This window comes from Podarcis melisellensis (genome assembly GCF_964234715.1).
Source record: "Podarcis melisellensis genome assembly, chromosome: 6".
Taxonomy (NCBI): Eukaryota; Metazoa; Chordata; class Lepidosauria; order Squamata; family Lacertidae; genus Podarcis; species Podarcis melisellensis.
In genome coordinates, this window is record NC_138538.1 from 93484927 (window position 1) to 93599148 (window position 114222).

General features: G+C 46.2%; 1 protein-coding gene across 1 annotated transcript; it reads right to left on the reverse strand.

Moving 5' to 3' along the window:
• Window positions 1-9524: 9524 nt before the first annotated feature.
• On the reverse strand, window positions 9525-113950 carry FAM163A (family with sequence similarity 163 member A). The gene is made up of 5 exons (XM_081915200.1): window positions 112660-113950; window positions 19119-19213; window positions 17320-17342; window positions 13246-13360; window positions 9525-9971 (listed from the first exon to the last, which is right to left on the reverse strand). The coding sequence occupies exons 4-5, from the start codon at window positions 13336-13338 to the stop codon at window positions 9564-9566; spliced, it is 501 nt and encodes a 166-aa protein (XP_081771326.1). The 5' UTR covers window positions 13339-13360; window positions 17320-17342; window positions 19119-19213; window positions 112660-113950; the 3' UTR covers window positions 9525-9563.
• Between the last annotated feature and the right edge of the window lie 272 nt (window positions 113951-114222).

Here is a 114222-nt window from a genome sequence, read left to right on the forward strand (position 1 = left end):
AGGGGGAGTAAGACGATAAGGACATGGTTGACGATCTTGTGGAAACCTCAGGTGAGAAGGCCATACTTGCTTTCTCCGACACAGCTTGACGTGCCCATGTCTGCACTACCTGTTTAAGATGCATGACGAAGCCGCTTCTGGCGAACCAGAGCAGTGCACGGAAACGCCGTTTACCTTCCTGCCAGAGCAGTACCTATTTATCTACTTGCACTTTGATGTGCTTTCGAACTGCTAGGTTGGCAGGAGCAGGGACCGAGCAACGGGAGCTCGCCCCGTCACAGGGATTCGAACCGCCGACCTTCTGATCGGCAAGTCCTAGGCTCTGTGGTTTAACCCACAGCGCCACCCGCATCCAGCAATTGAAGCAGACCTGGTCAAAAGTATGGTTCTGTTGACTCAGGCAAGAAGAGGCCAGGACCTTCGTATTTACACCAAGTCTAGCCTATCCAAAGGGTTCACACTCAAAGCGGTTGATGCTGCACACTTAAGTTTCCCTTCTGTGGCTGAAGAGGACTCTGATACCTGAGGACCTACAGCCCCAGGTAGACATCAGGGCCACAAATGGTGAAGATTTCAAATGGTCCATTTCCAGGGGGAAGTTGTCTGCCTGCCCCGAGGGCCAGAGTGGCACACTTCCAGTTAAAAAATAGGAAACAAAGACCTAGAAGAGCCAGCAGCAGAAGACGCCAACAGGAGGCTGAATTCCTAAGGTGGGACAGGACAGAATGGCAGGGGAGCTTAGACTGGTAGATTGTCACTGAGAATTCGTATACTTCCTTTCATTTTGAGAATATGAAGGTAGTGCCACATTCTCTCCTATGAGACGAGTTACTTAAACTGAAGGACAGGCTCGGGGGCCAGGGTTTTACAGTCTGGTGGAGCTGGTTTGGCCTTCACGTGAGCTGACAGGGCACCCTGGATGGTGCCCTGAAGAACAAATCTGAGTCTGGCTCCATCTGCACTATATGTTTAAAGCAGTATCATACCACTTTGAGCAGTCATGGCTTCCCCCAAAGAACCCTGGGCACCGCAGTTTGTTAAGGGTGCTGAAAGTTGTTAGGAGACCTCCGTTCCCCTCTCTGAGCTCCAGTTCCCGGAGTTCCCTGCTAAGAGGGAATGGTAGTTAAACCACTCTGAACACTGTAGCTTGATGAGGTACAACTCTCAGTACCCTTAATAAATTCCAGTTCCCAAGATTCGTTGAGAAAAGCCATGACGGTTGAGTGGAGCTGGGCCACTGGAAGGCCGACCCTTTGTACACCACCAGGGGTCCCAGCCACAAGCCGCAGGTTTTGATCCAGCAATGGACAAATGGATAAACGTAATGGAAGACATCAGATATCTACTTTAGTATTTCAAAGTCTGTATTATTGTTTTTTCCATTTTAACTTCTAACCTGGCTCCATTGCTCTGAGCAACAAAGGAAACACGTTGAAGACAAACAGCAGTTCTGAAGTACAAAAACAACCTTCTCCTTTCAGTCATACTTTCTTGTATTGATACTGTTTGCCCCTGCCTCTCCTCTATGCTGAGGGACGCAGCTGTGGGTAAAAACCTCAGTGCCTAGGACTTGCTGATCGTAAGGTCGGCGGTTCGAATCCCCACAGCGGGGTGAGCTCCTGTCATTTGGTCCCAGCTCCTGCCCACCTAGCAGTTCGAAAGCACCCCTAAGTGCAAGTAGATAAATAGGTACTGCTTTATAGCAGGAAGGTAAACGGAGTTTCCGTGTGCTGCGCTGGTGCTGGCTCGCTAGTTGCAGCTTCGTCACGCTGGCCACATGACCCGGAAGTGTCTTTTGATGGCGCCGGCTCCCGGCCTCTTGAGCGAGATGAGCACCCAACCCTAGAGTCGGTCACGACTGGCCGTACGGGCAGGGGTACCTTTACCTTTACTCCTCTACGTGCTACGGAAGCCGTGCAAAAGGTTACGGTTTGTTAGTTTTCTTCATTGAAGAAGGGAGGGGAGGAGATTGGGGGGGGGGGGGAATCAGCACCTTGAGCAAAAAGAAAACCCTCACCTGTGGCTTGGAAAAGAGGACACACTCATGTTTTACCTGTGTGCCAAGGAGGGAACAGGTTTTTGATGCACCCAGGAGAGATGTGCAGTGCAGAATGTCAACACTCCAAGTTTGGATTCAGGAGTTTGGGTGGCAGCACAAGGCAAGGAGCAGTGCATATTGGGCTATCCGCCTCCTCCCCCTGCCCCCAGCGGGCCCACTTCCATTGGGGAGGATGGCAAATACAGCGGAGACACTACTGGGATTTTGTTCTGCAAAGATTTTGAAGGAAAGTTTTTAATTCAAGGTGGGGATATGTCTGCAAAAGGCCACTCAGCACCGAAATAATCATTTCTCTCTACAAAAATTGTGACAGGGTTTGGGCTAGCATAATATCAGCTCGTTTTAATTCTAGAAGTTGGGGGTCACAATGGCCGAGTTGCAATTTGGCCTTGGTTTGAACCTATCTTTAAATACCTGGCAGTAGTTTTAAGCCTCATTAAACCATGCTCCAAGAAAAATGTAGTTTGTTCTCAAACTACGGTATATTTACTGCAATGGGCTGATGTTCCTGCAAGAGCAGTTGGCTTGAAAAACCTCCTCAATCCAGTCCTGTTTGCACTTTGCTGTGGGCAGTGAGCGGCCCTAGACGAAAACCACTTAGAAGCTTGGGTGATCAAGCGGTTTATACATAGCTGGAATAAATAAAGATAAAAATAAAATGTGCACCATCACCCAGTACCTCGGCTAATTGCGGTGGAGATCAGGTGAGCAGCATGATGAATATTGCCACCCAGAACTGCACACAAATTTCCCTTCTGCGTCAGGACAACTCTCTTAAACCTTGCAAATAGGATTTAAATTAAGGCGTGTAGGTCAAACAGTAGCGCTATTACCACAGAAATACTCGCTTGAGTAGAAACCGGTAACCAGGGGACCAAAATAAATTCTGCATGCATCTAGTCCACTAGTACACTTGTTAAGAACCGCTGATCACAGTTTTCTACCTAGGACTAGTAGAAAACTTTATTGGAGGCAACCCAAATGAAATTAGTTGTCACTAAATACTGCTGAAAGCAATGAACTTTGAGTGAGAAATGTGTTATCTAACAGCCATTTCTCCCATTAGGCTGGGTAGCCATGTGATCCACATGCTGCATCGGGGTAGCCAACATGGCGCCCCCCAGATGTTATTGGACTTCAGCTCCCATGAGCCCCAGCTGCATGGCCAGTGGTCAGGGATGATGGGAGTTGTAGTCAACAATACACGAAGTGCAACAGGCTGAATAATAATAACTGTGAACATTTATTGATTATTTCCCAACGGAAAGGTCTAGCCCAGTGTGTGCAACATATGCAGTTCATATATACGGTATATAACCTATGATAATTCATTTCTTCTTTTCTCATTGTTTCTTCTTGTGAGTTCCTGTATAACACAATCCTGAGGCTTTCTTATTGTTTGTAGCTGCACCAGGCAGCTTGTGCCAGCGGCCTACATCAGCTGTGTTGTTCTCGTTACCTTGAGGACTTTTCTGTTTTCACCTAAGGATTGTGTTATACAGGAACTCGCAAGAAGAAACAACAAGAATAGATGTAAGGAAATAAGAGCTGGACCATAAAGGAGGCTGATCGCCGAAGAATTGATGCTTTTGAATTATGGTGCTGGAGGAGACTCTTGAGAGTCCCATGGACTGCAAGAAGATCAAACCTCTCCATTCTGAAGGAAATCAGCCCTGAGTGCTCACTGGAAGGACAGATCCGGAAGCTGAGGCTCCAATACTTTGGCCACCTCATGAGAAGAGAAGACTCCCTGGAAAAGACCCTGATGTTGGGAAAGATGGAGGGCACAAGGAGAAGGGGACAGCAGAGGACGAGATGGTTGGACAGTGTTCTCGAAGCTACCAGCATGAGTCTGACCAAACTGCAGGAGGCAGTGGAAGTCAGGAGTGCCTGGTGTGCTCTGGTCCATGGGGTCACGAAGAGTCAGACACGACTAAACAACAACAACATATACCATATATATGAACTGTATATGTTGCACATCCTGGGCTAGACCTTTACGTTAGGAAATAATAAAATGTTCACAGTAATTATTATTCTGCCGGTTGCGCTTTGTGTATTGTAATAACTGTATTTGCGTAGCAAGGTATTGAATTTTTTTGAGGGGGTTGTAGTCCAGCCAGTGGCGTGGCGTGGGTTGTCAGCACCTGAGGCAAGGCAAGTAATTTGCGCCCCCTAACCCGTGGATTTGCGCCCCCTAACCCTAACCCCCAGATGTTGCGCCCGGTGCGGCCGGGCCCCCCTGCACCCCCCACGCTACGCCACTGAGTCCAGCAATGTCTGTATCCATGTTACAACAAAGGCAGATGAGTCTGTGCAGCTACACTCCTTTTAGTAATGTGAGAAGACCTGGACCACGTGGAGGGAACCCAAACTGCAGCTCCTGTCCTTGCAATGCCAGTCCTTTGGTACCTTGATGGCTGCTGCAGTTCTGATGGCACCGCAATGTGACTACTCAGCAGGAGATAGGAGGGGTGTGAGCTGTACCATATCCTGCTACCAATGGAAGGATGTGTGTCTTGTTTTGTCCTGATTTTAGTTCAAAAAACCAAGAACCTCCCACCATGCGCTAATTTAGCACACCAGGGAAACGGCTAAGCTAAAAAATTTCTCCTTTATGTGCACCATGAAAGGAGGATTCTTATTTAGATATTTAAAACATTTCTCAAGGAAGCTGACAAAATAAAATAATAGCAATTGAGGAATGAAGTATCAGACAAAGCTGTCAGAGCAACAGCGGCAAAGGTGATTTAAGAAAAGTTGTCTTATTCGCCTTTTACTTGGCACTGAAAAAGGAGAGTGGATGCCAAGAGGACATTTCGAGGAGATGAGAAGGCCTTGTCCCTGCTTGCTACTCACCCAACCTCTGGTTGTGAGGACATCCAAAACAGGTCTCCAATAATGATGTAATTGGCAGGGTCACATGGGAGAAGGTGAGCCCTCCTCCCAGCCTTAGCAAACCTAATGCCCTCCAGATGTTTTGAATAGCAACTCCTATCAGCCATGCTGGCTAGAGCTAATGGGACTTGTAGTCCAGAACATCTGGGCAGCACCAGGTTGACAAAGGCTGGCTTGGGGCAAATAGGTCAGTTCGAGAACTTTGAATCGCACCCAGAAACCAACTGGAAGCCATTTTTATGTGTGGGTCAGTCTTCATTTTCATGTAGCGCAATGTATATAATGGATTTTCGTTAGTCCCGCTGTGTTGCTTTCATTGGAATTTAGCAGGAGCTACACATTCAGTATAAGTCAGGAGGAGGCGGTAGAACTAACTAAGCCTATCTCCTTGCCAGGTTAGTTTTCTCCTGGAGTGCAGGTTTAAAACAAAACAAAACAAAAAACAGGGACATTTTAAAATTGCATTCATCCAATGCAGACTGGCAGCATGGCCCAGTTAACCACCTCATTTTTCTGGGTGTTAGTCATGACTAATATTTGGTGGATTGTGCCTATTTTCCCAGCAAGGAAAGATGCAGTGTGGAGTGTGTGTGTGTGTCTGTGTGTGTGTGTGTGTAAAACTCTCCACCGAGGAAGTTCAGTGAGTCCTCAGATGGTTTGCAGGTTCCAAGAACTGTTGACAGCTCACAAAACTGTACATAACTCAGTTGGGTGGATTTGCAAAATTAGCAGGTTGTTTTAGGACAGATCACCTGTCACTCTAAATGTACATTTGAGGCTCTTGTTTGCGCATTTGCTACCCCCCCCCACTGCCCACTGCAACCCGGTCTAGACCTCTGCAGGGATCTGATGAAACAGGCTCAAAGCTCAGGACCCCAATACATTTTATATCTTACAAGTGCCAAAAGATTTTGGCATGTTTTGCTAAAGCAGAATGAGGCTGCAATCCCATGCACATTTCCTGATAGTAAATCCCAGCTGAGGCAATGGGACTGACTTCTGGGTGAAATGGTTGCTCTCACTCCACACCAGGCTCTCCAGACGAGAAACTCTGTGTAACGAGGTTGTGAATGTTATGTAATTCCTGTCTCAAGTGTCTCAAAAGTCTAAAGTCCGCACCCCTGAGCTTGCTACCAGAACAGCAGGCATAGGCAAACTCCAGCTCTCCAGATGTTTGGGACTACAATTCCCATCATCCCTAGCTAACAGGACCAGTGGTCAGGGATGGTAGGAATTGTAGTCCCAAAACATCTGAAGGGCCGAGTTTGCCTATGCCTGGAGTAGAGTATGTGCAGAGATGTCAGTAGGTACTTAAAGGGGCCCCACACAAGGCCCAGGGCACAATTTTTTCACATGGCATTTGCATATGTTAATATGCCTCTGAGAAATTAAGACGGGCAAGGTCTTTGCTGGGTGCCTCTTCTCGCACCCCTGAACTTCAGACAAGTCCAGAAAACTGCTTTGCTTTGACAAATGCATCCTTGATCAAGAGATTGTGGGAAGCCGCACAATCCCAATTTGTGGTCTGCACATCTCAGGGGGTCCACGTAACCCACCCAGGTGGTCCGTGGCATTTTCACATCATGAAAACCACCATAGAGAGAGAAAACTTTTCAAAAGTAGGGGGTCCGTAGCTTGCCTTTTGTAAAGCAGAGGGTTTGCTGTACTTAGCTAACTGGGGACCAATATTCTAGGGGCTGAAGTTTGGGAGGGAGGAGGGGATATGTGGCCAGCAGAACACACCCAGTATGACTGGGAACGCAACAGTGGTGAAGGAGGAGAATTCTGCTCCCAGTCCATCCATCCACCCATGCCTCCAGCCCAATCTCTCACTCTCACACTCACTCCAGTCTTTCCAGCTACCTAGGTAAAGGTAAAGGGACCCCTGACCATTAGGTCCAGTCATGGCTGACTCTGGGATTGCGACGCTCATCTCACTTTATTGGCCGAGGGAGCCGGCGTACAGCTTCCGGGTCATGTGGCCAGCATGACTAAGCCGCTTCTGGCGAACCAGAGCAGCGCACGGAAACGCCGTTTACCTTCCCGCCGGAGTGGTACCTATTTATCTACTTGCACTTTGACGTGCTTTCGAACTGCTAGGTTGGCAGGAGCAGGGACCGAGCAACGGGAGCTCACCCCGTCGCGGGGATTCGAACCACCAACCTTCTGATTGGCAAGTCCCAGGTTCTGTGGTTTAACCCACAGAGCTACCTGCGTCCCCTTTCCAATTACCTACCATGCTGCCAATGTTAGTGTTTCACCGACCAAGCCTTGGTTTGGGCATATTTGCATATAGAAGTCCAAGAGACTTCTCCGGCATATGGAATCCGCCAGTTTTATATATCAGAACTCCCACTTGTGTAGAAACTCTAAAAAGAGCTCATTGGGTGTTAGAATCGTTGCCGCTTCAGTATGCAAGTAGGCGGTGGTATGACTGTTCCAAAAATATTCTTAGATTGCAGAACTAATTTTCCGTGGGCAGGGACTTCTTACACTGGAAATGATTTTTTAGAAAACCTAGTCCTCTGGTTAGGAACTTGGAAAGCTATCTTATCCTAACTCAGCTCATCATCTGTGTCAGATCCTGAAACGTCCAGCATTGTCTCTACTGAACGGAAGCTGTTCTCCAGGGTTTTAGACAGGAGACTTTTCCAGCTCTATCTGGAGATGACAGGCATTGAATCTGGGACCTTGTGGTTGCAAGGTGTGTGCTGTATTCCTCCCCCTTCCTGAACATGCTTGTTTTCTGTACGCAAGGAGTTTTTGCATGAGAAAGTGTTTGCTTGGAACGAAAGCTTCCCGCTGACAATGCTAGGTCTATATGCAATCTGAAGTGGCCATCTAGAAACTATTTTATCACCACTGAGCCGTGGTTATCAGGGTGAAGTGCTACCATCCAGATTCCAGATCATGCCCATCTCACTTACACACTTTACACTGAAAGTGCATCATTTCTGCCTGAGAATCCTGGAAACTGTAGTTTGTTAAGGGTGCTGGTGGTTGTGGCTCTGTGAGGTGTAAGCTATAGTTCCCAGGATTCTTTAGGCAAAACCTTGTGCTTTCAATGTGCTATAAATGATGATAGCCAACATTTAAGCGCTGAAGGGCAGTGGACCATTGTGCTTATTCAGCTGGGCAGGGTCCAAACAGCTGGAAAAACTGGCAAACTGAGACACCTTCCATGCAAAGCTGGTGACGGAGGATCCTGAGAGACCCTCCCGGGCGGATCGAGCCATCAGTAATTCAAATACAGAAACAACACTTGACAAATAACAAAGGGTGAAATTGCAAACATTGTAAGAGAAACAAATCCATAACTCAACCCAGTACAAATCCAGAGTTCTTTTTAAAGAGGCGCATGATATTGTCTTGCAAATTCCACGAAGCTCTCAAGCTTGGCCTTAGCTTTCAACCCATGGCCCTTCTTAGCCTTGTGAAACATGGTTTGTAGTCACCCTCCACATTCCATATCAGGACTTACTTATAAAAAAATATTATATTTTGCAGTTTCATCAAAGGTGTATCAGGAGGCTGCCCTAAACATGGGCTTTGAATACTAGGGGAAGGGAGGTGGGCAAGAGGCCACTAACTCCTCTGTGGTGCAGTTTGTGGATGTCAGAAGTTATCATTTCTAGGAAAGCCTGTGAGAGTTAAGGAAATTGAGAGAACAGAGTCTTTTTTTTGCAATAGAAAAGCCACCCAAATGCAGAATGCTAGTAATTGCACCACTTCCCAAATCTCCCAGTTCCTTTCCTTTGTCTTTTGCATATTACGTGCTTGTGTGTGTGTGTGTGTGTGTGTGTGTGTTTGTGTAATAAGCAGAGAATGGTTCACCTATTTTTACATTCTAGTACAGAGAATAGCATTCCGTTTGTAACTATTATATTACAAGGATATTAATTCCATTTATTTGTTTTCCTCCTCTCTACTTCCAATGAACAGGAGCACTGGAAGTGAGTTTAGCAAGGATTTTGCCATCCTTCTTGCTAATGCCACCATCATAACTGGGTAGGACAGTGTACAATAAATGGTGTGTTGTCTGACTTAGTATGCACTCATATTACCTGTCAAGGGAGACTAGTGGCTATTGCTTTGGAGAGAGAGACAGACAAATAGGGTTTTCTACAGGTCGACACCAAATATGTTTGTGGGGGTCAGGGTGGACCTGCAAGAGTGTTTAAATACAAGTTAGTTTGTACTGTACATAGCCCTCCTTAGACAAGACCCTTCAGTGGACCCAACACTGTTTGCAGGTTCAGAAACCGCCAAGTTCAATGTCTTGGGCGCAATGTCACCACTTTTCCTCTTAATAAGAAGAGCCTTGCAGCGATGATCAGGAACAATGTTGGGTCTTGGATGCATGTTCCATTTTCGTTGAAAGGTTTCCGTAGCAATCCCCACTGCCCCAAGGCAGTGGCGTAGCGTGGGTTGTCAGCACCCGGGGCAAGGCAAGTAATTTGCGCCCCCTAACCTGTGGATTTGCGCACCCTAACCCTAACCCCTAGATGTTGCACCCGGTGCGGCTGGCCCCCCCTGCACCCCCCACGCTACGCCACTGCCCCAAGGGGATCAAACCGAAGCACCCTGCGGCCGTAACCGATTGTGATCAGACTTCTGTACTGAAAGCCCTCGAGTTGGGAAAGGTCTCGTGGATAATGCAATGGTGATGGGTCACCGGGAAACTCTGGAGGCCAGCCATTTTGAGGGGCAGACCCATTTCTTTGCAGCATGTAGGCATGTAGGTGATCCTCTCGCCCCCATTACGCACCAGGTCAGCGGTCCGTATGTAAAAGGGGGAGCCATAGGGGGAGCAGGTCGGGCAATGGTTCCGATTGCTTGGCTTGTTAATCTCATGGGGCGGGAAAGAGGAGTTGCCCTGCCCGTCCATGATGCGAGAGTTGCAAGCGTTGCACATGGCATAGTGCGAGTGCGAAGGAAGGTCAGTCTCCTCCTGCTCCTCCTCCTCTTCCTCCTCTTCCTCTTCATCAGTGTCATCTTTCTTGCAGCAATAATACTAAAGCAGGAGGGAAAGAAATGGGGTTAGGTGGCAGACGCAAAAACAAAAGGGCATTAAAAAATATAAGAATGCTTAGCATGTCCTTAGTACAGTGGCAAGAGGGACACGGGTGGCGCTGTGGGTTAAACCACTGTGCTGCTTGGGCTTGCCAATTAGAAGGTCGGCGGTTCGAATCCCCACAATGGGGTGAGCTCCCATTGCTCGGTCCCTGCTCCTGCCAACCTAGCTGTTTGAAAGCACAAAGTGCATGTAGATAGGTACCACTCCGGCGGGAAGGTAAACGGCGTTTCTGTGCGCTGCTCTGGTTTGCCAGAAGCGGCTTAGTCATGCTGGCCACATGACCTGGAAGCTGTACACCAGCTCCCTTGGCCAATAAAGCGAGATGAGCACCGCAACCCCAGAGTCGGCCACGACTGGACCTAATGGTCAGGGGTCCCTTTACCTTTAGTATAGTGGCAGCCACCATAGCCTCTCTGTTGAGCCCATGAGGCTGTTTTGGGCAAACCCTCTCCCCGGGCATCCTATGATGCCAGGTGTTATGAGAATTATAAGGTCTAAGATATAAAATAAATGTTCATAAATGTACCAGGCAAACACATACGTAAATATATAAACCACGTGTCTGAAACAGTACAGGAAAATAGCCCTGAAACCATTTTGACTCTCCCAAATTGACCTCAAATGTTTCTCTGAGGAAATGGGGAAACCTCCCCTTTGTCTCTTTGCTCACAAATCCTGTCTTAACGGCGTATCTGTACATGAATAGGGTGAGCCTGTGACCTGGATTCAGGAACTGAGTATTTACCATCACAAAAGAATGGCCAGTCTGCCCAGGTAATGCAACCAGTGACCATTATCAGGTACCCTGGCAAACAGGATTTCTGCTGTAGACCGCCTCCTCTGCTGTTGACCGCCTCCTTCTGTGATGTATGTATGATCTTTCAGGGGGTGGGTGGTCTTGGGCTCCAGGGTGGTCAATTTCAAAAGTCTATATAAGAGCTTGCACTCCAAGGTTCTGGGTTCCTCCTTCCTCCTGCATGTGGGGAGTGAGGACCCTGTTGCAACAGTTTGATAAAGATCAGGCTTAAAGGTAAAGGTAAAGGGACCCCTGACCGTTAGATCCAATCGTGACCAACTCTGGGGTTGCAGAGCTCATCTCGCTTTACTGGCTGAGGGAGCCGGCGTACAGCTTCCAGGTAATGTGGCCAGCATGACTAAGCCGCTTCTGGCGAACCAGAGCAGCGCATGGTACTGCCGGAGCGATACCTATTTATCTACTTGCACTTTGACATGCTTTCGAACTGCTAGGTTGGCCGCAGCAGGGACCGAGCAATGGGAGCTCACCCCGTTGTGGGGATTCGAACCGCCGACCTTCTGATCGGCAAGTCCTAGGCTCTGTGGTTTAACCCACAGCGCCACCCACATCCCTGCTAAGATCAGGCTTACTAGCTGCTTTGCTTCTCAATATTCTCTGGTTGGCCTCTGTTATTTTCTCCTACCGATAGAGAACCTACATAAGGACTCTATATGGGCTCTTGGGTACCCCATAAGGGAATTAAGAGGTGTTTTTCTTATAACACCAGGCATGGGAAATTAAAACCCCTTCTTGGGCACAGAGATTTGGCCAGTTGCCAGGTACCTTCCCTTTGTTCTCCCGCCACTTAGATGCCGCTGGGGGCTCCGAGTGTGGTGGAGAGGGCAGTAGGAGAGATCAATGCACAGAGGCTTAAGACAACTGCAGGCTGTGAGCTCTGTGGGTCTAGAATATTGCCAGAAGAGGTTTTGAGAGGGGTCTGTGAATGTGAGTTTGTGGGAGGGAGGGAAGGAAGGAAGGAAGGAAGGAAGGAAGGAAGGAAGGAAGGAAGGAAGGAAGGAAGGAAGGAAGGAAGGAAGGAAGAAGATATGTGTTGCACATGTGGCGCTTCTGCGTTTGAGGGCAAAGATTCACCATGCAGGACAAAATGGCAGGCCATGACTTGAGCATGTTGAGGTTACTTCCATTCCGAATGGGAGAGGCGAAAGGTCCTCTGCGTAAGTTTATGCCTGAAAATCAGTGGTTTATAGGTCTAAATGTTCTATATGTTAATTATGCATGTATACAGAAGATGCCAATTAATATATAACACCTTTTGACTTGTACAAAGAGAGTTGGAGAAACATTCTGAACTGAATGAAGCAGTAATTTATAGTGTTTCGTAGATTGGTGGTGTTGTGTATTATTATTAAGATTACAGTCTTGCAAAGACCTGCCCTGTCAACAATGTTTTCTTGTCATGAAAAAAAATACTGTTATGAACTGAGTTGAATAGGATCCAAATTGCAGCAGTCTGATTGGTCCTAGAACAATAGGATTCAGAATGCAGCAGTCTGATTGGCCCTAGAACAATAGGATTCAGAATACAGCAGTCTGATTGGTCCTAGAACAATAGGATCCAGAATGCAGCAGTCTGATTGGTCCACAGGAGCCACCCAATCCAACTCCAGGTGGAAGTGAATCCGCAACCTGATTGGCCTATAGGAGAATCCTGGAATTAGCCAATCGCGTGGGGCCCATTGTGAAAATAATGTATATAAAGCAGACATTTCGGGGGAACTTCCATTCCTCCTCACCACTATGAGCTGAATAAAGAGCATGAAATCCACACTCAACTCCGAGTTTATTTCAAATACACAAAGCAAAAATAGAGACAGATAGCTATCTACCAGCGATAAGTACCATAAAATATTTGTTTTTATTCTAATTTATTTTGGTTTGCTTTAAGTTGTTCCACTGGAGGAAATTTTTCTTTCTTATTCACTTCATATTGTGTTACATTACTTAATTCTTTCGCCTGGTTTTTGCCCCTCCCACTTCTTCCTTCCACCGCACCCATAATTGGAATGAGGTTCTTTGGACTTAGCAGAATTCTGTCTCCGTCCAGAGAAATTGTCTGACCAGCCCTGATGGTGGCTGAGAGTGTGAATTGCGACCTGGGAAGGCTCTTATTCAACTGTCATCTCACCCACGTGCCCTTTGACCAAGATGCTTTCTCTGAACTTTAGCCACCTATAATATGGGGATAATACTGACCTACTTTACAGGACTCCTGCAAAAATTGCTAACGGAACAATCCTATGTGTGTTGACTCGGAAACGACTATTTTCAGTGGTGTTTACTCACAGGATTGCAACCTGAACTAATAGATTTTAAATACTGCAGTAGAGGTGTTTAAAATGTGAAGCTTTCTTTGTATGCAGAAGCAAAACAACCTGTAAAAGCATTGATTCTTACCTGTAGCCTACAATAGCACAGAACAGCAATGATACACAGTAAGATCACTGTCGCTAGTATTCCTCCAGTGATTACAACAGTTCCTGCTGTCATCCGACCGATTCTCCATCAAACTCTAGAAGAGCAACAAAGATAACTAGTAACAATTCAGAATCCCTATAGCAAGGGGAGCCAGAAGTTAAGATTGAGGTGTACAATTAGTAGATCTCTGGGTGGTTTGCCGTAGATCTAAAATTCTTCAGCAACAATAGGAAAGTGGCTTTCCCCTCCAAGACTGCTGAAATAAAGAAAGCTTAGGGTAACCAGGAGTGGACTCCTCACTTCAAAATGTGCTCAGAGACATCCTCAGAAGTTACTTGTCATGCTGGCTGTGTTCTGCCTTCCCTATTGGAGACCATATGCCTCTGAATTGTGGGAAATTGCAGTCAAATATAACTAGAAAGTTTAGTGCTACTTAATGCATGAAGGGGTTAAGATCATAGAACTGTATTCCTAGACTCAGCTAGCTCACATTCCTCACCTGGAAGGAAGTTATGTTTCCTCCTTGGTTCGAAAAAGAAGTAAAAACTGGGCGGGGGGGGGGAACCACAATCATTCAAAATAATTCAAATTACAAACACAATCATTTTGCTTTTATATCACATTCTCAATAATTTTCCAAGTACCACCCGCTGCTTCCCTCCCCCCCTGACTTCCCCTCACCCATGTGAGATCTTACTGGCATTTGTATTATTGTTTCTTGTTGTGTTAGCAGTTATTTATACCTAATAGTCGTATCCTTTATAATATCATCTTGTATCCTTGCGAGTCTTTCCTTTTATGTTTAAACTTAATTTCCATGTCCATCTTTTTTCATATATATCTCTACACACTCCCACTCTCTCTTAATTTTTTGCTTGGGGCAGCCCCTAATTGATGCCATTAATTTTGCAATCTCCATAAATTCACAGATCTTAGTTCTCCATTCTAATAATTGTAGTATTTTTTCCCTGTTTTCCAATTTTTTGCCACTACTAATCTAGCCACTGCTGTCACATAGAGGTATATATTCTTTTTCTCTTTGGGGATATTGTTGGTTATTAAGCCTATCAGATATGCTTCAGGTTTTTCAAGAATTGTGCATTTAAATATTCTTTTCAACTCTTCGTGTATTTTGATCCAAAATTGTTTAATCACCTGACACCCCCACCACATATGGTGCATTGCTCCCACCTCCGCTTTACATCTCCAACAAAGGATTGAATATTTTTTATAGATGTTTGCCAATTTTACTGGGGTGAGGTACCAACGATAACACATTTTCATTATATTTTCTCTTTTCAAATAACAAGCTGTGAAATTTATAATTCCCCCCCCCACCTATCTAAATGTAATGTCTTGCCCAAATCTTGTGACCCCTTTATCGTTGTTTCTTTTATTACTTCATCTTTCAATTCCCACTCAAGGAGTAGATTGTACGTTTTCGATATAATGTTTTTATTTGACTGCAATAGTTCACTTTGCAATTTAGAATTTGGTCCGTTCTTTTTCACTAAGTGAACTCACCGAGGTAGGACATGCCTAAGCTTGCTCACTACAAACTCAGACTGTGTGCTTGGCACTATTTCACTATCTTGTCCGCAGGGAATTAGATGACATTGACTATTTAATGAGCATCCATTCTGATCTGTTTGTGGGCAGGTTAAATGATGTTGCTTCCAGTGTCCTCCCACACCTCCCAGTTCATTTCCCCATCACTTTCCCTCGGGGGATGTGGATCTGTTGTGCAAGACATCCCGGTCAACTACAGCTGTGCAACCAAATTTTGCAGACATGTGACTGAATCCCACTCGAAAACAGAAACATTATGGAAGCACCCTGCGTCTCCTTTACTCCTTTACTCCTCCTTCGTTGGCCTTGGGGTGCTAGTAAAAAAGCCAAAGTAGATCAGGCTGAATATTGTCTCCCTGCTTATTTAACTTATATGCAGAATTCAGGCTGGGCTGGATGAATCCCTAGCCAGAATTAAGATTGCCGGAAGAAATATCAACAACCTCAGATATGCAGATGACACAACCTTGATGGCAGAAAGTGAGGAAGAATTAAATAACCTTTTAATGATGGTGAAAGAGGAGAGCGCAAAATATGGTCTGAAGCTCAACATCAAAAAAACCAAAGATCATGGCCACTGGTCCCATCACCTCCTGGCAAATAGAAGGGGAAGAAATGGAGGCAGTGAGAGATTTTACTTTCTTGGGCTCCATGATCACTGCAGATGGTGACAGCAGTCACAAAATTAAAAGAAGCCTGCTTTTTGGGAGAAAAGCAATGACAAACCTAGACAGCATCCTAAAAAGCAGAGACATCACCTTGCCAACAAAGGTCCTTATAGTTAAAGCTATGGTTTTCCCAGTAGTGATGTATGGAAGTGAGAGCTGGACCATAAAGAAGGCTGATCGTCAAAGAATTGATGCTTTTGAATTATGGTGCTGGAGGAGACTCTTGAGAGGCCCATGGACTGCAAGAAGATCAAATCCATTCTTAAGGAAATCAGCCCTGAGTGCTCACTGGAAGGACAGATCGTGAAGCTGAGGCTCCAATACTTTGGCCACCTCATGAGAAGAGAAGACTCCCTGGGAAAGACCCTGATGCTGGGAAAGATGGAGGGCACAAGGAGAAGGGGACGACAGAGGACGAGATGGTTGGACAGTGTTCTCGAAGCTACCAGCATGAGTCTGACCAAAGGCAGTGGAAGACAGGAGTGCCTGGTGTGCTCTGGTCCAGGGGGTCACGAAGAGTCGGACACGACTAAACGACTAAACAACAAAAGATCAGACAAGCATGAAATCTTCCCACTCTTGCCCTGATGCCTCCAAGTGTTGCTGCTGTTCTCTACTGTTATTGTCTTATGTTGTTACTTATTTTAAAAATGGCTTTTTAAAATTACATTTAAATAAGATTTTAGAAAGGCAGTGGGCTGAACCAGTTTAGTCAGTTGATTAATCTATTGAAGCTTCACTGATGAATCAAGTTTTAACCAGCGAGAGCCACATTTAATCTGTGGGATCAAGAGTTAAAGATACTGTTAGTCTGTCTAGTGTGGTAGCGATTCTGGGGTGCTGCTGGAATTGGGAATTTAAAAGGAAACATTAAAATGACTTTTAGCTCTGACGATGTTGAGGATCAGATTGAAACACCCCCATTCTAGCAGCTAGTCTGTTATTCCATTGAGTTGCGGGTTGTGTAATGCCTTTATTCCTAATTAAAAGAACAGCTGAGGCACAGCACATCAGTCTCATTAAAAGCCAAAGCAAATGAAAGTTTGTATTGATTCCTCGATCAATCTGTTACAAAACAAACTAAACATCTCGCAGTATTTGATTTTCCTCTGCAAGAGCCCTGGATCTGGGGCTTGCTTCCTGGAATGGTCAGTCCCTTATCTTCAGGGACAAATCCAAAGAGTCGTGAAATGGCAAGATAAAGATTCTCCAAAACTAAATACAGATTTTATACAACTGCCTTGGTAGCATGTGGCTTTTGTCAGGGGTTGTTCTCAATGTTGGGTTGCATCTAGAGATCTCAGACATTGCCCTTCCATTGGACAAAATGGAAATGTTCTGGTGTGAAGTGCTCCTGTTGAATGTTTCAGCCAGCCAGCTTTGCCTTATGTCAGAATACTCCATTCCGATCTAAACTCACACACAACCAGCATGGCCACAGAGCATGTTCAGTCCTTTAAAGGATTACTATTTTTCTCAAAGGCTTCTGCAAACCTTTGAGTTCTCCCAAGCTTGCTGATACCTCTCTCTTGTATATGGATGGCGATGTTTTGGCTACATAAGGACCCAGGACTCAGACAATGAGCTCACAATGAGTATAGGATACAGATCGGGTATGATATAGCTACCGGTAGGCCTGTCCTCCATGAAGCCAATCTTCTATAATATCTTTTTATTTTATTTTTAATTATTTGTCTGCGCATTTATTCCCCGCCGTTCTGCCCATCAACAGCTCACAGAGCAGCTCATGGTTGGAATCAACAACTAATACACAACCCAACGGAAAGCAGGATTTGAAATGTAATGGGGTACTTACGTTCAGTGAAGGGTGCGCTGGGCCTGCAAGACAGAACAGAGGCGATAGATAAATTAATCCCATTATTCCATTCTCTGATCTCTTATCAGCAGTGGGAAGCAGCTACGCCGCTCTCCAGGACCTAGCTAGATGTTCACCAAATTGTTGTTTGTATTGTGGCATCAGTGCGTAGATGGCACCTGGCAGAGTAACATGGGGGTAAAGAAGAACAAGATCTGCCTGAAGGAACTGGTAGCCTAAAAGCCGGCCATGGGAAAATGGAAGACAGAGGAAAGAATGGCTGGTTAAGGTAGCGTTTGAGAAGGAAGAGCTATCCTACTGATGTTGAGAGAGAGTTCCAAGCACAGAAGGCAACAAGGCAGACTGGATGGAGTCACCGAAAGGAACAAGAGGCCTACAGTTCATTGGGCTGGAGGAGCTCTGATTTCACTCATTGGCTAAAAACACTGGCAGGCTGACTCATTTCGCAGAAATTGCTTAGAAGGATACCTGCACATTTTGCTTGATAACTTTCTTTCTAAAAGGACTGAATGCTTATTGTTATTACCGTATTTTTCGCTCCATAAGACGCACCTGACCACAAGACGCACCTAGTTTTTAGAGGGGGAATGCAAGAAAAAAAATATTCTTTAAAGGGAGCGCTGAGCAGAGCCTGTATGCATCCCAGGCTCTGCTCAGCGCTCCTTTTCACGAGACGCGTGGAGTGTGTGTGCGGCGCTTGCAGGCTTTTCCCCGAGGAGGGAGAGGGAGATGTGAATCACTAAAGCCATCATCTTACACAGATTGACAGTTGGGCAACTGAGCAATCATTGTAATATATTTGTAGGTGGTTTTGTATTATATTTGATACAGCTATCAATATCTGTAATGCAATATAAACATAAATAAATTTTATGCCCTTCTCCCTCCTCAGGGAAGAGCCTCCCGCCTGCATGCACTCCGTAAGAAGGACACACATTTCCCCTTACTTTTTAGGAGGGGAAAAGTGCGTCTTATGGAGCGAAAAATACAGTCTTTTAAATGAAAGCTCAAGAATCTGGGGGCCCTGATCAGGGACAGCAGTGAAGGCCTTTGTGGGTGCCAAATGGGTGACCCTGCCTTACAGTGCAAGAGGCATTGAGGTGCAACCCTCCTGCCGCCACAGTCCTCAGATGTCCCAACAACCGCTTTCCTGCTGAATCTTTGGGGTCCTGCTGATCTCAGAGGAAATAACTCTGGTCTGGAAATGAATTTCGACTTAGCACTCTTTTACTGCTGGGGGCTCCCAAACATAGCTGTCAGCTTACAGATTTGAAAATAAGGAACCAGCAGCCTCAAAAATAAGGGATCAGCAACCAAAATAAGGGATTTTCCAAGCACAGGTATGTTCAACTTCTGAGCCCCTCCGAGCCAAAGGCAGAAAGCCCAGCCAGCAGCCAAACGAAGCCTCAAGCCTCAAGGAAAACCACGGGCACCTCTCCACTGGGAAGCGCTGAGCAAAGGCGAGTCCCTAGGCAACGCAGCCAATTTGATCAGCACAAGGCATGCAAGCTCCACCCCCAGTCATTCTTAGACTTCTTATTGGGTGAGCAATGCAGCCAAGCAACACAGTTGGAGCCTCCCTCCTCCTTGGCCGGCAGGGAGGGAGGGAGAGGAGCTGCTTCCTTTGAAACCCGGGAAATTTAAGGGACATCATCAATAAGGGACAGCAGCGGAACATGGCAGTGGGATAAGGGACTGTCCCGCCAAATAAGGGACGCTTGACAGCTATGCTCCCAAATGAAGATATGACAGAAAGGGCAGGCAAGCTAAATACTTACTCTGAAACTATCTCAAATGGCACCTGTCACATGGTCCTGAGAGGTGCAGGCTGCTGTCAAAAGCTCCACATCGTCACACAGAGATCAGTCCATTTCTACAGAGGAGAAAGAAAAGCACATTAGAAACTCATCATTTCATTTACCGCAGAATCCAGAAATTAGGTTTACCAAATGGCTGCTTTTCCCCAGGCCCAACTTTGGACAAAAACATTGCCTTGTGAACGTTTTAAGAATACTGGTATTTTCCCTGATTTTTTTTTAAAATGCACATAGTTAAAAAATATATGCATCCTAAAACAATTCCGCTTGGCAGATTTTCTGTTCCATTGTTTGGTTTGGTCAGGACTGAACATGCCTGGACTTTTACACACATGTAGCCTGCTGCCTTTATATGCAGCAGATGAAGGTGGCCATTTTGCAACATACAATCCAGGGTGTACATTCTTTGCAGTGGGTGCAAATGTGAATCACTAAAGCCATCATCTTACACAGATTGACAGTTGGGCATCTGAGCAATCATTGTAATATATTTGTAGGTGGTTTTGTATTATATTTGATATAGCTATCAATATCTGTAATGCAATATAAACACAATTTTTTGTAAAAAACAACAACGGATAAACATGTTAAGCTGCACAAAGGAGGTTACACGAATGTAATAGTCACCTACAGTCTACTATCTGTAACATGGGTAGGCAAACTAAGGCCCGGGGGCTGGATTCGGCCCAATCGCCTTCTCAATCCGGCCCGCGGATGGTCCGGGAATCAGTGTGTTTTTACATGAGTAGAATGTGTCCTTTTATTTAAAATGCACCTCTGGCTTATTTGTGGGGCATAGGAATTTGTTCTCCCCCCCCCAAAAAAAATATCTAGTCTGGTACCCCACAAGGTCTGAAGGACAGTGGACAGGCCCCCTGCTGAAAAGGTTTGCTGACCTCTGATCTGTAACATCAACCTCCTCCACCCCAACCTAGGACTCAGCTATACAGCAGCAAATAAGACGTTGTAAGTGTGGATTATACAAATCTGACACTAGATGGCGATGGTGAGCTGTGGCAAATTCAATATATTTTTCAAAACGTTGTTTTAAAAAGTATTTTCACAGCGGTTTTTTAATATGTGGCTAGATTCCACCCTAGGTATGTTACGCTGTGAGGTTTTTTTGTGTATATTTTTTTTAAAAAAGCAATCTTGCACGGCTCATGTTCATTTCAATGAGGTTGTGCCCCAGATTCTCAGTTAGAACTATAAGTACTTTAATTGAAAATCTAGATCGCAACCTCCACTGGGAGGAGCTCCACTGAAATGAATGAGAGCCGAGCAGTTCATCCTAACCCTTCTCTAGCAGGAAAACCTCTCCCACCCCCTTTTTTGATTCTCTTTCTGAAAGACTGCCACCATCCTCTTGGAGTCTGTGCAGGAAAACATCAAGCGACAGTGACTTTGGGGACCTGTTTGGCATACATTTCAGCTACATTGGAATGGGCTGGAGCTAATGGAAGGGGTGAAGGAAGCAAGGAAAGTGCTTACATTTCTAGGCTGACTGACACAGTCCCACACAGTGCATGTCAACTTCATTTATTTCCTAGTACTGCAAAAGTTGGCCCCAGCTGATGTAGTCACATTTAATTAACAATCCTTCCTTCTTGTTGAGTCACACTCACAAACTGAAGGGCCTGATTTCCTTCCTATCGGACTCAATTAAACTTTCCCTTGCAGTTTATTTATTAACTCATGAAACGGATTGAGCAGCCCAGATGACAGAAACAGCAAACTGGCCCCTCATCTCCCTAAGGAACAGAATTCTTCATTTCTCACAAGGGATAAAATGCCCAAGTTGGGTGTTCCCATTACAAAACAAAACAAAACCAAAACCCACACCTGTACATCCCATCTTCAGAAGTGAAAATTATAAACTGTGCATAAACTTCTGCCATGCATTAACAATATGCTAAGCTTGCTGGGTGACGCGGGTGGCGCTGTGGGTTAAACCACAGAGCCTAGGACTTGCCGATCAGAAGGTCGGTGGTTCGAATCCACGGGGTGAGCTCCCGTTGCTCGGTCCCTGCTCCTGCCAACCTAGCAGTTTGAAAGCACGTCAAAGTGCAAGTAGATAAATATCTAGTCTGGTACCCCACAAGGTCTGAAGGACAGTGGACAGGCCCCCTGCTGAAAAGGTTTGCTGACCTCTGATCTGTAACATCAACCTCCTCCACCCCAACCTAGGACTCAGCTAGGACTCGGCGGGAAGGTAAACAACATTTCCGTGCGCTGCTCTAGTTCGCCAGAAGCGGCTTAGTCATGCTGGCCACATGACCTGGAAGCTGGCTCTCTCGGCCAGTAAAGCGAGATGAGCGCCTCAACCCCAGAGTCGGTCACGACTGGACCTAATGGTCAGGGGTCCCTTTACCTTTACCTTAAGCTTGCTGGACCAAGTGTCCATCTAGCTCAGGGGTCAGCAAACTTTTTCAGCAGGGGGCCGGTCTGCTGTTCCTCAGACCTTGTGGGGGGCCGGACTATATTTTGAAAGAAAAAAAATGAACGAATTCCCACGCCCCACAAATGACCCAGAGATGCATTTTAAATAAAAGGACACATTCTTCTTATGTAAAAACACATTGATTCCCAGACCGTACGCGGGCCAGATTTAGAAGGCAATTGGGCCGGATCCATGACCCCCAATGCTCAGACCGTCACTGAAAGTGCAAGTTCCACTTAGCAATGAGGACCAATAGAACCTTCAGAACAGCACCCAGAAGGAGAGGAGGGGAGATCGTATTTCCCTCTGTATTATACATGGAAAAAGTAAGATAATTTTGACACATTTCTTCAGTGTGGGGTCTTAAAAACACATTTTTGAGCGTGAGGAATTCAATCTGCTTGACCGCACAACATTATTTTTGTGACTGCACAAAATTTAGCTTTGTAAGTCTACATTTGGCACATAAACTGCTTTTCCAAAACCAAAGAAATTGAATTTTACCTTCTGAAAGGTAAAATATTAATACATTAATATTAATTCAGTGGTACCTCGGGTTACGAACTTAATTTGTTCCGGAGGTCCATTCTTAACCTGAAACCGTTCTTAACCTGAGACGGTCTTTCGCTAATGGGGCCTCCCACTGCCACACGATCTCTGTTCTCATCCTGGGGTAAAATTCTCAACCCGAGGTACTACTTATGGGTTAGTGGAGTCTGTAACCTGAAGCGTATTTAACCCAAAGGTACCACTGAAACCTGAGGTACCACTGTACCTCAGGTTACAGATGCTTCAGGTTACATACGCTTCAGGTTACAGACTCCGCTCACCCAGAAATAGTGCTTCAGGTTAAGAACTTTGCTTCAGGATGAGAACAGAAATCGTGCTCAGGCAGCACTACAACAGCAGGAGGCCCCATTAGCTAAAGTGGTGCTTCAGGTTAAGAACAGTTTCAGGTTTAGTACGGACAACCGGAACGAATTAAGTACTTAACCCGAGGTACCACTGTATATAACTGCAAGTACCTGGTAATCATTTTTAACAATTTCTACGCCATTTTACACACGTTTTACTCATCAACCAAGCAAAACTAAATTGGTAATTTATCCAAAATATATTTTGAATTCCAAATTCATTTCACAATTTTTTTGCACCCTCACTTGGGGAAATTGAAAGTTGAAAAATTCAACCTGCCCTAGCATTGATTTCTACTCTTTCTTGTGGACTGGACAGTCAGTTTTATTGGAATTTGTCTCATTGGATAACAGCCTTGTGTAGATAAAGGACTCAGCTATACAGCTGCAAATAAAATGTTTCAAGTGTGTTGTAAAGTGCAATATACAAACGTGACACTTTTTTTTCAAAACGTTTTTAAAAAAGCATTTTCACAGCGTTTTTTATGTGTGTCGATCCCACCAGAATCAGTGAAAAAATAATCAAGAGCAGTTTTGACATAATCTAGCTCAGCTATTAAGTTTGCATGCTTATATACCGTATTCAGGTGTTGGATGAATATGAGCAAGAAAACCACCATTTCAGGTGTATTTTTTAAAAAAGTTGTCACCTTTCTACCCCGCCCTCCCCCCAAATAATTCTGGTACCTTGCATCAGAATGCCTCTGACCATGTGCAAAAGTTCCTTCCCTCCAGTGCTATAAAGTTTTTCTTTTTAAATATATATATATATATATACTCCATATGTGTCTTATGTTTGTAAAGCCTTTTTCTTCATGTTGGGAATGAAGTCTGGAACTAAAATACTGATTGCACTTTGCAAATTGATACTAACAATTTTCTGTATGCCTCTCATTAATAATTCCCAATACAACAACACAGTGTGCATTTGTTCATTCATAAAATGCATACTTGCACACAAATGCACACCTGAATATAATCTGTATTAATGGCAAAAACACATTGGCAGCACTTTTTTTCTGGCACAGAATCTTCTAATTCGGCCTACACAACTGAACCTACAAGATTTTAGGGTAAAGGGTAAAGGGACCCCTGACCATTAGGTCCAGTCGTGGCCGACTCTGGGGTTGCGGCGCTCATCTCGCTTTATTGGCCGAGGGAGCCGGCGTACAGCTTCCGGGTCATGTGGCCAGCATGACTAAGTCGCTTCTGGCGAACCAGAGCAGCGCACGGAAACGCCGTTTACCTCCCCGCTGGGGCGGTACCTATTTATCTACTTGCACTTTGACGTGCTTTCGAACTGCTAGGTTGGCAGGAGCAGGGACCAAGCAACGGGAGCTCACCCCATCGCTGGGATTCGAACCGCCGACCTCCTGATTTAGTCAGGCATCAATCCTATCTGGTCTGGATGATGCATGGCAGTCTGTAAAGAGGTTAGCAAGGAGACTGGACGTAGGCTGCTCACAGATCCTGTATTATGATAGAGTCCCATGATTCTGTACCAGGCATGGCCAAACTTGGCCCTCCAGATGTTTTGGGACTACAACTCCCATCATCCCTAGCTAACAGGACCAGTGGTCAGGGATGATGCGAATTGTAGTCCCAAAACATCTGGAGGGCCAAGTTTGGCCATGCCTGTAACAGCATTAACTTCTTACCACACTGACAGAATAGGACCTAACAATACCCTGATGGAATCTCACAGAAGCCTGACGACATCCCATCAATTCAGTGTAGGAGGCACTTTCAAGATGCCTCTTTGCAGAACAGATGTCTGACATCTGTTCCAATTTTGAGTGCCCCAGACCAGATGTTGTGGTTGCACCTAAGTTGTCTCTCTCGCTTCTGGGTGTTGTTCAGTCACCCTCGGTCAGCATCCTTTTAAACTGCATTTCCGCGAGGATTTGCTCTGCAGGAAGCAATTCGTAGGAGCAAATGTTGCAGTAGCAGAATACATCCATTCTCCATATCTCAAAAAGGATATTCTAGAGCTGGGAAAGGAACACAAAACGAGAGCCAGAAATGGCCAAAGGAATGGAGCAATTCTTCAGTTTAGAAAAAAAAATGGCAAGGGGAGGCACAGCATATAAAATTATGCATAGCGTGGAGGAAAGGGACAGAAAGAAGCCCCCCCCCTCTCTTTCTCATAATAATAGAATCCAATGAAGCAGAATAAGATTCAGGACAGGAAGTGGCAGGGACAGGGAACAGTGCATAATTAAACTATGGAATTTGCCACCCCCTTAAAGGTAAAGGGACCCCTGACCATTAGGTCCAGTCGTGACCGACTCTGGGGTTGCGGTGCTCATCTCGCTTTACTGGCCGAGGGAGCCAGCATACAGCTTCCGGGTCATGTGGCCAGCATGACTAAGCCGCTTCTGGTGAACCAGAGCAGCGCACGGAAAGGCCATTTACCTTCCCGCTGGAGCGGTACCTATTTATCTACTTGGACTTTGATGTGCTTCCGAACTGCTAGGTGGGCAGGAGCTGGGACCGAGCAACGGGAGCTCACCCCGTCGCGGGGATTTGAACTGCCGACCTTCTGATCGGCAAGTCCTAGGCTCTGTGGTTTAACCCACAGCGCCACCCACGTTCCTTGCCACCCTCTTAGATGGCTCTAAAAGGGGAATTATTTGACAGAGTTAGGGAAGATAAAAGGTATCAATGGCTACTCATCATGATGGCTGTATACTGCCTCGAGGATTCCTCAGTATGCAGGATGAGTGCAGCAGGGGGAGAGGGCTATTGCCAAAATTCAGCAGGGGCTGGTGCCCATGACTCAGTGGGGTGGAATGCAGGGAGCCCAAACTGTAGGTGGAACCAAAGGCAGGCAGAGCAACCAATTGTAGCTTTGCCTTTGCTGGAAAGAGAATGCTAGACTCATAACACCTGTCAAGTTAGCGAAAATGCATAAAGTCAGTAATAATGAAATGTTGGAAATGTAAAGAAAAAGAGGGAACATTTTATCACATGTGGTGGGAATGTAAAAAGGTGAAATGCTTCTGGGGGATGATATATCATGAGATGAAAAAAATGTTGAAATATACATTCATAAAGAAACCAGAAGCATTTTTTAAGTGGGCATTGTGGGGAGTGATATAAATAGAAAGGAATGTAAGCTCTTTTTATATGCAATAACAGCAACAAGAATATTACTGGCCCAAAAATGGAAGCAAGAAGAATTACCGACGATTGAAGAATGGAGAATGAAGTTAACGGACTATGCAGAACTAGATAAACTAACAGGAAATATTCGAAACCGGCAGGACCAGAAATTCACGGAAGACTGGAGTAAATTTATGGACTACTTGAAAAGTATTTGTGAAGATCAGACGGCGTTTGTAGGTTTCCAAGAAGTTTTGTGAGGAGTATTATTGGAAGTATTGCAAAAATGGAAAAGGGGAAGGATGATTTGTTAAGAGATGTAAAGGCAATATAAAGTTAAGAAATGCATAAGAAGTGGTTAAAACTGTGGATCATCAGAGGTGCTGATGGAAGTCTAAAAAGATTGTATAAGTGATATGTTTTGTGGTACATTTTATAATTTATATGTTAAAATCAATAAAAATTAAAAAAAAAGAAAGAGGGTGCTAGACTCGATGGTCCACCTCTACCATTCTATGATTCTCCTTATTTTATGTTTTTTTCAGCTTGGTGCTGCACTCTTCAGCACACATTATAAAATATCCATCTTCATGTTTGTTTTGCTTTCATTTCTAATTCTATTCCTACAATGATTTCAAGATAAGATGCTTCAAGCCAAAGGACCATCCGCCTAGGCCAGGGGTCAGCAAACTTTTTCAGTAGGGGGCCGGTTCACTGTCCCTCAGACCTTGAGGGGGGCCAGACTAAATTTTTTTGGGGGGGAATGAATGAATTCCTATGCCCCACAAATATCCCAGAGATGTATTTTAAGTAAAAGGACACGTTCTACTCATGTAAAAACACACTGATCCTCGGACCATCAGCGGGCCGGATTTTGAAGGTGATTGGGCCAGATCCGGCCCCTGTGCCTTTGCCTACCCATGACCTAGCTAATACCTGCTTCCTCCTCAGCAAACTCACAAAACAGGGCATCGTAAAGGACAAGGAACGATACGCCATGTTGCTAGTGTCCAGCAGCTGCTACTCAGAGAGGCACACTAAGTCTGGAGAACGTATTAAGCTATGATGGTTAATGGTCACTGGTAGATTAGTCCTCAATGAATCTGTCTGATACTTACATCTTGTGGTTATGAGATCCCTAAGTGAGTTGGATTTTGTGCGAATAAGGGAGCAGTGCTATGCTCCCCAAGGATGGCAGCTGAAGCGGTCTCTCAACTTGTGAGAGGTAACTCAAGCTGTTTTCAGCAGAACCTGAACCAAATCTTATGTTCGGGGCACATCCCTAAGACTGCTCATGTGCTTTTGCCGCCACCATAGAGTTTCGGAGCCCTTTCCGCAAAAATCTGGACCCCTGATTTTCAGAGAGACAGTTGTCTCTTTTTATTCCGATTCTATTTCATGAATTAGTTGAATGATATTTCCTTCTCCCCAAGCATCCCTAACATTTGTGAAGGGGTTTTAAATAGAAATCTCAGTTCCCAGGGTCCTTTGGGGGGGGGGAGAAGACATGACAGTTATTGATATCCGGTTTATGCCAGTTTTGTGGCATAGATAGAACAGCAACTCCCTGGAGGTGTTCTCTGACCGCCCCACTCCCCAAATCTCTGACAGTCATGCACTGGGACTCCCACAACTTGCGTCACTGCGATATAGTTAGCTGCACCCCCTATTCACCAGCATCAACACATAATTTGCAACCTCGGAAGACTGTCCTTTCATTTTACCAATCCTCCTGTTCCAATCAGTAATACTGGAACTGGCAGAAAGAGGAGCAATTAGGGTGCCCCTCCTTTGGTTGCCATGGGAACTCAAGTCCCCATCTCTCTTGCAAAGTTTAAGTCCCAAAATTAGCTCCCAGTGTATGAGAGGCCGCTTCCTTCAAGAAACCGGAGCCCAGGTATCACAGTACAAGTCTATTCTTATCCTCCCTTCTGAGCAAGGAGGTGACCTGCATGTTTTGATGCAGGAGATTTATGCAGAGAGCACAGTCATTGCCTTTTTAATTTCTCTTTTTCCGTTTTTGCAGTCTTGGATTCTCTCGCAGAGCTGACCTCCAGAACGGAAAGTCCTGCCCTCAAGAGAATTCCCTTTCCTCAGGACAGACCTTTCTAGCCAGTGATGTCACGGAAGGAGGTGTGAGAATAGGAACTTATCCACCCAGCACTTCTGAATTGACAATATCACTTTTGAGCAGTTTATTGGTACAAATGTAGGAGATTTTTCATATAGACGATTGAACATTTACGGAATTAGCTGGGCCACTATTCTGTACACATGACATTCAAAGAATGTTAAGTGGGTATCTAAGACAGGATGTAGAATCTATGACAACCAAAGCATGCTTTCATCTTTTAATTAATTTTTCCAATAAACACACCCATATGCTCTTGCCACCATTCTTGCAAATAACCCCACAAAAGGTATTAACACACTGTTCTTTCTTAACTACTTTGCCTGTTTCCCATATACCTATGTCAGGTAACACATCAATAGCCTGAAAAAACTACATAGAGAACCAGCTGTCTTCTTATCTACCAAAGCTTCTCTGTCTGCTCACCTGTAAGCAACTCTCAACACGCCACAGGTAACTAGATGAATACAAAGTTTGACTTGACAATACAGGCATTCCATGAAAAACAAAAAATAATAAACTCCAAGCATAATTTTAAAATGTCTTAAACCAAATCTGTATGTGATGGGTTTAAACATGTATGATGCACTTGTAAGGCAGCCTCACTCTTCTGATGAGTGTTTATTTTTCCAGATCTTTGCCAGTAATACTCTAGCAAATGTTAAAATATTCCAGGTGAAGTATTAATGTCATATATTGCATGTTTCTCCCCTCCCTTCCAACTCCTACATCTTGGGCAAATTGCTGCACCCTGCATGGTTGTGGCAACTTGCTTTTAAATGGGCCAGCCTAGTCAATGTTGGTGACCATCAAAACTGGTGCTGCTCAAAAGCTCACTCCCAGCTCCATTTTCACGCTTCTTGCCAGGACACCTACTTGTTTCACTCCAGTTCCTGTCACTGATGTCCCACCCAACTCCCCCACCTCCCAAGTCCACCTGCAATTCTCTCCTACGTAAGGATGCTTTTAAAAATTGAAGGATGAGGAACCTGTGGCCCTCCAGACCTTGTGGACATGGCTAACAGTCAGGGATTATGGGCGCTGTAGTCTAATAACATTTGAGGGTGACAGGCTCCCAGCCCCTGCTGTAAACGATCATGTTTCTGCCAAATGCGTATGTAGTGTCAGGGAACTGCCATCGGAGAGTCAGGTGGTGGAAGGACTCAAGGAGGCTAGGAGAGCCTCGGATGCGGAGGAAGGAACCAGTAGGGGGAGAGGGAGAGTTCCTGCAGAAACACAGTCGGAGGAAGGGCTCCAAGATGTTTCCAGTGAGAATAGCGGGGAGGGCTCAGGACCTCCGCTGGGGACGCCCACTCCGCGGAGGAAGCTGTCACGTAGAGAATCTAGAAGAAGAGTCTCTGTCAAAGAACTCTTATGTTGGAGTAAATTCCGGAAACGCCCACTGACGGATTCTGTCAGCGATTGAGGTAGCCACGCGTCCATGGCTCCTCGGACTGGGAAAGTTTAGGAACTGATGGTAAAGCTTGGAGGCTTTAAACGCTTACGCACGAGCAGCCCCCTTTTCCCATTACATGTAGGTAAAGCCTTCTCATTATACTGAGTCTGTCCATGCTGAGAAGTAATCATCTGTTCATCCTGTAGAACGCCAGTGAGAGGTTGGCTTTTCTGCCACTTATAAACAGTCTGGGGAAAACTGGTTCCTCTGCAGATAGATTATGTTAGGGCTGGTTTTCTAATTGTACGATAACAATGTTTTCCAGACTATACAGCTTCAACCAGCAATTATTTTTTTTAAAATTGAGCAGCAATATCCAACGGCACACAATGTTTTCGTATCATTGTAAACCGCAGTGATGGATACCTTTATGATATTTTATACATAAAATAAAAATGAACCAGCCTTCTCAATGTAAACAGGCAGTTTTACAGAAGGCCGTTGCCAGAGCCTACAAGCAACAGAAGCAACATTATGCTACAAGTCCCTTTCATCTGATGCAGAAGAAGGAATGAAGTTCTTAAGTGGAAAAACCCATGGATGAGAAAGTGCAGGGCTTGGTGGGGTTGTCTGCTCTCAATGGTCCTCCTCCTCTTCCCTCAGGCCCTCCTGCAAAGATACACAAAATTCCTGAAGTGCCTTTGTGTTACTGCTGGTACGTCTCCTGGAGGCTGTGCCCTTTTACCCATGGTAGGTGCTGGGGGCCTACCATGGTGTGCTGTGGCTCCTGTGGACAGCTTCTTCTCCTCCTGCCACGGAGGGGAAGGAGGGTCTGTGGGATGTGAAACACAAGAGCATTCAAGTACAACATCCCTAGAGTGGACATAAAAGGGGATGTCTGGACCAGCCAGTCGGAACTTCCTGTTTCTCCTAAGCTGGGACAGACTTCCTCTGCATGTGACTAGAGGTGGGCGTGGCCTCACCTGCCCACGTAACAAAAGAGCAGGACTGGTCAGCCATCTCTCTCTCTCTGACCACATTCATCAAAGGAGCAACATCTGCTTAGCCTAAGATGCTAAAGGGACTGTTTCCTTATGGGATAGTTTCCAGGTATATTACTTTTCTAACTTAAGTCTGCCTTCTGGGATCCATTTGTGAACAGAATGTGAGTGAGTAAACTCTTTTTATACTTTTATAGAAGACTGTGCCATGTCTGTCTTTTATGAGGGACTAAAGGGGGAATTACCAATGAAACTTATTATAGAGGCTTTAGCAAGCCTGAGCAAACGCATCTGCTTTGCAAGTTTAAAAAGGGGGATGTTACTCTGCTAAATTGTAGAACTTGTTAACATAAGTTGGAAAGGATATAATCAAACAATATATCCTCTCCTGCATCCCTGAACATTCCCACAGGGCCAAAGCAGCCTCCCAGCCACGTTCGGCTCCACCCCTGGCTCCTCCTGACCTCACACATGTGGCGTGATCTTCCCAATCCTTTGGTGCTTCCTTCTGTGGTGGTCTGAGCCCAGATTCGCAAGTTGCTTCCAGCCTATGATTGTGCCACACTAGGCATGGCTAAGCCAGTCTCCTGATGCCTAATTTAATACAACCCACTAGGCAAATCTGAAAGGATATCTGTGGCAAGGGAAGCAAAGGCATCAGGTGAGACTCCAGTGGGGTGAGAAGGTGCCAAATCATCCCTTTGGTTAAATACACTGAAACCTTGGCCCTGTGGCATGCTTTGCAGAAGATGACTCGGTTGCAGCTGGACCCATTCAGATCCAGTCTGAGCTGGATTGCATTAAGGCAAAAGTCCCTCATTGGCACTCACAGCTGCCCAGCCGAAAGGCTGAGGCCTTGGGCTGCAGCCAGTGCTTTCATTACCTCTCCCTTTCTCTTTTTAAAAGCACTTATCTGAATGCCTTCCTCCTCTTCTCTGCAACCTAAGGGGAAGAGATTATTCTGGCTAGAATGAGTCAAGGACAGATTTGGAGTCATTGCGCCCAAGGCCTTCGCATTCAAAACACCTGCGACAAGCCCAGCTCTCAGCCCTTAGCAAAAGTGTGACAGCACCAGGATGGAGCAGGAAGTCATGCTCTGTTCTAAAACAAGCTTTGCGATGCTAGCGGGGAAATAGCTCACATTAAAAATAAGCTGCTGTTCAAATAGATGTAGACTCAACGCGATTGGCTGCATTTGCACCAATAATTAAGCACAGGTTTACTGCTGGAAGTCATCCAACCAGAGCAGGGTTTATAGTTCCCCCATGGTAGCTTTCTGAATGGTCAATATAAAGATGCTCCAATTGCAAGTTAGGAACCCCCCCGTAACAAAAATCCTGGCTACATCCATGCTGGGGAGACCCACGGGGCTCAATCAACTGGGCCAAACTGGTCACTTAGCGATCTAGATGGCAAGCCCAGTGCAGGAGGGAATGGAAAACACACAAATGAACATTTTATTCAGAATGACATTTTCCAAAAGACAAATGTGCCCTTGGAAGTTGAAGTTCCTTTTTCAGAATGCGATTAGGAGATTAAAATTTCGCAGGTGAATTAAAACACTTCAAATTCTCCACTAAATGTAGCCATGGAAAGCTTGGCATTGCTTTTTTCAAAGATTTCATTACTTAAAACAAGAGTCGGAAGGCATATACATCTGCCCCCAGATCTTTTCCTTTTGACAAGTAAAGGCAGAAGAGCTCACTCTTGCTCTCTCTTTCAGATGAAAGGGAACAAATGGATTTACTGCCAGTTCTGTAAGTAAATCCACTCTTGCCTCGAGACATTTTGCAATTCGCTGAATCCCCAAGTGAGTTTCCTCTTTTCCATTTCCATTTCGTTAAAAGAGGTCTCTGAGAAGCATTTGCACAAAAGGATTTATGGTGGGACCAGCTGCCAGAAGAAGTCAAACTTCATCAGCTGTGCTTTGTCCTGAGCTTTCCCTCTGTTAAGGGAAGCTGATGAAATGGAAAGATGAAAAGCTACTATGGCAAGGTATATTACACAGAGATGGGTGGAACGACTGGACCCACTTTGAACAGCGTTAAGAGGAGGATCTGGCTATGTAGACACCTGGAAAAAAGGTAAAAGCATCTTATCGGTGCTCTTTGGAAACTGGTCCATGACCCTTTGCCTTTTCTGTCACGTTGCATTTCGTCAGAAGGTTTTAAAGAGTTTTCTTGCGTCAACATCAGCAGTAAATGGGTAGGGTGAGTTCTTCAGCACGTTTTCCTGCATATCTGACTCCATAGCATATATCCAAATCTACGAAGGTTATAATTGCATCTCAAAGCTCATGTTACACTTTGAAGACACTGGTGCAATTCCATGCATCAGCCATGTGCTTGAAAATATTTGCTATGAATAAGTGTCCCACATATAGCAACCAGAAGTTACAATGGGTTTACCAAGGAGGAGTCGGGGGGCAGGAAAGATGGGAGACAGCGACTTGTGAAACATGTGACCTCGAAAAGGGCCCTGGCCGATTACTGAGTAGTTTGGAACTATGTGCCAAAATAGGGATGGTGTCAAGTCTTTCACACTTGAGTTTTGTTTGCTAATTAGCAGCCAGTGCTTCCCCCACCCTAAATAAATGTTTAGGGGGACTCTCATTTTCCTACTCATATTGAAATACTGCCCCTCAATGAGGCCAAACTTAGATTCACTAAATGTTTAGGGGTATGCGTCCCCCTGCATCCCTCCAGAAAAAAAAGCACTGGATAAGGAAGTCACTTTCAACCAGGACCATAGCTTGTAGGGAGCAGGACTTTAACCCTTTTCTACCATGGTTTCGATCTGGATTCCCTCCCGCTTCACCCCACCCCACTGCTGTTATTTGCACTCCGAGGAAAACTGTTTGGCACTCAGGGCAGCTTTCCTTGGGGGCAAATAGCAGCTGAAGAGGGTGAGGTGATCTGAATCGGGACCACACTGCAGGCAAAGGGTTAAATCCCCTTTCCCCAGATACCACGGCCTTGATCCAAATCAGCCTCCTTTGGGCAGTGACTGCTATTTAGAGCACTTCCAGGCAACCCGTTTATTGAGCATTCGTCCTGATGTACGTTTGCAGGGATGATGCTGGGTGTGTCAGGATCTTTCCTTCTGATTTCTTTGCAGCAAAGTTAGATAACATTTGTGTCAAGGCCAGTGTCAACCCACACTTCCCTCTGCATCTCCCTATCAGGTTCCTTATCTCAGGAAGTCTGATATTTTGGGGAAGTGGGTTTGTTGCGTAAGAGCTCCCAGTCGACTATAATTGTGTAACCTGAATTTCCTGGTATGTGATTGAGTTCTCCATGAAAATAGCAAGATTCTGGAAGTGCCCTTAGCAAACTGGCCTCAAACACACAAGGGTAAGTCAAATGCGTAATATCAAGTCTAGTTTGGCCCTCAGATGACCACTAGACTTGCACTTTGCCCAATAAGAAGTCAGTCAGCAATTTGAGAGGGAACTATAATGAACACTAGTTAGACTGGATGCATGTACAATAGCTGACTACTACTTGCTTTGAATGGGAGTCTGTGGTGAGCATCACTTAGACCAAATGGATGCACAGCAGCTGTTTTTATGCTGTTCCATCAGGAACCATAAGCAAATTAAATGTGTCTCTGCACATTTGGATGAAGAACAATGCTAAATGAATCATGCTGGCCTGTGAACTAGTAAGAATTGGGAAAACCCTACCTTTTCAGAAACTGCCTATCTATTTTTGAGGAGAGGTTTCTTGGTGCAGCTTTTAAGCAAGATGGAAATACAACCCATGGAATTGTTTGGATGCGGGTGGCGCTGTGGGTTAAACCACAGAGCCTAGGACTTGCCGATCAGAAGGTCGGTGGTTCGAATCCCCTTGATGGGGCGAGCTCCCGTTGCTCGGTCCCTGCTCCTGCCAACCTAGCAGTTCGAAAGCACGTCAAAGTGCAAGTAGATAAATAGGTACCTCTCTGGCGGGAAGGTAAACGGCGTTTTTATGCATTGCTCTGGTTCACCAGAAGCGGCTTAGTCATGCTGGCCACATGACCCAGAAGCTGTACGCCGGCTCCCTCAGCCAATAAAGCGAGATGAGCACCGCAACCCCAGAGTCGGTCATGACTGGACCTAACAGTCAGGGGTCCCTTTACTGTTACCTTTACTGTGGGTAAGTTGGCACTCTGAACCTTCAATTCATCCCTCTTCCCCCCGTCATCTGTAAAATTGGAGCCGCTGTCATTTGTCTATGTGACAAGACGGCTGGGAGAAAACAGTAGTCAAGGACTGTAAGAAACACGTCTCCTAAAAACATTACATTAATAAAGAAAAAGCAGGGTAGGACAAAGAACGACCTACGGTGGGGAGGCTGGGACAAACACATTTTGATGGCCAAGCTGTGCCCTTCTGTTTTTGAAAGAGCACAGGGGAGAAGAGATGCCCATTAGATTAGCAGCTTTCAAACGGCTTTGATAGTAAGGAAGGGTAATTGCAAGCCGTTGGGAGGCAGCAGCAGAGAGTGACCTTTGGTGACTTCCCTCGAGTGAGCAATGTCCAAGAACAGGCTATGATTTATGGAGCCAGGAGCTCTTTGCATCCAGAAAACTTCATTTCACAGGAGCCATGATTTGATTTAGAGTTCTGAGAACAGCATGCAATTATCCCAAGGTTCAGAGCAAGCAAGCAAGCAGGCAGGCAGGCAGCGGAGAAAGCACACAAAGAGGCTGGGGAGAGGGAAGCAGCAGAATGCCAGGCCACAGGAAGTAGCCTGGGCAGCAGCAACTGCAGCTGCAAACATCGTTTACATTATGGCACAGCCTTTGGGGGCAGCTACTACTGCTGCACGGTGACTATCTGGCTGGGATGAATTGTTCCATGAACTGCTTTGCCCTCTACAGAAAAGGGTGTGTCATCACGCAATGTTGTTTTTTTCCCTACCATCCCATTCAGGATTATTGGCTATGACTGACAGGTCTGGGAAAGGCACAATATCATGATGTCGCAAGGAAGGTATCCCTGCCCATAAGGCAGAGCATGTGTTGGTCCCATGAGAACACGGAGTAAGTTCTTTGTTAGAGCCGAGAGTCAACGGAACATTGACTATTTTTTGTACTATGTTTAGTCAATGCTGGATGGGACAGTAGGAAGGTCTCTGGCTGAAAATGCCAGGCAGATTTGGAATTCGGCAGCCCCCCGATTCAATAATAATAATAATAATAATAATAATAATAATAATAATAATAATAATAATAATTTATTTATACCCCACCCATCTGGATGGATTTCCCCAGCCACTCTGGGTGGCTTCCAACTGAATATTAAAAACAATACAGCAGCAGATATTAAAAGCTTCCCTAAACAGGGCTACCTTCAGATATCTTCTAAATGTCAGATAGTTGGTTTTTTCTTTGACATCTGGTGGGAGGGCATTCCACAGGGCGGGTGCCACTACCAAGAAGGCCCTCTGCCTCTAGTTATCTCTCACTTGGACTACTGCAATGCATTCTATGTGGGGCTACATTTGAAGGTGACCTGGAAACTGCAAGTAATCCAGAACGCGGCAGCTAGACTGGTGACTGGGAGCGGCCGCCGAGACCATATAACACAGGTCTTGAAAAACCTACACTGGCTCCCAGTACGTTTCCGAGCACAATTCAAAGTGCTGACCTTTAAAGCCCTAAATGGCCTCGGCCCAGTATACCTGAAGGAGCGTCTCTACCTCCATCGTTCTGCCCGGCCACTGACGTCCAGCTCTGAGGGCCTTCTGGCGGTTCCCTCACTGTGAGAAGTGAAGTTACAGGGAACCAGGCAGAGAGGGCCTTCTCGGTGGTGGCACCCGCCCTGTGGAACGCCCTTTCACCAGATGTCAAAGAGAAAAATAACTACCAAACTTTTAGAAGACATCTGAAGGCAGCCCTGTTTAGGGAAGCTTTTAATGTTTAATAGGTTATTGTATTTTAGTGTTTTGTTGGAAGCCGCCCAGAGTCGCTGGGGAAACCCAGCCAGATGGGCAGGGTATAAATAATAAATTATTATTATTATATTATTATTATATTATTGCAGTTGTTTTTCAAATAAACTTTGAAGACTTCTCCTGTTTGTCCCCGTGTCAGTTTCAGTTTATTGGTTAATTTTTCTAGTAGGACTGTTTCCTATACTATTTGGTACCATTGGTCCATGCTTACTCCTGACAGGTCTCTCCAGTTTCTGGCTACTGAAAGTAGGTGGGTTATGCCCAGGAACCTCACCAAAATGCTGGAGAGGGTGCACCTCCACAGGCACATACCTCCACATGTGGTGGGAGTGCCCCAAAATCCAACTATTCTGGACAACAGCCATACGAGAAATATGTAAAATAACTAAGCAAGTATTAGACATCATCCCAGAATTGTCCCTACTAAAGATCTTCCAAGACAACAATGCCCATTTACACCACAAAGAACTCATAAAAGAATATTTCTAGTCGATTTCTTCTCGTTTCAGGGATTTTCACGGCATTTCCTTTGTTTTGTGTAATTTCTTGGTTCCGTGACTGTCTTTTTTCTACAGGACCCTATCCCAGGCAGATCCACCCCACCAGTTGGTCATTCAAGGCAGGCCGGTGTCCACACAATTCAAATTTATACTTGAGTACATGTGAAAATAATCTATGAAGTACAAATGTCGGTGTGGGTGGCTTTTTTTTTCTTCACTGGAAAAAAAAAGACGGGGGTGAAATGTCAAATAATGTTTGCAATAAGAGGGATGGGATAATGGCCCTTGCATTGCTCACTGAGCGGCACACAGCAGTAATGAGATGAGCACTTTAGAATTACATAACTTTCCCATAGGAAGGATACCAGGCTACATCAGTCAATATTCCGTATAGATGCTTCAAAGATGCTGTCTTTGGATTGGAGATAATTAGCGCAACTCATTGGGAGCTGCCCCCACATGACTGATCTACTGAAATTCATGGAGCTAAGCTTTCGTATGGTGCTCATTAATTTCAGTTTTGTATAGGAAACGTGCTCATTATTTATTTTCATGTTGTCTTAAATTATATGTCCCCATCTCCTAGCCTGTTTGCAGGTTTCCGTGGCAGTCTACAACAACTGAAATCATCATCATTGCAATCATCATCATCACATAAAAACATATTGCTCTTTATACAAAAGCCAGTTCCCAACATTCTGTTCCACTTATTCTGTTGCCTTCCAGTGCAATAGTAGGGAACCTCTGGCTATCCAAAGGTTACTGGACTACAAGTCCCATTTTCCATGTCCATAGGCCATGTTGGCTGGGGCTAATGGGAACTGGAGTCTGGCATTATCTAGAGGGCTTCATGTTCCTCGTTACTGTTCTAGTGAGACCAAGTAGTTCCCTTCATCCCTGTCATTGGCCTTGCTAGCTTGGGCTGATGGCAGCTGGAATCCAACAGTACCTGTATTGGAAGAGCCATAATTCAGCCACACCTGCTCTAAAAAGTCCTAGCAAGCAAGCTTGATGCTTGATTGCGAATGGAGACATAATTTGGGAGAAAGCCTTTGGAACAGCTGATTTATAAAACTGATTTCTTATCGGATTTACCGATTTAGAACAACTGATTTGAATAGTCTCTGTTGCATTGCATTATTTGGGTTCTGAATATTGAATGTTCTCTTGTCTTGCTCTCCTGGCACTACAATTTGGAACACCCCACTGAGCTCCATGGTTATTTCAAGATTGTGGTCTGTTTGCTCTGCCAAAAGCAGTCTTTTTCCAGCATCCAACAAGTTTACTTAACATTTTAAAGGTAAAGGAGCATTAGGTCCAGTTGCGGACGACTCTGGGGTTGCGGCACTCATCTCGCTCTAAAGGCCAAGGGAGCTGGCATTTGTCCACAGACAGCTTTCAGGTCATGTGGCCAGCATGACTAAGCTGCTTCTGGCGAACCAGAGCAGTGCACGGAAACGCCATTTACCTTCCCGCCGGAGCGGTACCAATTTATCTACTTGCACTTTGACGTGCTTTCGAACTGCTAGGTTGGCAGGAGCAGGGACCAAGAAACGGGAGCTCACCCCGTTGTGGGGATTCAAACCACCGACCTTCCGATTGGCAAGCCCTAGGCTCTGTGGTTTAGATCACAGTGCCACCTGCGTCCCACTTAACATTTTACCCACCTCTTACTCTGCAAATGTACAGTGTCAGTTCATCTGCTTTCAAAAGAACTGATTATGTATTTGCAAAGCAAATTTTCAAAAAGGACTAACAGTTAAATCCGATACATAGGTTCAATTCACCTTACTCCAAAGTAAACATGGATAGGACTGCAGCCTTAGTAACTTCAAGGGAAAGCTACTTTCCCATCTTCTACCACCATTGATGTTATTATTTTTATTAAAGATTTTTTTGGTTTACAAAAGTACACGCCTTGTCTCTTTTTGCAGTTTGTACAGTCTTTCTTGGGACGCAGGTGGCGCTGTGGGTTAAACCACAGAGCCTAGGACTTGCCGATCAGAAGGTTGGCTGTTCAAATCCCCTCGACGGGGTGAGCTCCCGTTGCTCGGTCCCTGCTCCTGCCAACCTAGCAGTTCAAAAGCACGTCAAAGTGCAAGTAGATAAATAGGTACCACTCCGGCGGGAAGGTAAACGGCATTTCCGTGCGCTGCTCTGGTTCTCCAGAAGCGGCTTAGTCATGCTGGCCACATGACCTGGAAGCTGTACGCCGGCTCCCGCGGCCAGTAAAGCAAGATGAGCGCCGCAACCCCAGAGTCGGCCACGACTGGACCTAATGGTCAGGGGTACCTTTACCTTTACCTTTTACAGTCTTATCACAGATCAGTTATATTTGTTGTGAGACATTAGTGTTGAGTGCAGTATAAGATTGGGGAAGAAGAGGGGGGAGAGGAGGGGGTGGTGAGGCTTATTTTCTTTTATATAGTGTACATGTGGGGTTTTGTGACAGCGTCAACTGGGTAGGTTCTCTTTAATAAATGTTTATTACATTTCCTTGGTAGTGAGAACTATTGGGGGGCAGGGTGTAGTTGGTTGTCTATGGTTGGCTGCAGTGGGGTTTGTTTGCATTTGTGAGGCGGAGAGGGCAATGATGTTATTAACATTTGAACATTTTATTCCAAGACTAGAACTTTCAGTCCATTGACTTGCATAGAAATAAACAAATGAGCTGCTCTGGGTCATTAGATAAAAGCTTTATTTGTGCAGTCAATATACTAGTGCATGGGTTGGTTGTGGATTAAAATGTGGATTCATGTTTCGATTTTGGTAGGAGCAAAACATTTAGAAGTGGTAGCATTGTGGGGAACAATTGTTTTGATTTAGGTGATGCATTAGAACGTGGTTTTTTTAAAACCTCCTCTTTTGCCTGTTATCTTTAATATTTGTTGGCATTTGTCTGTTTCGAGGCTGCCCCTCGTTTCCCTCTACAGCATGTGCAGAAACTGCCTTCTTGATCAGTGATGGTCAACTATTGGTCTTGTTTGTTCAATCCCCTGGAGCCTGTCTTGGCATGCAGGGGGAGTCCCTGTAGGATGTGATACATAACTAGCAGTCAAGTACAACATTCCTTATTTTCCTAGAGTGGACATGCAGGGGAATGTTTGGTCCAGCCAGTCAAAAACTTCCTGTTTCCTCCTGGCTGGGACATACTTCCTTTGCATGTGACTAGAGGTGGGCGTGACCTTACCTGTCCAGGTAACACAAAAGGACAGGACATGCAGCACACACTCTCTCTTTGACTCCATCCGTTGTTGGACCAGCTTTTTAGCTAGGAATGCTCTGCTAGCTAGCAGAGGCACTGGGATCATTCCTCCCTATGGGATAGATCCGCGCGCACATATCTGTAACTGTCTGTCTTCAGGGATCCAACTGTGAACTGATGCTGTGAGTAAACTTTCTTTTATTGACTTTAAAAAAGATTGCCGTGTGTTTATTCTTTTAAGAGGGATAAAAGGGAACTCACCAGGAACATACAATATAATAATAATAATAATAATAATAATAATAATAATAATAATAATAATATAATAATTTATTATTTGTACCCCGCCCATCTGGCTGGGCTTCCCCAGCCACTCTGGGCGACTTCCACAAAGACCAAAAATACACTAAAATATCACAGATTAAAAACTTCCCTGAACAGGGCTGCCTTAAGATGTCTTCTGAATGTCAGGTAGTTATTTATCGCTTTGACATCTGCTGGGAGGGCGTTCCACAGGGCGGGCGCCACCACCGAGAAGGCCCTCTGCCTGGTTCACTGTAGCTTTGCTTCTCGCAATGAGGGAACCGCCAGAAGGCCCTCGGCGCTGGACCTCAGCGTCCGGGCAGAACGATGGGGGTGGAGACGCTCCTTCAGGTATACTGGGCCGAGGCCGTTTAGGGCTTTAAAGGTCAACACCAGCACTTTGAATTGTGCTCGGAAACGTACTGGGAGCCAATGTAGGTCTTTCAAGACCGGTGTTATGTGGTCTCAGCGGCCGCCCCCAGTCACCAATTCACCAATACTGAATTGTATGATAGTGAGAGGCTTACACAAGCCTGCAAGCAGCTACCCACCATACGTTTAAAAGGGAATGTAAAACTCTGCTAAGTAAAAGAACTTGCTAGGGCAAGTTAGAAAGGATATTAATAAATAATATATCATCTCCTCCTGCATGCTCCTGGGAGCCACAGGTGGGAGCTGAATGCAGGGTGGGGACCAAAGGTGGACAAAATCCCCTGGAAGGAGCATGACCTATGCCTCCTAATGCCCCACACACTCTTGTCTTTAACAGATGCCGTTAAAATATCACATACTGAGACTGGATTCCATCATATGCTTTGATCTAACGTTGCTCTAATCAAAGTAAACAAATCGTCATGTCATCATTGGAAACCATTAAAGGAAACACAAATGTCTGTGGATGAAAAAGAAACTGAGCATTCGGCTGGCAGATCAGAAGGGCGCAATTTGTTCTGGCCCTCTAGAACAGTGTTTCCCAACCTTGTGCCTCCAGCTGTTTTTGGCCTACAATTCCCATCATCCCTTGCCACTGGTCTTGCTAGTCAGGGATGATGGGAGTTGTAGGCCAAAAACATCTGGAGGCACAAGGTTGGGAAACACTGCTCTAGAAGCAGTTTGTCATCCAATCTTCATGAGAGAATGAGTGTCCCAGCTACATTTTCACAGACGTATTTAACACAGTGGAACTTCTAAGGCTACATATATATGAGCAGCTTAAAACGCAGCACGGCAGTATCTACACAACCTAAATATTGAACTGTGAATCTATCCAGCTTATTATTTTGTTTCTCTACCTGCCCCGCAAAATTCTTAGCTGATTTTTCAATTACAGTGGTTGTTGTTGTTGTTGTTGTTGTTTAGTCGTGACCCCATGGACCAGAGCACGCCAGGTTACAGTGGTACCTTGGGTTAAGTACTTAATTCGTTCCAGAGGTCTGTTCTTAACCTGAAGCACCACTTTAGCTAATGGGGCCTCCTGCTGCTGCCGTGCTGCCGGAGCACGATTTCTGTTCTCATCCTGAAGCAAAGTTCTTGACCTGAAGCACTATTTCTGGGTTAGCGGAGTCTGTAACCTTAAGCGTATGTAACCTGAGGTACCACTGTAACAACATACAGCACAACTTTGCCATTAGCTATGTACTTCCCCATTAAAATAAACAACATGAGAAAACAAAAGTGTAAGAACAACCCAGATTTCCAGTTCTAAAATGTCATTTACTTACATCAGGGGTCAGCAAACTTTTTCAGCAGGGGGCCAGTCCCTCAGACCTTGTGGGGGGCCAGACAATATTTTTTGGGGAAAAGTGAAAATATTCCTATGCCCCACAAACAACCCAGAGATGCATTTTAAATACAGTGGTACCTCGCAAGACGAATGCCTCGTAAGACGAAAAACTCGCAAGATGAAAGAGTTTTTCGTTTTTTGAGTTGCTTCGCAAGACGAATTTCCCTATGGGCTTGCTTCGCAAGATGAAAACGTCTTGCGAGTTTGTTTCCTTTTTCTTAAAACCGTTAATACTATGGGAATCCGTGCTTCGCAAGACGAAAAATTCGCAAGACGAAAAAACTCGCAGAACGAATTAATTTCGTCTTGCGAGGTACCACTGTAAAAGGACACATTCTACTCATGTAAAAACACACTGATTCCTGGACCATCTGTGGGCCGGATTTAGAAGGCGATTGGGCCAGATTCGGCCCCCGGACCTTAGTTTGCTTACCCATGACTTACGTACATCCTCTTACTTAGTTTCCACTGTGCTTTGTCCCTGAACATCAGCTTTGCCTGTTATGTGGCATGAGACAGTGACTAACTAGCAACTAAAATTCCTTCCAGTAGCACCTTAAAGACCAACTAAGTTAGTTCTTGGTATGAGCTTTCATGTGCATGCACACTTCTTCAGATACACTGAAACAGAAGTTACCAGACCCTTCTATATAGTGAGAAGGTGGGGAGGGGTATTACTCAGAAGGGTGGTGGGAATGGGTGATGGGCAGATAGCTGTGATGAGCCTGTTGACGACTCTTAACGACTGCAATAGGTCTTACAGGAAAAAGCAAGGGGTGAGAAGGTGAAAAATGGCTTTGTCATGTATAATGAGATAAGAATCCAATGTCTTTGTTCAGACCAGGTCAACTATCGGAGAGGCCTCCTTTCCCCCCAAACTGGGTAGCATTTCTAGCAACTGCAAAACCACTGTTTCCTTCTTCCTTCTGCACCTGACATAGCCAATCTGCTGGCTGGACTGCTGCTGTAATACATCAGGAATAATACAAAAGCGTAAGAAGAAGATGTCAGTTGATTTTGGAAGTTTGATCCATGATAAGTAGAAAATGGGTTTTATGTCCTGGCAAGCCCCGTATGGTCTGGTTTTCTATTATTAAACATGTGTTTGAGAAAAGGGTGGCCAGTGTGTGTGTGGTGGGGGGTGGATTCTGAAAACAGCCATGAACTACAAGACGACTATTTCAACAGGCAGGTAATAGAGGGTTGTATCCTGCAAAGTCATCCCATTTCACCCAAGGAATTCCACTTGTGTGATGTAATTCCCCATCATCACCTCCCAGGATGTGCCCCCCAAATTGATTCAGCTCCAGCCAGTGTGGTCAATGTCCAGAGATAAAAATAATAATAATAATTTATGTATTTATATCCCACCCTCCCACCCTCCCCAGCCAAAGCCGGGCTCAGAGCGGCTAACAACTGTAAAAATAGCACAGTTTACATAAAACCACAGTCAGTTAATTGAAATACATTCTAAAATCAGTTCAGAATCAAATTAATGGCAGCCACTGGGCTAGAGTTCTATGAAGATTACAGGAGGAGAGAGGGGGTCAGACTGTGCCTTGGCCAAAGGCCTGGTGGAACAGCTCTGTCTTGCAGGCCCTGCGGAAAGATGTCAAGTCCCGCAGGGCCCTAGTCTCTTGTGACAGAGCGTTCCATCAGATCGGGGCCACGGCCGAAAAGGCCCTGGCTCTGGTTGAGGCCAGTCTAATTTCCCGGGGGTCTGGGATCTCCAAGATGTTTTTATTTGAAGACCGTAAGGTCCTCCGTGGGAATTACCAGGAGAGGTGGTCCCATAGGTATGAGGGTCCTAAGCCATATAGGGAATTACAGTGGTACCTCTGGTTACGTACTTAATTTGTTGCAGAGGTCCGTTCTTAATCTGAAACTGTTCTTAACCTGAAGCACCACTTTAGCTACTGGGGCTCCCCACTGCTGCTGCCGCCGCGCGATTTCTGTTCTCATCCTGAAGCAAAGTTCTTAACCCGAGGTACTATTTCTGGGTTAGTGGAGTCTGTAATCTGACGCATATGTAACCCGAGGTACCACTGTATACCCTATAGCCCTTGCCCTTGCCCTGATTCAGAAGGCAGTACTATTTTTCTACAAAAAGAGGTGCTGGAAGTCACCATGAATGCTTCCCTCTTTCTCTTAGAATGGCAATGGCACCCACCTGAGAGGCTCCGGAAACCACCTGAGAGGTGTTGGAACTGAGTTCTGGTGAGTTCCCCCTGGGGGGAAAAGCCCTGCCAGAAGGGAAGCTCACGTGTCTGTAAAAACATTTTTGCTGTTTGCAATTCAGAAAGGTCACTGTGTTCGTATTTGATTTAAAGATGGCTATTTATCTGCATTTTTACGTTGGGGGTTTCAGAAATAATCCAACAGATAGCACACAAGGAGTTAAAAGGAGGGAGGGGGGTGAGGGGAGGGAGAGCATGGCAGAGAATGGAAATGGTGTTAAAGTCCACTGGGGCCAGTTGGTGCAGAGATACATTTGCTTTAATTGATGCTGCACTCTAATGTGAAGTTATGCTCCGAAAAGTGACTCTGTAAATTAATAACGCAGTGATGTTCTATATTTATTCTCCTCCAATGACGTCTATGCCAAAATGTGCACACTATGCAAGTCAATGTGAGGTTTTGCCAACAGTCATGGCACTGGCAGCATAACCTACAATAGTTTTAAGACATTAGGCCTTGCTCTGCTCTTTCATTACACTAAAAGTCCCAGCAAGACCCAGAAACAATCCATTTGCAAGGCTGGTTACTTGATCGGTTAAATATTGGCAACTGAACAGTTATTACTGGAGTGTGGACAAATATTGCTAATTACTCTGTATGTAGTCAAGAACGTCCTTGTGTAATTGGCAGCCCGTCTTCTTAATTGCGTTATGGGGGCGTCTAAGAGCAGTGGGAAGAGGGAAGGCCCCTTTGCTTCTCAGGATCTTCTTGTAGGGCCAGACAAGCCCAGGTCTCTCGTGAGAGCTTGTTTTGCCTTCCCTCCTTTATGTTGAAGAGCCCTGCTGTTTTGCCCAGCTCTTTCCAAGCACAGGCCTGCGTTTTTAAGGCCACGTCCAAGCTTCCCCTGCCACAAGGTTTTCCCTATGAAAACCTGCTCTCTAAAGCTGAACCGGACCAAATGGCAACTCAGGTTTTCTACATACCGCTGTTTATTTCAAATGAGCTTTAAAGAGCAGCTTTTCACTGGGCAAAATAAAGGGAGATTGGACATGGAGCTTTAAAGTGTGGACTGGGCCTGGAAAGCACGGAGGATAGGTAAGTGTGGACAAGCCCTAAGTCAATAGGCCTACCATCTTTTCTTGCTCATGTGCTACAGCTGCAGGCATCTCTGAACAGGAAGAGGGATAGGGGAATCAGACACACACAGTCACAAATTAAATTACAAATTAAAACTCAGGGCGGCTCCAAGCTGCCAGGGTTTTATGGGAGGAACTGCAGCACATGCCAGAACATTCAATTACCCACTGCCATGAAGTACCGCTGTGTTTGAGACTTGTTCAGTTTGGAGAAAAGGTAACAGGGGACGTGATAGAAGTTCATAAAATTATAAGGTGGATAGAGAAAAGTTTCTTTCTGTGTCTCTGTCTCTCTCTAGCTCTAGAACTTGTGGACATCCATTGAAACTGAATGTTGGAAGTTTCAGGACAGGTTAAAAAAAGGACTTTTTCCATGCGCCACATGGATTAGACAAATTCAGGGAGGATAACTGTCAGGCTTTGGGGAATCGGATCCCTCCCCTGGTGGCAATAAATAAGCAGATCAAATGAAAAGAGTGTTCTCACCAGTCAGTTTCTTTAATAATCACGGCGAGAGACAAAGGAATGCATATCTCTCTAGAAACGGCGTTGCTCCCAGTAAAGGTTTACCCCCTCTGTCCCCATTAATCTATGTCACTCCTACGTCGGGTAATCTGAGTTTGTTGCAGCTGTGCTTTTTGTTCTATCACTCTCAAAGCCCGTCTAGTCTTAGGCGAAGGGGTGTGTGTCAGGAATGCTGTCCAAGGAGACTGACTCTGCCAGCTGCCTCTCTCCTGGTGTTTCCTCTTCGAGCTGTTCCTCACCCATTATTTCCCGGATTTTCCTCTCTGGACTATGCCCTTCTGCAAACCACTATTTTAAATCAATACTGTCAGGGCCATGTTTAGCATATGTGCTGCCAGGGTGCAAAGATCCGCCCAGTGCCCCCAAACTTAGTTTAGCTACCCCCAGATTTTTTTTTGGGGGGGGGGGACTAAAAATTGTTGAGAGCTTTTTTTTGTTGGGGGAAGGCAAAGTTGTTGACCTGAAACAACGATGCAGCAGAAGTAACTACTTTTGTTTCCTGCCTCGGCAGGAATACTGTATTTTTTGCTCTATAAGACTCACTTTTCCCTCCTAAAAAGTAAGGGGAAATGTTTGTGTGTCTTATGGAGTGAATGCAGGCTGCGCAGCTATCCCAAAAGCCAGAACAGCAAGAGGGATCGCTGTGCAGTGATCCCTTTTGTTGTTCTGGCTTCTGAGATTCAGAATATTTTTTTTCTTGTTTTCCTTCTCCAAAAACTAGGCGCGTCTTATGGTCTGGTGCGTCTTATAGAGCGAAAAATACAGTATTTGATGCTATGGAGTAACAGAGCAATGGAGAAGAGGGGCAGGGACTTTCGCTCCATTGCTTTTCACTGCCACTGATCAAAAGGGACCGGTATACAGTAGGTATACATCTGCCGCTCCCCAGAATTCGGCGCCCGGGTGAGCACACCCCTTGCACCCCTGGGTAAAGACGGCCCTGAATACTGTCCTCCCGCCCTTGGGAAGGTTCAGGAGAAGGGAAGGGGGGGGCCTCCCACCATTCCTCCTCAGTCCTGCCCCTGATATAAACGCTATTAGCAGCTACTAGCATGGATGGCTATGCTGTGCCTCCATGGTCAGAGGCAGGAACGCTTCCCAGTACCACTTGCTGAAAGCCCAAGGAGGAGAGAGTGCTCCTGTGTTCGAATCCTGCTTCCTGGTTTCCTACAGGAATCTGGTTGGCCGCTGTGAGTAAAGGATGCTGGACTAGAAGGGCCAGTGGTCTGATCCAGCTGGCTCTTCTTATGTTCTTATGTTAAGTAATTAAGTGAACACGGCCATTTTGTAATATTTATAGGATACTACTTGAGTCCTATGTTTTAATGACTCCTATATTTCAATTATTCAGTGAGGACTAGCTGGAAATTAACCCATTAAGTATTTTAGTTCAGAGTCAGATTCAGCTGTGTTTGAAGTTGTGCTCGGCTGGCTCCAGCCATAGCCTATAAAAGTTTGGTAATCTCTTCAGTTCACCTCCAGGACCAGATCAGTTCCAATCCACAAGGGAAGCCTTTAAACATCTGGACTGATAGTGCTGAATTGCAAAGAGGATTGGGGCAAGTTAATGGGTCTAATGGTGTAACGAAGACATAAACCATAAGTACAACGAAGCATCAGATAAAAAGGACTAGATCATTCAATATTAAATATATAACTTGTTTTCAATTTGCTCTGTTTATTTAACCTTAGCCCCCCCTAACAGAAATCTTTTATCCTAACTTTTATTCATTGCTTTTGTTATTATTTTTCATGTCCCACCTTTCCCCCCCGATGGGACTCAGGGTGGCTTTAAAGATAAAAACAAGAACTGCTAAAAACATAGCAAAAGCAATCATTAAAATGCAATTAAACATTGGCAGAATTAAAACTATACAGTGGTAACTCTGGTTGCAAACAGGATCCGTTCTGGAGCACCGTTGACAACCTGAAAGGAATGCAACCCATGTCTACGCGCACGCGGGTCACGATTTGCCGCTTCTGCGCATGCACGTGACGTCATTTTGTGCATCTGCGCATGCGCAAGCAGCGAAACCCAGAAGTAACCCTTTCCAGTACTTCTGGGTCACAGCAGGATGTAACCTGAAAAGATGTAACCTGAGCTGAACGTAACAAGGGGTATGACTGTATGCATATAAATTATGTTCAAAACATACCAATAATTACAATAAACACAGCATGACACCAGACCTTTCATTAAAAGCAGCTGACTCCCAAAAGCCTGTTGGAACAAGAAAGTCTGTTCCAACAGACTGGCAGAAAGAACAGCAAGGAGGGAGCCTGTCCGGCTTCTGTTGGGAGGGAGTTCCAGAGTCTGGGAGCAGCCGCAGAGAAGGACCTGTCCTGTATCCCCATGCCTGTGATGATGGCGGGACTGAGAAACAGGTCCCCAGACCTGAAGATTTCTAGGACTGGCAGAAATGACTGGCAGAATCCGAGTCCAGGGAAAAGAGTCGGCGGAAGAAGACTGGAAGAAATTTAAGGACTATCTAGGGAAATATTGTAAAATTAATGAATGTTAGAATGATGTTGGTTAGAAATGAAATGGTTTTCAGCTGTAATGTTTAAGATAATTGGGGGGGGAAGGTTGAAAATTAAGCGAAAATTAATGGTGAGGATTTGCTGAATTAACAATTTGAATTGGAATACAAAAAGGGGAGGTATGAGGAGGTCTGGGAAGTAAGTTATAAGAAAATAAGGGAATGGAATTTTATGTGGTTTTTAATTGTTTTTAGTTTTGTATTTTTGTTATTTCTTTTTGTTTGTGTTTCTTTTTTATTATTGTTTTTGTATAACTTATGAAATGTTAATAAATATCTTATATAAAAAAAAAGAGAAACAGGTCCCCAGACCTGAAGATTTCAAACCTGGGCAGGTTCACGTGAGGGAATATGGTATTTCAGGTCGCTTGGACCTAAGTCATGTAGGTGATAACCAGCACTTTGAAACTGACCAGTAGCTGGTGGATTTTTTCTAGCAAGGGTGTCATCTGATCCCTAGAACCAGCCCTGGTCAACAATCTGGCTACAGCTCTTTGAGCCAGTTGTCTCTGTAACACTGAATTGGCTTTGGACTGATTGTGTGTGTTTGTGTGCAAATTACCGTATTTTTCGCTCTATAAGACGCACCAGACCACAAGACGCACGTAGTTTTTGGAGGAGGAAAACAAGAAAAAAAATATTCTGAATCTCCGAAGCCAGATTGCTGTGCAGTGAAAGCAGCAATCCCTCTTGCTGTTCTGGCTTCTGGGATAGCTGTGCAGCCTGCATTCGCTCCATAAGACGCACATACATTTCCCCTTACTTTTTAGGAGGGAAAAAGTGAGTCTTATAGAGCAAAAAATACGGTATTTTTCAAAAAAATCAAAATAGCTTTTTATTGTTTAAGTTTGGTGGTAGTAGTGGGGGGAAAGTTCAGTTTTGTTTTTGGTTCAGGGATATGAAAAGGATCACTAGTCTGCACAATATACTTAAGAAATATTTGTTAGGTCCCTGGGCTTCATGTGCACCAGAAGGGTCAGTGAGGCAAAGGAGTGGTGGACAGGTCTCCTAGGAGCAGTGAGGTCTGCCACTACTCTCTTTGACTTGGGTGGAATCGACACACATATAAAAATGCTTTTTCAATATGAAAATGCTTTTTTAAAAAAACGTTTGGAAAAATATATTGAATTTGCCGTAGCTCACCATCGCCATCTAGCACCACATTTGTATAATGCACTTTAAAGGTAAAGGGACCTGACCTCTGACCATTAGGTCCAGTCGTGGCCGACTCTGGGGTTGCGGTGCTCATCTTGCTTTATCGGCCAAGGGACCCGGCATACAGCTTCCGGGTCCTGTGGCCACCATGATTAAGCCGCTTCTGGCAAACCAGAGCAGTGCACGGAAATGCCGTTTACCTTCCCGCCAGAGCGGTACCTATTTATCTACTTGCACTTGATGTGCTTTCGAACTGCTAGGTTGGCAGGAGCAGGGACTGAGCAACGGGAGCTCACTCCATCGCGAGGATTCGAACCGCCGACCTTCTGATCAGCAAGTCCTAGGCTCTGTGGTTTAACCCACAGTGCCACCTGCATTCCTCCATAATGCACTTTGCAACACACTTAAAAAGGTTTAGCTGCAGCTCTATATCTGAGTCCCTGGTCTGTAAAAGCTGGGTCAAATTGAGTTACAGCCACACACGACTTCTGTCACCTTTCATAAAGGCACTTGCCGCCTCTTCCCCTTCTCCATGGAGTGGCATGGAGTGGCGGGTTCAAGCCATCTCTTACCAGCTTCCCCTGTCCGTCTTGTCTTTGTTGCAACAGACAACAATAGTGACATTTTTAAATTTATTAGCACCCTTCTGTAACATTACATTCTGGCCATTACCAGGAGAAATGATTGACCTCTGGACATCCTGATCCCTTTTGCAATAGCATAGTAGCTTGGACTGCTTTTTTAAAAAACAAAAACCCTATAGAAAGCAGTATTCTGCTCTCGCTTGCCACAATCTGGCTGTTTTCAGCCATGAAGGAGCGTTCCTGGATATCTAGCATGCACCTGTCTTGGTACAAGTTGAACCCATTGCTCCATGCTCTTGGCTTCCATAGTGCTGATAAACACCTGTTCTCTTCCGTTCTTTTTGGTGAGAGGATGAGTATGGAATCAATTGCTCCTGTTTGCTCAAAGATACGGGCAACAAAAGGTTCCTCACTAAATACGCAACTGCCTCTGTTTTACCATTATGTGTTAACATTCCATTTCCTGCCATTCAAAGAACCTGACTCACGTGTGGGAGACCTGAAAACAGAGCTTCTTTTCCTTTTTTCTTTCCTTTTCAAGTGTTAAAGCGATAAGGAATGGGATGGATTAGGTTCACAGTGCTGGTGGGGAGGTGAAACACAGAGATGCCTTAATATCTCTGTTTTGCCTTGCAGGCAGATATGTAGTTTCAAGGGAGATCGGGAGAAGCAATTTTAACCAGGAAATGTTGGGGAATGGTTATTCCTTTGCTGCCGTAGCACCATGGTCTCAGCCTGAACCGGCAGCCCCTTCCCCAGTTGCTGTTTATACTCTATGAAATATACTCGGAGTCAAGAGTGGATTTCATGCTCTTTATTCAGCTCACAGTGGTGAGGAGGAATGGAAGTTCCCCCAGAATGTCTGCCTTATATACATTATTTACACAATGGGCCCCATGTGATTGGCTAATTCCGGGATTCTCCTGTAGGCCAATCAGGTTGCGAATTCCCTTCCACCTCGAGCTGGATTGGGTGGCTCCTGTGGACCAATCAGACTGCTGCATTCTGAATCCTATTGTTCTAGGACCAATCAGACTGCTGCATTCTGAATCCTATTCAACTCAGTACATAACACCCTACATACAGAGATCCTATTTGAATGTCTCCCATGCCCCATCTAGTTTTGCCTGCATGTATCCCAATCCTGGGACGCGGGTGGCGCTGTGGGTTAAACCACAGAGCCTAGGACTTGCCAATCAGAAGGTGGGCGGTTCGAATTCTCGCGACGGGGTGAGCTCCCGTTGCTCAGTCCCAGCTCCTGCCAACCTAGCAGTTTGAAAGCACATTAAAGTGCAAGTAGGTAAATAGGTACCGCTCCAGCGGGAAGGTAAACGGCGTTTCCATGCACTGCTTTCTGGTTCGCCAGAAGCAGCTCAGTCATGCTGGCCATATGACCCAGAAGCTGTAGGCCAATAAAGCAAGATGAGCGCCGCAACCCCAGAGTCGTCCACGACTGGACCTAATGGTCAGGGGTCCCTTTACCTTTACATGCCCCATCTAGTTTTGCCTGCATAGGATTCCCCCAATCCTATTACAGGCCATAACCAGAAGGGTTATAGGGTCCAGGTCACTTTAGAGCAGGAGTCAGCAAAAATTTTTAGCTGTGGGCTGGTCCATCGTCCCTCAGACCTTGTGGCAGGCCGGAGAATGAGCACTTGGGGGGGGGAGCTGGAAGAAGAGGTGAGGGGGGCAAGCAGTCCTCCTTCCCACCTCCCAGCCCCAGCTGCTGCAATTACCTTCCCTGGGGCTGCCACCGCCACTGCTGCTGCTTTTCGTCGGTAGGCAGAGCGAGCTTATCCACTCCGCTCTCTAGCCCACAGGAGCACCAGGACGGCGGTGGCGGAGGGAAGATGAGCAACGTGAAAGGGCTGGCTCCAGAGATGGGCTGCTTAAAATGGCGTTCAGCCAGCTCCGCCTTGCCCCCTTCCTCCTCTAGGCAGGGCAGGGAGAAGCCAGGAGGAGGGAGGGAGGAGGCACCGCCACGGTGTGTGTGAGGGGGGGGGAATGGAATGGTGCAGCCTGAACAAACAGAATCCCCACGCCAATCCACGGACAGTCCACGGGCCAGATCCTGAAGGCAATTGGGCCTGATCCGGCCCACGTACCTTAGTTTGCAGACCCCTGCTTTAGAGGATATTTTCCTTCTCTCCTGAATATCTCCCCCTCAATAATAAACTATATAAATCTTTACATGGCTTGGGACCCCAGTACTTCACAGACTGCAGTGGCAGAGCTTGGAGTCTCAAACTTCACTGATGCCAAAATTCAGCCTTCCATTCTAATTCATAGCAGCAGCTTCTCCTAAGGTGGCCCAAAGGCTTAGCGCCCAGTGCGACCAAACCAGTCACACTTCCCTTAAACCGCCTCTGCAGACTGCCTTCCCTGCTATGAACCTACCCCATAGCTGTCAACTGTCCCTTATTTGGCGGGAAAGTCCCTTATCCCAGCTCCGTGTCTCGCTGCTGTCCCTTTATTGATGATGTCCCTTAAATTTCCCGGCTTTCAAAGGAAGCAGCTGCTCTCCCTCCCTCCCTGCTGGCCAGGGAGGAGGGAGGCTCCAACTGCAATGCTTGGCTGCGTTGCTCACCCAATAAGGAGTCTAAGAACAACTGGGGGGTGGAGCTTGCATGTTTTGTGCCGATCAAATCAGCTGTGTTGCCTGGGGACTCGCCTTTGCTCAGCGCTTCCCAGCAGAGAGGTGATGTGGTTTTCCTTGCTGCATCCCCTTTGCCGGGTTGCTGTGCTGCGGGAACCACCGCTTGAGGCTTCGTTTGGCTGCTGGTTGACCAAAATCCCTTATTTTGGTTGCTGATCCCTTATTTTCGAGGCTGCTGGTCCCTTATTTTCAAATCTGTAAGTTGACAGCTATGACCTACCCAGACCCTGAGATCACAGTCAGACCCTTTTCCACATGACCCTTTCAAGAGAAATTGGGTGGGTGGAAACAACAGAACAGGCTTTTTCAGTAGCAGCCCCCTCCTCTTTCTGGAATCCCCCCCCCCCCGGTTTGACCTTGACATCTTTTTGGCACGAGGTGATGAAGTTCCTTATTCTCCCAGGCACTTGAGTGAGAATGCTGCTGTGGTCTTTGCAGCTATTTTTACTTGCATTTTTCATTGTCGTCTTGTATTCTAGGATGGAGAGAGTATTTTTGCTGTTTACTACTAATTGCTTTTAGTTTGCCATTATTGATTTTGATGTTATAGTTCCTTGAATTGGGTCGTATGATCTTTTTTCCTCTCTCTACCATTGCTTTGAATCTTTTTTGTAAGAAAGACGAATAAATGAAATAAATAATAATTGATATTATTATTGATATTATTTAATTATGAAATAGCCATAATTAAATGCTACACACAGAGCTCTATAACATATTTATGATTTCAATATTCCGTGTTCTTAATAAATAAATAAATCGACTACATATTTTGGAAAGTGGTTTGTCGGCTTGCCCGTTTCTTCCTTTGTTCTCTATGGCTTTGCGTAACTCTCTAGATATTGTCACCAGACCAGGCATGAGGATTCCTGAGGTGGGGGAAGCACATTTTATTGACACCTGGATGCCAGTCATCATTTTGAATCAAGATGGTGGGTCAAAACGTTGCTTTGGCATGACTTTGCCTGTTTTTTGGCATGGGTTTGGTTGCCTCTCAAGATACCACCGGCAAACTCTGCATGAGGGTTCCTGAGGTGGGAATGGAAGGCTCAATCACCATTTAGACACTAGGCACTGTTTTGAACCAAGATGGAAGACCAAAACATGACTTTGGTGTGACTTCACCTTTTTTGGGGGCATAGGTTTGGCTGATATAATCACCAAATTTGGTACAAGGGTTCCCAAGGTAGCAAACTCCATTGCCGTTTGGACACTGGGTGCTATTTTGAATCAAGATGGCAGACCAAAATGCTACTTGGGTGTGACTTCACCCATTTTTTGACATAGGTTCTGCTGTCTCTCAAAATATCACCACCAAACTTGGCACAAGGATTCCCACAGTGGAGGTCTCCATTGGCGTTTGGCTGCCGGTGTGACTTCACCTGGTTTTTTTTTTGGCATGAGTTGGTTGCCTCTTGAGATACTGTCCTCAAACTCAGCACAAGGATTCCTGAAGTGCAGGCAGCTGTTGGATGCCAAGTGCCATTTAGAATCAAGATGGCAGACCAAAATGCCACTTTGGCATGACTTTGCCCATTATTTGGCATAGGTTTTTTGGCCTGCGTTCTGTGGAGCATGTGAACAAGTCTTATGTTTTACCCCAGGCTCCATTTCATCTCTTTGAGACCCTGCCTAGATCGCATTGAATCAAAGCCACAATTTGAAATAGATTTGTCTCGGGGCCTTTGCAACAGCACCTGATTTTTCAGCCTTCAAACTTACTAAGGAAAGGCTTCAGAGTTGAGGTCTGGATGCTGCTGAGAACATACACAGAAGTGACCAACAAAACCAGGAAGTATAGGAAATAGGTGGTAATACACTGGTTCCAATATTACCAAATTAATGAACTGTTCAAAGCAGATAAAAGAATAGGATTTCTGCCATGGAGTTCACAATTTGAAAGAGAAGTGATAGAAAGTACAGAAAGGAAAAAATCTAAAATATATAAGATGCTATTAGCATGGGAAACAAGAGATGAGCTGGTAAAGTCAGCGATGCTACACTGGGCAAGAAATATTGGGCATAATATCTGTGATGGGATGATGAGCTGCTTGTGCGTAAAATGCAAGTCCCTCAGAGTTTGATCAGGTTTTCAAACCTCTGCCTGTGACGGAGCCCCTCCAGCATGGCTGCGTCAATCGCTAGTAGAATCCGAAAGTGGTTGCTTTCGGAATCGTTTCCAACATAAAAGCTCTTTAACGGAAACACGTCTTCTGGACTCTCGGCGTGACAGTTTCCGGCGAGGAGTGGGTGTCCCTATAGGAGGTCCTGAGACCTCCCCACTGTTTTCGCTGGAAGCGTCTCTGAGCCATCCCTCCGACTCACTTTCCCTTGGAGTTCTTGCTTGCCCTCTACTGGTTCCCTCTTCCGCTGCTACTTCTCTCTCAACCTCAATGAGCCTTTGCACCTCCGGTTCTTCCGATGGCAGTTCCCTGACATCCACCTCCCCTCCAGGGCCCCCTTCACCCCCTCCCGTCTCCTCCCCTACTGGCGGTGAGGAGGTAAAACCCCTGAAAGAACCTCCCTCATCTTCCGAAGTCTCGAACACTTCCCTCCACTTGTTGCTGTCCCTGGTCTCTCGGTACTCTTCGTCATCGGAGTCCACTCCCTCTTCCAACTCCGACTCCGCGAACCCTTCCAGTTCCTCTTCCTCGTCGGTGGTGCCGAAATACTCCCTCCTAAACCTTGCTACTGGCTGAGGTTTCCTCGGGAATCTTTGGTGGAACGTTTCTATTAAAACCTCGTCATTGACTTCCTCTGCAATCACCCAGGTGTTTTCTGACTCCGGTTCCCCTTCCCACGCCACCAAATACTCCACCTGATTTCCCTTCCACCTGGAATCGAGGATTTCCGCTACATGGTTGCGGCGTTCCCTCTCTTCCAAGGCTGGTCCCCTGACGTGCTCCCCTTCACGTCCCCCCCTGTATGGTGACAGTAACGACCTGTGGAACACTGGGTGCAATTTCATGTGGTTGGGTAACCGGAGTTTGAAAGCCACCGGGTTGACCTGCTGAATGACCTCAAAGGGTCCCAATCTTCTGGGCCTCAATTTCTTACAACCCCCTTTGAACGGCAACCCTTGGGTTGACAGCCACACTTGATCCCCCACCCTTATGGTTTCACCTTCCCTTCTGTTCTTGTCTGCCTGCTTCTTATATTGTGCCTTGGCCCTTTCTAAGTTGAGCTGGAGCTGATGATGGATCGCTTCCATCTCTTCTACAAAATGTTCAGCCGCTGGGACGCTCCATCTCTCCCCTCCTTCCCCTGGAAATGCCCTGGGGTGACACCCGTAATTAGCCAAAAATGGGCTCATCCCTGTGGACACATTCTCCGCATTATTGTAGGCAAATTCTGCCAGTGCCAACTTTTCGACCCAATCGTTCTCTCTGTCATTGACATAACACCTCAGATATTGTTGAAGAATGCCATTTGCTCTTTCCGCCTGCCCGTTGGTTTCAGGGTGCCGGGCAGTTGAAAAATTGACTTCCACGTGCAGCAAGCTCATGAGCTTCCTCCAGAACCTGGAAGTAAATTGTTTGCCGCGGTCTGAGATCACCCTCAAGGGAGCCCCGTGCAACCTAAAGATGTGTTCTACAAACAACTTCGCTGTTTCTTCCGCTGTGACTGCATGTGAGCATGCTACAAAGTGGCACATCTTAGTTAACAGGTCTACTACTACCATGATGGCTGTTTTCCCCTTGGACTTCGGCAGATCCGTCATAAAATCTATTGATACCGCTTCCCAAGGCCGTTCTGGTGTGGGTAATGGTTCTAATAACCCTGCCGGCGCCCTTCTTTCCCCTTTGGCTCGCTGACATTGGTCACACCCTCTTACATACTCCCTTACATCTTCCCTCACCTTGGGCCACCAAAATTCCCTGGTAACCAACCACATGGTCTTGTGTTGCCCAAAATGTCCCGCCGTGGGGCTATCGTGCAACTGCTTGAGTACTCTCCCCCTCAATTCACCTTCGGGTATATACAGTGCCCCTTTGTAATACAATGCCCCATTTCTTTCCTCAAAACCTCCGGGGCTCTTGCCCTCCCCCCTGAGACCTCTGAGCTTATCCTGGGCATATTCATCATTTTCCGTTTCCTCTACCAGTTCTCGTTGCCCCACCAGCACCGCCCCACACACCCAGCGGTCCTCAGGGATGACATGTCTCTCTTTGATCGCCCCCTCCCCTTCCCAATACTCTGGTTTGCGTGAGAGCGCGTCCGCCCTGACGTTTTCTGGGCCTGGCACATAACAAATTTCAAAGTGGAATTTGGAGAATTCCTGTGCCCATCTCACTTGTCGTTGGTTGAGCACTCGAGCTGTTCTCCAATACTCTAAATTCTTGTGGTCGGTGCACACTTGCACCTTGTGTTGTGCCCCAATTAATAAATGTCTCCACCTCCGGAACGCTTCGTGAATGGCAAGTAGTTCCCTGTCATACACCGTGTAGTTCCTCTCGGATTTATTCAGCTTCCGCGAGAAGAAGGCACACGGTCTCCACTCCGACGTACTCCTCCCCGGTTGAAGAAGTACCGCCCCTACCGCCCGGTCGGATGCATCGGTTTCCACTCTCATGGGTTTTCGTAAATCCACATGCAGAAGTTGTTCTTCCGAGGCGAAAGCCCTTTTCAGTTCTTCAAATGCTCGCTCCGCCTCTGCCGTCCAAACAAATTTCTTCTTGCTGCTGAGGCAGTCGGTGATGGGTGCCGTCAAGTGGACAAAGTTCTTGATGAACTTCCGATAAAAGTTCCCAAACCCCAAGAATCTTTGCACATCCTTCTTGGTCTTCGGTGTCTTCCATTCCAGTACCGCTTGGACCTTGCCTGGATCCATGGCCAATCCCTTGTCTGACAAGCGGTACCCCAGGAATTCCACCTCCTTGGTATGAAACTGGCACTTCTCCAGTTTCACCCACAGCTGGTTGGCTTGCAGCCTGCCCAACACTTCTCGAACGTCCCTCACATGCTGCTCCTCATCTTCCGAATACACCAACACGTCGTCTAAAAAGGCCACACAATTCTTGTAGAGCAAAGGTCCCAGAACGTGGTTAATAAAAGCTTGAAAGCACGCGGAGCCTCCTTGTAGACCGAAGGGCATAACGAGGTATTCAAAGGCTCCCAAAGGGGTGAACATGGTGGTCTTCCATTCATCCCCCTTCCTTATGCGTATCAGATTGTACGCCCCCCGCAGGTCCAGCTTTGTAAAAATCTTTCCCTTCCTTACCCTGGTCAAAATGTCATCAATTCGGGGCATAGGGAAAGCCAGGGGTTCCGACACTGCATTCAGGGCCCTAAAGTCACACACAAGTCTCGGCTTATCTGTGTTTTTTTTGTCCACAAAAAACACTGGGCTGCCCCCCACCGCTCGGGACTCTCTGATGAAACCTCGCTTCAGGTTTTTGTCAATGAACTCCCTCAGCTCCTGCATCTCCCTGTCTGACATGGCGTACAGCTTGCCCACTGGGAGTTGGGCCCCAGGGAGTAGGTTGATTTGACAGTCAAAGGGTCTATGCGGTGGCAGTTTGTCTGCTTCCCTTTCGCTGAATACGTTGCTCAGATCTGCGTATTGCGGGGGCACCTTCCCTTTGTCCATTACTTCCATCCCGGCTAGGGTGACTCTGGCTCCTCCCGGAACCTTCCCCTCCTTGCAGTGTTCTAGGCAATGCGCTGACCCAAAGGAGACCACCCTCTGATGCCAGCCCACTAGCGGATCGTGTAGCGCCAGCCAGCTCATCCCCAAAATGATGGGAGCTCCTCCCAAGGTGGCCACATTAAACGCTATCCGTTCGGTGTGCCTTGCCACCCTCATTATCATCGGGACAGTCTGTTGGCTAACTTCTCCCCCCAACAGCTCTCTGCCGTCAATCGTAGTCACCTGCAAGGGGTTACTTAAAGGGATGGTCTGTATCTGGTGCTCAGCTGCAAACTCCTTACTCATGAAATTACAGGAGCTGCCTGAATCCAAAAGCGCCTTGATCTTTAGTGGGTGTCCGTTTGGCAGTTCTAGTAACACCTCTATCACTAAAGCAGGTCTGGGAGGTTCCAGCGTGGGCACTTTCACTGCTCTTTGGCCTGGCTGCTGTGCCCCGACGGTGGCAGCCAGGCGTTGGCTTTTACTTGCTCCTTGCTTTCCTCTTCCTTTTCCCCAACAGCTCCTGCCATCCCTTGCCATTCCTTTCTTTGTGGGCAGACTCTGGCAAAGTGCCCTGGCTGTTGGCAGAGATAACATCTCTTGGCGCTCTTTCCCTCCTTCTTCCGCCCTTCACTGGGATTTGAAACTGCGCGCGCCCGCGCTGTTCCAACTTCCATCGGCTCTGCCGGCGGGAAAGGTGGCTCTGGAATGTCTGGAATGCGGAGCTCCCTCCAACGGTCTCCTTTCCCTTCCCGCTTTTCCAAAGCCCTCGCCTCCTGGCGCGCTCCTATGGACAGCGCAGATTTGGTCAGCTGATCCATAGACTCCGCCCTGGGCCCCCGGGAAAGTTCATCTTTGACGGACGAAGAAAGCCCCTCTTCGAAAAGCATCTGGATGGGTTCCGCCGATAGGTCCCACCCCAATTTATGAATCAGCATAGTAAACTCAGTCCAGTACTCACGGACAGATCGGCTTCCCTGCTGGCAAGCCATTAACTGCCTTCGCACCACCCCCTGCTCAATGTCGCTGGAAAACATCAGGTCCATGGCACGAAAAAACTTCCTCGTGTCCTTTAGGATCTCATTATTCGCTGCCATCAGGGGTCTAACCCAGTCCTTCGCCCCCGATTCGAGATGGCCAATTACAAAAGCCACTCGCGATTCCTCGTCGGGGAAGTCATCAAACTGCAGGTTGAGAGCGTATTGCATCTCTGTTCTAAAGGCATGATAGTTCCTGGGATCCCCCCCGAATTTCTGCACCAATCCTGGCACCTTTCTGGCGAGCGGGGTGGTTTCCTCCTTTCCCTTTTCTGCATCCTGAGCCCTCCTCTCCTCAAGCCTCGCCGTTTGCAGCGCCAGCTGGATCTCCAACGCCCTGTACCTTTCTTCCAGGCTTGGACCCCCTCCAGCTGCTCCTGCTCCTCCGGTTCCGGCTGGGTTGCTCATGATGCCTCTCCCTGCACAAGCTGGCTTTCGGAGACTTTCGGATTGCTGTGATGGGATGATGAGCTGCTTGTGCGTAAAATGCAAGTCCCTCAGAGTTTGATCAGGTTTTCAAACCTCTGCCTGTGACGGAGCCCCTCCAGCATGGCTGCGTCAATCGCTAGTAGAATCCGAAAGTGGTTGCTTTCGGAATCGTTTCCAACATAAAAGCTCTTTAACGGAAACACGTCTTCTGGACTCTCGGCGTGACAGTTTCCGGCGAGGAGTGGGTGTCCCTATAGGAGGTCCTGGGACCTCCCCACTGTTTTCGCTGGAAGCGTCTCTGAGCCATCCCTCCGACTCACTTTCCCTTGGAGTTCTTGCTCGCCCTCTACTGGTTCCCTCTTCCGCTGCTACTTCTCTCTCAACCTCAATGAGCCTTTGCACCTCCGGTTCTTCCGATGGCAGTTCCCTGACAATATCGAATTACTGTCATGGGAAAGACTGTGGAAAAGAGATTTGAAATTCACAGCCTGAAGGAGAACTATATGAAAATGATGTATCGGTGGTATTTAACACCTAGTAAACTAGTGAAGGGATGTGGGTGGCGCTGTGGGTTAAACCACAGAGCCTAGGATTTGCCGATCAGAAGGTCGGCAGTTCGAATCCCCGCAACAGGGTGAGCTCCCGTTGTTCGGTCCCTGCTCCTGCCAACCTAGCAGTTCGAAAGCACGTCAAAGTGCGAGTAGATAAATAGGTACCGCTCTGGCGGGAAGGTAAATGGCATTTCTGTGTGCTGCTCTGGTTCGCCAGAAGAGGCTTAGTCATTCTGGCCACATGACCCGGAAGCTGTATGCCGGCTCCCTCGGCCAATAAAGCGAGATGAGCGTCGCAACCCCAGAGTCGGTCATGACTGGACCTAATGGTCAGGGGTCCCTTTACCTTTTAAACTAGTGAAAATGTGTAAGTTCTAAACAGATATTTGTTGGAAATGTAAAGAAAAAGGAGGAACTTTTTAATCATATGTAGTGGACTTGCAAATTAGTAAAGGACTTCTGGGAAATGATATATAATGAAATGAAAAAAATGATGAAAGTATTTTTTAAGAAGAAGCCAGAAGCCTTTCTTTTAGGAAAAATGGGGGAGAAGATTCCAAAAGATCAAAAGAACTTATTTATGTGTGCTACGACATCGGCACGGATGTTATATGCCCAGAAATAGAAGGAAGGAGTAACACTGACTAAAAACGGAATGACAGGTGAAACTGTGGGAATACGCTGAACTGGCTGAGTTAAGAAGCTGAATTTGAGACCAAGAGAAGGAGATTATTTAGAAAGAATGAGTGAAATTTGTGGAATACATGAAGAATTATTGTAAACATCTTAAAACACTAGCAGTACTAGAATAAGTAGAGCAGAGAAAGTTTAATAAAATGAAATAAGACCGAAGGTGAAAATAAAAGGGTAAAGGAGTCGAATAGGGGGTATTTTAATGAACCACGGAAAGTGGGGAAGGGAAGTTGGGGATAATGAGATGATTTTAATAAATACTGAAAACTATAAATAAAGTGTGAAAAAAGGAATCAGAGGAACTACACTTCCCATTATCCTTAGTGGCCATGGGCACTGCTGCCCAGGTATAGAATTATTCACTCTTTCATGTTCCTGCCCTTGCCAAGGTGACTTCAGAATTTGGGGAGGGCATGCAGCAAAGACGTCTGGTATTGTGGGTTGGTTGTGGGGAAGTGATAAGGTCACATTATAGAGATAATAAATGTTGGATGATTTGAAAGCTATACTGTATAAACGTTGCTAGCAGCAGCAGCAAGCAGCCAATAGCCTGCCCCAGTCATCCCAAGTCATGACCAGTCATTTCACATAGTTGCTTGGCAGTCATATTCCGCCCCCCCCCCCCACCCAAATCAACCAAGAATACCTAAACATCTAAGATACCTATAATTTTTACAAGTGTGAATTTAAAGTTCACTGTTTCTGTATTTTGCATGCACTTTTTTTTTGGCTATCTTCCATCTCCCCACCATCAAAAAAATATGATTAGGCAGGCAGAGATTTTTCACTCCGGCTATAGGTTTGTTCTGTTATGATATACAGTATTCGAAAAACAATATCCGCTATCTTGGTGGAATTCTTAAATTGACTCTCATAGATAAAAACCAAACTGTGCCTTAATATATTGCTGCGAAAGAAAATGCTTGCCAGCTAAGAGATTTCGTAAAAAAAAACACCTTGCGGCAGTGACCTTCATTGTGACCGCATTGCAATGACCATCACATTGTGTGCACCTGAAACTTTCATCTGAACAATATTGACACAGTATGTATCAAAATGCCTATATCAAAAAAGATGTGTCTTTGGTATGATTGGATGGGCCTGGAATATCATCCAGCAGGGCTTTGTTGTTGTTGTGGATTGGCTGGCATCTGACTGTCTCAGAAGACAATGGAGGACGGTGCCTTCAGGGGTGAAGTTTCAACTATTGGAAGGTTACAATGCCTGCAGTGGAAAGCCTGAAACTTGCTCCCTGTAGAACACAACCTTAGTGATTTGTGAATCACCTTCCACATATATTGTGATGGCCTGGGACTTGGGCTCGGACTCAGAACCAGAGGAGACTCAGTCTGCACCGGATCCTTTGCCTCAGGCATCATCTGAGCCAAGTCTGGGGCCTGATCCTGAAGAGTCCCAGTCTGCACAGGTTCCCCTGCAAACAAGCACCAGCTGGGCCGAGTCCGGGGCCTGAGCCTGCCCTGGCTCCAGATGCGGGGATGACCTCGTTGCCTCCAGCTGGGCCATCACTTACAGCTGCTCCACTACCGGTTGGGTCAGGGGAGGCTGAGGCAGCCCCTGGGTCTAGTACCCCACTGACGTCTCCCAAGCTGCAGAGACTAAGGTCTGAGAGAAGGAGAGACCTGAGTATCTGCAGGAGGAGTGCTCGCATTTGGGCGAAACAGGGAGGTGAGTCGCCAGGGGATCAGGACCGGCTGCTAGCCCGACAAAGATAAAAGGCTGTCAGACCCCGCACCAGGTAGCAGGAGCAATATTGCTGTATGCTAGATCCTGCCTGAGATCTTTGTACCTGTCCTTGCCTGGTTTCCTGCCTTGTGTCCTGCCTTGGCCCTGTCGGACTGACTCCCAGCAGAACCTTTGGATTCTGGACCGGTCCTGGACCGCGTTTCATGTGTTATCCCCGGGCCCAGCACATATATGTCCCAAGGCGATTTGCAGCCACATCCCTTGTTTCGAACTCCCCACTATCAAATAATCCTCTTGCTCCTCCTCATTGTCAGTCTCAGTCTACCACTTCACTCCAGAGAGTGCGCTTGCGAGAAGAAAAGAAAAGGGAACCAGTGCAAGCAGCTGGCCCCCCTTTTTTTCCACATCATCCTCCCATTCCCAGGCTGTACCTTCGCTGGCCCCCAGTCCCTGGGATAGAAAGGGCACCCCCAGTCTTGTCAAGAACAACACGTTCCAGACACAGTTTGAAAGCACAAACAGCTATATGATAAGAACAAAAATAATGCCAATAGGTCTTGTGCCAATCAATGTCAAAGGACATTAGACTGGGAGAAACTTACAGCACAAACATTTCAGACATGAGACCCACCCCAGCTCTCACCTGGGGTACATTTTTGTGTTCTTATACTGATGGCCAACAACTAGGATAGCTTTCAAAGGGGGGTTATTCATGGAGAATAAGGCTAGTAAAGGGACCCCTGATCATTAGGTCCAGTCGCGGACAACTCTGGGGTTGCAGCGCTCATCTCGCTTTATTGGCCGAGGGAGCTGGCATACAGCTTCTGGGTCATGTGGCCAGCATGACTAAGCCGCTTCTGGCGAACCAGAGCAGCACACGGAAATGCCGTTTACCTTCCCACCGGAGTGGTACCTATTTATCTACTTGCACTTTGATGTGCTTTCGAACTGCTAGGTGGGCAGGAGCAGGGACCGAGCAACAGGAGTTCACCCCGTCGCGGGGATTCGAACCACCGACCTTCTGATTGGCAAGTCCTAGGCTCTGTGGTTTAACCCACAGCGCCACCCGCGTCTCAGGAGAATAAGGCTACCAATAGTTAATAGCCATGATAGTTGTATTACCTCTAGTAGTGGAGTGACAGGAATGAGCCAGCAGTAAATCACACTGAGCAAGTTGAAGCTAACTCTTTGTTAGCAAAAACAGGAGGATCAGACCTAATGAACACAGCAAGATATCTCTGGTAGGTCTTGTCTCCATGAAGCAGTTGCTAAGGCTGAAGGTCCCTGCTTTCCCCCAGCCACCCATCCCCTCCTCTTCAGGGTTTTCTCCCAAGCAATTGGAGACTGTGGTTGCATGCAGTTAACCTCTCCTCCACCCTTTTCACGCCTCTTCTGGTTCTTGGAGACAAGTGGGGTGGGGAGCTTGTCACACAGGAAGGGGAGACGCCCGTGATTCTTCACAAACTTGACCCATCTCCGCCTCTTGGTCTCTCTCATCCCACTCTCCTCCTCCAGCTTCTGCCTCTGATTCTGAACTTCTCTCTGCTACAGACTCTCCCAGCTCACTAAGCCCTGTTGCCTCTCCAGCTTCCAGTGAATGTCCTCTCCCTCTTCATTGCCCCTCCACCAGTCCATGGGCTCTGAGCCTTCTTCCCCTGGGGTTTCCCAAGCAGGTTCCTCCCACCATTCCTCTGTGTCCAACCAGCCCCTGATGTTGAGGCAGGATGGCACTCAAGACTGGTTGCCGGGAATCACATATGGAGAAGGTGCTGTTGTAATCAGTTCCACTTGCAGGCTTCCCACTGGCCACTGTGGGAACAGGATGCCTGCTTAAGACAGGCTTCTGGCCTCATCCAGCAGGGCTCTTGATGGCTTGTCTGGCACTGTGACGGGCACTGGGATTTTCAGCAAGTAGGGGCATCTGTTTGTACACTAGCAACATTTTCATTAAACTTTGTCACACTGCCATTTTCTACATTTTTGCAGCTTATTTTTTTCTTAATGAATGCATTTATGTTAAGCTATTTTCCCTTTGCTATTCTCATGTCTTCAGTCAATCTGACTTTTTTTTTTACAGTGCTTCTCCATTCTACTTGTTCTATGAGTTTGCACAGATCAAAGAATTGATGCTTTTGAATTATGGTGTTGGAGGAGACTCTTGAGAGTCCTATGGGCTGCAAGAAGATCAAACCTCTCCATTCTTAAGGAAATCAGCCCTGAGTGCTCACAGGAAGGACAGATCCTGAAGCTGAGACTCCAATACTTTGGCCACCTCATGAGAAGAGAAGACTCCCTGGAAAAGACTCAGAAGATTGAGGGCACAAGGAGAAGGGGATGACAGAGGACGAGATGGTTGGACAGTGTTCTTGAAGCTACCAGCATGAGTTTGACCAAACTGCGGGAGGCAGTGGAAGACAGGAGTGCCTGGCGTGCTCTGGTCCAGGGGGTCACGAAGAGTCGGACACGACCAAATGACTAAACAACAAAACTGAGCCCTTTGCTGTGTTCTTTATAATTCTGGTTTCCAGGTGAGCTCTTTTCAGGCAGTACTCACATCATGAATGGGGCAACTGTGGCAAAACGAGTTGTGGGGGCTGCACATTGAGGCTCATTGCTACATATGTTCCGCACGACAGCCGTTCTGGGCCTACGTGCATCATAGAACTTCTGCCACATTCTGATTATATATTTTTACAATTTTGTAGCCTGTTTTAGAAACATTCATAATCTCCCCCCAACTTCATTGGTTTATTATTAGTATCTGGTAATTTACAAGCAATGTTTTCCCCTTTCTCCATGTCTTCGTTCTATGTGAGTCACTTTTCAGAGAGGAAACGTAAACACCCTTTAAGCTTTTCGTTACAGGTTTTTTTCCCTCCTTTCACTGAGTTTATTCTATTAACTTCCTAAATTGCTAGTTGTTCCTTTTCTTCAACATAGTCAACAGTCTTTTCTCCCCCTCACAAAATTTGTTGCCTTTCCTTTCTCCTTAAGCTCCTGCAATCTTTCCAACTTTAAGCAATTGCTGCTCTTTGAACTCAGACACCTTTTCTACTATATTCTAGCTGCCAATGCCTTATTTCATTTCCCTTTATTCTTAGCTGTGTCGTGTCTGTTTTCATCTTGGTTCCTTTCCACCTCAGAAATTCATGTTGTTCAACCTGAAAAACAACCACCATCCATGAATCCACCATAATGTGGGACTCTCACATTAGTAATTGGCGGAGTGGCAGGAAACTTAAATTGGGAAACCCCCACCATGTCTGAGGGGTTTGCCTAAATCCCCCATCAAGCTCGCAAGACTGGGGAGCTGTCAATCAAGGCAAGAGTGTCAGGATCAGGCCCAAGGCAAGGCATACTGAAGCAGTATGGGAGCTGTGCAGCAAAGGAGACAGAAGCTGAGAAGAATGAAATATCGAATCAGCATTTGCAAGCTAACAATTGAACAGTTTCATTGTCTCAGCTGAGCTTCCGCTTCCTGGAGTATCAAAATGGCCCAGTTCTAGAGTACAGATTGGTTTTCGTCTCCTCTTCCTCTTGTGCAAGAGTCAGATATGGGAGGCATCGTGTTCCCAGTCATGTGCTGCAACTTCTGGATCTTGGCTTCGGTTTGGGCATTTTGCTGTCTCTGCTACTGCTGGGGTCCTAAGTAAGATGGTGGAGGATCTATAGGAGAATCTGCAGTGTGCTTTCTGTTTCCAGTCGGGGAGGCACTGGTTTCATAGTCCCACCAGGTGGGGCTCTTCCAAAATTGCAACCTCAGGATGCATCAACTCGCCTTAATCCCAGTACGCACTGGGACCAGTGACAGAAATGCTCTCCTCTTCCAAGGTTTCCTCCATTTCTGGCCTTGGGTACAAGCTGGTCCTCATTGAAGGATTATGGTCATTAGATCTATAACATTCCCAAATTCAGTAATACCTCCCAGGGGGTAAAATAGGCCCATGATTTCCTTACCACAAATTATCTAAATCAGTGATTTGCTATACAGGCTGACCAACTGACCTCCTCATTTATTTATGTCCTGCAATAACGTTGGCACCAACCTAGCAATAAAGGGCTGGCCTTGGTGGTTCTGATGCACACACACACACACACACACACACTCAACATTGGCCAGGACAAAATGTACAAAACCTTACAGCATGGACTGTTGCGTGGCGATTCCTGCCCCCCACCAGTTGGAATAGAATAAAGACACCGGACACCAGAATTTAAGGTTAATGGGCAACAAATGGCCACAACTTTATTGCTTACAGGTAAGAGCGGTATTGGCTTTAGGCATTGGTCCTATCAGACTATCCGGGATAAAACTGGAAGGGGTTGAACACCAACAGGGGGACCCCCCGAGATGCACATCCCTAGGCGCTCCCTGAGGGGTCAGCGCGCTTTAGGCCCTAGCCTCCATAGGTTTTGGATGAGGAATCCTTTATCAGACTACCCCTATATATTTGGGGGAGGTGATGCCGCTCCCCCCCCGACTCATCAGCATAATAATACCCCTACCAATGCCTAACTGCCAAAACCAAGGAGTTGTGACGTTTTGCTACGAGGTAGGCGAAAAAACCAAATGGCTTTAAAAACAATGCCAATTAGCCAAGTGGGAAAACTCCTACCAGGCCCCTTGCGGCGACCAAGCAAGGTCCATAGCAAAGTCAGAGGAAAACCAGAGGAAAAGGAGCGTTCTCGGGCCGCGCCGTCCTTAAATGACCCAGCTAGCTCCGCCCCTGCAGCCAGCCGATTGGCTGGCCCAAGGTGTGACGCAGCCCGAGGATTCCCCTGATCGCGCGGGGCTGTAGCCCTGCATGGATGTTAGTGGGTGTGAGCCCACAACCCGCCCCCCCTCCTGATGTCGGGAGTGGCTTTCTCCACCTAGCACAACCTGAAAACATTCCTTTTCTTAGTGAGTAAAACCAATGGCAAACATTTTACCAAACCTTGACTCATATTTACGTAGCAGGACTACCAAGGGCCAGAAAATACTGGTTAAGGAGACAGTTTCCATCCCACAGGAGGCCAACTGACCATCCTTCGTCCAGATCTCAATCCAGTCCATGATGTGCTGTGCGTGGTCTGTATTGCAGTTATCACATCAGTCAGCTTTCAGATGTTGAATGCTGCTGGCTCACTTGAAAAAGCCAAGCCAGAGGGCCTTGTTGGGAATGGACAAGGCAGGAGGCCTTGGGCAGAAATATCCCAGAGAAATGTACCTGACTGACCGAGATGAGTGAAGCCCTCCTCTTGGCATGCTAGGCCCGCTGGCTGCCTCTGGGAATAAAGCTAAGCAAAGGTTATTATTTAATTTATAATACACCTGGGGTGAATTAATCTGGGAGGCTTTGATTGTGATAGAGAAGAAACAGGAAGGGAGGATAATAATAATAATAATAATAATAATAATAATAATAATAATAATAATTTATTTGTACCCCGCCCATCTGGCTGGGTTTCCCCAGCCACTCTGGGCGGCTTCCACAAAGACCAAAAATACACTAAGATGTCACACATTAAAAACTTCCCCAAACAGGGTTGCCTTAAGATGTCTTCTGAATGTCAGGTAGTTGTTTCTCTCTTTGACATCTGATGGGAGGGCGTTACACAGGGCGGGCGCCACCACCGAGAAGGCCCTCTGCCTGGTTCACTGTAGCTTTGCTTCTCGCAATGAGGGAACCGCCAGAAGGCCCTTGGAGCTGGACCTCAGCGTCCGGGCAGAACAATGGGGGTGGAGACGCTCCTTCAGGTATACAGGACCGAGGCCATTTAAGGCTTTAAAGGTTAACACCAACACTTTGAATTGTGCTCGGAAACGTACTGGGAGCCAATGTAGGTCTTTCAGGACCAGTGTTATGTGGTCTCGGCGGCCGCCCCCAGGCACCAGTCTAGCTGGTCATTGTATGTGGTGGCAATGTAAAATCATTAAAAAGGCCTGGGAGAAGACTGGAAAGGATTGTGGGAAATGATTGTTGTTTAAAAAAAAACCCTGAAGCTATGTTATGTACTGAGTTGAATAGGATCCAAACTGCAGCAGTCTGATTGGTCCTAGAACAATAGGATCCAAAAGGCAGCAGTCTGATTGGTCCTAGAACAATAGGATTCAGAATGCAGCAGTCTGATTGGTCCTAGAACAATGCAGCAGTATGATTGGTTGGCAGGAACCACCCAATCATGCTCCAGATAGAAGTGAATCCACAACCTGATTGGCTTACAGTAGAATTCCGGAATTAGCCAATCATGTGCAGCCCATTGTGTAAATAATGTATATAAAGCAGATACTTTGAGGGGACATTCATTCATTCCTCCTCACCACTATGAGCTGAATAAAGAGCATGAAATCACTTTGCGACTCTGAGTATATTTCAAGCTATGATATTGAGATGTACAGGTTTTGTTGAACTTACCAGACAAAAGACTTTGTTCCTGTACATAAGAGTGGAGGCCAGGCCAGGACCTGCTAGCTCCTACAGAAGAAGGAAGAAGCCTTTGTCAAAGAAGATAAAGAAGACTGGCAAAATGAACTACTGTATTGAACTATGCAGGATAAATCGGCGAACTTGAAATCCAAGAAAGAGAGGACTTTGAATTTCAAAAAAGGGATAAATGTTTAATGCATATCTTTTAAGCTTTGTGTACAGATTTTTACATTCGAATAACTTTAAAAGACACTTGTAACAAGATGGAGAAGATTAAAAATTGAAATATTAAGAGTACAAGGTGTTAAGGACGTGCATGAACGAGTATTGAACAATGAAACCAAGAAAGGGAGGGGAGGGAAGTCAAAATTATAGTTTAAAATTTGTTGATGATGCTTTTGTTGTTATTTTTGGAAAATTTAATAAAATGTTATCAAAAAATACTGTATTTTTTGCTCTATAAGACTCACTTTTCCCCTCCTAAAAAGTAAGGGGAAATGTGTGTGCGTCTTATGGAGCAAATGAAGGCTGCGCAGCTATCCCAAAAGCCAGAACAGCAAGAGGGATTGCTGCTTTCACTGCGCAGCGATACCTCTTGCTGTTCCGGCTTCGGAGATTCAGAATATTTTTTTTCTTGTTTCCCTCCTCCAAAAACTAGGTGCATCTTGTGGTCTGGTGTGTCTTATAGAGCGAAAAATACGGTAATAATAATTTATAATGCACCATGCATAACAACTCTTCTACCCCTAGGAGCTGCAGAGCCATTAACACTTCCAAATGACAAACCCTTGCGAAAAGAAACTACAGAAATCCAAGGGAATCAAGAGACCTAGGGCTTCTTCACACTTGCAAGAGGACCCAGGCAGAACCACCACGGACAACCCCAAATCCTCTGACCCGTGAACCATTCTGTCTTCTTTGTTGTGGTTGGCGCTCAAAGGGCATGGCAAGGGAAAGGAAAGGAATAGGAATCTGCACACAAACACCTCTTGTATCCCTCCCTTGCCACTTCTTTACTGAAATAGTAAGGTAAAAGGACCCCTGACCATTAGGTCCAGTCGTGGCCGACTCTGGGGTTGCGGCGCTCATCTCGCTTTAGTGGCCGAGGGAGCCGGCGTACAGCTTCCAGGTCATGTGGCCACCATGACTAAGCCGCTTCTGGCGAACCAGAGCAGCACACGGAAATGCCGTTTACCTTCCCGCCAGAGTGGTACCTATTTATCTACTTGCACTTTAACGTGCTTTTGAACTGCTAGGTTGGCAGGAGCAGGGACCGAGCAACGGGAGCTCACCCCGTTGCAGGGATTCGAACCGCTGACCTTCTGATCAGCAAGTCCTAGGCTCTGTGGTTTAACCCACAGTGCCACCTGCGTCCCTCTCTTTACTGAAATGCCATCATCCAATTTACGTGATGTTTCACAGAACATGGGGGGAAACAAGAGAGACATTCAACTTCACCCTAAGGCGTCAGTGCAAGTATTTAGGACTGCCAGATGGAATGACCCATCCTCTCCTCCCCTCAAGTTTTGGTGGTTCTCCTGACGCCCCCGAACCTATTTCAGGGGTGCAGGAGGAGGTGCCCGGGGAAGGGGAGAAAGCCCCAATTGCACAAATTGGGTCCTCCCTTAAAGAGGACATGTATTGCGGTGAGACATGGAAAACCGACACCCTGTGTTGTGGGTGGGTATGATTGGTCAGCCACAACACCCAATTGGTAGGTCCCTCGTAGCTGGGTGCAATCTGGCCAATGGAACGCAGTCCAAACCATTCGAGGGACCTATTTATGCCCATGCACGTGACCCAGAGCTTCCTCTTTCGCGCCTGCATTCGGAACACCCGCCCACCTCTCCCTACTTTTAGGGCTTTGCGCTTGACCTTGCTATGCCGCTGTGTGTCGTCTGTCGTTGGGACAGGGGCACAGAAGGAATTTTCCCCACTTGGCTGATTGGCTGTTGCCATTTGGGTTTCGCCTGCCATGTAGCAAATCGTCACAACTTGTAAGGTTGCAGATAGGCTCTGGTTCAGGAGATAGGGATGGGAGAACGCTCTCGCCATCCCTATGTGGAAGGTATTCCGTTAAAGGAATCCAGGGACTCAATGGTTTGGTCAACCCCTGAGAGAGGGTTGTACCCGTGCCTTAGTCCAGGGGGACATTTGGGTGCCAGAGTTAGCCCATTCCTGGCTTTCCACTTATCCAGGTGTTCACCCTTTGCTGACCTATGCTGGTGCCCTAGGTCAGCGCATGGCAGGGAGCTAGTCTCACCAGAGCCTATGCAACCAGTCACTTTCTGTAATCAATAAAGTTGTGGCCTAAATTCTGCCAAAAACCAAACCAAAATTTTGAGTCAAGTGTGAATTTATTTAGGGGGGAGGTTTTTGGGTCTGAACACGCAAATGGAAGTCCTTGTACATGGCTTCTTCCTTCAGGACTCATGAGTTAAATGCTGCCCCAGGTACCTAATTATTTATATAGCACAATTGGTGCTTTACAGATTCATGCCCCAAGGAGCTTACAATCTAAAAATTAACATGGGAAGCAACTGAGGAAGCTGATGGCAGAAGTAAACAGGGAAGGAAAACACAACTGTTTCAATCAGACGTGCTACATGTAGGCTGTGGCTCTTGCGGCACATTGTTTGTTGTTTTTTATTGTTGACTATTAAATTGCAAGACTGCAGGGAGGGACTCCTCAAACGGAAATGTATTCTGCTTCTATTGCCTTGTAAAGTGCTGAGAAAACAAAGCTCTAATGGATAAAGTGACAGGATAGATAAGGGATCAAGTGAAACAGAAATTTAGTAAAGATTGGAATATATTTAAACAATACCTGAAAGACCACTGCAGAGAATGAAAATTTTTGACTGGTTTAGAAACCAGTCAAATGAGAAACATCAAAAAGTAGCAATAAACTATATGTAATATGATATACATTCAACCAAGAACTCTAAAGGACCCAGGTAAGAAGGGGAGGGAAGTCAGATGTAATTAGAATATTAAGGAGTTGAATGATTAAGAATATGTCTTTGTTTTTCTTTATTATGATTTAGAAATACATGTACATCAACAAGAAGCGGAAACGTTATTGTTATGTACTGAGTTGAATAGGATCCAAATTGCAGCAGTCTGATTGGTCATAGAACAATAGGATCCAGAATGCAGCAGTCTGATTGGTCCACAGGAGCCACCCAATCCAACTCCAGGTGGAAGTGAATCCACAACCTGATTGGCCTACAGGAGAATCCCGGAATTAGCCAATCACGTGGGGCCCATTGTGTAACTAATGTATATAAAGCAGACATTCTGGGGGAACTTCCATTCCTCCTCACTACTATGAGCTGAATAAAGAGCATGAAATCCACTCTCGACTCCGAGTATATTTCAGTCATACTGTGATTTTATGTTAAGAAAGCATTTCTCTTGTTAAAAACCAATAAAGATGAATTGCGAGAGAGAGAGAGAGAGAGAGAGAGAGAGAGAGAGAGAGAGAGAGAGAGAGAGAGCGCAAAGCTTGTCCCTGCCTCTGAAATGCACCGCCTCCACATTGCCCTTTCTTTCTTTCTTTCTTTCTTTCTTTCTTTCTTTCTTTCTTTCTTTCGCTGCTACTGATGCATCTTAACCACAGAAGAACTTCTCAGTGGATTACCTGGCTCAGGGCTGTAACAAAAGACCTGAACTACATGGCAGCCTTCATCACCCTGGAGCCCTACAGATGCTGTTGTTTTGGGTTTTTTTAAATGATATTTATTGAAATTTTACAGACAAAAGAAAGTTACAGAATAAGAAAAGAAAAAGAAAAAAGATACAAAAATACAAAGAAAAATACAAAATACATAAAAAACAAAAAACAATTAAAAACAGATCATTTTTTTCGTATCTTATATTTCAATTACTTGTTTCCTGACCTCCTCACACCTCCCTTTTTTGTATTCCAGTTCACATAGTTAATTCAGCAAATCCTTTCCCTCTTTGTTTTTATCTTAATTCTATATCTTAACATATTAAAACTTCATATCTTCATCTGATTATCAATCCATTTTTACATAATCTTTTTAGCTTTGTTGCTAAAGCCATTTCATTTCAATCCAACATCATTTTAACATTCATTAATTTTACAATGTTTCTGTAGATAGTTTTTAAATTTCTTCCAATCTTCTTCCACCTACAGATGCTGTTGAACTACAATTCCCAACAGCCACAGCCAACACAGTTATACAAATAATAATAATAATAATAATAATAATAATAATAATAATAATAATAATAATAATAATAATATTGTAGTCCAACAACAAACTGGAGAGCACCAGGTTTGTGGTGTGCTTCTGCCTGGGGTCGCTGATGCATCGTGACGAAAATGCATTCTGCTGCTCACTCTGCCCATGATTCCGATAATATTTAGTTTTCCCAGTGCTGGGAACCTGGACTCTTTCCCTCCATTTGGGGATCTTGGATTTGGCTGGGATGCTTCATTCTGGAATATGTAGCAGGATAGTTGATCCACCCTTGCTTCCATATGAAGACCACTCAGGAAAGCAAACAGGTTTTATTTCCCCAGAGGCAGAGATCTCTCATTTCAGAGGCAAAACTGAAGGACTGCAGCTGGCAAACAACGCCGAGAGTTGTTTGTTTTCCAACTCCACTAACCTCTTTTTATTGCAAATTGGCAGTAATAAAGAATATTAGATGAACAGTCGAGCCCACGTCATCCAAACCTCCCTCCCCTCCGTTCTTCCACCGGTCTGCATTTTGCCCAAGCGGCCCTCGCTCGCCAGCTCCATTGTGTTTGCTTAATTCAATGAAGTGTCTGTCTGTCAAATTAAACCACTTTCAGCCTTACCAGAATCTTCTAAAAGGCGTAATTGGAAAAAATAGCAAGAGGGGCTACCTTCTCAAAACAGATTGCATTGACAAACAGTAGGGAACGGTTTAAGCTCTCCCTGATTTGGATGACTTAAATCAGACTGAGATTATTTTGGCACTTAGGCCGCTATGTGATATTAGCCAGGCGGCCCCTGCCATAGTATAGCTAGACCAAGATTCTCAGGGCTGGTGCACGTGCAGAATGCTCTTCGCTCGATTTCTTACCACATTATATCTTATCACCCGATATTTGAATCTGTGAATGAATTGTAAGGACTGCATGTTGTTTTAAATCCTTCATGTGATGAGAGTTAGGACCAGCCCAAGGCATTTTGCTGCCTGAGGCAAAGGATAAGAGGATTTGCCCACCGTTCCGTGCCAAATGGACTGGCAGCAGAATCTGATTTCAGTACTGGCAATAAGGAAAACTGGATCGCAGCGCAACTCAGGGCAGTGGGCTAGTTATTCGGGTGCACGGCTGTATGTAATGACACAGAGAACTCCGTTCTTCAACCAAAGGGTACAGCAGCGGGCAACCAAAGCTTCAGGTGCTACATGCCACCTGTAAACATCTGCTACCTGAGATAGTTACCCCACTCTTTCTAATGTATACCCGAAGGAGCGTCTCCACCCCCATTATTAAGCCTGGACACTGAGGTCCAGCTCCGAGGGCCTTCTGGCAGTTCCCTCACTGTGATAAGTGAGGTTACAGGGAACCAACCAGAGGGCCTTCTCGGTGGTGGCACCCCCCCTGTGGAACGCCCTCCCATCAGATGTCAAGGAAATACTGTGGTACCTTGCAAGACGAATGCCTCGCAAGACGAAAAATGCGCAAGACGAAAGAGTTTTCCGTTTTTTGAGTCGTTCCACAAGACAAATTTCCCTATGGGCTTGCTTCGCAAGACGAAACGTCTTGCGAGTTCTTGCGAGTTTGTTTCCTTTTTCTTAAAGCCGCTAAGCCGCTAATAGCCGTGCTTCGCCAGACGAAAAAACCGCAAGACGAAGAGACTCGCGGAACGGATTAATTTCGTCTTGCGAGGCACCACTATAAGCAACTTTCTGACTTTTAGAAAATATCCGAAGGGAAGTTTTTAATGTTTGATGCTGTATTGTGTTTTAAATATTTGGTTGGGAGCTGCCCAGAGTGACTAGGGAAACCCAGCCAGATGGATGGGAAATAAATAAATAAATTTATTATTATTATTATTATTATTATTATTAAGCTGGCCTGTGGGGAGCAGGATGAGTGCAGTGTTTCCCAAACGTGGGTCCCCAGCTTTTGTTGACCTACAAATCCCATCATCCTTGACCACTGGCCCTGCTAGCTAGGGGTGATGGGAGTTGTAGTCTAATAACAGCTGGGGACCCAAGTTTGAAAGCACAGCGTTAGAGGAATGATTTCTGAATCAGGATTGCACATCACATGGGGAACCTATATAAGTACAAAATGCTTCCTTGCTGCAGAAGGTATCCCTCCAATTCACGGAGGCTGAGGGAGACAGGAGGCAGATCTGTGTCTGGTGGTCAGAAAACTTTTTCAGCAGGGGGCTGGTCCACCATCCCTCAGACCTTGTGGGGGTCCGGACTATATTATGAAGGGGGGGGAATGAACAAATTCCTATGCCCCACAAATAACCCAGAGATGCATTTTAAATAAAAGGACACATTCTACTCATGTAAAAACATGTTGATTCTCGGACCGAACGCAGGCCGGATTTAGAAGGTGTTTGGGCCGGATCCGGTCCCCGGGCCTTAGTTTGCCTACCCATGATTTAGACTGTCTGAATAGGTCATTTGTGGCTACTGTGGTACCTCGGGTTAAGTACTTAATTCGTTCCGGAGGTCCATTCTTAACCTGAAACTGTTCTTAACCTGAAGCACCACTTTCACTAATGGGGCCTCCTGCTGCCGCCGTGACGCCAAAGCACGATTTCTGTTCTCATACTGAAGCAAAGTTCTTAACCTGAGGTGCTATTTCTGGGTTAGCGGAGTCTGTAACCTGAAGCGTATGTAACCTGTAGCGTATGTAACCCGAGGTACCACTATATATGAAAGTTGAATACAGTGGTGCCTCGCAAGACGAAATTAATCCATTCCGTGAGGCTCTTCGTATAGTGGTTTTTTTGTCTTGCGAAGCAAGCCCATTGACAGCTTAGCGGATTAGCGCTATTAGCGGTTTAGCGGCTTTTAGCGGCTTATCAGCTTAGCGGATCAGCTGATAAGCGGCTTAGCTGCTTAGAAAAAGGGGGGAAGGGGAAAAAACCCGCAGGAACTCGCAAGACATTTTCGTCTTGCGAAGCAAGCCCATAGGGAAATTCGTTTTGCGAAGCGCCTCCAAAACGGAAAACCCTTTTGTCTAGCGGGTTTTCCGTCTTGCGAGGCGTTCGTCTTGTGGGGCACCACTGTATGTGGTCTGCGAGAGCTCATTGCCATATTCAAAACACCATCTATTGCTGCAGTTATCAAGTGCTGAACTTGCATGTGCAAATCATATCCTCAAAGCCCTAGACTGGGTCAGTAACCCACCCTCACACCATTTTTTTTACATGTTATGATCCCTTTGGGTGAAGATTCCCCAGCCAAGCCCCACCCTGGGCTGCTATTTACTCCCCTCCCCCACTGCTATTTGCTCTTGTTGGAGGAAACACAGAAATATCTTTATGGCGCAGGAGCTAAACCTGAGGCATGGACCCTTAAACCACTCACACAAACAAAAATTAATAAGGCATCTCCAAAACGCTCTTCAAAATATCTAGTAGATGCAAAGATTTATAAGGAATAGATACCAGAAAAAGGGGGTTGTCTGTAAATCTCTAGTAAATAGGCGCAGCTGAAACTCTCTGCACAACATTTCTCTGAAACGAATAATCAGATTTCCCTCAATAAAGCTTATTATTCTTCCTTACAGATGCTTCTCCTCTCCCACTTCCAAACTCTCGGTCTTTTCATGATGGACAGGAAATGCATGATGGTGTCCAGATGAGAATTCAATCTGTCAGGGAAAAGTTTAACATGAGGGCAGCTGCGCATATAGTTATATATATATAAACTCAGAGGCATTTGTTCGATAGATATCTGTCTCTCTCTCTCTCTCTTCCCCACTCTGTTTCTTCTGCTTGCAGCAAATGTCAGAACCGGAGGCCCAGTTCTCACTTGTAAAAGTCATCGGCTCACAAGGCAGCATGAAAGAAAAGCTTGCCAGGCCACATGCTGCTGTCCCTGCTCCATCGCTCCAAGGCAACTTCTTCATGCTCCGCACAACAAGGAGAAGGGAATCCATCAAGTCTCCCATGCATGAACTTCCCATCTGACTTGCCGACACTCTGCCTCTTGATGGCCTTTAAATGCACCTGGAAGGCTGCTCCTTTCGCAGTTCCCAGGACTTGCCAGTTCTTATGATTGAAGGACAGGCTCTAGTGCGCTATCTCACACTCGCTGCCCTTTAAAGGTAAAGGTAAAGGGACCCCTGACCATTAGGTCCAGTTGTGACCAACTCTGGGGCTGCGGCGCTCATCTCGCTTTATTGGCCGAGGGAGCTGGCATACAGCTTCCGGGTCATGTGGCCAGCATGACTAAGCCGCTTCTGGCGAACCAGAGCAGCGCACGGAAATGCCGTTTACCTTCCCACCGGAGTGGTACCTATTTATCTACTTGCACTTTGACGTGCTTTCGAACTACTAGGTTGGCAGGAGCTGGGACCGAGCAACGGGAGCTCACCCTGTCGCGGGGATTCGAACCGCCGACCTTCTGATCGGCAAGTCCTAGGCTCTGTGGTTTAACCCACAGCGCCGCGGAGAAGAGGCAGCTGTGGGGGGGGGGGTTGTGCCGATTCTCTTCCAACCCTCCCAGTCTTTCTGTCCATCCCACTCCCTAAACTTGCCGTATGGCACACTCAAAGTCCTATTTGTTACAGCAGGCAAGGGAGGGGTGGTGGTCAGAAGGGCTCTGTGAAAAACAGGTGGTAAAAGCTGCTGCTGATGCCTTGCGGCCTCCCATTCCAAGCCCTACATTTGAAAAGAAAGAAAGGGAAGTCTCCAGCTTGCGATTTGGTTGCTAAATTCGGAGATGAACTCACACACTGCCGATCTAGCACAGGGTCTCGGAGACCACGGCTGAAATTTTGCCTCTGCTGTGAACTCACTTGGTGACCTGAGTGAAATCATATTCTCCTAGCCTTGCCTCTGTATCTGGAGCACGGAAGATGATAATACGGATCTACCCTACAAGGCTGTGTTGGTACCATAGGATGATATTGCAGTATGTGAAACAGTTTGAATGACTGCCATTAAGAAGGGCCTTTTAACTTCTATATCGCCAATAATCCTACACTAGTTTGGTGTCCTATAAACAAAGGCATATCAGGTACGGCTGAACTCCATGTTTTGCCATTTCCTACCCAAGACTGGGTGTAAGAGATTTTACTTTCTTGGGCTCCATGATCACTGCAGATGGTGACAGCAGTCACAAATTTAAAAAAACGCCTGCTCCTTGGGAGAAAGGCGATGGCAAACCTAGACAGCATCTTAAAAAGCAGAGACATCACCTTACCAACAAAGGTCCGTATAGTTAAAGCCATGGTTTTCCCAGTAGTGATGTATGGAAGTGAGAGCTGGACCATAAAAAAGGCTGATCGCCGAAGAATTGATGCTTTTGAATTATGGTGCTGGATGAGACTCTTGAGAGTCCCATGGACTGCAAGAAGATCAAACCTATCCATTCTTAAGGAAATCAGCCCTGAGTGCTCACTGGAAGGACAGATCCTGAAGCTGAGGCTCCAATACTTTGGCCACCTCGTGAGAAGTGAAGACTCCCTGGAAAAGACCCTGATGTTGGGAAAGACGGAGGGTACAAGGAGAAGGGGACGAAAGAGGATAAGATGGATGGACAGTGTTCTCGAAGCTACCAGCATGAGTTTGACCAAACTGTGGGATGCAGTGGAAGACAGGAGTGCCTGGCGTGCTCTGGTCCATGAGGTCACGAAGAGTCGGACACGACTAAACGACTAAACAACAACAACAACCCAAGACTGGTCGCTTTGAGGGCACTTACAGAATAGCTCCCCCCTCTCTAAAATGGTTACATCCTCATCACCATTAGTGGAATGGTGCCTTTGCTAACCTTATGCCCAGCTAGGAGACCTCAAGGAACCATTTGGCATCCTCCTCTTAGCTTTGGCCGTAATCCAGTGCATGAATCTACTTCGTAAGGACAAACAGAGGTGATTTCTTCCAGAAAGCTTTAAAAGGATGCCTTGAAGTCCTAACATTGGGAGGGGGGTCATTAATGCCTCTCTTGGATGCTAAACCTTCTGTTCTTGATGTCATGGCTGATGTATTATAATTCTCCCCTCAGCCTTCCCTCTGCTATTTATATTTCAGCTGGTGCTCAGACACATTTTTAAAGTCATGGTGGATTCCAAGAATGTGTTCTCCAGGAGAAGATACTGTGGACTTTTAGGTGCACAATCGATTCCAGTTTGCCTAGCACAGAAAAGACATCTGTACATCCTGAAGAATTTTGCAGATTAAACAAGCACCTTCATTGTAGGAATTAAACAAGGGTTTACAATTTAGCAAGCTTTGGGCTGCTCCCCCAAAACAAACCCAATACACAATCTACAAATATTTTCCCCAGAAAGATAGACGTATTGATTGTTTGCATGTTTCTCCCATTTTATAACACTTAAGCAAGGTAACACTTTTTTAAAAAAGAGAGAAAACAGAAGAACGCAAAATGCTGTTGAAATATCACACAGTTGGCTTAATTCTCATAATCAAATACTAGCCAGAACTTCCCCCACCTCAAAAAAAGAGGGGTTCCAACCTCATGTTTGCCTTGTAACACTTTTATAGCAGCAATCACATTTTTAGAAATACACATTTTTGCTGAGGTAAAGGAGTTCTTCCCACTTAGAAAGCAATGCTCTTCCTGTAAAAAGGCTCTCTTCTGGGAATTCCCAACAACTTAGAATTTTAGGTCTTTTAAATCTATTTATTCTGCACTTTTCAGCTTAACCAAAGTCCATCAAGACAATTCACAATTAAAACTATCAGTGAGGAAAAGCTGCTAGTCCTATGCACTATGGCAGGACAAAATGAAAGCAAATAGTAAACACACATCTGGGGATGTATAGCAGAGGGAGAATAAAATGAGCTATTGAGGAAGCGCTGAGGTGATGATTTCTCCCAAGGCTGTTCTCTCTCTCCCCCTTGCTTTGGTTGTTCTAAATTCCCAGGGGCTGCTAATTTATTCCCATTTCCCAGATAATTGAAAATGAGAAACTGACAACAGAAAATGGAAACAGACTGTACTATATCTTGTGTGTTTGCAGTTTCATTTGACACCCAGTTCTGACAAGTTATACACGCCTTTCATCTGTAACCTCGAGGGGGCTTGGAAAGAAGTGACCGGTACCACAACCTTTATTTAGGCCTATAATTGAAGCCCTCAAAAGGGAAGCCATTTTTATTTTAATTTTTTTAGTGAGACTGTCAGGAAGCCACACAAAACAATTCTTGGATCCCTGGGCTGAGGGGTGGTGTGCTGTTTTATTTCCCACTAGCCTGCTCCATCCTGGTTCCCCTCTACTGCCACCAAAGGCTTTTTAAAGACATGTTTTCTGTGACAGGTACAAAGAGTTCCAAAGAGACGATATGGAGGGAATCTCTGAGGAGAGGCATTGCCAGACGCACAGATGTGCAGCCTGAGGGGGAACTAGCAGGAAACGGCTATTTAAATGCTGACAGGACCTAGGGTTCATGGTTGTGTGGGTGTTTTCGTTTGGTTTTGTAGCTTCGAGGCCACAATTCATTTAACACATTGAGTGCTCCAGGCATCTTGACAACAGCAGAGCACAGCAAGTTCAGAACAAGTTCAAGCACCCAAGCACGCCCTACGGCCTGAGCCCCGAACAGACCTCAAAGAGTTGCTTTCATTCATCGGCAACTTGTCATCTCAACACACAAACCTACCAGAGGGAACGTTCATAAAAGCCAATGAAGTCAATTTTGTTGGCTGCTGTAGCAGCAGCTTAGTGGTTAAGACAGCAACATGGGAGAGTGGAGAAGAATAAATCTTGATCCATAAGCAATGGATATATTTTGCATGTGCCCCTCTATTTTCACTTCTTGGGGGGATATGGTTTTACTACATAGGGACGTGGGTGGCGCTGTGGGTAAAACCTCAGTGCCTAGGACTTGCCGATCGTATGGTCGGCGGTTCGAATCCCCATGACGGGGCGAGCTCCCGTTGCTCGGTCCCTGCTCCTGCCCACCTAACAGTTTGAAAGCACGTCAAAGTGCAAGTAGATAAATAGGTACTGCTTTCTAGCGGGAAGGTAAACGGTGTTTCCGTGTGCTGCGCTGGTGCTGGCTCGCCAGAGCAGCGATGTCACGCTGGCCACGTGACCCGGAAGTGTCTCCGGACAGCGCTGGCCCCCGGCCTCTTAAGTTAGATGGGCGCACAACCCTAGAGTCGGACACGACTGGCCCATACGGGCAGGAGTACCTTTACCTTTACCTTTACCATGCCTGCTTGCTCTGTCTTCATGCTGGACTGGCTTCATTAAACCACAACTGATGTAAAAGTATGGACCAATTTAATTGAAATAACAGCTGTTTGGAGGCCACGGGGGGGGGGGGAGTTACCCATGCAGTTGTTTTCCTTGGCATGCGTACACTCAGATCCACCTAGCGACACTGTGTGGAAGCAGGTTTCTGGATATATATACTTCAGACCCTCCAGGTCTCCCTATTTTCCAAGGACAGTCCTGGTTTTACAGAAGCCGTCCCAATTTCTAATTTGATCCTGGAATGTCCCCCTTTTCCTTTGGACATCCCTATTTTCACATACCTTCCAATATTTCTCCAATGAAAATAGGGATGTCCCATTGCATAATGATAATTTTACTATTTATACCCCACACATCTTACTGGGTTGCCCCAGTCACTCTGGACGGCTTACAACATATATAAAAACATAATTAAACATTAAGAAAACTTCCCTATACAGCATTGCCTTCAGACAGCTCAGGGGTTGGATAACTCCATACCCGCCAACATTTCTTCAGTGAAAATAGGGACATCTTCAGGAATCAAATCAGACCAGGACAGCTTCTCTAAATCAGGGATGTCCTCGGAAAATAGGGACACTTGGGGAGTCTGTTTTCATCGGAGAGAGGTTGGAGTGTATGGAGTTATCCAACCCTGAACCATCTGAATGCAGTTCTGTTTAGGGAAACTTTTTAATATTTAATGCTTTATTATGTTTTTATATATGTTGGACTCATTTTTATAGAGATTTATTGTCTTTTTTGTCTGCCTTCTGTAATAAAAGTTAGACATAGATATAAGCTATTTCCCAAACTTTAACAGGAATCAAGAGATGGTGGTGCCAGGGCTGTTTTTACACATGGGTGCAAGGGGTGCGGGGCACCCGGGCGCCAAATTCTGGGGGCACCAGGCACCCACCACTGAAGCCGCCACCTAAGCTAATGTTGCTGAAGGGAGAGCTCTCTGGAAAGTCTCACTCACCAAAGCCAGGAAGAAAGGGAGCGACAGGAAAGAGGGAGTGACAGGAAAGAGGGAGATACAGACAGAAAGAGAATGTGCCTATCTAGTGACGGGAGCGTGCGCAGGCTCCAGAATCTTCCCAAGAAGAACTCATATATGCGCACTCGCAAGGGCCCTCCCAGCTCCTCCAGAAACCAGGTTGCTCCCACAATGAAAGACTGCCCCAGATGGCTCTCCCACGCATGCGCACAATGCCCGCCCATCTCATCTTTCAGACACCTCCCTATGACCGTAAGTGCATGGTTCGAGTCTTTACACTGACTCCCAATGTGTTCTTTGTCTTCTTTAGAAAAGCTGGTTTTAAACAAACAAACAAAAACTCCTTTTGGAGCCGTGCAGGTGTGAGCGCTATTTATCAAATGATAATAGTGACATAAGCATAAAAAAGGTTAATTTGGGGGCTAAACTAAATTTGGGGGTACTGGGCGGATATTTGCACTCCGGCGGCGCATATGCTAAAGACGGCTCTGGGCGGTGTGAGATTTTTCTGCTTTCCTGAGCAATCATAAGTAGACAAACTGTTATTCCCCAGTCGTCAGGTATAATGCCCTTCAAATATATGTCACCAGTAGGAGATTATGACCCAGAATGCGTGTCATTTCTGTCAACACAGATTCCCAAGAAGTCCTGATCATTCTGCATGCTCCTATCACAGAATCATAGAGTTGGAAGGGATGCTAAGGATCATCTAGTCCCTGCAATGTAGGAATATGCAGCAGCGATCAAACCTGCAACCTTGGCATTATGAGCACCACCCTCTAACAAAATGGGCAACTAATCCATTCAAGTCCTAGAGAAGTGACAGTGCCAAAGCTAGCAGTTAAGAGCATACTGGAAATTGGATGAAAGCAGCCAAAATCTGTTCAGCATGAATACAGGCCAGGGGGTTACAAGTTGTGGGTCCTGACGGGCTGCATACTTTCCTTGAAGGAAGCCCTGTGCAACACAGGAGGACTTATTCATAGGATCCGTCTGCATGGTGATTGCTTAATCCCTTCTCCACCTACCAGCTGGCTTCCATTTTTCCGTTTCCAGCACCATCCACTCTCAGACTCAGAACAGGCTGCAGGTGCTTTTATCCCAGTGTGTCAGGATTACACCTCCCTCTAAATCAGCACAACTCTGTATGGTGATGGCTACAGCACCCCAATGATGAAGCAGAGTATTTGCATTGAAACGTGCCGGGTTCATGAAACCTTTCCTCGAGCAGCTAATTTAATTCATACCTCATTTAGCCGAAAGAGCCGCCAGATGGGATTCAGACATTCCAAGCCACAGCGCCTGGCAGGATCAGTTAATCACTTACACAGCTTAGCTAAATCCTTTTTTTCTGTGCAGCTCTCTCCTTTCATAGCTACCTGTGTTTTCCTTAGGAATCAAATAGAATAAATAAAGGCAACGTGCTTCTGCCCTGGTTTTAAGGGCCAAGCAGGCTACCAAATTTCCCCCTTTATTCTGCACTATCCCGGGAGGAACGGATTCCGAAAAGATATGTGTAAGGTTGTCAACCAGCAGGGCTTCTGTGTCTTGGACAGCAGCCTGCAGACAGCGGAGGAGCAGCCTGCTTTCCTATGTCTTTAAATTTTTTACTATGTTGGACCCATGTTTTATTTGGAGACTGTAGGCCTGCTTACTTTAGGCATATTTACCAACTGTGCAACTTCTCAAACATATGGACATACTTCAATAAGAGAAAGAGCTAGCAGCCTTTGTTTACGGCAGTGTTTGGCTGGCTTAGTATAAATCCTGTTCAAACTAGGGTTTCCAATTTTGGTTTGGAGAGCAAATGCAAACCATGGTTTGCCTGACAGTTAGGGAGGGAATGGGAACCCAGAAGGCTCAAAGGCTCAAACAGTTGAGATTTCTGCATTGTAGGGGGTTGGACTAGTCCTCCCAACTCTACAATTCTAGGTTATATATGCAGCTCTCTCCATAATCATGGCATCACTTTCTCCAGCAACTGATTAACTTTGGAAAAATAATAATAGCAGCATGAGTTGACCCAAACCACTCATTTTAGAGCCTGAAAGGACAACCTGGAGCCCTCGGTCTGCGAAGGTAAAGGTAAAGGGACCCCTGATCATTAGGTCCAGTCATGGCCGACTCTGGGCTTGCGGCACTCATCTCGCTTTATTGGTCAAGGGAGCCAGCGTATATCTTCCGGGTCATGTGACCAGCATGACTAAGCCGCTTCTGGCGAACCAGAGCAGTGTACGGAAACGCCATTTACCTTCCCACTAGAGTGGTACCTATTTATCTACTTGCACTTTGATGTGCTTTTGAACTACTAGGTGGGCAGGAGCTGCGACCGAGCAATTGAAGCTCACCCCGTCATGGGGCTGCGAACTGCCGACCTTCTGATCGGCAATCCTTAGGCTCTGTGGTTTAGACCACAGCACCACCCACGTCCCTTAGGTCTGCAAAAGCCCTCCGCAATTTATCAGTTCAGACTTCTGGAAAGAGTGATCTGTCCTTCTCCTGTCAGACCACTGCCCAGGGAGGAAGAGGGAAAGGAGGAGGTGTCTGAAAGGGAGTGGAGGGAAGAAATGCCCCAGCCACTTTTGATGCTAGGCTTGTCTACCTCCGCCCCTGGCAGATTACCAAACTGACCTTGGGAACATGTGAACTATTGATTACGATACTTACCCTGATACACTGATGCCACTGTTTTGCACCTGTTGCAGAGAGATGGAAAGAGGCTTCTAAGTCAGTGTCTGGAAGAGTGCAGTAGAGTTGCCATTATTGCCGCTTCCATCAAGACTCTAAATCAGGAGTAGTGAAGCTGTGCACCAGACCTAGCCCACAAAGTTCTGAAAAAGTTGGGTGCCTCTTTTTCCCCTTTGAAAAGTGCCATTTCTGCCTCTGGCACAGCACTGTTGTTAGAAGCTCTTAGAAAGACATTTAGATGAATTCACTCTGTTAAGTCACCTGTGCTCCTTTGCCAGGACCCAAAGGTATTTTCAGATGCAAGATTAAGCCCAGGCTGCAAAACATGGGCAGCTTGAAGATCACAAGGGACTTATAATTCTGCGTTGGCTCTGGATGAAAACTTTGCAGCTCATCCAGCGCTATCAGACCTTTAATTGGTTTGCTGAAGACAGAAAATTTGGACAGTGCATGATAGGATAAAATAAGGGGTCGTTGTATTGATAATTGTTTCCATTCTAAGTCCAGATTGGTATCTTCAGGTAGCGATAGAGCAATGAGTATGTCAGAAGCCTGCAATGACTGAGCTAAACAGCCCATCTCCTTGGAGCTGGTACGATTGCACCTTGCTGAACCTGTTCAATATTTGATGCTTTCTTCTTTCTTCCTAAGCAGAGAAGTGCTGATGCTTTTATTCTAGGAGGCAGCACAGACAGGTAGAGGGCAAGCAACTTATTTAAAAGGCAGGGAGAAAGAAAGAAGGAGGGAAGAAAAGAAAAAAAAGGACAGAGAAAGAAATGAATTAGTGATGGGCCATCCCAGGAGAGGGTTCCGGTTGGGTAGGGAGGGAAGAGCCACGAGGAGAAGCCAGCCGTGCGTGAGGATAGGATGTGACAGATACAAATATGTACTACACTCTCCAGACATGTGGGGGAATTAGGAGAGCATGGATTCTTGCAGGAGGTGTTGCCTTTTACATAAAGGGGGAGTTGTATTGTGTGTCTGTCCTGTTTTGAGCAATTAGGGGAAATGCTATATAAAAGTAGCAACCTGTAAACAGCCAGAGGGCTAAAGCTGGCATACGATTCAGTGAAAGTGTGGAATTTTTCCAAACTGGGTGATAGTTGAATGTTTATCATCACCGCCATCTTCCTTCCATCTAAAGATAATTGTGATGGTTGAGTACATTTGCAAGTGAAATGGGGCAACCAAAACATAAGGCACTGATTTCTGCGCACCTGCGGGACCATAGGAACCAAGTCCTAGGGGGTCTGGGGGCTTTGCTCCCCACAATAAAAGATTGGGGGAGCAGACCCCAGAAAGTTGACAAACATTCCCACTCAAATGGTGTGTGTGTGCACTGCATCGGTTATGCAGGGCGGGGCTTACCTGTGCCCCCACAATATTTTATTCAAGTTGGCACCCCTCTGTGGGACTCTCCTGAGTACATGGAAATGTACACATTTGCAAATTATAAAGGAAAACTCCAAAATTGCTGAACAAGGACCTGTGATCTCCCAAGACTTGTAGAATGTTGGTGGCAGTTGAACCTAGATAGATTTAGAAAATCTAGAATAACTCACTCTGTTGTCTGGAATGGAACTTCCAGGTTCACATTAAACTAAGTATCAATGAGAGCAGGAACTCCCCTTTTCGCTATCCCCTTCTATTTACGCAAATCATTTGTTTGTTCCCTTCCAAATCACAGCTAGGCAAAAATCCTGGATTCCTAACATTGTTTTCTTCTGGAAGCTCTCACATGTGAGTCTAAGACCCGCCACCCACATAGGAGTATAATAAGACACTAAGACACATTATTTTAGATTAATGGGCAAAAATAGGCCACAACTTTTATTGGTTACAGCATGTGAGTAGTATTGGCTTAGGCACTGGATGAAACAGCAATACCAGACTCCACACCGCACAGCTGGGAGTCATATTAGGGTTAACAACCAATGAGAGGAGCTTGTTGTTGCAAATACAACTGGAAGCTCCTCCATGACGTCACAGGGGTCGTGCCATGGCTCTAGCCACCAGCAGGGCATTGGACAGGATCCACAACCGCCGGATTCCTTTAACGGAATACTCAAAAGAGGAGGGGTAGATGATAGCCATACCCAATCCTCCAACACAGCACACCTATTCCAATGCCTAATCGCCAATACCAGAAAGTTGTGATGAATTGCTACGAGGTAGGCGAAAAAAAGAAGGCAGATTGCCGAAGAATTGATGCTTTTGAATTATGGTGCTGGAGGAGACTCTTGAGAGTCCCATGGACTGCAAGAAGAACAAACCGATCCATTCTTAAGGAAATCAGCCCTGAGTGCTCACTGGAAGGACAGATCGTGAAGCTGAGGCTCCAATACTTTGGCCACCTCATGAGAAGAGAAGACTCCCTGGAAAAGACCCTGATGTTGGGAAAGATGGAGGGCACAAGGAGAAGGGGACAACAGAGGACGAGATGGTTGGATAGTGTCTTCGAAGCTACAAACATGAGTCTGACCAAACTGCGGGAGGCAGTGGAAGACAGAAGTGCCTGGCGTGCTCTGGTCCATGGGGTCACGAAGAGGCGGACACGACTAAACGACTAAACAACAACAACAAAGGTGAAAAAAACCCAAGAGGCTGGTGCCAATTTGCCAAATGGATAAAAAAGTCCTACCAGGCCCCTTGGGCAACCAACCAAAGTCCACAGCAAGAGTCAAAGGATGCAGGCACTTGGGTGAAACTGTGTAGGTACAACCATTTAAGCCAATGGTTGAGAGCAGCTGAGACACAGAATCATGGAACCGTAGATTTGGAAGGGACTGTGAGAAACCAACCTCTGCAATACAGGAATCTTTGAAATATGAGTTCAGAGGAAATCAAAATGGAAGGCAAGGGGTGACAGGGCATCAAGAACGTAAGAAGAGCCCTGCTGGATCAACCCAAAGGCCCATCTAGCTTAGCACTCTGCTCTCAGGGGGGTCAACCCTCTGGGAAGAACGCAAGAAGGACCTGACCACAGCAGCGACCTCCACACTTATGATTCCTAGGTACAGTATTGGTATTCAGAGCACACCAGTGGAGGCGGAACAGTCCGTTGTTTTCCACGAATTTGCCTAATCCTCTTTTAAAGCCATCTAAGCTGGTGGATTTTGCAGTATCAGATTCCCGTTTATCTGCCCTTTGTGTGCTTTGTGAAGAAGCGCTTTCTTTTGTCTGTCCTGAATGAAATGGATGGCGCCAAGCTCTGGTGCTAGGAGAGAAGTAGACAGTTTTTGTTCTCCCTTATCCACATTCTCCATAATATGCATGATTTTAAATGCCCCTCCACCTTACCTTTTTCCTACACTAAAAACTCCCAAATATCGCAACCTTTCTTCTTAGGGCAGTTGCCTCAACTCCTTAATAATTTGGGTCATCATTTTCTGAACCGTTTCCTCTCCAATATCCTGTTTGAGTTGAGGTGACTAGAACGGTACACAGTGTGCCAAGCGCATTTGCGTGGTGAGTTCCCGCCCCCCGCCAGGATAAATAAAGACACGAGACACCAAATTTAAAGTTAATTGGGCGAATTAGGCCACAACTTTATTGAATTCAGGAATGAGAGGGCGAGCCGGCGAAAAGAGGGCGAGCCCCCTCCGTGCCGGCTCTAAATAGGGCAAACCACGCCCCCCCCAATCAGCCAGCTGATTGGCTGGCTGGGGGGGGGGCTGACCCGGCCGGGATTCCCCTGCTCTCGCGGGGGCTGGGACCAGCCCCCGCTCACGTGGGGTGGGCGTGAAGCCCGCAACCCCACCTCCTGGGCAGGCCGGAAGTGGCTTTACACCATAGATTTGCACAATGCCATTATGATGCTGGCAGTTTTATTTTCAGCACCTTTCCTAATTATCCCTAGCATGGCATTCACCTTTTCCAGGGCTGCCACACACAGAGTTGACATCTTCATGGAGCTATCCACTTTGACCCCAAGCTTTCATTCCTAGTCAGTCATTGGTTCAGACCCCATGAATGAATATGTGAAATTAGGAGAGAAAAAATGCCCCAGTGTGGATCTCTTTTCACTTCCTTACACTGAATAACACTTGCCAATGGCTGCCCATTAACGTAGTCTTGAGAGATCCTTTTATTGCTCCTTGCAATCTCTTTTTATCTTAACTGCCCTGTACAATGTGGTATCATCAGCAAACTTGTCTACCTCACGGTTTGCCCCTAACTTTAGGTTGTTTATTAAGTGCATTTGCAGTCTTAACTCAGCTGCCTAAAGTGTCCTAAATGCGCTTCTATTTTGAGCTATACTCGTTTATTTTTTCTTCATTTGTTTTTTCTCTTTCAGCATGAACCACTTTTGAAGCAACATTTTTAAAAACCAAATAAAGATGTGCCAACCAGGCCTCGGCAACTGCTGTTGAGAGAAGTGTACTAAAGCACGGAGGGCACTGTGAGGGAAGAACAGCCTCCAGCATATTAGGTATTCTGCTCTATGGGAGTGTCATAAGTCTTCCAGCTCTAGTCTCAACCTCATGAACCTTCTGTCTAAAGCTGTTCTTTCCCAGTTCCTTCTAAAAGACAGAGATTAGCATTACAGTCCCTGAAGAGCAGTCGTAGGCATCGCTGCATTTCTCATAAACTGGACAGAAAAACTGAGTCTAGCATTACATCAACTGCTACACATATAAGATCTATCCGCCTCTACAGGAACATGGAGAACATCATAACGTACACTGCACATTTTTTCGCCCTTGTTGCAGGAATTTATGTATAGGTTGGGGGGGGGGTTGCCCCTCCAGCAGATATCATGCACATGCAGCCCACTACCAAAACCAGCACAATTGCTTTTGTGACTTTTGTGATTTGTCCTCACAAAACACTTCATCACAGTTTCTTCCTATCTATTCAAAGGGCCTCTGCTGCACGATACCAAATGTAAGAATTCACTGATAAATGTATCTATGTCACTGGGAAAACTTCAGAAATTCATAAAGACATGTGAGCTCAGCTACTCAGCAGCCCCTCTGCCTGAGTGATAATCCCTGGCTCTTGATACCTGAGTGCCAGACAGGTAGCCGTTCCAGAAATAACAAACCCAGATGAAGACAAAAGGGTGTGATTAACTTGGCTGGGAAACAGGGAAATGTAAATATCTCTTTTGTTACACTTGATGGGTGTTTGGTGGAGGGCAAGGGGAACCATAGGGCAGGGTCCAGGATGCTCAGATTACTGCCACCAGACCTCCCCTTTCATGATGTAACCATGATGTATTAGTGATGTAGTTTGTGGGGGGTGTAACATGGGGATTAGCAGCTAATAAAAGTTTGGGGGCTCTTTTGTTCGGGGCTTCCATCTTGTTCCACCTTGTGGCAGGTGGGAGTCCTGTCGCGACAGTCTTCAATCAAGACCAAGCCTACTGGCTGCTGTTTTGCTCTGGTATTCCTGGCTGGTGCCCTTGTTTTTTTGTTCAAGGGAGCCCTCAGATTTCTCCGTTAACACCCTGTACCATTTCCTGCAACGGTGGCAGCAGGATTGGGGCGGGGGGGGTTGGTGAGCCACCTGCTCCCCTGCCCTCCCCTCAGCCATTCCCTAGTCACACTCCTTGACTGTTGTGGGGGGAGAGGGCTGCCCGAGTCCAGAGTGGCACGCACGGAGGCAGAGGTGGCTTGGTGGGTGATGGAGTCTACATGCACAGTGGCTACAGCAGCCCGGGTGCATGGATGGGCTGCTGTTGCCGTGACTGGTCATGCTTCACCTCTGATAGGGAGGTGCACCAAGCATTCTCCCTTCCTCCCTGGTTGGTTGGCGGCCTTCCCCTCCTTCCCTCTCTGCTGGGTCAATGGCAGCGCCCACGCGGGCATCCCTTAGCTGACCACAAGGAGAGAGGAGGCACGGCCGCCACCCCAGCCCCAAAGGCCCGGCCAGGTGAGACTTGCATCCCCACAGCTCTGGCTTAGTGAGACAGCCTGTTTTGGGGGCACCCAAGCAGTGCATCCCCCCCCCCGAGGGCTCCGGCAAGCCCAGACATGACCCTACCCCAGTAAAGTGGGGTCATGCAGAGCCCCCTGCCCACCCACACAAGGGGAAGTCCTGGCGGCCAACGGGGTGAGTGACTCCTCCCAAAATCGGCAGAGAGGAGGGCTGGGCTGGGGGCACCTTTATAAGGGAGCCCAGTTTGCACCCCCTCAAAAATTGCGCTTGAGACAACAGCCCCTTTGACACACCCCCAGGCTGCGCCACTGCCATGACCAGATCCTCCAGCCTTACTAACTGAAACTGATCCAACACAACAGGACTAGAGAGTGCTCTAGACACCCAATGATACTCCTCTGCTATAACAGCGGAGTCAGGATTTTATCCTCACAATGCTTTGCAAACAAGTCACAGTGAGCTACTGTTGGTTCCACCACCTCCATCGGGCCACCCCTCTCACCCCTTCTTCCCTGGTGGGGCAGGCACCATTTTGTGGTTCGCCTCAGGTGCCAAAATGTCTTGGGCCTGCCCTGTTCCTTCCTGCCCAGGAGGAGCCAATGGTCAGCCTAAAAGACTCTTCTGAGAGGCTGCAGTTATGTGACACACCTCATGCGACAGGGTTTAGCACAGGTATCAGCAAGGGTTACCTCACCTGGGCCGGTCCAGTCTCTGTGGGCCAGATCGCGTCTGTGTCTGCACAGACATGATTTCCGGCGCTGCGGAAGCGAGTCCCTGCTCCATGTTGTGCCTGTTTAGCGCAGCACGCAGGGACTCGCCAAGTGGGTGACTCGGTTTGGGGGCCGTTTGGGGGCCGTTTAAACGACCCCCATGGGCCGCTTGTGGCCCATGGGTCACAGGTTGCTGACCCCTGGTTTAGCAGCTTCTGACACCTAAGCATTGCCCTCCACTTCAGCTTTTGACTCATGGGGAACAGCAACATGCAAGCAGAGACAGTGTGGAGGGCTCATTTCTGAAGAGATAACAACAACAACAACAACAACAATTTGTACCCTGCCTATCGTGCTGGGTCCCCCCAGCCACTCTGGGCGGCTTCCAACAAAACACTAAAATACAATAACCTATTAAACATTAAAAGCTTCCCTAAACAGGGCTGCCTTTAGATGTCTTCTAAAAGTTTGGTAGTTATTTTTCTCTTTGACATCTGGTGGGAGGGCGTTCCACAGGGAGGGCGCCACTACCGAGAAGGCCCTCTGCCTGGTGGTTCAAAACAATTGGGGTTCAAAACTGCATAGCGAAGAGCTATAGCTCAGCGGAAGAACCGTGGATTTGCATGCGGAAGGTTCAATCCTGGGCATCTTCAGGTAGGGCTAGGATGAGACCCTGCCTAAAATCCTGAAGAGCCACTGCCAGTCAGTGCAGACAATGCTGAGTTAGATGGACCTATGATCTGACTCCATATAAGTCAGTTTCAAATGAGTTGCTGACCAGGCCTCTAACCAAAGAGGTCCTTTTAAGTCCAAAGGCGAAGGACACAAGACACCACAGACTGTGCCGCCGGAGCTTGCTCCAAGCCAAAATCTACAGCCATCAAAGAAAATCAGAATATTTTAAATTCATTTTAAAATGATTATGGCCAGTTCGTTTTCTCCTGCAGTTTGTAGATAGCAACTCCCATAAGATAGAGAAATACCATTTGCCACCTGAGCAAAATAGTAGGTACATGTATCCAATATTTCATTCAGAGATCTTCAAACACTGAAACAAACTTTTTAATTAAGTTTCAGAGCTCCCTTGGGCAAGAGGTATTATTAGCTGCTATTAACAGATGGAACAGAAAATTATATAAAATGTGTGTGGGGTTTTTTTTTAAGGAAATTGTCTGAATGGAAACTTTACAGCATGAAGGAATTGCTAAAAGAGAAAGAGAGGGAAGATAACCGGACCCACGAGAACCATCTGCCTTCTGACCATCTGGAAAACTGAAGCAGGATGGCAAAAGGATTTGACATTGCATACCTCCAGCACGAAGTCCAACTGTTTAAAATGACCCTAGAACAAAATATCTATTAATGCATTTTGAAGTCCTATTTCTCTATCCAAAACAGTGTCTCTGCAGAGCTAATTACTCTGCAGAGTAATTCAGGGTTCATCCACACTTACCTTTGCAATCCGCAAAAAATAAAACACAAAACCACCCTCGATTGCCCTTTGATCTGATTTAGCTGCGAAATGCGGGTTTCCTTGGGGAAAGTGCCAGGACCAAAAAAAACACAACACCTTGACTTGGAAAGCCCAGATCTGTGACGAGAAATGCAACACAAAAGGATGTGTGGATGAGCCCTCAGTTGCGTAGTCTAACAACAGAGATACGAACTCTGAAGTATGCAAGTTCCTGAGTCACACAAAGCATTTGCAATTTCCTGTCTTAAATGCAATGGTACAAAGGCGAAACGTCTTAGGTATTTTAGAAAGACCTTGGTCTTGTTTGAACCATTTTCTCCTTACATGTGATAGGAAAGTAAAATCCTGCTTTCTGACCCCACACCACCAGGTATGACTATCCCATCTTCTAGCCTGCAAGGCATCCATATTTGGACATGATGTTTGCATATACAGAGTACATGCGCAAAGTCCAACACATATTGGCTCAAATTATGCAGTTGAATGGACTAAAGGCCTTAAAAGCTCCTGCCATCAGTCTACCTCTCTTAAGCTCTACCCCCTTGTACCTGGTACCTCCTCAGGCTTGGGAGAAGAGGTTCATCAGGGTCCTAGTCCCAGTTCTGTCCACAGACTCCTCACCTAGCTGGTTCCTGGGCACCACCTTCATGTTCAGTGTTAAGAGGACTCAGCTACATTAGCAAAGGGGACACGGGTGGCGCTGTGGGTTAAACCACAGAGCCTAAGACTTGCTGATCAGAAGGTCAGTGGTTCGAATCCCTGCAATGGGGTGAGCTCCCGTTGCTCGGTCCCTGCTCCTGCCAACTTAGCGGTTCGAAAGCACATCAAAGTGCAAGTAGATAAATAGGTACTGCTCTGGCGGGAAGGTAAACAACGTTTCCGTGCACTGTTCTGGTCCGCCAGAAGCGGCTTAATCATGCTGGCCACATGACCCGGAAGCTGTACGCCGGCTCCCTCGGCCAATAAAGCGAGATGAGCGCCGCAATCCCAGAGTCGGCCACAACTGGACCTAATGGTCAGGGGTCCCTTTACCTTTTCCTTACTACATTAGCAAAGAAAAAGCGTTTAATATGCGTTATAACACTGCGACACCAGATGGCGCTGTGAAGTCCCGTCTTTCGCCAACGTGATTTCCCACTTTGAGGTTTACAACGCATTTTCCTGAAACCCATTTCTAGATGCAGCCTTAGACTGCTCATCTTTCCCCTCTCACCCTGAGCTCGAGGCCTGGGTCACGACAAGGGAGCCGTTTGCTCTGCAAGTTCAATCTGCCCACAAATGAAGATCTCTAATGCCATTTCCTTATCTAACCTCATCACAGCTTGACCAACTCAGTTCTCTCAAACCACGGATAATTTCCTGTCCCTTCCAGATATGGTGATGAAGAGGAAAGGTATGACAATTCACATTTCCAAGAGAATGCAATTAAGTAAAAGCTGATGGGAACACGACAAGAAGAACAAGGACAGGGACAAACGAAGAGTAATAGAAGATCTGGGTGTAAGATTAGACATCTGCAATAAAGCCTAGCCTTTGCCCCTAAGAGGGAAATTGCTCTAAAGAAACATCTCTACCCAGGAAGCTTTGTTTTTTACTGTGAAGTTGGAGAAACTAGCAGTTTAGAAAACTTTCCCATCCTTGATAAGGCAATATGATCCTTAAACCAGATGTTTGAAAACAGTGCTACTTCGTGTGGTTCTACACTTGCATGGCATCTGGGATAGGATCTGAGACCTGGATGAATGGACAGGTTTTGTTTTGTTTTTGGAAAGATTCTGTGAAAGGCTTTTTTTTTAGTCACTCCATCTTATTGAAGATGTACAGCTTGGTCTTTTGGCTAACATCAAGGCTCTGGGCACACGTAGCATTTGAAATGGACAGGGGTCATTTTTGCAGAGTGCCCTTTTGTACACAGCCATTTGCAATCATACATACCTTTGAGCGATAACATAATCTAAAGTGGCAGCTACTATTTGTGTTGTCTGTACACACAGGTAGGCATGTTTTTGAACTAGTGTGCAATGTTGCTCTCTTTTCCCCTCTCCTCAGTTAGTGTTTCCTGTTTCCACAGACTTTTTTTTGTAATACTTTTTGCAGGCTTCTGAAAGAGAAGGGCTGGAAACTGGTGTGTTGATATCTGATATACAGAGTATATTAGGACACAGAGGCAACTAAGTCACTATATTGCTTCCTACTTTACAAATTTCACTCACAGACAAGTTAAACCTGGTGAGGGAGACTGGCAAAGCCCTGCAGTGTACCCCAACAGGATGTGACCCGAGAAAGTGCATTATTGGCACAAAATGGATTATAACCAGTGCTTTTTTTTCTGGGAGCATTCAGGGGTGCACAGTACCAGCACCTTTCCTCCCAAAATGTTAAAAGTGTGGCACTTACTGTAACAACTTCATGGTGACTACCAGCACCTTTTTTTGCTTTTTAAAAAACCACTGATATAACCTTCCCTGCAAATAGGGGGTTGCCATATTAGTCAAGATTTGATTTGATTTCAAAGGGGTGAGACAAAGGGGGAAGGGGGTGTTTCAAGGAGAAAAACGAGGGCACAAGGTGCCCATGGATATCCTGTGCCCAAGGCCCCCCAGAAACCTGGCCCTGATCTAGACAACTGAAATATACTCGGAGTCGAGAGTGAATTTCATGCTCTATATTCAGCTCATAGTAGTGAGGAGGAATGGAAGTTCCCCCACAATATCTGCTTTATATACATTATTTACACAATGGGCTGCACGTGATTGGCTAATTCCGGGATTCTCCTGTAGGCCAATCAGGTTGTGGATTTACTTCCACCTGGAGCTGGATTGGGTGGCTCCTGCAGACCAATCATACTGCTGCATTGTTCTAGGACCAATCAGACTGCTGTATTCTGAATCCTATTGTTCTAGGACCAATCAGACTGCTGAATTCTGAATCCTATTGTTCTAGGACCAATCAGACTGCTGCATTCTGAATCCTATTGTTCTAGGACCAATCAGACTGCTGCATTTTGGATCCTATTCAACTCAGTACATAACAACGACCCTTGCTTATTCTATCAACCAGCCTCTTGCTCTAAAACCATGAGCAGGACTTGTAAGCAGGACTGTTGGGTGAGGGTGTTTTGAAGGGGAGGCCCAGAGTGCTGTTTGTAGGACCAAGAGACATGAATGGCGAGGGAGCTGCTGCAGTGACCGGCAACACTTGTGCCCTGTTTGGAAGCCCTGTTTAGGAAAGTTTTTAATGTTTGTAATGGGGTGGTGTTTTTATATTTTGCTGGAAGCTGCTCAGAGTAGCTGAGGCAACCCAGTCAGATGTAGTTTGGATTTGATATCCTGCTTTATCACTACCCAAAGGAGTCTCAAAGCGGCTAACATTCTCCTTTCCCTTCCTCCCCCACAACAAACACTCTGTGAGGTGAGTGAAGCTGAGAGACTTCAGAGAAGTGTGACTACCCCAAGGTCACCCAGCAGCTGCATGTGGAGGAGCGGGGAAGCGAACCCGGTTCACCAGATTACGAGTCCACCGCTCTTAACCACTACACCACACTGGCTGATGAAGAACTTATACCCGCCCATCTGGCTGTAAGAGAAGGCAGCTGGTGTGGGTGGTTGAAACTGGTCTTTGGGACGTGTTCCAGGGTCTCTCGACTCCTCGCAGAGCTGCATGTGGAGGAGCGGGGAAGCGAACCCGGTTCACCAGATTACGAGTCTACTGCTTACTGATGTGTGGCATATAAATAACAACAACAAGAAGAAGAATTACTACTACTACTACTACTGTTACTAAACCACAAGGCACTAATAAATTGCTAGAACCAGAGCTGCTGTGTAATCAGGGATAGAATCTGTGGCCAAATACATTACCATGTGGGTCTGCTTCCCTTTGGCATTTGTTTATTTCCTTGTATACTTTGCTGTCAGGGACACAGGTGGCGCTGTGGGTTAAAGCCTCAGCGCCTAGGACTTGCCGATCGAAAGGTCGGCGGTTTGAATCCCTGCGGCGGGGTGCGCTCCCGCTGCTCGGTCCCAGCGCCTGCCAACCTAGCAGTTCGAAAGCACCTCCGGGTGCAAGTAGATAAATAGGGACCGCTTTCTAGCGGGAAGGTAAACGGCGTTTCCGTGTGCGGCTCTGGCTCGCCAGATGCAGCTTTGTCACGCTGGCCACGTGACCTGGAAGTGTCTGCGGACAGCGCTGGCCCCTGGCCTCTTAAGTGAGATGGGCGCACAACCCCAGAGTCTGTCAAGACTGGCCCGTACGGGCAGGGGTACCTTTACCTTTACCTTTATACTTTGCTGTCACAAGACCGCCGTTGCTTCACCAAGAGATGTTTTTAAACTGGGTAGGGAGCTAGGCAGATAGACAGCCAGGCTTCAGGTGAAGGGATTTTGGCTGCTTCTAGACAGGGATTTAATTTGAACATCGTCCATTGAGATTACCAAACGAGTCGTTGGCAACCGTTTGTTTTACTTGCTGGATTTAACATCAGAAAGGGACAATCTGGATTAAACGGGAAGGGACCATAGACACACTCACTTGGCAGTAAGCCCCTCTGAACTCAGCCGGACCTTTCCCTGCTTAAAGCCGTGTGAGCCAGCAAGGACAGCCACCCCTCCCCACTCCCTCTGCTTGGCCCAGTAAAGGATAACCCGCCCTAAGCAGCAAAGCTCAGAGAAGATGGCATTGCCAAGGTGGTTCCAGAAGGCTTCCTGGCTGGGCATCCCACTGCACCCCTCTTTTCCAGACTCTGCTGCAGATGAGGATGGGATGAGAAACAGCTGCTGATTGACTTCTTTACCTCCAAAACAACAACAACTACAGTTTTAAAGTTTCCCCTTGACTGGGAGAGGTTGTCTAGGGTTGCACACAAAAGTTATCCAGGCCTAACTTGGAGATGCCAGAGAGAGATTGAACTAGTGACGTTTTGTGTGTACAGTGGTACCTCGGTTTACATACTCTTCAAGTGACAGACTCTGCTAACCCAGAAATAGTACCTCGAGTCAAGAACGTTGCTTCAGGATGAGAACAGAAATCGTGCTCCGGCAGCAGCGGGAGGCTTCATTAGCTAAAGTGGTGCTTCAGGTTAAGAACAGTTTCAGGTTAAAAACGGACCTTCGGTACGAATTAAGTACGTAACCAGAGGTACCACTGTATTGCAGGTGATCTACTGCTGAGCAATGGATGTCCCCTTACTGAATTTTGGACTTTAATGAATCCAAAATACCAAACTAGACAGGCGGCAGCCAATCAGCCTCTGCTAGAGGCAGGTGATTTCTGCTGAGTGCGAACCAATCATACATGATTCTGCCCTTTGCACACCTGCCTAAGTCACTAGTGTAGGCATATTTCCTTCCGGTAAAGAAGCACAGGTAAGTCACAGGCCCAGGGCGTAAGCGTCTCCAAGGGTTGGTAATTCTGACTCTGAAAGTATCAGCCATGTGAGAAATACTGTTTTAAATATCAGTGACCTTTGCATCACGCACAACCTTTCCAAGTCGTACAGCAACATAAGCCCCGCTCAGAAGGGGTGGTATCACTTTATCTAATTTGTACCTCATTGCACAGCTTAGACTAATCCCAAAAACATTTTTCAAATTCCTAGGTGCCAATATCAAATTACGGCAACCCTGGCTTAGGGCCAGAGGACACACCAGTCGCATGCCAACGTGCTCATTAAGACTCCAACAGCTGCTGCTTCTAGGGAAACGCAGCTTTGGGAGGAGAGTGTCAGCTGTGGGGTGCGTCACTTCCCCCCACTTGATGCTTTGCCACTCAGAGCCCCCCACCCAACTGCTTTCCCGCCCAAGGGAAGCCAGATGCGTGCTTGCAAGGGTAAATTTGCTTGGATCTCAGTAGAAGGGAAATGGCTCTGTTGGAGCTGGAGAGGGCAATAGGAATGCTGTCCTCCAATCTGTCACTTCTCAACTGAAAACAGCCCCTCACCCCTATCAAAAGGATGCTTCCCTAGAAGAAGCAGCCAAGGAGAGCTCCAGATTTGAACATGCCTTGGGGGAAGTGCTCATTGTGGGCTTCTCCCGCCCAATGAGACTTCCCCGCAGGCTTACTGGAAGTGGCAGAAATCCAGCGGCACTCACAGGAGCGCCACCGCTGTGTGGTTGGACGCCAGGGGTGCCCAGTGTCCCCTTTCACACCAGACAATCTGGTATTGCAAGTGCTGCCCAGGGTGGTATCCAGTTTCCCCAAATGTCCCATAACACCAGATGCAGCATTTGGTTTTACTAGATGTGCAGACAAGAGAGTTCAGCTCAGCAGGGGAAGTGCTGTACCCCTTTGTGCCTTTCCCAGGAACATCCAAGGCAGTTCCATTTTGAAGGCATGTCCAGCATTTGTCTAAGTATACTGTGCACTACGGGACGCAGGTGGCGCTGTGGGTTAAACCACAGAGCCTACGACTTGCCGATCAGAAGGTCGGCAGTTCAAATCCCCGCGACAGGGTGAACTCCCGTTGCTCGGTCCCTGCTCCTGCCAACCTAGCAGTTCGAAAGCACGTCAAAGTGCAAGTAGATAAATAGGTACCACTGTGGTGGGAAGGTAAACGGCATTTCTGTGCACTGCTCTGGTTCGCCAGAAGTGGCTTAGTCATGCTGGCCACATGACCCGGAAGCTGTACGCCGGCTCCCTCGGCCAATAAAGAGAGATGAGTGCCATAACCCCAGAGTCGGCCACAACTGGACCTAATGGTCAGGGGTCCCTTTACCTTTACCTTTACCATGCACTACACTGAAAATGCCATTAGCCATTTATAACTCAATACACCTGCTTGTCTATACTGTAATATATAATGTGTACTTTGGCCTTAGCAGGAGGTTTTGGGGAGTCTTTTTTTGCCCCAGTTACTTTTCCATTAGTGAAGAAGCGGCATTACCCTAAAATAGTAGGTGATCAAATTAAAGAGATGCAGCCGCTGATGTCTAGACGGTCTAGCTCATGAATGAGGCTGTGAAATATTTTTTTGATATGGCTCCATATTTAACTGTCACCTTTTTGGGTGGTAATATTTCTGTTTGAAGTTTTGTAATTGCGGCTCTTCCAGTGGCACCCAATGATAGTTTATATTAATTGTGCACTGCGCCAGAGGGGGAGATAAACCTTTGAAAAGAGCAAGGCTAATTCCTGAAGAACTTGTAAATCAAAATAGGGCCTATGAGCTGGGGGAAATGGTTTCGAGTCCCTTAATTATGCGGTCCTTGGTTCATTATTCAAAGGTGCTGATCTCAGTTCCATATTCTGGATGAAACTGCACTTCCATATTAAATGAGGGGGTAACCAAACAACCTTAGCATGTCTGCCCAGAGACACAAGCCTCTTTCGGGAGTGTCTCAGGGGCCATGTGGTGTCGTGGTTAAAAGCAGTTGACTTGTAATCTGGGGAACCGGGTTCGCGTCTCCGCTCCTCCACATGCAGCTGCTGGGAGACCTTGAGCCAGTCACACTTCTCTGAAGTCTCTCAGCCTCACTCACCTCACAGAGTGTTTGTTGTGGGGGAGGAAGGGAAAGGAGATTGTTAGCCGCTTTGAGACTCCTTCGGGTAGTGATACAGTGGGATATCAAATCCAAACTCTTCCTCTTCTTCTCTACACTCCAGGTGGAAGCTGAATGCTGTCATCTAATGGAAAAAAATACTCAGTCTGCAGCTCAGCTGGGGCACCGGTAGTTTTTAACCAGCCTCTGCTTTTGTGCAACTGGACCTGCAGATGTTAGCTGGAATTCAACATAGCAATGTGGGGTATGGTTTTTTTTGGTGGGGGGGGAGATGAGGTCTACTCTTGCAACAGGAATTTTTCCCCTTCTCCCCTCACACCTCCCTAAAAGTGTTTTGGGGTTCCCCAAACCCTCCAGAGAAGATTTAGGGGTGAAACAGAGGGTGTGGAAGAGGAGGAAGGGAAGTCCTGTTGAGCTCAATGAACACGTTGACCCAGTGTGTGCCAGCTGTGGACAAGGTAACTTTCATGCAAGGGATCATTAGGAGAGGAATTGAAAATAAAACTGATGTCATTACCGTATTTTTTGCACCATAACACTCACTTTTTTCCTCCTAAAAAGTAAGGGGAAATGTCTGTGCGTGTTATGGAGGGAATGCCTATGGGTGGCATGCCTACGGATTTTCCTCCTCTAAAACCTACGTGCGTGTTCTGGTCGGGTGCGTGTTATAGGGCGAAAAATACGGGTATACAAATCTTCAGTGTGACGACATTTAGAATGCTGTGTTCAGTTCTGGGCGCCACACCTCAAAAAGGATATTGTAGAGATAGAAAAGAGCAGCTGAAATGATCCAAGGGGTTAGAGCAACTCCCCTTGAGTTGCAACATTTTGGACTTTTTAGTATAAGATAAGGTGAGGGAAAGACGACATGATTGAAGTCCAACACTACCTTGGATCAAATCTATGCTTAGTCTGAGCCTTATGTTTCCCTCCCTTTATGGTTTTGATCTATGGGCTACTATTAAAATGAGGCTGCATTTTAACCTGTATTTTAAATTGGTTCCACCCCCACCCCACCCCATTATGTTTTTATTGTAATTTTACTGGTGTTAGCCACCCTGAGCGCAGCTCTGGCCAGGGAGGGCAGCGCATAAGTGACATTTTTAAAAATTATTATTATTATTATTATTATTATTCAAACTCCACATTTCCAAATCCTTCTTCATCACTGGTTAGATACACTTCCAGAGGATGATCAGGAATATTTGTTATTAAATAGGATGAGAAGGACACTTCAGAAGATTACAGTCAAAACTATCAATCATCACCCCCAGCAACACCATCCATCATACAGCTATGGTACACTTCTCTCCTTTGAATTCTAAAACATTTGCTAATTCATGATGCCAAAAATTTGACATTGACTACCAATGCCTTTTGTGAAGAAAATATAAAAATCAGCTGTCAAACAATTTATCCATTTATCTACTGTCATATGTCACCCTGGGCTCCTTCAAGAGAAAGGGAAAGATATAAATTCAATAAATAAATTAAAATATAATAGGTACCACTTTCCACATGGAAAACAAACAACTTTATGGTCATTTCAGGAAGTCCAGGCAGCTACGCAATGTCCCTTTCAAAGTGGCCTCATATATCCAGTGAGTTTTCTCATGATATCAACAAAGCCTTTCTATTGGTTGATGATCCTTACAACACATTTCTGGCATCCATAAAGCATTTGCAGAGACTGTCTCTACTTCAGCGCGTCTTTGCCCTTAAATATCCAGTCCCAATCCCCCTGCGTAAAGGCCACGCCCTGCGTAAAGGCCACGCTTTACATATTAATAGGCACACACATAAGATGTAGTACTTCTGCCCTTCCAACAATGAACAAATTGGTTATATCCATATTGCATCACAGAAAGTTATGGTGGGAAACCTGGGCTATTTTGCTGCATCAGTGTACCTGGAAGCTGGTAAAAAATAAAATAAAAAGGTAAATGACCTCTGGACGGTTGAGTCCAGTCAAAGGCAGCTATGGGGTGCAGCGCTCATCTCGCTTTCAGGCAGAGGGAGCCAGTGTTTGTCCACAGACAGCTAAACTGCTTCTGGCACAACGGGACACTGTGACGAGTGCCAGAGTGCACGGAAACACCATTTACCTTCCTGCCATAGTGGTATCTATTTATCTACTCGCACTGGTGTGCTTTCGAACTGCTAGGTTGGCAGAAACCGGAATAGAGCAGACTTAGCTACCAGATTTTGGGAGATATATCAATGGAGGAATTTGCCTTATCTCCTTTTGATGCCAGGTAGGTTCAGTTCTGGAAATCACTGCCAAATGACTTAACACATTGGCCACAGTCGTACGTAATGCAAAGCCTTGGTTTGCTGTACCATACAAGACCGCTTCCAGACAAGCCCTTCTGCTTCACTTTTCCCTTCATGGAAGCAGATAAACAAACCACAAAGGGGAGCCAGCATTTGTTGCAGGCCTAGCAATCATGGTTTGTTAAGGCAAAAAAGCCCACAATTCAGAGTTTGCATAGAATGCTAAGCTACCGCATCATGGTTTGTTTTTCCATTCACACAGAGGGAGATGCAAACCAGAACTTCCGGAGCTATGTGCACAGGATCTGTGGCAGCTGGTGCCTCTTGTTGCTGGAGGGACAGAGTTGACAGCAGGATAGTTAACCATAGGCAGAGCCAGGGGCAACAACAGACAGAGCTGATGGCAGTCTGGGCATTTCAAGGCTCACCTACTTGAGAGTAAACCCAGTCAATACAGTAGAACTCACTTCTGAATAAAACAGACAGGAATGTGTTAGGAATCACAGCTAAGTTGTATAGCATCAGTATGTACCGTATTTTTTGCTCTATAAGACGCACCAGACCACAAGACGCACCTAGTTTTTGGAGGAGGAAAACAAGAAAAAAAATATTCTGAATCTCAGAAGCCAGAACAGCAAGAGGGATCGCTGCACAGTGAAAGCAGCAATCCCTCTTGCTGTTCTGACTTCTGTGATAGCTGCGCAACCTGCATTCGCTCCATAAGACGCACACACATTTCCCCTTACTTTTTAGGAGGGAAAAAGTGAGTCTTATAGAGCAAAAAATACGGTATTACATATTATACATTACAAAACACCTCCAGAAACAGGAAAAGCAAAAAGCAAGCATTTTGGTCCATAAAGGGGAACTCTCAAAAATCTATAGCTAGTCAATATTTCCATTTGAAGAAACCATAACGTCACAAAACGGAGGAAAAGCTTTTGCATTCTCTAGAATTCTTCATCAGGCTGGATGTTACACAAAGCAAGGGATGGGAGGATGAAGAAAAACAAGACAATTAAGTTGGGTGTTGCAGCCGTTAGGTCATTTATTTAATTTTGTAGTCATGACATCATTTATTATGCCTCATCCACGCCCAGCTTTGTTAACATCCAGCCTGATGAGTTCGGGAGAACTCAAAGGGAAGGACGGGAGGAAAGGGAAACCGCGGGTGGAGGGGAGATAATCTATTTATGTATGTACCAGGGGCTGTGCCTCTCCTCAGCCTGATCATCTATCCCCTGCTATTCCCTTCACATTAACCCTCTAGAGCTTCTTTTCCCTACCCCTTGCAACTACCAAAGCTCATTTTTCCCCAGCCCAACCTCACTTCTGAAGCCACTTCTATCTTCTCTTCTGAAGACCCACTTTGCACCAGGTATCTCTCTCACTCCCTGCCTCCCCACCCTCCTTTTGTGCAACCCCTCCGTGCACACAGAGGGCTTGCATCGTCTTTCTCCCCCACACTGCAGCTACCAAGCCCTCTTTTTACCTTCTGCCCAGTTATAAATCCACCATCCCTTCTATTCTGCAGACCTTTTCATGCCTCCGCTTTCATCTGCCCCACTCCCTCCTTTTTTGCACCTCCATTTTTACTTCCCCTCATTATCTCCCCTGCTCCTTGCTTTTCTCGACTCTCCCTTGAACACAGACCTCTCCCCGCCCATGGCTCATCCTCTCTCCTATTCAATTCAAAATCCTTTATTAGGCATAACACACCACACATTAACTAACAAGTATCATATACAGACTGTATAAAATACGGGCTCAGCAAACACAGTTTATCCCAGTCTTATTCTTAACTCCAAGAAATAAATCGATGAACATAGATAATATAATACAACATAGCAACATCACCTACCATTAAAACCACTAAGTCTCTTTATCATGGCCCATTCTTCCTCTCTCCTATAATCAGCCTCTTTTAGGCCCACACCCCATGATTATATACGCTATTGTATCTGAAGAGCCAAGCTGTCAGCTTGTTCCATTATGCAGCTAGTTCAGTTATGAATGTTGTACATATATGGGTGTTTGCTTGTTAATAAAATATATCTTCTAAATTACTACAGTGGTACCTCAGGTTAAGTACTTAATTCGTTCCGGAGGTCCGTTCTTAACCTGAAACTGTTCTTTACCTGAAGCACCACTTTAGCTAATGGGGCCTCCTGCTGCTGTCACACCGTCGGAGCGGTGTTCTCATCCTGAAGCAAAGTTCTTAACCTGAAGCACTATTTCTGGGTTAGCAGAGTCTGTAACCTGAAGTGTATGTAACCCGAGGTACCACTGTACATTGAATCTGGAACTTCATGATGAAAACAACGCACAGTGCCAGGAGTTAAATACATTGTGTACTGTGGAATATTTGAGGGCTCTTCATATTTTCTCTCACACATATGAGGCAGCTGAGGAATGAAAAAGGGAGACGTTTGAGTAGAGTGAGAAGGGAAAGACACTGAAAGGAAAAATGTGGCTGTTTTAAACAGCAGCAGCAGTTTCAGTAAAGTAGGAGCAGAATATTACTGAGAGGAAAATGGGAATTTTAAACCACAGGAGAGGTTTGAGTAAAGCTGGGATGGAGAGGCACGGACAGGTTGTTGTCGCTTTTTAAAACTGTTTTTAACAAAGATAAATAGGAGAGATGGGTGCAACATAGAAGCCAACACTAAACAGCTGGCAGAACAGAGGCTTTCCAAAATCCCTTCTTGCTGTACTCAAACCTTATTTTAAACTGCCACTCTCCCCAGTGTCACTCTCTGCTTGTTCTGCGAGAAGCCAAGTTACAGGGAACCAGGCAGAGGGCCTTCTCGGTAGTGGCACCCACACTGTGGAACGCCCTCCCACCAGATGTCAAAGAGAAAAACAACTACCAGACTTTTAGAAGACATCTGAAGGCAGCCCTGTTTAGGGAAGCTTTTAATTTTTAACAGACCATTGTATTTTAAGATTCGGTTGGAAGCCGCCCAGAGTGGCTGGGGAAACCCAGCCAGATGGGCGGGGTATTAATAATAATAATAATAATAATAATAATAATAATAATAATAATAATAATAATAATAACTACTCAACCCTCTGCCTGACATTGTTTTAAATGGCACTTTCCCTTCTGTGTCTCTCCACTCCTGCTTTATCCAAACCTCTGTTGTTTGAAATGGCCACTCAGTATTATTCCATACAAGCTTTACTCAAACCTCAACTGGGGTTTAAACCATCCACTTTCCCCCCTTTCAGTGTTCTCCCCTGTCTTACTGTACTCAAACTTCTCTCACTTCCATTCTTCAGCTACCTCATCAAGGAGTCATCAGGGATTCCACAGCACTTTACTCAAACCTCTACCATTGTTTAAAATCACTGTCTTCCTCTGAAATTTGGTTGGCAGTTTTGGTTGACAGAAATTTGGTGGCAGTTTTGAACCAACCACAGTGCGGGTGCCACTACCGAGAAGGCCCTCTGCCTGGTTCCCTGTAACTTGGCTTCTTGCAGAACAAGCAGAGAGTGACACTGGGGAGAGTGTTGTTTTGAACCAACCACCACTTTCTTCCTCTCAGTGTATGCCACTGCTGTTCTGCAACAGAACACCGTAACGGAAGCCAGAGCACACGGGAACACTGTTTACCTTCCTGCCGCAGCAGTACCTATTATTGAAATACCTGATCATAGTAAAAAGAAGAAGTAGTCAACTGACAGGTACATGCCAAATGATTGTTTCCTCAGCCTCTGTTAAAACTAGGCACTGATACTGCCCAGGAGATCCACATTTATACAGGGAGTTCTGCAGTGAAATAGTATCACATTGAAGCAGATTAAACAGGTGAAAAATGTACAACAAGATTCAAGTACACACAGATGAATGCATCATATGGTCACTGAACATATTTGTACATACGCTCACACACACCTCTGCACATCTCATGAGTGTGCGCACACACCCTTTACAGATTTCCAGCTGAGAGGAAAGCAAAAATATGGCATGAAATCTCTTAACATCACTGGCAAATGAAGCATGAAACACACTTTCAAGGAAGAGGCAGTAACGGAGCCAAGTTAAATATTTCATTTCAGGAGCAAGCCCATTAATGTTTAGGATTCTGACCTTCAAATTGCAAAATTGCTTGGGAAAGAAATCATAGAATTGCAGAGTTGGAAGGGACCCTGAGGGTCATCTAGTCCAACCCCCTGAAATGTAGGCATCGCAGCTGGATCATACATGACAAGTGGCCGGATCCGTAGGGGGTTGGACCAGAGCGCCTTCCAATGACACAATTCTATGATTCTGTGATTCAACCTCTACTTAAAATCCTCCACCACCTCTCATTGGAGACTGTTCCTGTTGGGTTGAAATAAACGACAGACGAGTAACAAGTGTCATATGGGAGGCATCTCTCGAGCATGTCTTGGGGAGTCCCTTTTATTGAATATTACAGCATTGCCACATATGTGCTTGTTGCTGATTGGTTAACACAAATACAATGCAAAAGGTTGCATATAGGCATTAATCATCAATAGATTAAAGGTTGGGAAAGGGAACACAGAATTGGACAGGTATGAAAACCTCCTTATTAAACTATTACTAGTGATTGATATAGCAAAACTTAAAAGAACATAACTATCGCATTCCGTAGATGTGGTCAACCATGCATTAAGAACAGGTCAGGGTACGATGTTTCATGAACTCAATGTGAACTAAACATTCTAGGGTGGGTGAGGAAGGAATGCTTCAGCTTAGAGCAGTTTGCCAGAGTCATGTGCAGAAGCAAAACTTCCCATCAGTTCCTCCGTTGAATTTGACACAAGCACACATAGAGAGAAAAAAGAAAATCAGACTGCAATGGAGAGAATGCCTATTGCTTCCCATTCTTCTAAATGAACGTCGGGCTGGTTGAAGTCCAACAGTTAGTCACATAAGAGTCAACAGCAAATTGACAAGAGCAACATCCCGATATTAAATTATCTTGCCCAGGAACAGTTTTTTATTAAGGCCATAATTTACTCGTGCCTGCTAAAGGAAGGTGACCGTGGATTGAATTATGCTGTCCCTACCTGGGAGGATTTTGACCCTGTAGGCAAAAATAAATAAGAAGGGGGAAAGAAAAACAAATAAATGTGATCTTTCCTATGCCTGACCTCCCCTTCTTATTCAGATTTTAAATGCAGCCAGTTAGTAATACAGTGGAATGAATCAACATCGGTCACATAGAAACAGCCCGTGCTACTCCTTGTTCAACACACCACAAATGGCTGCCCAGAAAAGTTTCAAAAGATAATTGTAGGGTTGCCGTATGTCAAGAATTTCCCAGACATATCTGGAATACTTTTCTGTCCGGATTTTCACTGTTTGAAATATGGCAACCCTAGGTAACTGACTTTTGCACAGGGCCGCCCCAAGAGTCACCTACAGTCAGCTAGTTGTGTAATGCTATATAGGCAGGGCCGGCCCACACATGAGGTGACCTGAGGCAGCTGCCTTAGGCGGCAGAATCCAAGGGGTGGCATTGCTATGGCTTCTCCACCTGTGATCTGCTCCGGATGACTGAGAAGGAAAGAGAAGCAGCATGAAATCTCAGCAGAAGCCACTGCCACCACCACTTTTATATGTCACGGAGGATATATTTTATTGTTTTGATTTGAACCAACTAGTCAGCTCTTTGGCTACTAGTCAAATAAACAGTATTTCGAAACTGATCTCTGGCTAAAGTGAAGACCTGTGTAACTACAGAGTAATACGCACAGAGAAAGCAGGTATACTCCTTAGGTGTCATCGGCATTTGTTTAATCCGTTTGATCATTAACCTTTAGCTTTATTGCAAAGTGAAGCTCTTTCCTAATTACCTACAAAGTATATTACAATCCTTAAACTGCTAGTAAAGATGCTCAGTCAAAGAACCACAACCTAAGCTTTCTGTTGCTATATTAATCACAGCAGCTGCCTGGCTGCAGAGCAAACCCAAATGCTGTTCTATAACAGAAACCCTATAACTGGCATCACACTACAGCTAAAAAAAACCCTCTCTCCAGATAAAGTTTTCTATCTCAACAGACAGAGAATATTCTAAAATATGCTTGAAAGTCCTCTCTCTCTCTCTCTCTCTCTCTCTCTCTCACACACACACACACACACACACAATCAGAATCATGCACAAGGAATACTGTGGAGAGAAATAGCAGCCAGAATATATGGTGAATGTTTTCATAGGTCCAATGTCCCCACTGTGTGGATCCAGAACCAGCCTCCACAGTCACTTACGGACTCATTGTTCAAACCGTGCCAAAGGAAGAAGAAGAAAGAAGAGGTGCTCTTTTGCAAGAATCAGCATTTAGAATTCCATGATAAGCCTAAGACAGAGATTATTATATGGAGTTGTGCACTGGAGGGATATAAATGACCAGGCTAGGCAGAGCACGATGCAGTACAGAGTGTGCTTTTCTGTTACGGATGTGGAGAAGGAAACAAATAAAAGATTTCCAGGGAAACCTTCCCCCTGCCAGCTTGAGCCCTCCCCGCAATAAACACTATTAAGAGATATAATCATATAACTCTCACCCCTTCCAATTTTCAGGACTGAAGGGTACATTCGCCAGAACGAGTTACAGGCTGCTGAATGGTGACAGCCACCCAAGATTTCTGTTCAGCAAGATAATGAGTTTTAATTCGCAGACATTCCTTTCAAAAGAAAGTTATGATATACATTTCCTTTAAGGATAGGCTGAGCCATGAAAACTGCTTATCCACAGGCAACACTTCACACACAGCTGCTCTATGAAAGAGGTTGACTTTTAAAAACTTTGAGTAGCCAGTCCTGTTTTTAATGGCTTTACCTTTTTTTGTATACATGTTGTTGTATAAAACCCTGAAATATAAATACATTTACAGAATCAATTAACTGACTTAGAAGTGTGTCCTCAGTTCTTCAACAAGCAAATAATAATAATAATAATAATAATAATAATAATAATAATAATAATAATAGATGTTTGGGATTTTTTGCAAGCCTGTGCTTTCTAAGAGCCTGTGCTTTCTACCTCTCCTTTCAGACAGGAGGGAATGCCTCTCCTGAAATGCTCGTGCTTGTTGCGATTCAGGCATCCCACCATTTAAACCCAAAGAAAGCTTTCTTTCTTTAGAACTGTTATCTTGCTTGTGGGTGCATCCACACAGAGCAATACATTTGCACGATCTTGGCTTGAAAGAGTTGCCAGAAGGAGGCATACATCTTAGGGACCCTGAATTTGTGGAGGCTTCACTCCTATTCTTCTAGAAAAAGAGGTGCTGGAACTCATCACAAACACCTCCCTCGTTTCCTTAGAATGGCAGTGGCACCCACCAGGAGTGCCAACTTGGCCCCGCGACCATGGGTGCCCGGGCCGTGGGTGCCATGCAGCATGCGTGGCCCTGGCATCGAAATTTGTGGGTGCCCAGTGCCTTCATGGGGAATTTTGTGGGTGCTTGGGCACCCAGGGCCCCAGGGAGTTGGCACCTATGGTACCCACCTGAAAGTTGGCATAACCCACCTGAGAGGTGCTGGAAATAAACTGGGGGGGGGAGCCCTGCTCCTTAACCTTTTCTTCTCTCAAGGAGAAGGCAGTGGAGTTTAGGATCAGAGTTTTCCTTCTCCTAGATGGGCTCCCTTCCCAGGTTGACAAGCCCCATCTGCCAACTCACTTCCCTCTTCCCACATGCAGAAACCACTTTCTTGACCATTGGACTGGTCTTGTCCACTCAATCTGCTGGAGCCTGCCTTTGCATGCAGAAGAAGTCCCTAACTCACTGAGGGTCTGAGACACATCAGCCACCCTCACATGGTTTTGCTGGCCTGTTGAAGCCATTCTCAGGGTGTGTCCGCTGTCACATGCTTCTAGGAGCCACAGGTGAGACCTGAGTGCAAGGTGGGAACCAAAAGTGAGCAAACTACCCCAGAAGGAGCATGGCGTGTCCCCCACCAGAGGTCAACAAAAGAGGCTTAAATACTTTCTATTACTTTTTTTTAGATTTGCCTTGAGAAACACCGACAACTGGGAAACACTGGCCTGCGAGTGCTCCAACTGGAAAATAGCCTCTACCAAAGGTGTCATGGACTTTGAAGACGCTCAAACTCAGGACAAAAGGGAGAAATGTGCTAAGAGGAAGGCATGTTTGGCAAACCCTCACCATGATCAGCTCCCGCCCGGGAAACCTATGTCCCCACTGTGGAAGAATGTGTGGATCCAGAATTGGCCTCCACAGTCACTTACGGACTCACTGTTAAGACTGTGTTCACGGAAGACCATCTTACTTGGCTACGAGGGATCGCAAAAGATGAAGACTGCCCCCCCTAACATCCCATAGTAATGACTACTGGGATAGAATCAGGTGTGGTTTCGTTTATGTGCAGAGCTGGTAAATGTGGTCTCTTTAGTGACTACATCGCACCAACAACTTAACTGGATTCAACATAAAAACAGGCTCAGGGCTGACCTGAGATACTTTGGTGCCTGAGGAAGAAAATAAAAACACAGACAGTATGCCATGACAGCCTCACATACAATCCACCGAGAAGTAGATTGTACAAGCCCCATTGAAATGAATGCTCAATGAAAACTTCTTAAGGAAGTGTGCCTCATGGGTGAAATCCTACTCTGCCTGCACCCCTTCATGGCAAAGGAACCCCTGAGTGTAACTCAAAAGGGGAAATACAAAACAAAATACGGAAATGCTCCCCTCTGTAGTTATATTTGATGCCTGGATTTCATTCCAGCACCACCCATAAACTCACAAGCAAAAGGACCGGCTTCGTTTACAGAGGCTGCTACAAAGAGTTGCCCTCTTTTCTCCCGATTTTATGATCCTTCTAATTCTTACAGAAAGAGAAACCCGAAATGTTCAATTAGCCAAAACGCCTTGGAGGTCTGTCAAAGGGAGCGGGCAGGAACCAGCCCCAGCGTAACTCAACAATCTTGTGTTTATTTGCTTTGCATCCCCCCACTGGCAGAATTCCAGCACAAAGACACCCTTCTCCAACAAAGGAAAGCCAGAGGGAAGGAAAGCAAAACACACAAATCCATATATATATTGGAAGGGCGCAGAGAGCAGAAGAAAGCTTCGGTCTGCGAAGACCCGTCTGAATGCTAAGCAACCTCAAGGCGTCTCTCCACCGCGTCTCCGCGCCGCGCAGGTTTGTTTTCCAAGGCGCGATCGCGCCAGATCCGTGGATCCCAGAACAAGCAAGCTGTCTTCAGAAGGGGCGGGATGTTAGGGGAAACCGAGTGACCATTCTCCCTAGGGAGGGGGGTGGCGGTGGAGTGCCACTCCAGCCGACAAAACGAAAGACCATGGCAGCTGGAGATAGGTGGAAACGCGCCGCGATTCTCCACGCAAAAGGGAGGGAGCGAGGACGGGTCGGTCCCCCAACCCTGCCGCTACACAAACACACCACACAAACACACCCTGTGCAAGCCCTTCGCGCCGTTTTGCAAGGAAATGCCCTTCGGACTTCCCTTCCCCTCGTGTCACAAAGCCCACAGTGCCGCCACTTTGCTGCAGATTCCCTCCAACAGATCTTTCAGAGAGGCAGGGGCGCAAAAAAGAAAAACACACACACACACACACACACATGCACCCAGGCGAGCGTGGATTCCAGAGCAACTTACCTGGGAGGCGTCTCTGTTTTGGCTGGATGGGCCGATTGCCTATCCTGCGAGGGTCTGAGCACCCCTGGTTCCAGCAGGCAAGGCAGTGGCGGGTGGAAAGTGTGTAGACTGGCAGCAGCAAAGGCGGCGGGAGCGCAGCGGCGCGGGCAGGAGGGAGGTGGCGCACCACGCGCCCTCAAGCTCTCGCCGAGGCGCGTCTGGCGTGCTTCCTGGCCGGGCTCTCCAAAAGCGTGTGCTGGATCCCCCCCTGCTGCAGGGGGCGCCGATGCTTCATGCTCTGCCGAGGGGAGGGGGACCCCCCTTCCTCCGCCCACGCGCACTGCGAGAAGCCAGGCGGAGAGACGAGCATGCGAATGGGGGGGGGGGAGTAAATGTGGGGTGCGGATCAGCAGGAGCCCGAAGCCACAATCTCAGTCTGCTGAGATGACTCCCCGAGTTTTCAGCCAGCTCCAAACAGTCCCGTTTAAGAGACTGTGATGCGCGGAGAGCAAAAATCACTGAAGTTCGCTGAAACAATGCAACGTTTAAAAAGACGTTTTGAAAAGGAAGGAAGGAAGGAAAGAAAGCTAAGCGGTTTGCGTTTTCCCAGGTTGGGCTTCAGGGACCTCGCGAGCCCCTGCTAAGAACCGCCAGCCGCTCTCTTTGAGCACAGCTCAGCTGGGCAAAGAGGGCAGAAGGCGCTGCAGAGCACCTCCCACCTCCAAAAAGCTGCAGCATCTGCTTAAACACACACACACGGAAACTTCGAGTTCTGCTCCGACTCGGTGACTGAGAAGCATCCGAAGGGTGGAGCCTCTGGAGGGAAGGAGGCCCCGAGAGATTTCGCTTGAGCTGCAGAGCAGAAGAGCGAAAGGAAAGAGAGCGGGAGCTACGAGCCCATTTGGCCCAACAGGTTGCAGGTTGCCAACTCCCCTCTGGAGTCCGTTTCAAAAATCGACAGATGCTAACTGAGGAGTTGCTGCCAGCGCCCGCTGAATACGATTAACCAGGCAGCTCCGGCCCTCCCTTTGGCTGCTGTCCGTGGTGCTGAAAGCTCTCCAGTAGCTCGTTATTGGGGATAAAATCCTTTTCTAACCTCATTAATCGGCGCTCATCAGCGGCGCGCATCCTGATCCTTCGCCTCAATCATCGCAAATGAAGCTTTACGTCCGCTTGGCCGGGTTTTAATTATTATTTTTTCTGACCTTTTACCTGGACCAAAATAAACGGATTTTCTTATTAACAGGATAAAGACAATGCGAGAAAGCGAAAGAAATGCTGGCTGCTTTGAGTCTGTGCATCCGCTACGTGCCTATAGGATCGCGCATGTTTATTTGAAATCAAAATGCCCCATCTTTTTTCTGGCTGCACACCCAAAAGCGGGTCACTAGTGTGCGTCAAGTATCTTTTTTAAGGGGGCGGAGGAAAAGCAGTGACCCAGTGCCTGCCGTTTGGCTCAGATACCATGGAACGTTCCCAAAAGGATGCAACAGGAAAGATTAAGTGAACAAATGAAAACTTGTCATAGTATTAAAAGAGAGAGATTAGTACGTGCACTCGCAACTCTATTATCCTCTTGCCAAA

Excerpts from the sequence above, each read along its gene's own strand:
- FAM163A (XM_081915200.1), bottom strand. The coding sequence starts at position 13,338 with ATGACAGCAGGAACTGTTGTAATCACTGGAGGAATACTAGCGACAGTG. Across the intron at positions 9,972-13,245 it reads TGTGCTATTGTAGGCTACAG|TATTATTGCTGCAAGAAAGA; the intron begins GTAAGAATCAAT and ends CTCCTGCTTTAG.